The sequence below is a fragment of the Medicago sativa genome, chromosome 8 (assembly GCF_051527215.1).
Source record: "Medicago sativa cultivar Bolivia chromosome 8, Bolivia_mono, whole genome shotgun sequence".
NCBI classification, from domain to species: domain Eukaryota; kingdom Viridiplantae; phylum Streptophyta; class Magnoliopsida; order Fabales; family Fabaceae; genus Medicago; species Medicago sativa.
This window is the reverse complement of record NC_140756.1, coordinates 87,294,911-87,424,656: the sequence shown is the minus strand read 5'-3', so window position 1 is coordinate 87,424,656 and position 129,746 is coordinate 87,294,911. Positions and strand designations below refer to the sequence as shown.

General features: G+C 33.2%; 14 protein-coding genes and 2 long non-coding RNA genes across 40 annotated transcripts in view; 11 read left to right on the top strand and 5 right to left on the bottom strand.

Annotated features, from left to right (window-relative positions):
- Positions 1-5,578, bottom strand: part of LOC146902813 (ABC transporter B family member 11-like) — a 6,343-nt gene extending 765 nt beyond the window's left edge. Inside the window, exons 1-12 of one of the 4 annotated variants that reach the window (XM_085739461.1) lie at positions 5,477-5,578; positions 4,850-5,207; positions 4,672-4,726; positions 4,403-4,578; positions 4,068-4,289; positions 3,732-3,970; positions 3,085-3,610; positions 2,654-2,927; positions 1,678-2,555; positions 1,173-1,439; positions 335-598; positions 1-234 (exon numbers count right to left, since the gene is read on the bottom strand). The exon at positions 1-234 is cut by the window's left edge and continues 60 nt beyond it. In XM_085739461.1, the coding sequence (XP_085595587.1) occupies positions 1-234; positions 335-598; positions 1,173-1,439; positions 1,678-2,555; positions 2,654-2,927; positions 3,085-3,610; positions 3,732-3,970; positions 4,068-4,289; positions 4,403-4,578; positions 4,672-4,726; positions 4,850-5,143 (3,429 nt within the window). In that variant the 5' untranslated portion in view covers positions 5,144-5,207; positions 5,477-5,578. Of the gene's footprint in view, positions 235-334; positions 599-1,163; positions 1,440-1,677; positions 2,556-2,653; positions 2,928-3,084; positions 3,691-3,731; positions 3,971-4,067; positions 4,290-4,402; positions 4,579-4,671; positions 4,727-4,849; positions 5,208-5,476 lie in introns of those variants that run through there. The other 3 variants (XM_085739464.1, XM_085739462.1, XM_085739463.1) reach the window with 3 other exon arrangements.
- Positions 5,579-10,341: 4,763 nt separating this feature from the next.
- Positions 10,342-19,113, top strand: LOC146902812 (uncharacterized). 2 transcript variants are annotated; one of them, XM_085739456.1, is made up of 18 exons: positions 10,342-10,705; positions 11,241-11,335; positions 11,789-11,908; positions 12,240-12,329; positions 12,430-12,545; positions 12,997-13,096; positions 13,437-13,508; positions 13,588-13,635; positions 13,722-13,799; positions 13,879-13,998; positions 14,159-14,264; positions 16,604-16,767; positions 16,920-17,054; positions 17,974-18,104; positions 18,298-18,360; positions 18,445-18,523; positions 18,628-18,707; positions 18,880-19,113. In XM_085739456.1, exons 1-18 carry the CDS (start codon positions 10,441-10,443, stop codon positions 18,920-18,922), a joined length of 1,905 nt encoding a protein of 634 aa, XP_085595582.1. In that variant the 5' UTR covers positions 10,342-10,440; the 3' UTR covers positions 18,923-19,113. The 2 variants fall into 2 exon arrangements, with proteins under 2 accessions (XP_085595582.1, XP_085595584.1); XM_085739458.1 differs by having other exon boundaries at positions 18,628-18,880.
- Positions 19,114-21,856: 2,743 nt separating this feature from the next.
- Positions 21,857-24,563, bottom strand: LOC146902811 (Pseudouridine synthase family protein). Of its 2 annotated transcripts, none has more exons than XM_085739460.1 (6): positions 24,375-24,563; positions 24,183-24,243; positions 23,060-23,199; positions 22,609-22,971; positions 22,398-22,460; positions 21,857-22,316 (listed from the first exon to the last, which is right to left on the bottom strand). In XM_085739460.1, exons 1-6 carry the CDS (start codon positions 24,444-24,446, stop codon positions 22,083-22,085), a joined length of 933 nt encoding a protein of 310 aa, XP_085595586.1. In that variant the 5' UTR covers positions 24,447-24,563; the 3' UTR covers positions 21,857-22,082. The 2 variants fall into 2 exon arrangements, with proteins under 2 accessions (XP_085595586.1, XP_085595585.1); XM_085739459.1 differs by having other exon boundaries at positions 24,183-24,276; positions 24,375-24,561.
- Positions 24,564-25,641: 1,078 nt separating this feature from the next.
- LOC146902810 (uncharacterized) lies at positions 25,642-31,437 on the top strand. Its single transcript, XM_085739454.1, has 4 exons — positions 25,642-25,709; positions 26,087-26,445; positions 27,603-29,511; positions 31,085-31,437. Exons 2-3 carry the CDS (start codon positions 26,090-26,092, stop codon positions 29,497-29,499), a joined length of 2,253 nt encoding a protein of 750 aa, XP_085595580.1. The 5' UTR covers positions 25,642-25,709; positions 26,087-26,089; the 3' UTR covers positions 29,500-29,511; positions 31,085-31,437.
- A 1,719-nt stretch (positions 31,438-33,156) lies between these two features.
- On the top strand, positions 33,157-35,143 carry LOC146902809 (uncharacterized). Its single transcript, XM_085739455.1, has 2 exons — positions 33,157-34,500; positions 34,785-35,143. The coding sequence occupies exons 1-2, from the start codon at positions 33,312-33,314 to the stop codon at positions 34,907-34,909; spliced, it is 1,314 nt and encodes a 437-aa protein (XP_085595581.1). The 5' UTR covers positions 33,157-33,311; the 3' UTR covers positions 34,910-35,143.
- A 15,768-nt stretch (positions 35,144-50,911) lies between these two features.
- On the top strand, positions 50,912-57,581 carry LOC146902808 (CBL-interacting serine/threonine-protein kinase 1-like). 2 transcript variants are annotated; one of them, XM_085738481.1, is made up of 12 exons: positions 50,912-51,421; positions 52,066-52,128; positions 54,987-55,058; positions 55,146-55,253; positions 55,611-55,691; positions 55,783-55,962; positions 56,063-56,275; positions 56,497-56,598; positions 56,734-56,850; positions 56,964-57,026; positions 57,122-57,196; positions 57,286-57,581. In XM_085738481.1, exons 1-12 carry the CDS (start codon positions 51,212-51,214, stop codon positions 57,334-57,336), a joined length of 1,335 nt encoding a protein of 444 aa, XP_085594607.1. In that variant the 5' UTR covers positions 50,912-51,211; the 3' UTR covers positions 57,337-57,581. The 2 variants fall into 2 exon arrangements, with proteins under 2 accessions (XP_085594607.1, XP_085594606.1); XM_085738480.1 differs by having other exon boundaries at positions 56,491-56,598.
- A 523-nt stretch (positions 57,582-58,104) lies between these two features.
- Positions 58,105-61,561, bottom strand: CRSH (Ca2+-activated RelA/spot-like protein). Its single transcript, XM_085738479.1, has 4 exons — positions 61,094-61,561; positions 59,166-60,098; positions 58,712-58,996; positions 58,105-58,484 (listed from the first exon to the last, which is right to left on the bottom strand). Exons 1-4 carry the CDS (start codon positions 61,472-61,474, stop codon positions 58,350-58,352), a joined length of 1,734 nt encoding a protein of 577 aa, XP_085594605.1. The 5' UTR covers positions 61,475-61,561; the 3' UTR covers positions 58,105-58,349.
- Positions 61,562-61,948: 387 nt separating this feature from the next.
- LOC146902806 (uncharacterized) lies at positions 61,949-62,255 on the top strand. The gene is made up of 2 exons (XR_015023847.1): positions 61,949-62,088; positions 62,178-62,255. It is a non-coding gene; the product is annotated as an uncharacterized LOC146902806 (long non-coding RNA).
- Positions 62,256-64,261: 2,006 nt separating this feature from the next.
- Positions 64,262-68,603, top strand: LOC146902805 (glucose-6-phosphate 1-dehydrogenase 2, chloroplastic-like; the record flags this gene model as incomplete). The annotated part of the gene is made up of 12 exons (XM_085738482.1): positions 64,262-64,326; positions 64,680-64,829; positions 64,916-65,036; positions 65,350-65,579; positions 66,406-66,538; positions 66,621-66,692; positions 66,824-66,997; positions 67,082-67,212; positions 67,363-67,664; positions 67,761-67,822; positions 67,941-68,047; positions 68,337-68,603. Coding segments are annotated over 7 exons (849 nt in total), but the record flags the coding sequence as incomplete, so codon positions are not given.
- Positions 68,604-84,385: 15,782 nt separating this feature from the next.
- Positions 84,386-91,346, top strand: LOC146902803 (uncharacterized). Of its 19 annotated transcripts, none has more exons than XR_015023994.1 (19): positions 84,386-85,668; positions 85,797-85,851; positions 86,057-86,112; positions 86,217-86,247; positions 86,329-86,416; positions 86,499-86,644; positions 86,777-86,861; positions 87,003-87,125; positions 87,570-87,650; positions 87,866-87,937; positions 88,333-88,394; positions 88,465-88,525; positions 88,803-88,870; positions 88,969-89,036; positions 89,248-89,407; positions 89,890-89,951; positions 90,265-90,347; positions 90,438-90,519; positions 91,061-91,346. It is a non-coding gene; the product is annotated as an uncharacterized LOC146902803 (long non-coding RNA). The 19 variants fall into 19 exon arrangements; XR_015023993.1 differs by having other exon boundaries at positions 88,450-88,525; XR_015023992.1 differs by having other exon boundaries at positions 87,866-88,014.
- LOC146902804 (floral homeotic protein APETALA 2-like) lies at positions 85,848-87,971 on the top strand. Its single transcript, XM_085737173.1, has 6 exons — positions 85,848-85,851; positions 86,217-86,247; positions 86,329-86,416; positions 86,499-86,644; positions 87,570-87,650; positions 87,866-87,971. The coding sequence occupies exons 1-6, from the start codon at positions 85,848-85,850 to the stop codon at positions 87,969-87,971; spliced, it is 456 nt and encodes a 151-aa protein (XP_085593299.1).
- A 4,489-nt stretch (positions 91,347-95,835) lies between the features above and the next one.
- On the bottom strand, positions 95,836-96,597 carry LOC146902802 (uncharacterized). The gene has a single exon (XM_085737172.1). The coding sequence runs from the start codon at positions 96,595-96,597 to the stop codon at positions 95,836-95,838; it is 762 nt and encodes a 253-aa protein (XP_085593298.1).
- Positions 96,598-99,994: 3,397 nt separating this feature from the next.
- Positions 99,995-105,224, top strand: NPSN13 (Putative plant snare 13). Its single transcript, XM_085738888.1, has 10 exons — positions 99,995-100,348; positions 101,359-101,451; positions 102,060-102,153; positions 102,472-102,509; positions 102,757-102,854; positions 103,971-104,050; positions 104,123-104,179; positions 104,271-104,363; positions 104,450-104,524; positions 104,848-105,224. Exons 1-10 carry the CDS (start codon positions 100,272-100,274, stop codon positions 104,950-104,952), a joined length of 810 nt encoding a protein of 269 aa, XP_085595014.1. The 5' UTR covers positions 99,995-100,271; the 3' UTR covers positions 104,953-105,224.
- Positions 105,225-105,915: 691 nt separating this feature from the next.
- Positions 105,916-110,074, bottom strand: LOC146902800 (Nucleotide-sugar transporter family protein). The gene is made up of 9 exons (XM_085738886.1): positions 109,642-110,074; positions 109,454-109,561; positions 108,729-108,760; positions 108,590-108,640; positions 107,533-107,594; positions 107,190-107,451; positions 106,721-106,986; positions 106,555-106,649; positions 105,916-106,337 (listed from the first exon to the last, which is right to left on the bottom strand). Exons 1-9 carry the CDS (start codon positions 109,732-109,734, stop codon positions 106,149-106,151), a joined length of 1,158 nt encoding a protein of 385 aa, XP_085595012.1. The 5' UTR covers positions 109,735-110,074; the 3' UTR covers positions 105,916-106,148.
- Positions 110,075-113,477: 3,403 nt separating this feature from the next.
- LOC146902799 (importin subunit alpha-2-like) lies at positions 113,478-116,602 on the top strand. Its single transcript, XM_085739515.1, has 9 exons — positions 113,478-113,686; positions 113,783-113,877; positions 113,971-114,102; positions 114,209-114,397; positions 114,480-114,646; positions 114,739-114,817; positions 115,500-115,628; positions 115,728-115,855; positions 115,956-116,602. The coding sequence occupies exons 1-9, from the start codon at positions 113,620-113,622 to the stop codon at positions 116,329-116,331; spliced, it is 1,362 nt and encodes a 453-aa protein (XP_085595641.1). The 5' UTR covers positions 113,478-113,619; the 3' UTR covers positions 116,332-116,602.
- A 1,325-nt stretch (positions 116,603-117,927) lies between these two features.
- LOC146902798 (uncharacterized) lies at positions 117,928-120,660 on the top strand. Its single transcript, XM_085738885.1, has 6 exons — positions 117,928-118,155; positions 118,249-118,350; positions 118,434-118,469; positions 118,555-118,668; positions 120,122-120,281; positions 120,421-120,660. Exons 1-6 carry the CDS (start codon positions 118,030-118,032, stop codon positions 120,465-120,467), a joined length of 585 nt encoding a protein of 194 aa, XP_085595011.1. The 5' UTR covers positions 117,928-118,029; the 3' UTR covers positions 120,468-120,660.
- Positions 120,661-129,746: the final 9,086 nt, after the last annotated feature.

Here is a 129,746-nt window from a genome sequence, read left to right as displayed (position 1 = left end):
TGCTTCTGTTGCTTCTCCTCCTTTTCCGTATGCAATATTGGCTCGAACCGTGTCATTGAAAAGAACAGGCTCTTGGCTTACCAGTCCCATTTGTTGTCTTAGCCATTTCACTTGCATCCTTTGAATTTCTATTCCATCAAGTGTAATGTGTCCTGAGTCAGGATCATAAAATCTTTGTAGTAATGAGATCACGGTTGATTTTCCACTTCCACTTTCTCCAACCAGTGCGACGGTCTGTGTTTTATATCGATATGATGATTTGTTAGTTGTTTTTTAAATTAGGAAGAACAATTTAGAGTAGTTTACTAGATTAGATGTGAAATTAGATAACTACCTTTCCACTGCGAATGTTCAAGCAAAGATCTTTGAATATTTGAACATCAGGTCTAGTAGGATACTTGAAACTAACATGGTTAAACTCAATATCTCCCTTGACTTCTTCCTGTGTCATGCCAGAGTTATCACTAGAGTCTATTTGTGACTTCTGATCAAGAATAGCAAATATGGAAGCAGTAGCACTTTTTGCATTAGTTGAATCAGGGACCAAGGTCCCAGATTGCGAGACTCCCATAGCTGCCATGCTAAGAGCAAAAAAGACCTGAAAATCAGGAAACAAAAAATCAATGCTAGAAAAATGTGTTAGGTTCTTTCAAGTGCGATGTTACGAAGAGGATTTTTTCCCTCACATTGAGCTCATTTATGCTTTGCGTTAGGTATCCATTGGTATACCCCTTTGTAGATCAATGTTGTTGGTTATGGCATTTTGCGATTTTCATCTTTAAGTGACAGTGACAAAGAATTGTTTGTGGTATTTTTATTGGGTAGAGGTCATTGTTATTCTAAATATATTTCATAGTGCAATTTTTTGATTGAGTCTCTGATTTTCGCTTGTCACACTAAAGGAGTTGATGCTTTAAAAATTTGGTATCCCATTGTAACAGTTTGTTTATTATTTTTTGCTGGACTACTTTTTTTGGCTATATATTTCGCTCCTCGCAAGTTCTTTCAAGTGAGATAACTTAATTTGCATACATTGTTATTTTCGTTCTGTATACTCACACACCCAATAAAATGGTGATAGTTTTGCGGTCAATGTTATTTAATAACTCAGAAAATAATTGTGAACGTGATAGAATGTACGTAATGGTGAGCAAGTTAGGAGATTAACTTACAAGGAAAACATCTGAGAATGTAGATTTGCCATCCTCTACAAGTCGAGCTCCAGCATAAAAAACGCAGGCATCAACTGCATACAACATGAAGAATGATGACCCAAAACCTAATCCACTTATTATCCCTCGCCTTACGCCTTTCTTAATTGGCCCCTCACATTTTTGCTTATATAATTCCATCACCTTCTTTTCAGCACAAAAAGAAGAAACAGTTCTTATACTCCCTACAGCATCATTTGCCACTTGACTTGCTTCCTCATACAATTTCTGTTAGGCAAAAAGAGTATCAGGATATTTACAAATAATTAACCGATTCAAAAGTGCACTCAGAGCACATGCTTGAAAGTTGCAACACTTCGGTTCATGCTCCTAAAGCATGATGCCAAAAACTGTAAAAGTATTGATCTGATTACTTCTATTCAGATTAATCACACCACTTCCCCTAAAGTTTAAAAAGACATATATTTTAATATTCATTCACAATAGTGGTTGGTCACTAACAAACCTTTGCATCTGCGCTGAATCCTTTCAAGACCTTTACTTGCACATATCCATTTAGGCCTAATAGAGGCGCCAAAGCAAGGACTATAAAAGCAAGTTGCCAGCTCGCTTGAAAAGCAATTACCATGCCAGCTATTATTGTAGCAATATTTTGAACCAGCAAACCAAGTGCGTCCCCAACTAGAGCTCTAACTGATGCTGCATCAGTGGAGAGCCTTGCTCCAAGTGCTCCGCTTGAATGCTCAGCATCGTCAAACCAACTTACTTCCATGTGAACTACTTTCTCAAAACACATTTTTCTGATCCTTTGGATCAACTTACCTCCAGCAACGCCAAAAAAGTAGAATCTACATGGAATAATGAGTAATGATGCCACAGCAACCGCTACAAACACTACTGCCCAAACTTTTGAATCATGACGAAGTTCATCAGCTGGTTTGTAGAAAGTACTTATCATTTTAGAAACTAAGAGCCCAATAACAGGCATTATTGCTCCATGCAGCACTGCAGCTATAGTCCCCATCAATAAGACTGGAATCTCAGGCTTGTTAAAATATGCCAGGCGATAAAGTGGCACTTCTGGTGGTGAAGAATTTTTTGAAGGAGAAGCTTGAGGTCCTCCATCTTCAGTTTCAAAGAAGCCATCTGTTGTGGGTGCAACATAAGATACTGAGAATGAGAGACGACCGCTGTTTCCAGATGACCCTTGGCTTATCGATCTTAAGGAAAAAGATCTCTGACTCGGTTGCCTTCCAGAATGCACTATATTGCTTGACTTGTTTTTGTCATTTGCATCATTTTGTTCTGACCCCTTCATTTCTTGCAGTCTAATAAGCTGACTATAGGCTCCATTGGGATCATTGGTGAGCTCAGCATGTGAACCTTATCAATTGAAAAATATAAGAATGCAATAAAATATATAAACATTTGGGCTTCATCCTTTTTGTGAAATTTGAATCGTGGAGAAATAATGTGTCTACCTCTTTCAACTATTTTTCCTTGATGAATGACAGCAATTGTATCAACATTTCTTATAGTGCTCAAGCGGTGAGCTACAACGATAGTCGTCCTGTTTATCATTATTCTGTCCAATGCCTCTTGTACAATTCTCTCAGATTCTGCATCAAGAGCACTTGTAGCTTCATCAAGAAGTAGGATTCTCGGGTCTTTCAAAATTGCTCTTGCAATTGCAACTCTTTGCTTTTGACCTCCAGACAGCTGTGTTCCATGCTCACCAACCATTGTGTCTAGTCCCTGAGATCATAATCCGTCATTTTATTCGATAAATTTTTATTGTCTTGTACACTAGGCAAATAGAGATAATACAGTCAAATGAAGGAAGATAATATTTCAAATGTAAAGTAGGAATTCATCAAGCAGTTTCTTATTAAATGAAGATTTGAGAATTCACATGAGGAAGTTTATCTATAAATTTGGCAGCATTAGCAAGTTCTGCTGCAACTCTGATTTCTTCATCAGTTGCACCATCCTTGCCATAGGCAATGTTCTCCTTAATGCTACAAGTGACGAGAACAGGTTCCTGACTGACTAGGCCTATTTTCTGTCTGATCCATTTCAGTTGAAATTCTTTGAGGTTGACATCATCAATGAGAATTTCACCATCAGTTGGATCATAGAATCTCTCTATCAAACTAACAACTGTGGATTTACCACTCCCACTTTGCCCTACCAATGCTGCAGTAGTGCCGCTTGATAATGAAAGAGAAAATCCATTGAATATCAATTCATCTGGTCTTGTAGGATAACTAAAGCAAACATCCCTGAGCTCTATGTCTCCACGGATGTCGTCAAGTTTTTGCCCACTAGTGTCATAGGCATCAATTTCCGGCTTCCTATTAATCGTTTCAAACATCTTAAAGGCTGCAGCTTGTCCTGCAGCAAAAGCACTTAGGCTTGGAGATGTCTGCCCAAGACACCTTGGGTTGGAAACAGATATAGTTAGGAGAAAAAAACATCTTCATATCCTATGAGTGGAAAGGAATAAATTGTAGAAATATTAGGCTCATAGAAAGGGAGAAAAAGAAACACAAATCTTACGTTGAACCAATCAATACAGCAAAAATTACAGTCATAACGTCCCCTCCTGTGTATCCTTTCTCAATTATCATTTTCCCACCAAACCATACAGCCAAACCATAACTGCAGATAAAAACAAAAAAGAGTGTACCAAACCCAACACCAGATGCCAGTGCCTCTTGCACTGCAGTCTTGTAGACTTTGATTAAGGATCGATTATAATTAGCTGTAGCTTGTTTCTCCCCGGTGAACGATGCAACCTGCATTCAATAAATGGGAGTCTTATATACATATATGCTGTAAAACAAAATATTAATAAAAGAAAAGTTTCAATATTAATTTTCGGCAGGTACATACAGTTCGAATGGAACCTATTGTCTGCTCTACTACACTTGCTGATTTAGAATAAGCTGCTTGTCCAGTTGATGATGCTTTTGCAATAACCATACTCGTCATAGAACCAGACAAGATAAGAAGTGGTATACTAGATAGCATGACAACAGTTAGAAGCCATCCTTTTGTGAATGCTATGACAAAACCTCCTATGAAAGTTGACATAAATTGTATGAACTGTCCCACCTGAAATCGAATGAGGGGGGACAATAAAGAACTTAAACTCTCATTTTTAGGTAGTCGATAAAAACAAAAATGGTGGTTATTTAAGTTAGTATGATGTAACGTTTCACTGATACCTTCTCCCCCATGGCATCCTTAATAAGAACAGTATCACCTGACATCCTTCCAACAACCTCTCCAGTATTAGTTTCCTTATCAAAGAAGCTCACATCTTGCCTCAAAATTGTTTTAAGGTATAACCCTCTAATTCTTGCACTTTGTCTCTCCCCGGTGATCATCCAACAAGTTAATTCTGGTACATAGCAAACAGATTTTATTTTAGTTCATAATGTACCAAACCAATAAATTAGATTGAAAGAACTAACTGAGAAACTAATGTACTTACGCAAAAATGACGCAACAAAGGTACCCGCAGCCAAGTATACAAATTTCAGAGACACCTGATCACAGTAAGTCGTCGTTAGTAAATTTCTAAATGTTTGATTCAAAATTGTAGTAAGTCATGTAAGGTACACCAGAAGAAATAACCTTCACCAATTACATGAGATCAGTGATTAAATTACCTCGGAGACTTCATCAACAACTTTTAAGTTTGTGGAATCTCCAAATGCATTGATCATAGTTCCAAATATTAAAATCATCAAGGGTATAGAGAGTCCATTCCCAATAGCACCCACAGTCCCCATAAGCATCAATAAACGATCTGAAGGATCAGCAAATGAGAAAAGCTTGTATAAGGGTACTGTATTGGTGGTTTCATCTTTGTCCTTGCTCTTCTCTGAATCTTGATTGCTGTCATGATCTTCAACTGGTTGAACACTCACAATATCGTCTTCCAACCTGATATCCGTTGCCATTTTCTGGGAGGAAGACCTACTTTGCTTAAAAAAACCTCTGGCTGTGACAGTAAATTCAAAACAACTGCAGAAAAAGCATCCCAAATTCAAGTTAGCTAGTACCAGACAACAAGATAGTGCTCGTCAAACTTTAATATTTTCCTTTTGCTTGTTTGTTTTGCTATGTATGCCTTAAGTTTGTAAAGAAAATAAAAATAAAAATAGTAGTAGTACTTCAGAACGAACCATGAGTCAACTTTGTCAAAATTTCAGTTGAAGATAAAATGGAAACAAATAAAAAAAAAACCATATGAAGCAGTGGAAAAATCAGTGTCAAGAGGGAGTAAGTCTTACCTGCATAGAAGATGGAAAACTAACTAGCCGTGGGAAGCTACAGAGGAATAAATTGTCAGTTGGAAAGTGGAATTTTTTTGCTGGCTAATGTAATAGGTTGATGTATGCAAAATTCCTTGTTCTACTAATATATAGTTCAGATTATGTTGTATTGGTCAAATAATTTTTAATAGAATAATTGTAAATTACGTCTACACATTTCTTGAGCTGCAAGTTTACTATATTATCATCCAGATTTTGTTTTGTATTTTTATTTAGATGTCTATTCCAAATTAATAAATTTATGTTGTGTTTGAAAGTTTGATTATTGAATATAAAAGAATTAATGACTTCATAACCATCCCTGCTGGCCAAACTTTTTTCCAATACAAATAGTGTGAACATGGATTTAGTGAATTGTGTTATGGATCAGTGGATGGATAGGTCAAATTAATAAATAGTGATTTTTTTTGGGATCTGTCAAATAGATACCAACTTCTGTTACGTTAAAAAAGATATGGATTATATTCACAAATTGCACATATAAGTTTTGAACTGATTGACATGAAGTTTAAAAAATTCTCTTATTTTTATGTGTTCTTTTTTTTTTCGCGTTTATAGTATACTCTTAGAATCTTATGTCAAGTTAAACACAATTTGGTATACGAAATATAAAAATGATAAGGTCATTTCTTGAATTTCAAAATAATATATACTTAATTAGAATACTCTAATAAATAAAAATAATAATGCAAAGTTTACGCAAAAAATAAAAACATTAATTTAGTATATTAAGGTTGACAATATGAAATTAAAATATTTAAAAATTTTATTTAAAATATTATTAAGATTTTTTTTATTGAGAAAAAATATTATTAAGATATAAGTGAAACTATTGTAATATAATATATTTTGGTGTATTTTCATGTAAACCTTATTGGATCAATACAATTATTTCTACTAAAGACTAAAACCATTCTTTTATATTATCTTGCTTGGGTATCATACAAATTTTTTTATTTTATGAGTAAGTGACTTTGATGACTTTCGGGACTTTGATACATTTGCCTCTGTCACTTTTTTAACTAATCGTTTTTTTCATCTAAATAATTTACATCAATCTTTCATTTATTTGTATTTCAGATAATCATTTATCTTAACTCCAAAGGCCTGGTTCAACTGTAAAACGACAAGGTTTGGACCCGAAAGTCATGGACCCACCATCGTCTCACCCTAAATTTATACTAGCAAAAAAAAAAAAATTATCTCTTAAATATATTATAAAGTTGCCAAAGTTACCAAATAGTGAAGACATCCAATCCATTTCTGAAACCATATGGATGAAGATTGAACGACTTTATGAAAAGAAAATCACCCTAACTTTCTCTCTACCTCTAATATTACTCTTGATCTTCATCTTAACTATTATTTCTCTTTCATCTTTATTTCTCATAAAATATCCTAAAATACACTAGGGTTCATTATAAAATTCCCTTCACAAAGACCCAGAATCCTGATCCAACCTTAGACAAAATAATTTTGATATAGAAGTTGGGATTTTTTTTTCCTTCTTCTTTCTTTACGAAGACAAATTGGAGTTGAATATGCAAATTTATTGGGAAAAAAGTTAATGATTTCATCATCATCATCTTCTTTTTAATAATCATCTCTATTATACAGCCCTAGTCAAATAAAGCCAAGTTTTCAACAAAACAAAAAAAGTCAAATAAACTTTTTTTGACGAAAAAAAAAAGTCAAATAAACTTAACGGATAAATAAATTGGATTTTGTAAATTTCGTGAGCAGGACGTAAAGTATACAACAAATTTCTCCTCACCTGTCTATCTAGTTCAATAAATTGATATTTTTTGTTTTTGAAATTTTGATTATTTAATTCAAGCTTTCGTGGACGGGTCTCATTCTCCAGTTCATCCTATTCGCGAGGTTCAATGGTGATCAGGATACAATAATGCATAATGTAAACACTGCTTTAAATAATCATCATGTTTTGGAGGACTTGTTGAAATTATAACGGAACATTTCAATTTGAATTCTATGAAAGTATAGGTTGGTCAAATATTCTTCATGCAACGATTCATGCTTTTAACGATGGTTTCAAGTTGAACTAAAAAAAATGATGGTTTTAAATTGCGCTGACAAACTCGCCTTTGAAACGTTATAAGTTATTTTGATTCTCTTCACGTAATACAATAGCTATGGAACTCACCGCTTTCATCACTATGCCGATATATTGGAGATATAAAGAAAATTGAAATTTTTCTCTCCATCACACTCTTTGTGATAGCAATGCTCATGCATATATTCTAGCAAAATTGAGAGTCAATTGTCTTGATACATTGATTATGGTCGACCAGCCACCGCCATACCTCTCCCACTGGCGGAACCGGGGGGGTGGCAAGGGGGAGCCTTGGCCACCCCATCTTAAAAAGTAATAATTTTTTTTATACTCTAGAAATTACCATTTTTTTTTACTACCATTGACAAACAATTACAAGAGTTGAATAACAGATTTAGTGAGCAAACAATACATTTGTTGACTCTAAGTTGTGTTTTGTCTCCTCAGGATATATATAAAGTTTTTGACATTGACACTATATGTACTCTTGTTGAAAAACATTATCCCATGGATTTTGGTGATCAAGAGAAGATTAATTTGCCATTTCATCTTCGATATTTCCTTTTCGATGCTCGTCAATCATCAACTTTGAAGAATTTATCAACTATTAAAAAGTTATGCTCATGTTTAGCTGCCAATTGACAAACCAAAAAATACTTCTTGATTGATAGGTTGTTGTGTCTTATTATGATCTGAGTTTCTAGCAGATTGCATGTTAGTTTAAATTGAAAGGGAAATCAGTGCATTAGTTCCGAATCAATTATTGATGATTTCAAGTCACTCGGAAATCGTAAAGTGCCACTTTAAGTATCTAATGATTGACCTTATATATTATGTATTTTAAATTTTAAATGATCGATTTTTGGTTTATTACTCCCCCCGTTTCAAAATGAGTGTCGTTTTAGGTGTTTACACACATATTAAGAAATGCAATGATTAAGAGAAAGAGAATGATTATTTTACCAAATCATCCTTATTAACTATTGGTTAGTTTTAAAAGTAATACTTTGGAAGTAGTGTGCAGAGTATTAATTGGAGAGTACAATTGAAAAGAAAAAGTTATTATTGCATTGGAAACTGAAAGCGACACTCATTTTGAAACAATTTTTTTTGGCTAAAGCGACACTCATTTTGAAACGGAGGGAGTACAACTTAAATATGTTGTGGCAATATGATTTATATATTATTGTTTATTTTGATGGCGGTCACCCCAAACTTTTTTGTCTGGCTCCGCCATTGACCTCTCCTCAACTTTGTTAGTTGACATTGTTAGAGTATCATGTTTGTTTAAAGTTTAAGATTTACGTTCATGTGAATGCATGGGTAGAGAATGCGTATACCTATGTTTGTTACAAGATTGAGAAATCATTATTCTTGAGTATAAGGTTTCTCGGAATGAAATAACTTCGCATAACTTTCAATATCCTCGTGAAATTATTTTTAAGTTAAAGGAAAGTGAGTCCCTATATTGTATACTTTTTTTAAAAAGAAAATATCATCCATTTTTTTTAAGAATATCAAAGAGTGCGGCAAATAGTTTTTTTAAAGATACCCAAAAATCAAATTTCAATCTTTATATTTCTGGATGCGTTGTTCCTAAGGATAATTTTTGATGTTCCTAAGGATAATTTTTGAGTCCGTAGAACAAATGCAAATTTTCTCCTTTGGTTTTTTTTTTCCTTCTTCTCTTTTTTTGACAAGAATGTAATGAGATAATCGTATGCAAATTCTTATTGGCAAAGCTTTTATTTAATTTTATCAACTTACAGGTCTTTTTCTTAAGAGGTACAAGTGATTCATTTTAAGTTTGAATTTTAATCACACCCCTTTAATCTACTTAAGTGAAAATTAAGATAAATAACTAAAAACCTAGCTCAAAAAGACACTAAATACTTGACTGGAAGTAATCAATATCCAAGGCAAAAGTTATATTTAAAGTTGGAAAATCTTTTCAAAGTATAATATATTTTAATAAGCTTTATATCGTATCTTGATAAGTGGTTCAAAAACATATTTACTTTTTGTCATCGGTATATGTAAGGCTAACAACAAAAACCATATAAAAAATAATAAAAACTTTATCATTTTTAAACTACATATCAATATTTTGGACTCACATACACATTAAATTGTACCCTTAAAAAACATTAAATGATATGGCACAACATACTGATTATCATCTAGTTTGCTTAGATGCTCTAAAAAAAAAAAAAAATCTCTTAACCATTTTATATATCTCCGGTGCTCATTAAATCCATTTTTTCTCTCTCTTCATTTTCTTTTTTTATGTCTCCTCTCACAATAATTTTTCTTTGTCAGAGAGAGATGCACATTTGAGAGAATCATATTGCGTATCTAACTTGTTGCATACTTAAGCTTTCAATAGTCCCCTTCACGTGATGTAAATAGAATTTCATTTACTCACAATGTATAGATGTTTTCACACTCTAAAATATGTGTAGAAATTTTGTCATAAAAAAATAAAATGTTAAATATATTTTAAATCCCTTAAAAATCATAATTATTCAAGTTTAGTTGTTCAAGAAAAACTATTCACTTTTAATCTTTATTTTTATTTTGTAAAAACCATTTTTTGAAGAGTAAAAATATCAATTTAAATTCCACTAAAACCTAAATATACAAGGTTTTGGGCCTTAACCAAACGCATCTAATTCCAAACACAAAAAAAAAAAAAAAAAAAGAGAATCTTGTTTTTCATTTATGTTCTGTTCTTTCTATCCACAAAGACAATTTTCTCATTCACTCACTTTCACTTTCACTTTCAAGTGTTCCCCTCCCGACAAAGATTCTATTCTGTTCTCATCATCACCAACCAACGCCTCCTCACATGTATGCAACGGAGATTCTCTCCATGTTCGCCGTTCACGGCGTCGATGTGGTCCCCACCACCATCACCAACTCAGCTTTCACAATACCCACCACCAATGTCAACTTGCCCAAACCTCTGACACTTTGTCGTTGCACCGTTGACTCTAAGTCCATCGGCGGTGATGTTTTCTCCGTCACGCCTCCCAGCAAGTGTGACGTGGATTATCTTGGTGAAAGCACTAAGGGTGATTTCAATGTTAAGCTTGAACAGCTTGAGGCTTTTGGTAAATTTTTAAACTTTCATTATTTTACTACTACACTTTCAAACTTTTAACTATTGCTTGTGTTTTTTTTTTTTTGATAAAGTGGTGTTGTGTTTACGAATGTTTACTTTGCTTTGTATCATGATGAACATGTCTTATTTTGGGTTTGTATGGCTTGAATTGATAGTAGAGTTTAATGGAGATACACTGACTGACTGTGTAAAATGCCGCATTCTGATTGGACGTCAGTGTAAACCCCGTTTACAATGATAGTGCATGTCCCATTTCCTGTTGATGATGTTTATTATGTATTCTGTCGTTTTCAAATATTTGTATAGAAAATTGTGAATACCATATGAAGTTTTCATTTTTTTTTTTTACTAATAATTATGGAATCGTTACCTTCATTATTTTGTAATTATTAGTAAAAGTCGAAAATGTTTTCTCAAACTAAACCGATTTCGATTTTCTCACCATAACATCGTGCGCTACTACATTGAATATGGTTTTAAAAAATTTATGCCAACAAGTAAAATATTGGTCTCTTGCCTTGTAGGAATTGGTGATGCTGCATTTGAAGGTCCGATCGAGGAAGTGGCTAGAATAGAGGCTAGAGAGGCAGAAGATTTGCTAAAAGACTTGGGCATTCCGGTGCAGTATTTTTGCTCACTAGCGCCTTTTCTAGTCTGTTGACGTTTTTTGATTGAAAGATTCTACCTTAGATTTACTAAACAGTCCATCTAATTTTTCAAAGTGCATAGGCCGCTCCCACTTTAAATATCTCCCGAGGTCCTTCGTATTTGGTGAACAAAAACATAGATAGGTGTTTGCATAGGTTTCATAAACGTTTTTGCTTTATCGTTGAAACCCTAGCAGATAAGTCATTTTTTTCTTCATGCAAATGTCAATATCAACCTTACTAGTTCTTTCGCCGCTTCTCATTTTCTTAATCTAGTTATTGTTTCTGAGTATCAGAGTATCACTCTGATTTTGTTGCCTTCAATTTGTGCGCTTTCAGCCTTCTCTGTTAGGATTTTAACTAGGGTGTAGTTTCATGTAAAGATATACAATAAGTAAAACTCACTGTTTTGTGTCCTCATGTAGAGCCCCTCTTCATCTAGAAATTCACCCCGTGGAATATTCTGCACGCGTACGTTGAATCTGAGGTCAATTAGTGCCATTGGATATGACATGGACTATACCCTTGTCCATTATAATGTGATGGTACGTCTCTTTATCACATATCTTATAGTTTGTATGAGTTATATAAATTTAATTACCAACTGCACAGATGTAACTTCTTTGTTCAATTTTCGATCGTGTCACATGCGACATTCATAAACAAAATTTTAATGTAGGAATTTTATTCTCATTAATTCTATGATGTTCTTTTGTTCTTATATTTTACTGCTCTAAAAAATACTAATTGTTTATCCCTTGCTCTGTGCTTGAAGTGTTTATTATTGTATGTTGAAATCATTGCCATGGTACTTCGAATCATAAAAATATGAAGTATGAAAGAGGTTATTTATTGTTGTGTTATCTGGAACTATAGGCTTGGGAAGGGCGTGCTTATGACTATTGTATGGAAAACCTTAAGAATATGGGCTTCCCTGTTGATGGACTTGCATTTGATCCTGATCTGGTAATATGTTCTCTCTGGCAAGATGAAGACATCTGGAAATCCAATCCATGTTATCTGTTGTTTGTTCGAGTGATCTTTGATTCTATTGTAAATTGTTCAGGTAATTAGAGGCCTTGTGATAGACAAAGAGAGAGGGAACTTGGTTAAAGCTGACCGATTTGGTTATGTAAAAAGAGCCATGCATGGCACCAAAATGTTATCTACTCGAGCTGTTAGGTAAGTCTCAGGCCTTGTAATTTCGAATTCTGATTATGAAAATCTATGCAGAGTCACTCACTTGTTACATGACATTCTGCACTAATTTATCAAGACATACATCACTAGGATACCAACAGAGTGCATCCAAGAATAATAAATATGTAGTTTTTTTGAAAACCAGTGCTTCATTCAAATAGCCAAAACAATAGAGTCAATGTTTCACCTAAGGTTTCTGTTTTGCACCTAAAATTCATCTTCTGAAACAACCATAGATTTGTGCATTGTACATTTGCACGTGGACATGGATAATGCACTGTTCATTGATTGAATGTCTTGCAGCAAAACATTCACATTGATATATGTATACACTAATAGTCATGCGCCTGTGCTCACACACGTTAATAGCTTAGTAGATGTCATTTATAAAAAATTGGTGTGTAGTGCTACTGAATTTTGTATGCAATGGAAGTGAGATGTATGGAAGAGAACTGGTGGACCTGCGAAAGGAGAGTCAATGGGAGTTTCTCAACACACTGTTCTCTGTGTCTGAAGCAGTGGCCTACATGCAGGTATGTTGCAACAGAGATATATTCTGCTAGAATGTTTATTTTGCACTAGTATTCACATCTTAGTTTATGTGGCTTCTTCTTATCTCAACAAGGGGTAGTGGGTTGTGTTGGTGTCATAAATTTGAGCATCACTAGCTATGCAAGTGTCAATTCCCCTTGTTGAATATTACGTTGCCAACTACATGTTCCAAATTTCTAGTAGATATTGGATGGATTCCACGAGGGAGTTCAGAAATATTATGATAGGAAGCATTTTATAAGGATGATTCCTTTCATTTAATTTAATCATGTGTGATTATATTATAATGAGACTATATCGATGATATATAATTTATTTCAGATGGTTGACAGATTGGATGATGGGACCATACCGGCAGATCTTGGTCCCCTTGATTATAAAGGTCTTTATAAGGTAATGTGGTGCAAAAGTTTCTGTTTACATCAAATTTGATCAGTGGTTTTTTTTACTTTACCTATGGCACACCTTTCAGGCTGTTGGAAAAGCTCTTTTCTGGGCTCATGTTGAAGGTCGTCTTAAGGTCAACACATTCTTCTTGTTGTTTTGGCTGTTAAGTTTTAATGTTATTCTTTATTTACACCAAATGACTTAAGAAAAATTATGCAGAGCGAGATCATGTCTAAGCCTGAACAGTTTGTTGAGCCTGATCCAGAGTTACCTTTGGCACTTTTGGATCAGAAGGAGGTATTATCTCTAACGCTTTAATTTTTGCATAGCATGTGATGGCCTTATAATCCTTACTCTGTTATCTTCATGAAAACAGGCTGGAAAAAAACTTGTCCTTATTACCAACTCCGACTTTCACTACACAGACAAAATGATGAGGCATTCTTTTAATAGATTCCTTCCAAATGATATGGGTTGGCGAGATCTTTTTGACATTGTAAGTTGATACAAGTTACTTCTTCAATAAAACTGAACTCTCTTGACACTGGAGTGATGACAGATGCTCTATATCCTCTTCATTATCTTCGCCATTAACAACCCTGTCTTATTCTGAAATAATCCTCTCATAAATGGATGTGGCACTTTTCCATGGACAGGTAATTGTGTCAGCAAGAAAACCAGAGTTCTTCCAAACATCAAGCCCCATGTATGAAGTAGTGACAGGCGAGGGTCTAATGCGTCCATGCTTCAAGGCTCAACCTGGTAATTTGTATTCTTACTCATCTATTTATTTTCTCTAGGTATAAGAAAAAATTATCAACGGAAGATTGTGGGTATGCCCGGTTTAGGGCTGCCTCTCAAAAGGCTCTGATACTATGTTGAAAGGAAAAAAAAAAAAAAGCAAGACATATGCATAAAACTGTGTGTTTCAACTACACAACAGAGATCCTTTATATAGATTTAGGACAATAGATACAAAGAATAACGGAAATAATTACATGATATATTTTTTTTGTCCTCATTCTCTTTGTTTTGTTACTGTATATGGACTTCTTGGTTTCACTTGCAAAATACCTACTTAGAGAACAATACCATCTTTACTGATTCTCTTTCATTAGAAGTGAAGAAGTATCAAACCCTTGAGGAAAAACCATGAAAAATAATATTCTATTGTCATTGACATTTGAATCTTTTAAATAGTACTTTTTCATCACAATAAACTTAAATTGAGTAAAAACCGAAACAAAAGGCATGATAAACAAATGGCAAACAAAAAACATCTGATCTAGAAACACATCATAGCTACCATTTCATAAATTGCCATAAGAATGCTAACAATACCTGACATTTCTCAATCATGATCGACGAAGTTCATACAGAGAAGTATCCTATCCTATAAAATAAACAAAATAAGTCAAAAAGAACATAGAACAAACCTACTTATAATGTAATAGTCAGTAAAATAAACACATACTGATCCAACCTAATAAGGATAGCGAATTCTAGGATATTGCAGAAATGAAACAATCAACACGAAACCACAACTTTTGGCTTAGAAATAAAAACCAAAACTTAAAGAGGCGAAAATAAAATGAAATTGGAACTGGAACGGGTGGGAGCACGAATCGGATATGGCGCATATTGGAGAGAGAGGGTTAAACCCGAGAGTAATTGAATCAAAGATGCTTGTTCTTTTGTGTCTATTACTCAATGGTGGGAGATTTATAATCCAATTTATTAACCTCTGAGATTCTGTGTAAATAACGGAATATAAGAACAAATCTTACAAATCGACAAGATTGAAGATATACCTTCAAAGAATTAGAGAGCGTGCAGATCGATGAGATTAGAGACAGAGAGAAGGCATCAAACACGAGGAACAGAGAGTGTGCAGATCGACATAGACAAAGATCAAGTGTTGGAGACAGAGAGAGATCATTAGAAACGAAGAGCGTTGATTACTAGATCCGAGACGAAGGTGCATCAAGCTCTCGATGGGAGATGAAACTTGACAAGCGACGGAGATAAAACACAGAGAGCCGAAAATTAGACAATATAGATGAGTGTAAAAGACTTTCCGGCGTCATGTGAATGTCGCAAAGTGCGGGACGCAAATAGCCAGTGACCAAAGAGTAAAAAAAAAGGTATTTTGGAATATCTCAATTAATCAATTTTGAAATAACAATGTCATTGTGCTGGTGTCGAACCCAGTTTGGTTAGGTTGGAGGAGATTGAATCAAACCAACCAACCACTGGGGACCCGGCAAACAAAGTTGAATAAAAATTGTATATAAACATCTCCCTCTTTCACATTTTTTGTGATAGTTTCTCTTCTGGGGATTCTTACAGTATGACAAAGGCACCGATGATGGAGAGATGAGGAAAAATGTGTTATCTGTTGCCTTAGGTTCCAGCAATTTTATTTGCTTTACCTTTCCGATTTTTGTTTTTTGTCTCCATCCTCAAGCTGTGCCTTTTCATGTGAAGTGTAGTTTAATTTCTTTCTCTAGTTGGTGGAGACTTTATTAATATTTATTTTGGTTAGTAGCTTTAAAGCTGTTTTGATCATTGTGTAAATGTGTTGTTCTCATTTCTCAATAAGAGAGACATATGCATAAATCCGTATATTTCAACTACACAGCAGAAACCCTTTATATAGTCTTAAGACAATAAATACAAAGAATAACGGATATAATTACATAATATTTTACTCCTAATTATAAGATATTTTCCTTATTTACACTATTTTATTTTCAATGTTATCTCTCACATTTTTGCTCATTTTCCAGTTCTGGTATGACTTAACTTGGATAGTAAAATTCATGACATTAGAAGATGAGATTAATTATGATGCACTATTAGTGTATAACTTTTTATACTTTCAACCAAATACAAACCATCATTTGTATGATTTTATAGGTATATATGATTAAAGTTAAATATTTCTAATGATCTGGTATACAAATATTTCTAATGATCTAGCTACATTTTCTTTAAAATTTCTCTTTATACAACTCAAGACAACCACCATGCTAGTTTTGACTAAGGATAATTGAACTGCTAATTTTACTATGATTATTGTGCTTTGCTGTCTTCTGCAGGTGGTCTGTACTCGGGGGGTAGTGCACAAATGGTTGAAAATTCTCTAGGAATCCATGGAGATGAGATTTTGTATGTCGGTGACCATATTTACACCGATGTCAGTCAATCTAAAGTCCATTTGCGATGGCGAACAGCGTTGATTTGTAGAGAACTTGAAGATGAGGTTAGTAAAGAAATATCTGAAACAACTTTAATTTTTTCAATTTCAAAAACATGATATGATTGCTTGTTGAACTATGTATAGAGAAAATATGGTGCCTTTGCTGGATCTAACTATGAATTGTCCTTGTACTTTTGTAAATTTTAAAACTGCAGTACAGTGCCTTGATTCGTTGCCGAGGTGATAGAGAATCATTGGTAGAGCTTATAAATCAAAAGGAAGTTGTGGGAGATCTCTTTAACCAACTTCGACTGGCTCTGCAAAGGCGAAGCAAAGACCGTCCTGCTCAAGTAAGTTTTGGTCCTATAAACCAATTGTATATGCTACTTTTTATGCTTTATTATTAGACACTTAAGAATTTTCTTGAGTTCTGTTGAATCCCATAGATAAGACTAAATTAGTCCTTGACTAATCTTCACCTCTTGAGTTAGCTTATGGGATTGAGTTAAGCCTAAAGTTTAAATTCTAAGATTGTATCAAAATCTATATTAGGTATATTATTGGGCCACCTTAATTTGTCCATGTTTCAGATGACCAATCCTTATTATGAGGGTCTGCTAAGATCTCTGTGCCACTCGCATTTTCCCATGCTTCAAATGTCCAGTCCTGAATGTGAAAGGATGTGTTGAGATTCGATAGCGACTATATATATGACCAAATTATTCCGTATAAGGCTTGGTAATCCTTATAGCTGGAGCTAAGCTTTTGGTGTTTAAGTTTGGTCCAAAATCCAAATTCTAAGAAATTCTTATGATGGTACTTCGTACTGATATGGTCAGATTTTGCCCTGCCGCTCTTATTTTGTTACCTCATTTGGTTCCCTTCGACCTTCCTAATCTAAATATGATTATCGAATACTATCATTAATCTTCTGAAGACATCTCTAGTAATGACTCATTAATCTTAGCGTGTTATTAACTTGTGACATCATTAGCTTAGTATGTAACTTGTTGAATTTTTGGAATCAGCCTTTCATTTCTTGAAAATGCTTTCCAACCAAGCTTCTCATGGTCGCAATAGTCATAGGATTTATATCTTAATATCCCTAGGTTTTACCTTATTTGACAAATATATTCATTTGGGACATCATCATGGAGGAGGCATCAAATATATACATTGTTTTGATTTATTTTTAAAGCTATCCAGATAAAACTCTTTATTAGCATATATTATTTAACACCAATAGTAAGGTTTTCGATGTACTTAAAGACCCTTGCAGCAACTAACATGGATGATGAAGACCTCACTGAAAGTATGCAAAAGCTACTTATTGTTATGCAACGACTAGACGAGAAAATTGCTCCAATGCTGGAGGCGGATGGGGAGCTCTTCAATTCAAGGTAAGTTCCAAGAGTAGAACTTTTTCATTGAAAATCTCTCTTATTGTAATCAGCCTGTATTTGATCTATTGATTTCTACCACATGGGTAGATATTTAAACCGAGTAAATTAATAGTTTAATAATTGTGTTTGACCTTTTCTGTTATTTTACCAAGAGCGTTTGTGTTTAACTTGGATCAATTGTCTGCATTAGGTGGGGATTTCTATCTCGCGCTGGACTGTGGGATAAAAGTCATTTGATGAGACAAATTGAGAAGTAGGTGCTTTCATTTTGATGTCCATGATCTTATTTTATCATTTCACACTTTTGATATTGAACTGTTTAAATTAATTATCGCAGATATGCTGATATTTATACATCTAGGGTATCAAACTTTTTATATTATACACCCTTCATGTATTTCCGCTCTCAGGAACAGGTAATTAAACAACCTTTTCCTTACCTTGTTATTTATAGCCATAAAGCATTAGGTCATTATTCGGGTTTTGAATTGACTTTGATACGTTTCTTTGTGCTCTGCAGAACCTCGCACACGATTCATACACACACTATTGTTCACAACTGAATAATGAACTTTCTTCCAACGGAAAAATGGAAGAAAGGTGAGGAGGATAATTATCAGAAATAAAATTCTGCTATTGACATTATAAGCAGATATATCATTGTAACAGTATTTTATATTGTGATGATGATGATACCATGTATTATTTAAGCTGATGTCAAGTCTTCAAATAACTGAAGTAGCATTTTTTTTTCCCTTTGGCCTGGTTATAGGAGAGCAGAGAACCAAGCAAAAAGGAAAATTTATATGATGTGATCACATCACAAGTTGGCAAAACATTATGGGAATTTGCCAAGCAAATTTGTATCCTGTAATTGGCAAAACATTCCTATAATCATGAAAGATGTTATGCAATTTCTTTTCTGTAGTCCCTTTGGGAGCATGGATATCAAAACATAGAACTCGAGGTGATTCAAACTTTTAATGTTTTATGTTTCATTATGTTATTTTTATGGCTTTGAATGAAGCTATGTTAAGATATAAATGTTGAAGAAAAATTATGCATTTGGAACGAAGATCATTAGCAACGCTACGCTTTCAAGGAAATGTGAATTTCAAGACAATGTTGTCATTGCTACCTTCAACTCCAAGAAGCAGCAATGAAAATGGAGTAAGCTACTAGTTGAAAGAAAAAAAGTTCAGAAAAAAAGTTTAGACAAATTGAAAAATGGTCTTAATTTTATTGGTGGCATCAATAGTTAGCGACAAATGTTAATCAGTACCCTTAAAACATGGCTTAAGGGATTAAAAGAAAATAAAAATTATTAAAACTCCAAGATTTTTCTTAAATTTCAGGATTTCTAACAAAGATTAAGGAATTGATCAGTACTAGGCCTAGTGATCATGATGTTTGAAATTGGAATAAAATAGCTAAATTAAACGAGTCAACATTCACCTGGAGACTAAAAAAGATGGTTATAAAACTAAAATTAGTTTTGACTAGCCTAAGGGTTTCAAAGCTAACGTACTCCCTCCCTCGAGTCTCAGATATATAGCAACAAAAAAGCAACTTTTATTGATATAAAATAGAAGCAAATGTTGTACCATTTTTATTTTTTTTTTGCGCGTTAACCATCCAATTTCTAAGGAAAGGAAAGAGGTAATATGAAGTTCGACTGTGAGGTAAGTATAATTTAACCAATAATGTTTTTATAAATTATCCTTCAATTGATGTAGGTCATATTTTTTTTTCAATAACTCCTTTTTTCTCATGGAACAAATTTTCATAAAGGAAAATTTAGAAAATTCAAATACTTATTAAATGATTTCAACTAATTCTCTTAAAAGGAGTGTTATTCTTATTTGAAGAATTAGTTGGTTAATTAGGATTAGTTATTAGTTAGTTAGTTAATCATTTAATTAGTAAAGTTAGAAGTTGGTTAGTCTTATAAATAGGACTAGTATGTACCCACTTTATCATCTTTTATCAATCTATACTCATTCAATATATCTTCATTTGAACTTACTCATTCAATATATCTTCATTTGAACTTCTACCTGTGAATACACATATGCCCTCTATCTTATTGATGTCTATGACATTTATCCCTACGATCCTACTCCCTCTGTTTCACAATGAGTGTCGTTTAAAGTTTTGGCACACAGATTAAGAAATGGAATGAAATAATCATTAGACATAACACTTTTACTAAATTGTCCTTACTTTATAAGAAAAAGACAAACTTAAAGTTGCATTGAAAATTGTCTGAGAGAAAAGTTGAAATTTATTGAGCGTAAAGTTGGAAGAAAAAAAATTAAAGTTGTATTGGAAATGTAAAGTGACATTCATTTTGAAACAATTTTTTTGCTAAAGTGACGTTCATTTTGAAACGGAGGGAGTATGAGTATGATTCTTCACAACTAAAATTGAGGATCTCATGATCTTGACTTCATCACCAATGGAGCACAACCTTTAGCTGGCTAGTCATTCTTACCAAGCAAGCTCATAAGAGCATCTCCATCGCAGGGAACTTAATTGGTCCCTTAAAAAAAAGATCTAGAGCTCGTTGTTTTTACCATTGAAGTGTACTCATGTATGTACGGTTTGAGATTGTTTAAAATAAGTTCAAATATGTAACTGTTCATGTAAATATACCATCTTTTGGTTTTAGTTCCAGCAGTTATTTTTTTTAGTTTGATTTTGGTGATTGCAAATACTTTTTATTTGGCTTTTGGTCTCTGTTCTTTTGTTTTAGCCCCTGCAAAATTGATCATATTGAACTTTGTCCTTTTAATTAGTACTTCAAAAATAACCCTAATAACTAAACAAATATCAGATGGTGAAAAGTTACACTAAAAATGTACTTCAAAAAATACATTTTTAGTACTTTCAAGAAGTATATGCTCAGTGATCATGATGTTTGGAGATGGAAGAAAGAGCAATGTTATATCTCTAGAAAAATAACATAAAAAATTCTTCAAGAATAAAGAGCAACCAATCACAATGCATTATTTGCCACAATTCAAGGAGGTGTGGTTGAAAAATAGGAAGTGAACAAATAAATCATGCAATTAAAACTTGCCAGCTGTGTTTTGAAAAATTCTTGATACTATTTTTCTAGAGAAATAACATTTTCCATGGAAGAAAATAGCTAAATTAATGTGTTATTGAGATTGGAAACATGCCGTGAATCTGATCCACGGGGACAAGGAGGAGTATTGCAAGTATGCTCTCGTACTTGAATCATTGTGCAAATGTAGTTCAAAAAATGTCAGCTAATAGCAGAACTGAAGATCTCAATATCTTAACTTCATCAGGTGAGTCCAGTCTTTAGGCACCTATACACATTCCAGAAAAGAAAAACTAGTTTTGTGTCGTGCAAAGGAGAACTTCCGAAAATATAGGTTTGTTTTTGGTAGCAAAAACCAAAAATGGGTCCTTTTTGCCATTCTTTTCAAAGGCTACAAAAAAACTTGTTTTGAACTTCAAAGCCTATTTTAAAACCATTTTTGTTCAAAACCAATTTGTGACCAGTTATAGACCAGTTCTGTTTTTGTCAAAATGGTTTTACTAAAAAGGTCTAATTTGGTTACCCGAATTTTATTAGTTACTATTTGAATAGTAATAAGTTCAAAACATAAACAACCCTAGTTAAGGATGCACATGAATGGTTTTATGGAGGAGGCTCAAAGTGACTGCTTCACAAAAGGAGTTTCACTGTTGACTCTTGTAGAATTACTAAAATGTAGTGATCATTGAACTAAATTTTGGATTAAACAAATATTATCAAATACAGAAGTTCAACCCAATTACATCTCTGAAACAGCCCTAAAAGCTAAACTCCTATTTTAGGCTCCACTGCTCCAGCAATATAATGATTATGAAGCATGAAGCACAAATATCAAATGAGTGTGAAAAAATCAGTCCATTAATATTTAAATTTTAGACTGTTTGTTCTATTACCTAGTATTATCATTAGAATACAACCTTGCATTTTCTTATGGTATGATGCATGCCAGAACTTTTTGCAGGGCAACCTGGTGGAGGCAACAAGTGACTTTCATTATAGTTAATAGAAACAAGACAAAGACCATGTGGTGGCAGATAATAGCAGTATTTTGCAAGCTCCTTGCGATCACGACTCTCCAAAATATGTGGAACAATATTAGGAGGGGTTGCTTCCTTTCCAATCTGAAGCAACAATGCGACCTGAAAATGCAAACAGATATATGTCATTGCTATCAACTATACAACAATAACTTTTTTAATTTGGCACAGAAGATTGAATACCATGTTTCGGACTTGTCTATACAAGAAACCCGAGCCTTCAACTTCTAGCTGCAAAAGAGCTCCCTGCACATTGATATTGACGTGATCAGCATTAGAGTATTCTTAGTTTTCAAAAAATAAACCAAGAAGGTATAAACATGGTAAATTTAATGCAAAATACTAATAATGTTCACAGCAGTACGGAAAAACTTTAAATATGAACTCTAAGTACCATTTCTTTCACATCAAATCGGAAAATATGCTTCACTGGATCTGGTACGCGATCATTGTGGGATGCATTTTCAAAAGCAGTGAAATCATGCTTCCCAATAAAATATCTTGCAGCTTCTCTCATAGCAGCACTATTGAGTTTATACATATTATGGTAAGCAAAATGGCGCTGGAACGGGTCCATGATGGTATCACTGTAAATCTTGTAATGATAAATCTTACTTTTTGCAGAAAACCGAGCGTGGAATTCAGCTGATGCAGGGCTGATCTCTCTAACTCGTATATCAGAAGGAAGAAGACCGTTCAAAGCAGCGTGAACTCTATCCAAATTGTCGTAATTAAACGGTGTATGAAAATGTGCAACCTACAGTCACAATAAGTTATAAAATTTCAATCCAATGTTTGCCACTTGAAAGCTGAAATTGCGCACAAAAGGAATTACAAGATCTGACCTGACCCCAAGCATGGACTCCTGCATCAGTCCTGCTTGCACCAACCAACTGGAGATCCTTCCTTTGAAGCTTTGTTGCTCTAATTAAAGCTTTTTCTACGGCGCATTGTACAGTAGGGGGAGACTCCTGATATTGCCAGCCTGAAAACAGTCACCAGTCAAAATAATGGAGAAAAAGAAAGAATTCAACTATTTACTTATGTTTTTATTCATTAAATGCTGGAAAACTACACCTTTCTATATGGATCAAGAGTCAAAGCAGGGATTTGGTATTCTTTTTATGGCACACTATGACCTCAAGCTGAAAACTTCATTCAATAGTTTAAGATTTTGAGCTTTATCCAACTTGGATTTGGTATTTTTAAGGACAAACTCGTGAGAGCTTACATAAGACTCAAAACAGACAATGCCTCACAAAAATGGTGTCACAAACTTAAGGTTGGACTTAGAACAAGAGTGAGAGCAAAAAAAACATAAAAAGAAAAGCATTTCTCTCAAAGTAAATAGGTCTAACAAATGATACGAATCAGAACCTCATGGTTACAATGTTTGAGATTATTGAAAGCAACAGAAAGTTGAAGATATGCAATATGCAAGTAATATTGGGAAAAAACCTAAGTTTCGGATAAAAAAGATAGGACTCTTGATAAGAGTTTATAAAGAGTGACACCCCTTACCTTACAAGTCGTTTTCGTAAAGACGAGTTAATCCTAATATAAAAATCTAATACGGTATCTGAGGCTATCGATCGGGCTACCCACTATTTATATACATGCACCAAGCCCAATAGCATTGAACGTGAGATTGCATACCAATAAGAGTTCATAAAGAGTGACACCCCTCAAGTCACAAGACGGTTTTGTAAGGACGAGTTTGGCCAAATATAAAAATCTAATATGGTATTCGAGCTTACCAATCGGGCCACCAACCGTTTATACACACGCACCAAGTCCAATGGTGTTGAAGCGATAAGAGTGAGACCTCTCTCTCACCTTACAAGTGAGTATCTCCAACATTAAGAGCCTATACTATACTTATTTTAGTTGATTTTATAAGAAATGAGTGTTAGAAAAGTACAAGCACATAATTAATAACATAACAGATAATGAATGAATGAATGATGCCTGCATAACGGGTTCCATCGTAAGACAAAAGGAGGCGCCACTTATAGCCATCTTGGTTGGGCTTCACTTCCACAACATCACTTGAAGAATTCAACTACAAAAAGCAAACTGTTATACTTATGATGAAAAAAGAGTGAAGAAGAGAAAGAGAAAAAAGAGGGTTCATTCATTCATTCATTCATTCATACATACAGAAAGAAGGGAAGTTGGAGATGGAATCGGAGTAACCACTGATGTTGTTGCTGCTGCTAATGCCCAACTCATTTCACTGCCTATTCTTCTTCTTCTTTATCCACACTTATTCAATTCTATTGTAAAAATAAAAATAAAAAACTTGATGGGTGTGACATTTTGTTTCCCTTCCTCACACGATAACAAATTTTCATGTTTTGAAAAGAAGAACGTTTTAATTATGATTTTTTAAAGAAATCTCAAATTGTAGAAAATAAAATCCATAATTAATTCATCCATGTTTAAAAACTAAAAAATTGAGAAACCAAATTTGACTCTTGGAGTATATGTTTACTTACAATAAAACTGTAATTTTGTACCGTTTTAGTTGAAAAAATCAAAATAAATCAATGCATCTTTGGAATGCTATAAAACTTTTCAAATATCATTTTTATTGAGGTTTCTCCAAAAAATTATCTAAAAATTTTGGGATGGATTTTTCATTTTTTCAATTACATGCTGAAATATATTTGTCTATAATAATGATATATTGTTGTTTTACACACAAAGAATGTAAAAAATTATTTTATATTTATTATATTGTTAGTGTAGTTGAAAAAATAAATATGATTTATTACAATTTAAAAGTCACAAACATTTATATATTCTTTTATACTAATATATGTAATTTTGAAGAATCAAAGCAATATTTTATTACTAACAGAATGAAGTAATTTCTTTTAGGCTAAATTGCATTTTTGGTCACTTAAGTATTTAGCTAGTATCGCTTTGACCCTTAATTAAAATTCGATTTATTTTGGTCCCAAACTTTTCTCCGTTACACATTTTGGTTCTTTCCGTTAGTTTTAATTCAAAAACGTTATGTTTTCTTCTTCTTCTTCTCCTCTTTTTCATCTTCATATCATCTCCATCAACCTTCAACAACAAGAATCCCAGAAAAATTCCAGAAGAAAATGAAGAAAACCTAACGTTTTTGAAAATAAATCGAATTTTAAATAAGGACCAAAACGATACTACCTAAATAGTTAAGGGACAAAAATGCAATTTAACCTTTCTTTTATTACATTATAAAAAGATTTGATTGGAAGAATGTGATAGATAGAAATTAATTCCAACTCTGTCGATAAAAAAATAATAATTAATTCCAATTGATAATTAATCAAAACCATAATATTTTGTTGACCCAGAAAAACATAATTTTTTTGAAAGAAAAAAAAAAAAAAAGAGAGAGACAGGAAATACGTTGTCGTGGTCATCGTAGGGAGATAGCAACAGTTTCAGAGAAATTGAGCTCTTTCATTGGTGACGGACAGTATCCTCCATTCTGCCCTTTAGGTTTCTCTCTCTTCTTTTTCCCTTTCTTCTTTCATTCGTTATTTTCCCTCTCTTTTATTCACGTTTAGGGTTTTGCCTTTTTTTTTCCCTCTCTTTAAAATCGCTTAATTCTCATGTGGGCAATGCTTTTTTCGCTTAAAGATTCAATTTTTATCACAGATTTTCATTACCCATTATGTTCTATTTGTTCTATATCAATTTCAATTTTGTCATTTCATACTCAACCACACTTCACAATTTTGGGCATTTTGCAATTATTTGTTCACAATGCAAAATGCAATGCAACCCATTTTATATTTCACTTCTGATTGCTACATTTTACTTTAATTTAAAAAAATAAGAAAAAAAATTAAATTTTTTGTACTATTACTTGATAGGCCATGGCTGCTACAGCTACAAAGAAAGTTATAGCTATATGTCAATCAAGAGGTGAATTTGTAACCAATATAGATGGATCAATGTCATACAATGGTGGTGATGCTTATGCAATTGACATTGATCAGGAGACAAGTTTGTCTGATTTTAAGTCTGAAATTGCCGAAACCTTCAATTGCAATGTAAGCACCATGAACATCAAGTACTTCCTTCCTGGCAATAAGAAAACGCTCATTACAGTGTCGAAAGATAAGGATTTGCAACGGATGGTTAGTTTCCTTGGAGATGCTAGCACTGTTGATGTGTTTGTTATAAATGAGGAAGTGGTGGCTCGGAACACATCCAACATGCCTGCTAGTAGGTAGTTATTCACAAGTTCTTTTGTTTTATGATTACTTATGTTCATTTTAATATACTTCCTTTGCTATTGATAGATATCATATAGTTTAAATTGGTCGATAATTGTAGAAATAGCTGCGTCGATATGATGTTAGAGAGTTGAACTTGAACATTTTTCTTTTTGAACCATATTTTACAGCATGGTTAACAGTATCTTACATTTCAATCGATACAAATATCTAGTGGTGTGTACCTATTTTGAAGATGAATCCCTGTTTGAGTCTTGGTTCATTATGATGAATCCTGATTCACTGTGATGTGATTCACAATTCGGAAAGTAGGTCTTCTGATTCATGATTTGAATCTCAATTTGATAACCATGTTTTACAGTTGTCATCCGGATATCATGGTTGTGACCAAAATGAATGGCCATGGCATATATTATGACTATTCGGTTAGTTATTCACAAGTTCTTCTGTTTTATGATTCCTTATGTTCATTTTAATATGGTTCCTTTGCTATCGATAGACATCATTTAGTTTAAATTGCCCTGTATAATTGTAAAAATATCTTTTTTTTATATGATATTAGATTGTTGAACATTTTTCTTTTCTAATCACATTTTACAGCATGGTTCATATCTTATGATACATGTGAGTTGTATATTGATTCGATACAAAACTAAACTCAATTGATATGAATATCTGCATGTGTCTATTTTGAGTCTTGATTCGTTATTATGATGAGATTCACAATTTGGGAAGTAGGTCTTTCGATTCACAATTTGAATCACGATTTGATAACCATGTTTTACGTTTGTTTCCATATAAAAATCCGACCTACGTAATTGCGATGTCGTGGATGTGACCAAAATGAATGGCCATAGCATATGTTAGACATTGGCCCTATTTTTGATAAAAACTTAATTAAGTGCTTATGTATAAGTTATTCCTTCAACAAAAGATAAAATAAAGTTTAACTGTTTTTATATAAGCTAAGCTTCTTTCATAAGTTATTCTGTAGAGCTTATGGAAATAAGTTGAAAACAGCTTATGGATATGTCAAGTGCTTATGCCGGTCAATAAGATCAAATAAGTCAATCCAACTGGGCCCAATTTAGATTCATATCTTTTACATGTGAATTGTTTGGAAAATTTTATAGAACATTTGGTAATGCAGGTCAAGCAGAACAACTGTGTCAGAAGCTGTTGTTCCTGTTGTTATCCCTATTAATGTAGCAGCCATTGATGCTGAGCAATGCATTGATCAAGTTGAAGTTGATGTAGCTAATGAAGCCCCTGCACAATCTCTTTGTTCTGGGGCCAATGATGACAAGCGTCAAAGAGCGGCACAGCAGTGGGAAAATACCATCACTGGTGTAGACCAAAGGTTTAATAGTTTTAGCGAATTCCGAGAGGCATTGCATAAATACTCCATTGCTCATGGTTTTGCTTACAGATATAAAAAAAATGATAGTCATCGGGTCACGGTCAAATGTAAATCTCAAGGCTGTCCCTGGAGAATATATGCGTCAAAGTTGTCAACCACTCAGTTGATTTGCATCAAGAAAATGACCAGAGATCATACTTGTGAAGGATCTGCTGTCAAAGCTGGGTATCGAGCGACTAGAGGTTGGGTGGGAAATATTATAAAAGAGAAATTGAAAGCTTCACCCAATTACAGGCCAAAGGATATCGCAGACGACATAAAGCGCGAGTATGGGATTCAGTTAAATTATTCTCAAGCATGGCGTGCAAAAGAAATTGCTAGAGAGCAACTCCAAGGCTCTTATAAAGAGGCATATACTCAATTGCCATTCTTTTGTGAGAAGATAAAAGAGACTAATCCAGGGAGTTTTGCAACATTCACGACAAAAGAGGACTCAAGTTTCCATCGCCTTTTTGTATCATTTCATGCCTCAATAACTGGTTTCCGGCAAGCCTGTCGCCCTCTCCTTTTCCTTGACAGTATTCTTTTAAACTCAAAGTATCAAGGGGAATTATTGGCTGCAACTTCTGTCGATGGAAATGATGGCATTTTTCCTGTAGCCTTTGCTGTTGTAGATGCCGAAACTGAAGACAACTGGCATTGGTTTCTTCAGGAGCTGAAATCAGCTTTATCGACATCTGTACAGATTACATTTGTTGCAGATTTTCAGAATGGGTTAAAAAAATCCTTGTCTGAGATATTTGAAAACTGCTACCACGGCTATTGTTTACGTCACCTTGCTGACAAACTGAACAAGGACTTAAAGGGACAATTATCTCATGAGGCCAGACGTTTCATGGTTAATGATTTTTATGCTGCTGCTTACGCATCCAAACCGGAGATTTTTGAACGTAGTATTGAGAATATAAAAGGTATTTCTCCTGAAGCATACAACTGGGTCATACAAAGTGAGCCAGAGCACTGGTCCAATGCATTCTTCAATGGAGCAAGGTATAATCTTATGACATCAAATTTTGGGCAGCAATTTTATTGTTGGGTGTCAGAGGCGAACGAGTTGCCAATCACTCAAATGATTGATGTATTACGAGGTAACATGATGGAAACAATTAGCACACGACGAGAGGAGTCTAATCAATGGATAACAAAATTGACACCATCCAAGGAGGAAATTATCCAAAAGGAAACATCAGACGCTCGCTCACTACAGGTGTTGCTTTCACAAGGTACCACATTTGAAGTCTGTGGACAATCTGTTGAAATTGTTGATATTGATAATTGGGATTGTAGCTGCAAGGGATGGAAACTTACTGGCCTTCCTTGCTGCCATGCTATTGCTGTCTTTGAATGTGTTGGTAGGGACCTATATGATTATTGTTCCCGATACTTCACAGTTGAGAATTACAGATTAACATATACAGAACCAATTCACGCTCTGCCAGATATTGACAAACCAGTCCAGGTTGAATCGGCTATGGAAGTTGTTACTGTAACCCCTCCACCAACTAAGCGTCCTCCTGGTCGGCCAAAATCAAAGCAGGTTGAATCGATAGACCTAATTAAACGTCAGCTTCAATGCGGTAAATGCAAGGGACTTGGCCACAATCGGAAGACGTGCAAACTTTCATAGTTTTGCTGCATAGTAAGTCTCTCTCTCCCTCAATATATATATATATAGGAAGGATATTTTGACTGCAAGAGTAACTCTATAGACTTGCTCCAAATCTTAACCATTAATTCTAATATCAATCAATGGTTTAGGTTGATTATTAATGGGAAATGTTAACAAGTGCCCTTGGGGCACTTGTTAAGAAGTTTAAAAAGGAAATTTTATCTTGGGAATGATGTATTCAACACATTGAAAGTTTAAAAAGTAACTTTATCTACATAAAACTTGTAAATTATTTCTATATTTGAATCCTTAACTAGTGCCCTAAGGGCATTGGTTAACAAGACCCATTATTAATAATTGATATGGTAGACTAATTTTCTTTTCTATTGTAGTTAAACACTCATCACCACCAAATAACAAAACAATTAATAACTTTTAATTGATTGATTTTTTTTATTCACCTCTTTTGCAAAATTTATCCCTTCCTTGTTCAATTCTTGGACTATTTCCACTTTTTTATCACAACAATTTTTCAGATCTTTCTTTACGGTATATAATCTAAACGAAAATTGAAGATTTTTCAGATTTTTCAATTCTTGGACTTTTTCACCTCTTCAATTGACACATATAATCTAAACAAATATTGACGAAATAAAATCTTTTTGGGAGTTATCGAAGTTTGAAAAACCACTTATATGAAATTAAAAAAATTAAGAAACTCTTTTTTGATACAATAAATCGAGACACTCGAAAGACTACAATAATTTGCATCCAAAAAAGTTGATTTCCGGAATGGAGGAGAGTCTGAGATCTATGCTCAAGATTATGATGATGATGGTTTTGCTGTTTTGCAACAAGAAGCCTTTTCAATTTTGATGTGTTATGTTTGTTCCAGTAGAGAAAACGATTTAACCCTCACCCTAACAATTATTATTATTCAATCCTAGTCATTAATTGATATTGGAATTAAAGGCTAAGATTTAGAGTCAAAATATCCTAGTCTATAGACTTACTCTTGGAGTCAAAATATCTCTCCTCATATATATATATATATATATATATATATATATATATATATATATATATATGCGCACTAGGTCGAGGTTTCTATGTATTTTCTTCCAGTTGTGTGTGCATATTTTCATGCTCAATTGTGCATTAAATAACTGGCATGAATTCATGTATTTTTAGAGCTTTCAATTTTCAAAGTAACTACGCACCAGCCCAGTCGGTGGCTGACAGTGATATGCCTCGTACACTAGACACGCCTTCAATCTGAAGTGTTAGTGCTACATAGTTAGTTATATAGGCCATCCATTTGAACTCTAGTGAGGATACTGGATATGCATGTCGATTATATTTTTTTTGACTCCATTAGCTGTTGTACCTGCCATGTCTTCGTATAAGACATTCTGTCATGCATCACAAATTTGAGAGTATGTTTGATGTTTGATACCAGTAGTTTGTAGCTACTGTCTCAATTGTTTTACCATCCATGTAGTCTGTAGATGCATAATACTGGTTATTGGGAATTACATGATTATTTTTACCAGCAAGCAACAATGACAAAGTTTCTGATTCTGAAACATTTTGCCTGACACAGGGAATCTTCAATGAAGCAAGATGCAAATATGGAGAAACGTTTTAGGGGTTGTATGGATATTTTGTTTAAGTAGTCTCCAAATTCACGTGCTTCCTACTTAGAGATTAGTTAGCTTTTCTTTTCTTGTTTTACTCTATCAGTTAGTTATTGTTATCCGGTAGAGAACAAATTACTTCATCTGGCAAACTGGATCTGTTTTTGTGTTTAGATAGATTTTGTGTGTAGGCTTTTGTTGCCATTTTCTAGTTATTTAAATTTATTGATTGGTGGATCACTGCGGTTCGAATGATATATATTTAGAGATATTTCATGATGATATAAGAAGTTAGTTTCTCCTAGTTGGAGGCACCAGATGTAGCTTTGTTTTTAGACCCAAAAAAATATTCATTATATGCTTTTGTTTAATCCAATTGCATGACCAGATTAATGTGTTTCTGTTATCCATCCAAGGTTTTGTTTTGGAGTTTATTTGCTTACATTGTCTTTTGTGTCTTAGTCATGCTTAGCCATGATACATTGTCAATTGTCAATTTGTCATGGTTCAAAGGGAGAAAAACTATTTCTAGGTGGAAATAAATAGAGTGTTATTTGAACAACCAATTTGGTTGACAACTTATTTGACAACCATCATTTACAAAGAAAAAGTGGGTACTTGCACGGAAACCAAAACAATAGAGAGATAAAGTAAAAAATAATGTGAGTATGAGAGAGAAAATTGTCACAAAAGTTGTCACCAAATGGATATTCAAATATCATTTCTCAAATAAATAAGGTTATTTAGCCTTTTCATGTTTGATCTGTCAATAATACTACGACAGCATCTTTGTGATTTATCGCCATCATTTAAAAATAAAAATAAAAAGAAAGAAACACATAAGAAGTGAGTTTAATAATAAGAAATTATATGGTGGTGGCAAGGATAGAAATGGAAGGGTCTAAAGCAATCGAGAATCGAGAATGAATACATATGCTTACATCAAGCAGGTAAAAAGGAGCTTGTTCTAATTTGCTATTCTTCTTCCTCTTCTTTTTTTAATCAAATCAAATCAAATAAACGGTGCATTTCTGTTCCAAGACATCAATGTTATTTATGAGTGACACGTACAAGCTAACTTGGAAACCGCAGCATCAAAACCAAAATAAAGCCGGTAATTAAGAATTCTGCTCTTTACCCAAACGGTTTTGTTCATTCTCAAAATAAATGATCAAAATACCTCTACATATGTTAATTTACGTTAGTGTAAATAACAACATGAATTAACACGCATTACGTGAGTTAACTCACGCTACGTAACTTAAGTCACGTAGAAAAAACACACTAAAACCCAGTATGAGTGAATTAACTCACGCTGTTTTTGTTTCATAAAACAATGATCTATAACACATTCACACACACAGTAGGGGCCACCTTATCCCCTTATTTCATCATTATTTTTTGTTCTTTTCCTAATAAGACTATAACCTTCACCAACAACGCAGGTTATCGTAAATTAAACATTTTTCCTTCCTCTTCCATGTCGGCAACAAACAAACAAAAATTTAAAACTAAGTAGCAAAATACATACTTCCTATGGTCACATTTATAAGTAAAAAAAACACTTTTTAGGTTCATTGAATACATAATGTATTTGGTCTATATTGATCAAATACATTATGTATTCAATGAACCTAAAAAGTGTTTTTTTGCATGTGACCGGAGGGAATATATACTTATGATTGTCATGTACTCTTTATATGAAAGCAACCATTCAAAAATCATAGGTGTTCAGTGTGCGTTAAATTGAATGAAACAAAACCAATGTGTGTTAGCTCACGTTGAGTTTTAGTGTGTGTTTTTTCTGCATAACTTGCAACATGAGTTAACTCACGTAGGGGCATTTTGGTTATTTACTTTGGAAATGAGCAGAAACATTTGGATAAAGAGCAGAATTCGGTGATTAAACATGCTTGTTTCTATATAACTGACACGTAAAATTAAACATCTCTCTAACAAGCCACGTTGCATGTTTACCTGCCACCATGTCCCTCTTACTCACTTTTATAAACTCCCTCCATTCCAACCTCTCTCATTCATTCATTCCAATTCCAACACTTTTTTCTATTCTCTTCTCTCACATTCTAATTCTAATTCTACATTACAATTTGCAAGCAACCAAATCTAGTCTTCCATTTGTTCTATCACATTTTTCCTTTTCATTTTTTTTGTTGTTGTCACACAAATAAACACATGGTGATGGCTCCAAGATTGGTTTTGGTAACAGCGTTGTTACTCTTTGTGTTTACCATTAACTGTAAATCCTCTAGTGTTGGTCACATTCCCTCAAATGAAGATGAAGGTCGTGATTTTCAAGATGTGAAAGCCAAGACCATGGAAACTGCAAACAAAGCATCAGAAACAGGAAAAGAAGGGAAAGAAGCCGCAGAAACATGGACTGAGTGGGCCAAAGAGAAAATCACCGAAGGACTTGGCTTCAAAGACAAAGATAAGGACACCACCACCACCACTGATAAAGCCTCTGAATATGCTTCAGACACTGCACACAAAACCAAACAGTATGCAGATGAAACTGCACAGACGTCCAAGGAAACTGCTCAAAAAGGAAGTGATCATGCCCATGATGCTGCTGAGAAAACCAAAGGCTATGCTTGGGATGCTTCTAAGAAAATCAGAGATTATGCCACTGATGCTTCTGAGAAGACCAAACATTATGCTGCTGACGAAAGCTATGCAGATGATGATGATGCAGAGGACAACAGAGACTTTGCTGGTGAAGCTATTCATAAGGCTGGAGAATACACAGGTAGTGCTGCACAGAAGGCCAAAGAATATGCTACTAATGCTGCACAGAAAGCCAAAGAATATGCCACTGGTGCAGCGTACAAGACCAAAGACTATGCTGGTGATGCTGCAGAGAAGACTAAAGAGTATGTAGGTGATGCTGCACAGAAAACCAAAGACTATGCTGGTGATGCTACAGAGAAGAGCAAAGAGTATGCAACTGAAGCAGCATACAAGTCTAAAGACTATGCTGGTGATGCTGCACAGATGGCCAAAGATGCAGCATACAAGACCAAAGATTATGCAGGTGATGCAGCAGAGAAGACCAAAGATTATGGAAGTGATGCTGCACAGAAGGCCAAAGATGCAGCATACAAGACTAAAGACTATGCTGGTGATGCTGCAGAGAAGACCAAAGATGCAGCATACAAAACCAAAGACTATGCGGGTGATGCTACAGAAAAGACTAGAGAATATGCCAATGATGCAGCATATAAGTCTAAAGACTATGCAGGTGATGCTGCTCAAAAAACCAAAGAGGCTTCTGAATATGCCAATGACACCACTCAGAAGACAGCAAAGTATGGAGCTGATACTGCTCAGAAAACCAAAAATAAAATCCAAGACGTTGCATCTGGTTTGTACTATTCAAACTCTAATTTTGTTCCTCACCCTTCTAGTATGCGCATGGAACACATGTATTAAATAGTATTACATCCTCATTTTCACTTTCACATAATTATAGTATAGAGGAACAGAAATTTGAGAAATATTTTGTTAGCAATTTCTTACTATTATCATGATATATATAAAAGTCTATAAACCAAAAGTGCTTAAAAGGAAAATAAAATGGCTAATGTATGAAGAAAAAAAATGGTAAGAGGTAGTTAGTTATATTGAGTTTAAATGTTTGATGAGCAGGGACAGGGGAATACAGTGCAGAGAAGGCTAAAGAAGTGAAGGATACAGCAGCAGAGAAAGCAAGTAACATAGCAAATGCAGCCAAGGAAAAATTGGGTGGACAACGCCGAGATCCTGAGCTTTAAGCTTCTACAACAACACTTGTCTGATTCTTCTAATAGTATAGAAGATCTTTCTTGTGCATATATATGTCATCAAATATGGGAGTAGTCATCTTTTTCTTTGTTTTGTTGTTTGCTAGTGCTGTGCTTGGTCTCATGTTAGCAACCACATAGCACAAGTTTGGAACATTTTGTATCAAGTCGAATATGTTTTTGTTTTCTTAAAACCTTCAAAAATAATAGTCACAATTCCTCCAATATATGTTCCAATTTGTATGAATAATTATTTTGATGTACCAAAAATATAATTAATTATGAAATTAAAATTAATTTCAAAATTTGTTAATTTTGTCAACAAAAAAAAATCAAATTTGTTAACATAATTATTTTGCACATACATCCACTCAAATCTTTTAATATGATTTATTTTTTTGTATTTAGTTTCTTAGGACGCAAGTTAGAAGTTTTTTGTTAATGTTATTGTTTTGGTGTATCCAAAAAATTGATCACATTTTTCATAGAAATATGGGTGGTATTTTTTTTCAGGTTAGACATCTCATTTCTATAAATATATGGTTAGATATCTTTCTTTTATATACTTTTTCAAAAAACACATCTTTCTTTTAAATACTAACATACTCAAATTGTTAATTAACATATCATGATGCACTTAAGATTTCGTGTATAACATCCCAAATTAATTATCCTTATTATTATGATTGTTGTTTTTAGCTTATTTATAGTAAGCTGGAAATTCTCACAAAGAACATTCACCCATTTTACTTTAATGCAAGAATTATAGTTGTGTTAACTGTGTTTTTTTAAGACAACGAGAAATATATTAAATAAAAAATATAAAGATTGGGGATATTCAACCTAACTTAGGTATAGTCCAATCAAGAATAAACCGTGATGAAACAAATAGCATCCTTAATCAATCATGGGGTTTTACAATTCACCGCTTTTTAACTTAAAGAACTTGTACTTGCATTCTCTATGCTGAGATTTTAGGTTTATATCATGGTTCAAGTTGTGTTGGGATACCGACTTTAAGTAGGTGTTGCGTATCTTTAATTCAACCATTGATGTTGACTTTATCTAAAAAGAATTTGAATGTGTGCACAAGTATGTATTTGATCGTGTCTATTAGGTCCAGGGCCGTCCTTAAGCATAGGTCAGGGGTGCGACTGCATAGGGCCCTTGCCGGTAGGGGGCCCTAAATCTTTTTTTACAATCGAGGGTGTATATAGAAATATTTGGTTTTTGGGAGGTGTGTATAGAAAAATTTACTGAAAGGCCCAAAGATGTTGAAAGGCTGTGCTGAAGCCTGTTAATATTTACGGCCGTTTTGTCTCAATTTGCTATATATATATCCCCTTATATACAAAGATTTCTATACACACACCCTTCCTATAAATTTTTTTGTTTTTCTTAATAATATGCCAAAAAAATTATTATCGAATAAATTTGTGATATTTTTTTGAGCCCTTCTGTTTCTAATAATGTGCCTCACTAATATTAAACATATTGGTCATATTTATTATCCAAGAAATTGGGAATTTTATAACAAAACAAATTATATTTTAGTTGAAAATAAGCCTACTAGAGAAATTAATCTTAATGTTGTCTTTCAAATGTTCCAAAAAATTAAATTATATCATTATGCTAAATCATGTGAGACGAATTTAGGATCATATGGCCCGCTCATCTTTTTTTTTTTTGTAGTAAAAAGTGAGGAAAAAACAAAAAGAAGATCTGATAAAATCACAACAATGGGCTAAAAAAAATTATGATGTATTATGTAAGGGACTCTTTTCTCATATTATGCCTAAGGCCTGTGAAACTCTAGGAACGGGCCTGATTAGGTCCTTTCTTTGTAGGAATTGGGTGGTTAGTTTACTATATACATTTCGTGAGGTTAATGTTGTAGTTTATTTTTTAACTAAAAAGAGTGTTTTAAGTGATAGTTTTATTGTTTTGTATGAAGCCCCTCCTGACATGATCTGTATTTTTTAGAAGATATCATAAATGTTGAGTTTGTTCGACCTTAGATTGGATCTTTTTCTTGTCTTTTCCTTTTTTCTTCCTTCCCTGTTGTTACCTAAAAAATGATGACTAGTATGTAAACTCTACTTACATGTCTTTGACATGTCATACAATTTCAATGAAAATTAGTTTTTTTAGTTGTCTCTAATTTTAGAGAGTTTCTTATCTCACCCACGTAAATAAAAATGTACATATTTTTTTTAAGGAAAAAAATGTACATATTTATTTACATGGCCATGTCAAAATTGAAGGGAGAACTCAAAAATGCAAATGAAGATAGACTATAAGTGCAAGCCTTTGGTCTCGGTTACTTGGAGAATCAATGAAGTTCAGGAATTAGCTTTAACGGAAGCGTCTGCAATCTACAGATCTATGGATTTGGCCAAGGATTGCACGTTTTGGAAGATTATCTTTGAGAGTGATTGTGAAAGCGTCGTAAATTTCGTGAATGAAAGATTGAGATACCCATAAACTACTTTGGTAGTATTCTTAAGGCTAAATTACACCCGGTGTCCTTTAAGTTTGAGGTTTGTAACAGATTGGTCCTTTAAGTTATTTTGGTTGCACTTAAGTCCTTTAAGTTTGAGGTTTGTAACAGATTAGTCCTTTAAGTTATTTTAGTCACACATAAGTCTTTTAAGTTTGTAAACGTTTTCGATTTAGTCCTTTTGCCACATCATATGTTTGGTTAACATAAGGACTAAATTGAAAATGTTTACAAACTTAAAGGACTTATGTGTGACCAAAATAACTTAAAGGACCAATATGTTACAAACCACAAACTTAGAGAACTTATGTGGTAACAAAATAACTTAAATGACCAATCTATTACAAACCTCAAACTTAAAGTTCCATGGTGTAATTTTTCCTATTCTTAAAAGAGATCAAAAAGCTGAAGAGTCATTTTTCTAAGTGTGTTTTTTAGTTTTAAGAGGCAATAGATTACTTAAAAAAAATTAGTGTGATTAATCAACAACAACAACAACAATAATAATATCTCTCAAAAAAAAAAACAATAATAATAATAATAATAAATGACCGACTAAATCATGAAATATGTCTCCCGGTTAATTAACAAATGTGCATATGTCGTTTTTTTGTTGTTGAAGAAATGTGCATACGTCGTTATACGGTAGTTCAAGGGAATGACCAGTCTAAATAAGTTACTATTTGTTATTCAAAAAAATAATAAGTTGCTATTTGTAGCTATTGGTTGAGAACTGGGATGTTTGCAAGATGACCTTCATATAGGAAAGGAAAGAGGACATTTCATTAAGTACAAAGAAAATGTGATTTAGCTCCCTATAATCACCTGGGTTGCCACTTATCTACTCATAAAAAAGGCCCCGTTTTGAGTTATCTAAAGAATGATTTTTATTTTAAAGAGAAAATTTAAGAATTTTAGTTTGTTTTGTGAGGGTGAGAATTTTAACCAAACGTCAAGAAAGTTTAGAAGTCAATTAGAGTTTACACAAATAGTTGTACTTTTTATTCGCTCTAGCACCGTTTTGGTTTTAAATTTGAAATTCTTCATAAAACATGTATTGTTATATTCATCCTATCCTTACAAAAATATTTTGATTATTAATTTTTTTTTATTCTAACAATGTTTCGCACGTCCTATTTTTTACACAAAAATGGCAATGAGATTTTCGGATTCTATAATTCAAAATGAGTTTTTACCAATTCGAATTTTATAATCCGAACACCCTAATAAAATAGGGCGTGTTCCTTGCTTTTTTGGATTATATAATCGAACTGGATCAGCACAAATATTGAACATATTTATAAAATGGATAGCCAATTTAAGTATCATATGAATCATCATAACCTCCATCATTGTGTTTTATCATTTATGTCATTGTTAGTTGCTCCCACTGTGTCCCAGTCGAAAATCCGGTTTTTGAACTATTTGATCGAATTGTTACGAAAGCATGGTCGAACTCAATTTTTTTAAGTCTATATAGTCAGTTTTTATTTATTTTTTGCCGCTTTTATTTAAATTTAATAGAAGTAAAAACAAAACAATTCCTTTAAAAAAAAGTAGAATTTACAGTTGTGATTTTTTTTCTTATTGGCTAAGTTTACTATAACAATTGAAATTTTCTCTATATTTGGCACATTCGTAAAATTAATCTGGACTCCATCACTACATTAAAGATAACAACTATTTTGAGCTAATGGTCAAATCTTAATAAAAGAGAAAAAAATTAACATAATAAGCAACATATTAACATTTATCCTAAAATTAATTATTTATGCTCGAGTCACAGATGGGTGATTTGCGACCTTAAGAAACATGTGGTGCAGGTGGCCACCTAGAGCGAGATAAATATGTAGTATTTGTTGGTTTTACCTTTGAAAGGTGCGATGAGCACGTGCATAATCCCCATGGCTTGAACTTTGAACTTTGAACTTTAGGTGAGCACCTACTTTAGTTGGTAATAACACAAACAAGACAACGCCACAAACACAACATATGGAACGAGATGGGTTGATGGGCGGAGATTGAGACAAAACAAAAGAAAATGTTTGAAGCTTCACTACTCCTCGCTCGCATGATGCCAAAAACTTATCCAAAGATTGTTCATTGTGGCCACAATTTGTTTGGAGGTTATTATTTCTTTATAGTGCCAACACATTGTATATTTTGTATATTACCAATGGACCATGTTGGAATAGCGAATGTGACTAAAAATCTTACAAAAAATAAATGTTTGAACACTATACAAGTAAGAGGACCAATTAACTTTGTGTTTTAAGGTTTTTTCATTAAGATGTGGTGTTGAATTGCACTTGTGATGATCGTCGGACTCTCTCACGACCTAACAAGGGTATCAGGGTTGATGGTTCGATTGATTTTATTTTATTTTATTATCACAAGTCTTCGTCTTTCCGGTCACGGTGTTTATGAGGTGTATCTCTTTTGATGGAACAAGCAGCGACGATGCAAATGTACGTGCATGGAAAAGATTTCTTTTGAGGGAGAACATACTCATAAGAATGGATGATCTCATATTTGAGGGTTAATTGTTGGTATATCAAGTTGAGTAAAAGTTTCTCCTTAAATGGGGTAATAGATATTAAGTATTGTATAAGTGAGAGAATCTATAAAAATCAAATATAATTTAAAATTTCTTTGATTTGTGCATACGTATTTCGACCATTGTTGGTCTCAAGATTTTCAAATCTAAACATTCCTTAGGAGGCCACTTCATACTTAGAGAGGGTATTGAAATTTGGTATTAGCCTCATAAACCACTTTACTCACTATATATGTCAAAAAACTCACAAAAAGTTGTTCCAAGCTGACCAATCATTTAGAATTATTTTATAAAAACACCATAGCGCAAGTGCATACTTAACCAAACAAAGCTTGAACACACAAAAGCAGAGAGGCCGTGCAAACAACAATACGATACTACCACTAGAGTTTTGGTCTCACAGCAGAGAAAGAAACAAACCAATAACTATTCGATTTCAATATATGAGAAATGAAGCTATTCTTCCATGGTCACAAGACTAAATAAATAGTCTTTGGAATGGACACATTCACATGAAGATATTATCTTCAAAATATTTAATTATTTTTTTTATCACTTTTCTTTTCATCATTCAAAAAATACTTGTTTATGTGTATGTGACCAAACACTATTTGTTTGGTCTTGTGACCATATTAGAATTTCTCATGGGGAATGATAGAGACCTCTCTTTTAAACACTCTCTAACATTCGTTCTTTTATTAGATGAAATTAATGTATGTTCCACCATTTTAAGTGAAATTCATTTTCAAAGTGTGAGATTCACCTTCATTTAAACCAATAAACAAGTGTGTGTTTGAAAAAGTGTTGAAAAGTGGGTGTTGCTTGCACTACTCTCAATATATTTAACTTAAAATTGTAAAAATTATAACTTATATTAGTTGAAGGTGTAAAACATTTTACGTCGACGTGTTTGTGTTAAATGAGTTTGGATCTCAAAAGTTAGTTTGGAGGAACATATGTATACACTCAACAACCCCAAAAACATACTCCCTCCGGTCCTATTTATAAGAGAAATTTGGGTCAACAAAAGTGAATGTATTTGGTCCAATTTTTTAACCAGATACATTAACTTTTGTTGACTAAAATTTCTCTTATAAATAGGACCGGAGGTAGTATTATCTAACACATTCTCTCAAACTCGTGATGCAACAAGAAAAATTGAGTGTATCAAACAAAAAATAAAAAAAAAACATGTCAAAAAAAACTAGTAACGGGACCCACGCACTTTACGTGTAAAGAAACGAAATTTTTCATCTTCAAACCCCGATCCTTATATATTATTGCTTTTACAACTACCAACTAAATTATATTTTTGGGACAACGAAAAATATAATTAATTATATCAACTCCAAATATCTAATATTTTAATATTATCCCTTGAGCTAAAGTTTGTTAAGCTTTTTTTGTAAAAAAAAAAAAAAGTTTGTTAAACTTTAAACTAATTTCAAATTAACCTTAAAAATAAACCAAAGTAATAATATAATCAATGGAGATGAAAAATCAAAGTGAGCTTAAAGTATGAAAATGCTCAAACATATTTATTCACTCAACAACTCAAAAACATGAGTAATATAAGATTTCAAACAAACTACGAACAACTTCAATAATTTAAAGAGGTTTGCTAGGATACACCCACTAGTTTTTATTAAGGTGTGTTTTAGCAAAGATATAACTAAAAAGTTGTTAAATACACCTTAAGGTGAATGTTGCTAAAACACACCTTATAGAAAATAAGTGGGTGTATGTTAGCAACTCCTATGGACATTTGCTAGGATACATGTAACGCCCTCCTTTTTATTTAATTATTTTAATTAGTTTTAGAATATATTTATACGATTGGTATGATTTACATGATTTATGTGATATTTTGTTATGTTATATGTTGGTGTTTACTAGCATAATATAATTGTTATTTGGTGTAGAAATATATTTGTTATTTGTTATAGATATATTTGTTATTTGGTGTAGAAATATATTTGTTATTTGTTATAGATATATTTGTTATTTGGTGTAGAAATATATTTGTTATTTGTTAGAGATATATTTGTTATTGGTGTATTATTATTATTAAGTGGGGGAGAGATATATTTAATTTTGAAATAAATAAGATTATGAGGAATAGAGTAGTTTTGAGGTGTAAGAGAAATAAGAAGGGGGTTAGAATAGAAAGAAGAATAAGTTATTGGGCCAAAATAGATTTAGGAAGAGCGTTTAGTATTATAAATAGAGAAGCTTAGGTTAGAAAGAGTTTACCGGAAACCGCTTTTTGGAAAAGAGGAGAACAAGAAAGAAGAGAAGAGGAGAGAAAAGTCAAGAGAAGATGAGAAGACCTTAGGAAAGAAGAACGCTGCCGCTGATTCAGGAATTAATCTAAGGTGAGGGTGAGACTATCTTGCATTAATATTAAGTTGTTAAATCATTAGATTGCATCTAACAAGTTGGGGAAAGTTTGTGAGAATTTGAGAATTAGGGTTTTGAGAGAGATTTGATGATTAGATGATGAAAACTTGTTGAATTGATGTAGAAATTGTATACAGTCCTTAGATAACCCATAGGATGATTATTGGATGTAGTTTTGAGGTTAAAACCATGGAATTGGATGAGATGTTGATGAATTTAAAAATTAGGGTTTAATAATTGTAATAGGTTGTTAATAGATTTGAGAACCCTTTGAATTTGCATACAGTAAGTTGATGAATAATTAGTGTTCTAATGATAGGGCAATCATAGGGTAATGATTAGGGTCAAGTTTGGAGAGTATTGGATCGAATAAGAAGTGGAAAAGATTTCCCCAAAGCGAAATCGCAGCTGAACTGCGATTTTGCTGTCAATGTGCAAAACGCGTTTTTATTGTCTCAGTTTGACAAGTTTAAGTTCCGAACTGGGTTTAGCTGTAAACACAAAAGTTGTAGGTATGGATGTTAGCTTTCTAATGCCGTTGGTCTCACGTCAATAGGATTTATAGAGCTTGAGTTATGGTCAAATTACTGCATGTAGGTCACAGTGAATTTTTATGGACTTTCAGCACAACTTTTCCGAATTTAAAATAAAAACTGGTATTGATCGGTACAGAATTGGTCTTAGGCGTAAACATGAAAGTTTTAGATAATTTTGTTAGCTTTCTAGTGGCTTTGGTTTTACGTGAAAATAATGTTTGGTCTTTGAGTTATGATTAAAATACTACAGGGAGGTCTTAGCGAAATTGTACGGTGACAGCATTCTCTGTTTCATGTTTTTGCGTTTTGTTCATATGTTTCTGTTTTGAATTGATCTTTGTTCTAAACATGAAAGTTGTTGATATTTGTGATATCTTTCCAGTAGCTTTGGTTTGACATGAAAATATGTTGTGGATAATTTATTATGTTTTTACAAAGATACATAGTGAATTATTGTCGATGTTTAAATACGATGTTATATGAAGTTGTTTATGATTGATGAATATGATGTTTTAAGATGTTGTTTATTATCATTTGATATTGTTATATTATGATATGACATGAATTATTTATGTGATCCATATGTTGTCAAGATGTTAAGACGTTAAGATGATAAGAGTTGTTAAGTCGTCGAGTCGTTATGAAGTCATCAAGTTGTTAAGATGTTATGTTGTCAAGATATCAAGATGTTAGGATGTCATAGATGTTCATAAAGTTTCTAAGACGTAAGATGTTGAGTCCATGCATACTCATTTAAAGATGAGGGCTCATGCCCTGGAGCTTTTGCTCAACCACGACGATGGAGCTTTTTGCTCAACCACGACGATGGAGCTTTTGCTCAACCACGACGATGAGGGCTTATGCCCTAGGAGTATATTTATGCTCAACCACGATGATGAGGGCTTATGCCCTAAAATGGTACCACATACATTTGCATTTTCATGATGATCAAAGATGGTTTAAGACGTTAAGAGTTGCATAGTCGAGTCTAGATGCATTGTCAGGTCAAGTTGTTAAGATGTCAAGTTATCGAGATGTTAAGATGTTAAGATGTCAAGTTGATGAGCTATTAATGAAGTGCTTTATGAATGATTATGATGCTTAAGATGATGAATGATTATGATGTGTATGATGATTGATTACGAAGTTGCTTATGATGATTGATTATGAAGTTGTTTATGATAAGATGCTATGTGATTTATGATAAGATGCTATGTGATTTATGGTATGATGCTATGTGATTTATGATATGATGCTACATGTTTACTAATGATGATATGTGATGATGTATGTGATATTATTGATAATATAAGATGAAGTATATGACTAATATAGGAAGAATAGTGACACTAGTTAAGAAAGTTTAAGTTGTTAGATATGATTAATGAATTATAAGATGTTTAAGTTGTTGAATGTACTTTATATGATTTATATGCTTTATATTATTGTTTGAGAAATCTCACCCCTCTGCTTGGAAATGTTGCTCTTCGTATGGGTAACTTGCAGGTAACCAGGATTAGTTGCGGTCGTGAGTGGACTCCTCACAAGTGTGTCTTAGGTGCTCTGATACGTAACGGGATGGGATTATGTCTTTACTTTCTGTTCCTTACGTATTACTTTATGAATCTTTCAAGAATTGATGTTGAACTAAGTTTTATGAAATTTTATATTGAGGCCCTTGTGCCAAAGATTATTTTTATTGTTGAACTAATTTCCGCTGCGAAGTTTTGAATTACTTATGTTAAATGATTTTGAAGAATAAATTGTTATTTATTCAGTTTATGAATTTTTAAGAAGTGTAGCATTCCGTTTAAAGTTGAAAAACTCTGATTTATTTATGGAATTTTTACGTTGGGAAACGGGGTGTTACAATTGGTATCAGAGCAGGTCGGTCCGTCCGGCCAAGTAGATGAGTCGTTGTGTCGTGTCGTCATGTTTTCTAGTTAGTAGTTATGTTTTTTATGTGATCATGTTTAACTGACTAACTTGATGTGGTTTTTGTGTTTTGTTTGAAGAAGTAATGACTAAATTTATTTTCTCTTGTGCTTGAATTTCGAGGACGAAATTCTTTTAAGTAGGGGAGAGTTGTAACGCCCTCCTTTTTATTTAATTATTTTAATTAGTTTTAGAATATATTTATACGATTGGTATGATTTACATGATTTATGTGATATTTTGTTATGTTATATGTTGGTGTTTACTAGCATAATATAATTGTTATTTGGTGTAGAAATATATTTGTTATTTGTTATAGATATATTTGTTATTTGGTGTAGAAATATATTTGTTATTTGTTATAGATATATTTGTTATTTGGTGTAGAAATATATTTGTTATTTGTTAGAGATATATTTGTTATTGGTGTATTATTATTATTAAGTGGGGGAGAGATATATTTAATTTTGAAATAAATAAGATTATGAGGAATAGAGTAGTTTTGAGGTGTAAGAGAAATAAGAAGGGGGTTAGAATAGAAAGAAGAATAAGTTATTGGGCCAAAATAGATTTAGGAAGAGCGTTTAGTATTATAAATAGAGAAGCTTAGGTTAGAAAGAGTTTACCGGAAACCGCTTTTTGGAAAAGAGGAGAACAAGAAAGAAGAGAAGAGGAGAGAAAAGTCAAGAGAAGATGAGAAGACCTTAGGAAAGAAGAACGCTGCCGCTGATTCAGGAATTAATCTAAGGTGAGGGTGAGACTATCTTGCATTAATATTAAGTTGTTAAATCATTAGATTGCATCTAACAAGTTGGGGAAAGTTTGTGAGAATTTGAGAATTAGGGTTTTGAGAGAGATTTGATGATTAGATGATGAAAACTTGTTGAATTGATGTAGAAATTGTATACAGTCCTTAGATAACCCATAGGATGATTATTGGATGTAGTTTTGAGGTTAAAACCATGGAATTGGATGAGATGTTGATGAATTTAAAAATTAGGGTTTAATAATTGTAATAGGTTGTTAATAGATTTGAGAACCCTTTGAATTTGCATACAGTAAGTTGATGAATAATTAGTGTTCTAATGATAGGGCAATCATAGGGTAATGATTAGGGTCAAGTTTGGAGAGTATTGGATCGAATAAGAAGTGGAAAAGATTTCCCCAAAGCGAAATCGCAGCTGAACTGCGATTTTGCTGTCAATGTGCAAAACGCGTTTTTATTGTCTCAGTTTGACAAGTTTAAGTTCCGAACTGGGTTTAGCTGTAAACACAAAAGTTGTAGGTATGGATGTTAGCTTTCTAATGCCGTTGGTCTCACGTCAATAGGATTTATAGAGCTTGAGTTATGGTCAAATTACTGCATGTAGGTCACAGTGAATTTTTATGGACTTTCAGCACAACTTTTCCGAATTTAAAATAAAAACTGGTATTGATCGGTACAGAATTGGTCTTAGGCGTAAACATGAAAGTTTTAGATAATTTTGTTAGCTTTCTAGTGGCTTTGGTTTTACGTGAAAATAATGTTTGGTCTTTGAGTTATGATTAAAATACTACAGGGAGGTCTTAGCGAAATTGTACGGTGACAGCATTCTCTGTTTCATGTTTTTGCGTTTTGTTCATATGTTTCTGTTTTGAATTGATCTTTGTTCTAAACATGAAAGTTGTTGATATTTGTGATATCTTTCCAGTAGCTTTGGTTTGACATGAAAATATGTTGTGGATAATTTATTATGTTTTTACAAAGATACATAGTGAATTATTGTCGATGTTTAAATACGATGTTATATGAAGTTGTTTATGATTGATGAATATGATGTTTTAAGATGTTGTTTATTATCATTTGATATTGTTATATTATGATATGACATGAATTATTTATGTGATCCATATGTTGTCAAGATGTTAAGACGTTAAGATGATAAGAGTTGTTAAGTCGTCGAGTCGTTATGAAGTCATCAAGTTGTTAAGATGTTATGTTGTCAAGATATCAAGATGTTAGGATGTCATAGATGTTCATAAAGTTTCTAAGACGTAAGATGTTGAGTCCATGCATACTCATTTAAAGATGAGGGCTCATGCCCTGGAGCTTTTGCTCAACCACGACGATGGAGCTTTTTGCTCAACCACGACGATGGAGCTTTTGCTCAACCACGACGATGAGGGCTTATGCCCTAGGAGTATATTTATGCTCAACCACGATGATGAGGGCTTATGCCCTAAAATGGTACCACATACATTTGCATTTTCATGATGATCAAAGATGGTTTAAGACGTTAAGAGTTGCATAGTCGAGTCTAGATGCATTGTCAGGTCAAGTTGTTAAGATGTCAAGTTATCGAGATGTTAAGATGTTAAGATGTCAAGTTGATGAGCTATTAATGAAGTGCTTTATGAATGATTATGATGCTTAAGATGATGAATGATTATGATGTGTATGATGATTGATTACGAAGTTGCTTATGATGATTGATTATGAAGTTGTTTATGATAAGATGCTATGTGATTTATGATAAGATGCTATGTGATTTATGGTATGATGCTATGTGATTTATGATATGATGCTACATGTTTACTAATGATGATATGTGATGATGTATGTGATATTATTGATAATATAAGATGAAGTATATGACTAATATAGGAAGAATAGTGACACTAGTTAAGAAAGTTTAAGTTGTTAGATATGATTAATGAATTATAAGATGTTTAAGTTGTTGAATGTACTTTATATGATTTATATGCTTTATATTATTGTTTGAGAAATCTCACCCCTCTGCTTGGAAATGTTGCTCTTCGTATGGGTAACTTGCAGGTAACCAGGATTAGTTGCGGTCGTGAGTGGACTCCTCACAAGTGTGTCTTAGGTGCTCTGATACGTAACGGGATGGGATTATGTCTTTACTTTCTGTTCCTTACGTATTACTTTATGAATCTTTCAAGAATTGATGTTGAACTAAGTTTTATGAAATTTTATATTGAGGCCCTTGTGCCAAAGATTATTTTTATTGTTGAACTAATTTCCGCTGCGAAGTTTTGAATTACTTATGTTAAATGATTTTGAAGAATAAATTGTTATTTATTCAGTTTATGAATTTTTAAGAAGTGTAGCATTCCGTTTAAAGTTGAAAAACTCTGATTTATTTATGGAATTTTTACGTTGGGAAACGGGGTGTTACAATACACCCACTTATTTTTTAGAAGGTGTGTTTTAGCAAGTTATAACTAAAAAGTAGTTAAATACACCTTAAGGAGTAGCTTGCTAAAACACTCCCACATAAAAACTAGTGGGTGTGTTCTAGCAAACCCCTAATTTAAAAATCAAATATCTTTAAAGAAAGAGAACTTTTTCACTTATTCATAAGTAAAATGTGGCTCATGTGTTTTGCACGGTGCCGTCCTACCATGACTAATGACTATTATTATTATTAATTTTTCTTTGAGAGGACTATTATTATTTTTTATCACCTACTACTAGTTCTAATGACTATTGTTATATTATTAAACTCAACCTTTTATATAATGACCAAACACGTCTATAAAAAAAATGTCTCACTTTTCACCAAAAATAATAAATGGTCTAGCATGAGGTTTAGAGTTCTAACTTTTATTTGGATTTTGCTCTTCTCACTTTGATATTTGCTCATTCATATCTGAAAATTACTTTATTAACTTAACTGTCGTTGGTTTAATAGCGGTTAACTGTAGCTGGTTTTACGTATGCCAATTGAACATCAATTCCGTCAAGAATTGTTGTTTTTAAGCAGAAACTTGGATTATTTTTTCAGTTCCAATCATTTTCTCATTCATTAACCACATTTATTTACTCAATCATTTGCATGTCTTAGAAAGATCAATTCATTCATTCAATAATTTCCAAAATAAATCCTAACGCAAAAACGAAATCAATTCCAAAGTATTCTGTTACATACATTCTCCTTAAGGAAGTGTTACATTACATTACATTCTCTCTAATAATGTTGTATCATCATGATGTTAGATTTAAATTAAATTCATAGAAATTTGCTTGAAAATGTTGACTTTGAAGTGTCTTATACATAGTTTAACAATTTGTCAGTATCTTTGAAAACTCAAAAGAAAAAAAGAACATATTTTGTATTCTACCGAATGAACTATATATGTTCTCACATCAAATTTATTCATATAAAATGAGTAATGCCAAGGAATAATGCATTCTAATATATTCTTTTGAACTTAATATTTTCATCAAACTAACCTGAATTAAACTGAGTGAGATTATATATAGTTCATTCGGTAGAATACAAAATATGTTTTTTTTTTTTTTTTAGTTTTCAAAGAGATTGACAAGTTATTACATTAAATATAAGACACTTCAACATCAATATTTTTATCAAACTAACCTGAATTAAACTTAAATTATATGAATAAATGCAATAAGGAACCATTGTTGTGTGGGTCAAGTAATCAAATCCTATAACTGCTTTATTATAGCAATAATCTACCGACTTATATTTTGCATTTTTTTCCCGAATAAATGATATGAATTGTTATTCTAGTTCTAGTAAAACAATAATTAAGTTAAAAAATTGTCTAGTAGAGGAGATGACAATGAGGTCAAACGGATATACAACATGTGAAATAATTTGAAACCTAGCATGAAAATAGTATCTTGTTTCCAACTGTCTAATAAAATCAGCTTCTATTTTTGTTAGAAAACAAAAACTAGTCATGATAATATCCAGAAAAACCATTATTCAAATGCAATAGAATGAAAGTGTAATAAAAAACTACGTTGGAACAATTTGAAGTTTGCTACAGAAAAGGCCAAACGATAGAGAAACTTCGCTTGTGGACGCTGCGACAAGGAAGGAAGTATCTGAGGGTCCCTCTAGTGAAATCGAAAGAAAAGAATTATTATTATTATTATTATTATTTTTTTATGAAGAGAATAATTTATTTAGAGTGCATACCAAGGAAAACGACTAATTTAAATGTAATAAAAAAAAGCATATGACTGTAGGTTTTATTTTACTATTATTAAACTATTTGTTGTTAAAAGGATAAAGCTTAAGGCAGCTATAATTTTTCTCTTACTATATTAATTCACAACTCTATCAATTTCCTTTATTAGAAATCAAAATTAGTCATATTTGTGAAACGGTTTTTTTCGTTATTTATGAAATTTTCCTTAACTTTTCAACAAAAAAAAAATTATAAATTTGTTAAAAAAAACAAAATCATAATAGTGAGAGTTATACCCCAAAACAATTTTTTTTTATCAATTTTCCTTTAATTTATATAACAATATCTATTATCACCACTTATGTATTAACCACGATTCCTTCAAAAATAAATGTATTAACTACAATTATCACGACCGTTTTAGCCTTTTCAACGAATTTGGATTTTAAATCGGTTTTGTTCATTTTTTTAGTATATAAATAAACACCAATTAAAAATAATTGGTTTGGCTCGAATTTTACACTTTACCTACTGAAATTTGAACCAAACTAAAATGATAAAATCAAAGTGGACAAATATTCATTTCTCTATATTTTGAACCAAACTAATTTTTTATGCAGTAGTGGCGGTTCAACTGTTGTTGTCGGCATGAGGACTTCTAGTCCCTAGAATCCAACTCACGTAAACTTTTCATTATAAAAAATTGTAATACTATTCACCATCTTCACAACACAACAATATTTGAACTCGGTTCTTGTAGATATGAGCTCAATTTTCATTGAAAATTTAAAAGTAGATAAAAAGTTAAAATTTAATTTCATATTGATACACATATACAAAATTTAAGAAAGTTTCTTTCATTTTTATATTTATTTCATAAATGCTAGGGAGACTCTCTTTTTGACATTACCCCTAACACACATTTTTTTATCAACTAAGCATTATCTTCATTTTTATTAATATATTATATATTTTATTTTTAGTATTTTATTTATTAAAATTTTAATTACCTAATGAGTTTAAAACCCATTCAAACTTTATCATAAAATAATAAATGTAAAAGGTGACTCAACACTAAGTTTTGGAAGTATTTATAAGAGAGTGGCTGAAAACTGAGATGCAGAGAATGGTGTTTACCATTGTTATTGTTTTTCAATCTCCATCATTTTCAACTTCTTTCAATTCTTCATTTTCTTTTCCGTGTTTTAGAAAATCAGAAACTGTTGCTATTTAATTTCTTAAACCGTTGTCTTATCTATCTACCTATTGTGTTATTCATGCGTTACACATTGAAAAGAGAAAAGCAGAACCACGGGGCTCATTGTAACTAAAGAAAACCACATAATAAATTTGTTGTCTCTGATTGATTTTACAAGTTTTGTTCAAAAGGGTGTTTCAATTATTCATTCATTTTTACAAAAATGGTGATATTGAACCTTGGGAAGAAGCAGAATAAGAAGAAGTTGCATAGTGGAGAAGGAGTGAGACTTGGAAAATATGAGTTGGGTAGGACTCTTGGTGAGGGCAATTTTGGTAAAGTAAAGTTTGCTAGGAACACTGATTCTGGACAACCTTATGCTATTAAGATTATTGACAAGAACAGGATCATTGATCTCAATATCACAAACCAGGTTTGTTTCAAATGCATTTTTCTCTCTCTCATTCAATCTCCTGTGTTTTTCCACATATATTATGGAAAAGTTCTTAACCTTTTTTGTTTGTTTCCTCGTCAACATTTCAATCACCTTAAAAAGAATCTAATGTTTATGACCCCCTAACTCATGTTCCATGAGTGGTTAGTCCATATTCGCTACAAATGACCTAAATATTAGATACTCGCTTTGATACTATTATAAATAACTATTCTTATTTCAGCTTCGATGAATAACTTGTATTCAACAAATATGAAAAATGATACTTTGCTTATAATAATGTCGGAGGGAGTATATAAGAGAGATGACACAAATTATGTCTTAAAGTTTTGATCAAGATGTAGTGTTTTCCAAGAAATCCAGGGATCATTGGCTCTTGTTGCTCCCCATGACTCCCCACTTTTATTTTAATTCCATCTAATTGAAAAATTATTTCAAAGCTTTGTTACTTGGTGTGTTTGTGTGTATAAATTCAAGGATTTGGTTACAGTTTAGTGTCGAATAATTTTCATTTATTTAATTAATTTTATAATTATTAATAGTTTTATTTTTTAATGAATAATTATGGGATCATAGTTTTAAGTATCTGATCTAATACTGTAAATAATGTGTAAAAATTGCAGATAAAGAGGGAAATATGTGCCTTGAAGCTCCTAAGGCATCCCAATGTTGTTAAATTATACGAGGTAATGTCATGTTCTCAAATATATATAGTACTATTCTTACATGTATTCAAATCCTAAGTTGTTGCACCTAATCCATCTGATTATTTTTGGATCTCATTGGTATGTGATACCCAAATGCGCTATGGATTTATTTTTCGTAATATAATTACAACAGGTTCTGAGATTATTGAGATGTGATAGGAAATGAAATATTTATTTTATTAAGAACATGAGCCAAAGTTTTTTATACATTTGACTTAGTTGACAACAACGAGCCTATGACTTTAAAAATTTCATAGTATTAAAATAAAATTGAAGTTAATCTCCAAATATAATTTTTTTACAAAAATCTCCAAAATTATTATTTTTTAGTTGATTGACAAAAATGACAATGTCATTATAAACTCACACACACAAATGAAGATATTAGGCGGCTTGAAACCGTAGTTATGACGTCTAGTCCAATAATTTTAATACTTTTGTCATTTAAGTTTTTTTTTTTTTTTAAGGAGTTTTGTCATTTAAGTTAGAATTTAGGTTATTTCTAGTCACACCCCTAAAATGTCAGGTTACACCCAAATATTTTTAAAATTTTATTATAATAGCACATTTGCCCTTCTTCATAAATCTTCTGTAAGCATTCATCTATGTCACAAAGATCCATAAATTCATAATATGTTATCAAGCTTGACAAAAGATCAAAGATTGAATCATAAATTCTTCTATTGATAATCAATTGCACAAATAAGTGAATCCATATGAGTTTCTGTATGTACATTGATTGAATTTACGTATACCTCCGTAATCTTAATTTATATAACACAAAAAATCTCAAAGTTTACGTACATGCGTGTGAATTAAATTAACGTAGATTGATTTCAAAACTTTGTACGTGAATTCAATTAACTTGAACTACGTGAACTTAAGTTCACGTTTGCCACTTTTAAAATAACTAGGGTTGTTCCCTTTCGCCTATTCACCGTCAATTGATTCCACAATCGTTGCGGCAATCGTGATATTGTAGCAAGTAGCGCTATTCATTTCTTGGTGAATCACATAAGAAAGCCACCAATTCTTGTTTATAGGTAACTAGTGGCGACTGGCGAATGATGTAATGTGTTGTGGTGGTGTTCGGATTGATATGTAAAAATAACATTTCGTTCTTTCAATTTTTTTCTTCTAGATTCCATCAAAATGAATATATCTATTTAACAATATATTGCTTCTTGTTAGATTTAAAGAAGATGAAGGAAAATGAATGGAATTAGGAGATCATTTGAGAGGAAACGAGGGAAGAAGATAGGTTTTGAAAATTTGATTTCATAATAGTGGTATTTTGGTCTTTTCGGGGTGTAACTAATTTTTTAAAGGGTGTGACTAGAAAAAGTCTAGAATTTATGATCAGAATAATCTCAATTAGTCGACTTATCATATTCTTTTTTCTTTCTAGACAAAACTTATCATGTTCTTCAGTTTATATTATTCTATCCTAAAATACACATCCAATATTTTAGTCTAGACAAACGTCCCCTTCAAATCCATTACTATAATTCTGTTTACAATGTGCTTTGTGGCACCGATTAAAATATTTTATTATTGAAAATTCCATATATCAATCATTTGAAAACTTATAACTTAATAAAATTCGAGTATTTGAAGTTAATAAGTCTTTAGCACAATTTTATACTCTACCCGCTAGAGATGGTGTAAATTGTGATCCACATTGTGATTATGGGTGACCAATCAAATCAAACCTATGAATCCAGCTATGCTTGTATCATTTTGTCAAAAAAGTGATGCTTTGTTATGTTTGGGTACATTTTTTTTTTTGAAGAATGTTTGGGTACATATCAAACCTAGGAATACCTTGTTTGATGGGAGTCTATGTCTTTTTAGTGAAATTAATTAATAAGTTTTTGCACTTTATTTTCTCCTTACAAAATAATTAAATGATTAATAACATTTTTTACAATATTTTCTTTGTTCCTAATTCGTTCTCTAATTTTGACTTCACAAGTCATCAATAAAATAAAATGGACGGTAGTTGAATTACAAAGAATTCTATTTTGTTTTGTTTTACTTTTTATTTATTTTATTATGATGCGTTAAGCACATGAGGAAACAGCGTGATGATAACCAATCAAATCAAATCACGTTAGTAATCCAACGTTGTTTTGCAACAGTTCAAACTTTTAGGAATACGTAAGTGGAGGATGTCGTGTTTTGCATTATATTTTGATGTTATAACTTATGTGGTTCAATTCAAAGTAATAACATGTATGAATTCTTGCGTGCACTGCACCTTATAATCAATCATATTTTCTCATCAAACCACCCACTAAATGGTTCAAATTATGGCTTCATGCTTATTTAGATTCCAAACTTTTTTTTTTTTCTCAAGTAATCAATTATTTTGGTAATTTTCCTTGTGATAACTTTTGGTATTTAAACATATAAGTCACCGTTACAATAGTCTTTAAATATACCGAAATTGCAAAAACATTTTTTTACAGTATTTTTTCATTTATCAATTTGGTCCTTAAATGTGTATTTCATTAGTGAGTTTAATTAAAAAAAATATATATTAATATAAGATACACTCAGATATGTTTTTGAAAATTCGATAAATTCAAAAGCTATAATATAACAACATCTCCCATATTTGAGGACACAAATAATTGTTCACTGTTTCCTCTTGCATAATATTGAATGGCCCTCCATGCACTAATTACTGCATAACCATGCTATGATGGTCCCACCATTATTGCATGAATACATTTGGTCTGGTATACACTACTGAGTTTCTCGATTGTGTTACCAACTTGCATGCATTGTATGATTGATGTTTCTGATTATATATTATGATCATAATTATGTAGGTCTTAGCTAGCAAAACAAAAATTTACATGGTACTTGAGTACGTGACAGGAGAGGAGTTATTTGACAAAATAGTAAGTGATCATTTGCTTGTTGTTAATGCCATGTCATGTGTGTGTGATTCAGTTAATGAAATTTAACGAGGTTAATTGTATTCATAGGCTTCCAAGGGTAAACTTACTGAAGGTGAAGGTAGAAAATTGTTCCAACAGTTGATTGATGGTGTGAGCTACTGCCACAGTAAAGGTGTCTTCCACAGGGATCTCAAGGTTCTTTTTTCCGCGTTGACTTATTTGAACTTATTTACTGACATAAGCACTTGCGAGACAATTTAATAGAGATTAAGAAAATAACTTATGACATGTCCATCAACTGTTTTCAACTTATTTCATAAGTTTTCCATGATAGCTTGTGAAAACAACAGCTTAATTATAGTTTATATGAAAGCAGTTTGACGTTATTTTATCTTTAATAATAGGAATATCTTATACATAAACACCTACATGAGAAGCATTTAATTAAATTATTTATGCAAACTGTCTTCTTGACAACTGATAGTCTGATACAATGGTGGTTAAGCTAAAGTTGAAATTGCACTACTTACTTGGTGATGCTATTTGTTTTAGCTTGAGAATGTACTTGTGGATGCCAAAGGGAATCTAAAGATAACTGATTTTGGTCTTAGTGCTTTACCCCAACAATTTAGGGTAAGATATGCTTTGATTTGAACTACAGCAAAATGCGAAGTATATTATTTTGGTTATTGACTTATGTGACAAACTGTATGGAAATTTTTAGGCAGATGGGTTGTTGCATACAACATGTGGAAGTGCAAATTATGTTGCACCAGAGATTCTTGCTAATAGGGGCTATAATGGTGCATCATCAGATGTATGGTCATGTGGTGTTATCTTGTATGTAGTCTTAACAGGATTCCTACCTTTTGATGATAGAAATCTTGCAGTTCTCTATCAGAAGGTATTCACATGTTGCAAATTCTCCTTTATATATATGGCTACTAGGCCAATCATAGTAGTTTAATAATTTGTTTTATTTTTTTTCTCTCGTGAGATAACAGGTTTTGAAAGGAGATTTTCAGAAACCAAAATGGTTATCAGCTGGTGCACAAAACATTATAAAGAGGATTCTTGATCCCAACCCTAAAACCAGAATAACAATGGCAGGGATCAAAGAAGATTTGTGGTTCAAGGAAGGATATAATCAAGCAGATCACGAGGACGAGGAAGACAATGTATATGTTGACGATCAAGCCTTTAACATCCATGAATTGGTATACTTTTTAAACTACCAGTAGTGTTCATGGTAGTGAGTTTGGCAGAATCATGATGTGCTACCGTGATTTTCACAAAAGTTCAACAAAAACATGGTGTCATTGTGATTTCTTCAAATTTACTAATTACTACGATTTCAAACATGCACTATATCTGAAATGCAACTTTGCCTTTTCCCCCCTATTGTAACCCTATACTTTTTCATTGGTAATAGTCACAGGAAGAAGAAAAGAGTAGTTCAGGATCACCAATTCGTATCAATGCATTTCAGTTGATAGGGATGTCTTCATGCCTAGACCTCTCTGGCTTTTTTGAGAAAGAGGTGAGAATTGAAGTTAGTTAGCAGAAGATTTGCGTTGTTATATACATTTTGAGCACGGCTTTCTGTCTTTGAACTTCACTACTTCTCGAGAAAATTTCCCTCATTTTTTTGCGCACAATGTGATTTGAGTTACAGGATGTATCTGAGAGGAAGATAAGGTTTACAACTAATCTTTCAGCCAAAGATCTGATGGAGAAGATTGAAGATTCTGTGACAGAAATGGAATTTAGAGTTCAAAAGAAAAATGGCAAAGTTAGTAGTACTATTGCTGATATTTAGAAAAGCTACTTCTATTTTCTACAAACTTGCATGGCAAAACTAATTTTTCGTTTGGCTAATAATTAAGTATAATACTAATATTTCAGATGAAAGTGATACAAGAGAACAAGGATCATAAAACTCTTGGCAGCCTCTCAGTGATAATAGAGGTAATGGATGTTCCGAATGAGTCAATGATTGCATCTTAATATCTGCATAGTTTGCACACATTAAGAAACTAACTTTATCTCTTCAAATATAACAGGTTTTTGAAATAAGTTCATCATTGTATTTAGTAGAATTAAGGAAGTGTTATGGAGATGCCTCTGTATATAGACAGGTAATTGTACCCTCTGTCTTTCACATAACAGTTATATCCTAATATATGAATTCAGATGCTGATGCATTTATGTTTTTCATGTTTTGTAGCTATGCAAGAAGTTATTAAATGATCTTGGTGTTCCCCAAGGAAAGCACTAGTGAGCTCAGAAGTGAAAACTGTAGAGTCATATTTGGAATGACATCAAAGCTGTAGCATTTACTGATCTCATTAGTCTTTGTGATATATATATATATATATATATATATATATATATATATATATATGTTAGATAGTTATAGCACCAGTTTTGAATTTAGCAATCAATTAAATAATTGAACCCCAAAAATCTCTTTGTAAAAGCAAGCTTTAGTGATCCTGAAATTGGGTATGTTATCTTGCATCAGCTTCACTGTTGTCTTCTTGTGCTTTTGTTTATCATGGAATTTCATCTCTGAACAGAAGTATCAAATAAGGACAAACTAAAACTTTGGATGATCAACTAGCATCTCAGAAAAGTTAGATTGCTCACTGAGGCAGTTCAATGTGATTGCAATACAAGCAAAGTTTTATTTCAACATTAATGAGTGCTTTTAAAAATGGAACACATTTAATAAAAATAAGTGTATCAAAGTAGCCTTCTGGCATCAAATAATGTGACCAAATTTATGTTGATCTCCCTTAAGTTCTGATTTGATTATTCATGAAATTTTCATGTTTGTCGCTTCATCCATCATCGAGGCCTGATGTTGTAGGAATAAAACTTTCAGGAATGGATTCTCTATATTGACATTATGGTTATGTGAAATCTAGGCCCTTAAAAAATAAAATGGTGAGAGGGTGTTACAATATAGAACAATGGAGAGAATCCATTCCCAAAATATGACATTAACATTGAATTATAAGATAATAACAGGTTAGAGACAATATTTTGAGAGAATTACTTGATCAATCGAATTTCACTATGATATTAATTAATTGACATTGAAAATATTCCTCTTTACAAACGGTTCTGGCTAAATGACTATTTTCACCCCCTTTAAGGATAGGTTGAGGGTCCACAATAGATTATCTAAGTGAGTATCCTATAAGATATTCGTGGAAGGCAAATCTTATACAACAATTGGAGTAAAATGAGAGCTTTGTTTGTTGTTTGTTTCAATTAGATGCATCACTAGCTCACAAGCCTGTTGCCAAACTCCTTATTATATACCTGAATTAAACCACTATCATCTGCCATATGAAGTTTCTCATCCAATATTTTCTTGTATTCATCATCTCTGTCCTCTAAATTACGAACCATCTCGACCTACAAAACCAAATACCACTAGAGTTACATACAACTCATGAGACAGGAGATGCATTCAGCTGCTGCACTATGAAAATGTAGCTCAAGTATATATGCTTTGGTAATCAGATAGTTGGACCATTAAGAAATTATGTACAACTCTATAATTTCTTAAAAAGACGTGAAGATGCAAAACACAACAAAGAGAAAATCAAACATCAATCTTTCCTGATAAGACATCAAATCACCTGTTTTTGGAACATCTGAAATTCATCAGAGCTGAGGGAGCCATCACTGTTCGAGTCAAGAAGCAGCATCATGTCATGTGCATCTTCTCCTGGTGCACCAAGCTCCTCTATCACCTCTGTAAGTTCCTCAATGCTTATCTTCCCATCTCCGTTCTTGTCGAGAAGGCGAAATACTCTATCTCTCTGATCAAATTCAATCCCTTTATGATTTGCACTTGGAAAATCTTTAAGGCGCAAAGCAGCCAGTTCAGCTGCAGCCAGCATGATGGTCTTTAAACGCTTTGCCTGAGTATCAAAAAATAAAACAATAAATGCCAATTTCCTTCTTTTTCATGTCTAAGGAGTTAGGTCTAGATGGTATAAATATTTCAGATAAGCTTTTCACACAGTACTCAAAAAGTAAATCTTCTTGCAAAGATGAATGAATACGGATAAGTTCAAAGAAAACAATAACCTCCTCTGGATTAGTAAGACCAGCCTTGTATAATGAATGAGATGCCATTCCACCAACAGCTAACCTATCCATTTCAGTAGTTCTTATCTGTATTTCCATCAAGGGTCTAGTCCTCCCAATTTCACTTACATCCACTGCCATATGCAAACTTTTGTATCCATTCCCTTTTGGCCTGGCAATATAATCTTTAGTCCGAGAAGGGATTTCTTTCCACATAGATTGGATGATTTGATGAGCCCTGTAGCACGCTCTCTCTCCAGCTTCCAATGCATTATCTCCAGACTTAGGGTTCAACACCACTCGCAGTCCAAGCACATCATTTACATCTTCTGGTCTCCGACCATCCTTCAAGAGCTTCTTCATTGTGCTGTAACGACTTTTATAACGACCTTTAACTGAGATATCATCCACTAATTCCGCAAGTATGGGATCAGATTCTAGTGACTGAAGCAATTCATCTTTGTATACATCGATAAGAGATATACCACCTGTCTCCTGACTTCTCAACCATGTATCCACATAAAGATATGAATAAGGAAACAAATACTGAAACGAGAGATCTTCCAATTCAAGTGATATGTAGTTAATTCCCACAGCATGAGCAAGAGGAGCATATATTTTCATAACTTGCAGAGAAATGATCTGCTGCTGATACCTTGGAAGGTGACCAAGATGCCTCATCATGTCAAGCTTCAAAGCCAAGTCCAAAATCAAAGCTCTAATGTCATAGTAAGTGAGACAGAACTTTCTCAAAGCAGCAGCATTCTCTTCATCCAGAATGTCTACTCTAGATGCAAAGTTCTTAACACGCAAACTCTCGTGCACCAAATGAGCAGTAGCAGAACCTATCTGACTTCGAACTTCATGTAGATTTAACTCACCTACTTCCAACACCTCTCTCAATATTCCAGCAGATATAACTTCTGCATCCATCTGCAATCACATTTACTATAAAGAAACAATAAACGGCAATGAAATTATGACACTCAAGGAGAGCTTCTAATAATTTCAGTAAGAGTTTGTTTGGATAAATTTTAACAAACACTTGTAAGAAAGTAAAACTTGAAACGACTTTACAATGACTGTTTTTAAAATAATAAGTTGAAAACAGCTACTATACTCTTAATGGTTTTTTTATAAGTCCTATGTGTTTTGTTAACTGCAATTGATTTTAAATAATTTGGTTATGTGTCTCTGGATAAATTCTAGCTTCAAGTTAGAATCAATTATAGAGGCAAAATCAATTTTATGCGAGAACGTCCAAACATGTCAAAATCAATTATACGCCTCCAAAAGTTTCACCAAACACACATGTAAGGTCAACTAATTATCTATTGTAAACTTCCATATCTATTATCTAACATTATCCATCATCAACCTTCTAAGCTTATCTATTTGTTTTATTAGTTAAGGTCAACTACTTATCTCAATGAAAAATCATTAAAAGAACTAGTATAAATTAATCCAAATTGAGACTAAACAACACTACCTTCCTTGCTCTCAAAATGTCAAATTTTAAAATAAATTTATTTTCCTTATATGTATACCACAATATTCCCTCCGGTCTCAAATATAAGAAAATATTTCTTTTATAGATTCATTGAGTAGTTAATGTATGTGGTCTACATTGTAAAGCAGATACATTAATTATTCAATGAACCTAAAAAAGGAATCTTTTCTTATATTTGAGACTGAACCTAAAAAAGAATCTTTTCTTATATTTCAGAACGAAGGGAGTACAAGTTTAAGATAAAAAGTCAATAAATAGTAATCATGGTATCGTTAAAAAATTTAATCATAACTGCTTCCAAAGTCCCACACATATAATTGGTTGTTGCGATTTGTTAGTGTAAAACTTTTAACAGCAAATATCAAAATTATGAAGAATCATTGAATACATGAAAATGAATGAAAGTAATGGTAAGTACCTGAAGATCAGCGAGAAGCATGGCAATGGATAAAGCTTTGGAAAGAGGAGAACGACCATCAGGAGTAAGAGGAGAGCTTTGAAGAACAGGAATGGAGAGTTTCAATGATTTGAAAAGAAGACCAGAGGAACTTGTGGATAACACCTTCATCCTCTCAGTCAAATCATTGAAAGCACCGACAAGTTCTATCACCATCTTTCCTCCACCGGGAACTTCTACAGCACACGCTCTTGGAGTACTGGACCACCGGAGACCGGTGACGCGGGTGGGTCGAGTGGGGAAGAAGAGTGAGAGTAAGCGGTGATGAGTGGTAGTGGTTTGTTTGAGAAGAGAATGGTGGCGCGTGGGGTAATCGGAAGCGTGGAAGTGTAAGAGTTCCATTTTTGGTTCAATGCGTAGTTGACATCTATGAATGGAATGTCATGTTGTTGGTTGTGACAAAGAAACATAACACCAATATTTGTGGATGAAACTTCATCTTGTCGTTGCGGTTTCTTATTCAACTTTCATTGGTTCTCCTCTCCTCTCTCTTCTTCTAGTGGAGTGGACCATACTCTCCTAAACTCACCGTTTCATTAATCTACTAAACTAAATAAGAAAATCAATGTCTGTTTTTTTGACCATTTTACCCTTATCAGGGGCATTTTGGTAAATTGGTAATTGGTGAGTGTTTATACTATATATAGGCTAAACCACAATTAAGATCATTTTTCCCCTCATTTTCTCTCTCATCTCTCACGGTTTCCTCCCTCTCTTCTCTCACGGTTTCCACTTTCTTCCTCCCATCTCTCTCTCGGCCCTCTCATTCTCAACCCCAAAATTCTACAATCCTCACCCAAACCCCATGAAAATCATCATGCAAACTCATTTTTGAAACCCTCATGATGAATTAATCATCAATCAAGATTCAATCCTTTTCTCCTCTTCCAGTTCTGTCCAAACTGAACCCTAACCCCATCCTTCAATCTTTCAATTCATTCATTCCAGGTAATTAGGTTTAATTAAATTCTCTTACCTTTTGATTTGTTTTACTGAAATTGATAATTTTAGGTTTGATGCTTTTGATTTTGGTTTTTATCTGTAGAAGTAAAGTGATAGGAGAAGTTGCTGGTGGGAAATCTCTATTCATGAAGGATGAGTTGTGATAGATAGATTGTTGAAGGTATCATCTTTGCATGTTTTTATTTATGTATTTTTGTTTTGTTTTGTTTTGGATTGTGAAAAGAAAGAAAAAAAAGGGGAGAAACGGGAACGGGAGGAAGAAGAACGGGAACGGGAAAGGGCCGTCACAACTGCGGCGAAAAACAGCGGCGCCGGTGAGGAAGAGTAAGAGAGAGACGGTTGTCTCCAATCTAAAGTCATGCATGCATAATTCTCTCTGGTTTGAGTGCTGAATCTAATTCTAATCTTGCATGTGGGTTTGATTGAAAATTTGTGATGGATTTGTGAGAAGAATGTTAAGTTTGGGTAAGAGGGATCTGAGGTCGAGAGTGAGGCAGAGGGAGAAGAGTAGAAGAAATGGAATTAGGGTTCTGAGAAAGAAGAAGTAACTAAAGAAAAATTAGGGGTTTTCAAGACTGAGTAATTGGAGATGGAAGCTAGGAACTTAAGGAAACAAGAGCACCAGAGCTTGCTGCCATCACCATAAAGAATTAAAGGTGGGTTTCCCTTTCCCTCATCCCTCATGCATAATCTAAATCAACTAATTTAGGGGTTATGAGACATGAAATTGATTGATGAAAAGTAAATTGTTCATTATGCATGTTTGATTTTAAGAATTGAAGTTATTGCATTGATTTGTTTGTGTATTTTTACTAAATTGATTTTGTGTGAATGATAGCATGATTGAAAGGTTTATTGATTTAGCCACTGGAATAATTTGATTGAATGGGTTTTATGGTGAAGTGATTCTTATTGTATATGAAAAAGGAGATTATAAAAATGAGCTAGGTTTTTCTTAAAATTACTGCAGAAAATAGCTTCAGTGCAGGATTTTTAATAATTTATTGATTTTGAATTTTTAGACGGGACCAGTTGCATAAGTTGCAGTTATAAGCTGGCTGCATACAGTAAAATAATCAGAAATGTTTGATTTCATATGAATGATTCAATCATAGGTTTTATGGACTGCTGTGCTGGAATTGGTTTCTACAGATCAGTTTTAGTGTTAGATTTTTCTGAAATTGATTACTTTGAATTTGGATATGGGACCAAATGCATTGTCTTCGTGTGAGTATTGGTCACGTATAGAAAAATTTACAAAAATTTATAACTTCAATTTATATGTCTTTGTTGCTTTGAATGACAGATGATTAACTCATTTTTTTTTATGTTTCACATATATTGCTTCTACTAATTGAGTGAATTATATGTTCAGGTTCCTCCAGAACTGCAAGCTTCTTTTATTGCAGCAGTTGATAAAGGAAACATAAGAAGCATGCCAACATAGTGAATAAAAAGGTTCTAAAATATTTATCTAAGATTTGATATGTTATGGATCATGTTATTTTATAATTATATGCATGTAATATCTAAATTTCGAATCAGTTTACCTTTAAGCGTATAAACAAATATGTATTTGCGAACAAAATTATCCGAAAAAAAGCAATCCACCCCGTTGACAGTTTACAACTCAACAGGGTTAACAATCTCGCATAAACATATTGCAATTACCATTCCTTCATGCTGCTCATTCTTCAATATTTCCTAATGATATGTTCCCTGTCACTTTTTTTTATTTTGACAAAATGTTTTCTGTTACTTGACAGGGATGTTGGCAGTAATATCGCATTGAAAATTCTGAAGCGTGTAGAAAAAGGTTGGGGTCAAGGAAGTATATCGAGTTTGCTGCCTCAAAAGAATGATTTTCTTGATTACTAAGGTAGCAGTTTATGTTGGTTTGAGGTTATGAGATGGTTATTGGTTTGTTTTGTTGTTTGATTGTGGTTTTGGATACACTTTGATCATGTCTATGCGAACTGCGTGCTGCAATTTAGAATTATATGATTTGTACTAAACTTTTATTTTATTAATATGTTTTATTTGGTATGATGATTAAAGGAAACTGATAAGGTTGGTGAAGCAATATGGTGAAAGAAAATGGGCTCAAATAGCTGAGAAGTTAGAAGGAAGGGTTGGCAAGCAGTGTAGAGAGCGATGGCATAATCATTTGCGTCCTCAGCTGCTTTAACAAGATCATTCAAGCGGTATCTGACTGAGGATCAAATTTTCAGGTTTTCTAACTACACTTTGACTGTGTTTGGATATATTAAGCGCTTATACCATTCACACTTATCATATAAGTGCTTATATATAAGCTATTTCTATAACAAGATAAAAAAAAAAGTCAAATTGTTTTCATATAAACTATAATCTATTTTCATAAGCTATATTGGAGAGCTTATGAAAATAAGCTGAAAACAACTTACAAACATGTCATAAATTGTTTCCTTGAGCTCCTTCAAACAATCCTAGAAGTGTTTATGGCAGTGGATAAACTCAAACAATCCAATCCAAACATGGTCTAATTATCTGTAGATTTTAATGATTGTAAAGTGCTTTATTTAAAATGGAAAATATTATATAGAATCGATCACTATCTTGGAAAAGAGCTTGTGGAAAATCTTTTTGTTCTCCGATTCTCAAATCTAATTTTTGACCCTTTGTGGTCGAGGCAATACATAAGAAATGTACAGTTGATATTCTCAGCAGATTTTGGTACTGAAGGACGTGGCAGGTAACTTCTCTTCCTTTGCAGCATTTACACTTTTTATGATCTTAAAATGGTGATTCTCATATATTTCATATCTGTTCCATGTGTAGGTACTTTGACAATTATGGTATAATTAGAGATATTATGCAGAATCATCTACTTCAAATACTAGTCCTCTTTGCAATGGAAACTCCTGTTAGTTTGGATGTAGAGGACATTAGAAATGAAAAGGTCTCATATGGTTATATACTTTTTTTATAGGCAAATATTAATTTTTAGTATATTACTCCCTCCGACCTTAAATATAAGTAGAAAGGTTCATCTATTTGATACAAATACATGTACCTTTTTCGGTCAAATATAAGGCCGGAGGATGTATATGCTAGAAGCCAGAGTTTAAAACCTGGACTTTCTTCTCAAAATCATTTGGGTGGTTTAGTTCAACCACTTGAGCTACGCCTCAGCTCATGGTTATGGACCTTTAATTCATCTGTTTTAAATAATTGTGATTTTTCATGACTTTCAATTGCTTAATGGATGTCAGGTCAAGGTTCTTCGTTCTATGAGACCGATTAAACTCGAGGATGTAGTTTTAGGCCAATATAAGAACCACACCAGAGGAGGTGTTGCATATCCAGCCTACATTGATGACAAAACTGTACCAAAGGACAGCTTAACCCAGACATTTGCCGCGGCTGCCCACTTCATAGATAATGCAAGATGGGATGGGGTACCTTTTTTGATGAAGGCTGGGAAAGCATTACACACCAAGAGGTAAGTGAAAGGAATAAGTTTTGCACAATGTTGTCAATAGCAGATCGTGAAAATTTGCGGTTTGTTGAAATTCTGCTATGCTTACAGTGTTGTAGTGCTGATATAGCTGCTATTTTACAACCTTTTGTACTAAATAAAGTATCGCCAATATATAACATCAAAGTCAATAGTAGGTATATAACTTGCCAACATCAAACCAATGTCACAATACAGAATACAATCTCAATGACTACAAAATTTTGGACTGCAGAATTTCACCTCATTTGATATAAAATAAGAATTTGTTTACAATACACTATTGTGAATCTCATCATAAACTTAAAATAGAATGTACAATTGTTTTTGCAAACTAGCACTATAACTATACTATCTACAAGTATGTGTTTTATATGTTTTGCGCCTATATGATGCATAATAACAAGTATGCAAGAGAGATTTTTAAGTATTTGAGATGGAACACTGCCAATATTTTCCCATCTCTTTTAAGCTGAGATCAAGGGAATAATATCAGCTTATGTAATGCCAGAATAAGTGTTTCTTGGTTATTTTTTTTTTTTGCTAAATTAGACGGTCAATAAGATTGATCTAGAAGACAATATTATCTTGCATTTTTATGTCAAGATGTTAAGATAACTACAAGTTTGAAAAATAATTATTTAAACTGTACTGGGTAGATTTTAGTGATAAGTTGGATGATGGCCATGGTCATTAGCCCCTATTTTGAACAATGTGTTTTGGTCATGTGACTATTTGGTGTAAGGTTTTTCACTTGGATTTTAGTTCATAAACATGGAAACTGCAATTAACATATCTTTTCTAATTTCAGGTTTACTGATAAACAAATTATGAGGCTTCAGGAGACACCTGACGAGATACCTGAGGGAGGAACGCCTCACACTGTTAGCTTACTATTGCATGACAAACTGGTGGATACTGGAAAGCCAGGTGACAGAGTTGAGGTGAGACTATACCATGACACTCTGATAAATAGATATTCTCATGTTTGTTCAATGGTCCCATGAGTGTTTTGTTGTACATCAGGTGACTGGTATATACAGGGCTATGAATGTCAAGGTGGGACCAACTCAGAGAACTGTTAAGTCATTGTTCAAAGTATGAGTTATCTTCTCAAACTCTTTTGCATTTAGAGCTTCGCCTTTGCATTTTTCATCTTGTCTAATTGACATTTGTTTTGTTCCGTTTGGCCCTTAAAAGTTGGCATGATTCATTTCATTGTTCTAAAGGAAAAATGTGTTGCTATCATGAAGGAATCCCTGTATGATAAATATATTGATGAGCATGGGGTTGTTGATTTTGGTTGAAGCAGGGGGATCAGTCAACAGAAAGAGGCAAAACGCTTTCTAAATGCTCTTAATAAGCAATCAGAGCTGGAACAGAAAGATTTCTTTTCAGTATCTGTATGTACTTTCTATTTTTCCCTGCATTTGTTGTCAATTGTTTTTGTTCTCGACAAAAGACGTATGTGTTGTTTAATTTTTCAGGAAATATACAGTCTGGCTGATACCTGATATGGATACTTTCATCGAAAATTTAAACAGCGTTGGTTATCTACTCAAAAAAGGACCAAAGACATATCAGGTGCGATGAGATTTTTACGCTCCACTCTATAGAGGTTTGTTTGATGATTTCCATCTTATTAATGTGCAACTCTTTCATACACCAAGAATCTATAATGCCTTACCTATCCCTTCCTAGCCACCTCTATAAGGGGAAGAAAGGTTTTAAAATTTTGGTGACAAGACAATCCTTTTGACACATGCAGGTATTATCCTCTTTGTACTCACGGAGCCAGTCGTCTAGGTCAAGGGGCTAAACTGAAGTTGAGTTATGTACATGTCAGTGATTAAATGTAATAGCTTTTCGTTAATTTATTGTGTTTAAGAATCCGAAAAAAGGGTGTACCTTATCTTATACCAAAGTTCCCTTTCCCGGAATACTTTAAGAATGTGCTTTGTCTTGTGATGATTGTCATCGAATATGCAATTTCAAGGGGACGAGAAAATTAATCTGATAATCTCGCATGTAATTATACGACAGTTTTGCTGTATTGTGAAATCTTTAAAGGTAGAAAGTCCTTTACCAATCAGATTTTTTTCATTCACAGAGAGTTTGAATCCTTAACCACTTATCTATTTGCTTTTATGCAAATGGTTGCTGCAGATTGGTTGAGATCTGACAGAAGGGAAGATGATCTTGGTGGCCGTCCTGGGAGCATTATGCAGGTTGACTTTGGTGTTTTGGTTCTTAATTTTGATTATATTTAGCCATCAAGTAATTACTTATATATATATTTTTATATTATGAAGAAAAATCAATTTGATGAATTTTGTTAACTTGCAGAAATATGCAGCACAGGGTGGGCCTGAGTTTTTCATTGTAAACATCTGTGGTGTTGTTCTCCCTTTGAATCCTTCTTTTCTTAAGATCATGACTCTGCCATATCTAAAGTAGGTTTCTTTTCTAATCAATGAAACTTAATCTTTATATAATGTGCATCTCATTACTTTCCTTTTTAGTAAATCATGGATTTAATCATGAAATTGCAAGTTGGCTAATCTGAGTCTTTGAAATTGGCATAATTTCGGAGACTAAATTAATCAAAGTTCTCAAGTGGCAACGGATTTTCAATTTCATAGCTATTATTATATTTGGAATACGTGATTTTCTCCATTCTAATCTTTTACTGTTAAATTATATTTACATAATCAAAACTGAAATTAATGTTGTGCCTGTCAGGGATATAACTATGGCATTTCCCAACTTTGTTTTGCACACCGAGGTGGAAGATTAGCAACAAACAATTGAAGATCAATGCACTTGAAGGATTAAAATTTGCAGCTATAGAATAGAATGTATTGTAATTGTATATAACGTGTTTAAAGCAAAATCAACCACTTCAATTTGCAGCTATAGAATAGAATGTATTGTAATTGTATATAACCTTAGGCAATTATAAGTTGCCTTTGCCTAATTAAAATCAATGGATTCACTTGATTGTATGCATGATATATATGTACCGAACCCAGTTAAGAAAAATTGATATGCCAATGAATGATCAAAGAAACTACATAAATAAATATAAAAAAAAAATTGTTTGGAAATTGTAGAGTGATTTTAAATCAACAGGCATAGATTTATTTGCATCAGCTTATAATTATTTTATTTATTGTGACATAAAATTTACTTCCTTCATGGCCGTGTCCCCCAGCTGTGATCATCGTGTTATAGATGGTAATTATTCTTAATCTGATGATGTTACTTATGCTATATAATTTATTGATCCATGACATATGTTACTCGACTGTTTAGTCGAGCTAAATCCCTTTTGTAACTCAAATTTAACCTTATTTTTGTGATCATGGGTTGAATCACCATTTGTCCTTAATATTGTGATTGTCTGAGACTGACAATTTAGTCCCTCAAATATAGGAAATGACAATTTAATCCATTGAATTTAAAAACGTCAATTAATAGTCATTTTCTCAAATTTAACACCAAAATTTTAAATGTTCTATATTGTCCAACTCTCATGCATGCAAGAGAGAAGCTAATATGCAGGCATTTCATAAGTTTTGATGGATGTTTTTTAAAGTGATATTTTGTTGGAGAGACTAAATTGATTTAAGTTCTCCAATTTAAGAGCTAAATCATCCGATTCCCACAATTTTATTAACCAAAATGGTGATCCGCGCAGAGAAACATACTAACAATATGTTTATTATTTTGTTCAGTGGCGATTGGTGTCGAATGGTTGAAAGCATTCAAAGGCTGTATTGAGAATCCATAAACCATGTTGCTGTAAAAGTAAATAGAAGGCTCCGATGAAATACTCAATTCCTTTTTTCCAGTGATATTGTATGCGGGATGTAAGATTTGATCACCTGGTATTTACCCATTTGGTTGAAATTTGTAATTTTTTTATAAATGAGGGTAGATAAGGCATTGAATTTTTAGTCCTGAAATCATCTTCTTAGAAGAGAATCTGCCCTTTATACAAGCAAACGAGGATCTAAGATTTTCTTTGTTAGATGGTGTGAATAATTGAAACACTAATTTTATTTTATTGGCATCTCACCTTGTGTTGATCGAGTATGCATTTCGGTCAAGTGACGAATGTGCGAACTTGAAATCATCAACTCAATTTATGTCTAAGGTTATATGATTGTTGAACAATTACTGAAGTTTTCCATTTATTCAAACCCTAATTATAGTTTGATAGTGTAACTATTTGATATATGAGTATGAGCAGTTAAAACATATGCGATTTGTCGAAACTCATTGCGTGCTTTTCTTTGCTCATATGAATAGTGTTTATTTCAGTGACTTACATCATAAGTTATTTAATGTTGTGCATGTTTGTTTGCTTTTTTCTTTTTCAAGCCGAGATCAAGGGAATAATATCAAGATTACCGAATAACTTTAGCTTTACTTTTAAAGTTCTTTTATTAGTTTCAATTTTAAAATAGCTTTTAGTTCCAAAATAAACCTGGTAATACATAGCCTATATTTTTTCTAGAAAGTTAATCCAAAAATGTGTCATCAATATAATGTCATGGACTTTGGCTAAAAATTCTGCAAAAGAACCATGTATTTTACCGAGCTAGATATATAACTGTTTTCTATCAAATGCAGGTGGATTGTTGAAAATAGACTAGACAAATTAAAATTTGCAAGGCACGGGTTGTACCAAAAAATAAATAAATTCAAAACTTCATGGATACCCATGGATACCTGAATACCCACGAGTACCCGTATAGTGGGTACCCACGAGGTTAGATTGACTCTGCATAGTGCAGGGGTGGTGGATCAGATTAAGTACACAATTTACAATTATTCTACTAAATTAACTTTACAGTTATTGAGTTGTTCAAAGCCACTACTTTTTCAATGCACGTTTAGCCTTCTCAATTGTTGTCTTCGCTGCAACTTGCTTTGTATCTCTCTACAAAAAAAGTCCTTGACGTTTTCATTTGTTACTCGTGATAAGCCGTTTTGAACATTTCATTTTCTAACGCGTGATGCAGGAGTGCTCTAAATATTGTGTTATGGTTTATAATTATCTGTCATTTTGCAATCTATCTGTCCGATATAATAATTTGTCAAAAAAGTAGCTAACCCCCGTGCGAAGCACGGGTTTGTAACTAGTTTAAAAATTAAAACACAATATAGAAGTTTTTTTTACAAAAATGAATTAAATTCACATGTGAAACAATTTTTTATTAAATTTTACTTACCAACTCTAAATTTCTAAACCTCTTTTTTTTTTAAGAAGCGGATGTTAACCTATATGTATGTGTGTATATACACACGGAAGATTTATAGTTAAGTAGAATTTTGAGATTACGGTTAATGTTCTCGCGAAGAAGAAGAATGATCCGTTGAAACTTTTTGAAGTAAATACCAAAGTTTTTTTTTTGAGGGAGTAAATACCAAAGTTATAACTCAAATAATGCATCTTTTGCCATAATTAGTTTAATTTATATATTAATTGTTGTAAATTCAAATTTCTATGCAAAAGTTACAACCATGCAATCTAAGAGGTACTATACAACTAAGAATAAATCTAACAACATAAGTGTATCGTAAATTCACAATCAAATCAAAGAATAAATATAAACAAGATAGAGGAACAAACATATAAAAATTATTTATTTAGGTTGGCTTAAATTGATCCTCCCTCCCTTTCAAAATGAGTGTCGCTTTAACAAAAAAAATTGTTTCAAAATGAGTGTCGCTTTCAGTTTCCAATACAATAATAACTTTTTCTTTTCAATTGTACCCTCCAATTAATATTCTGCACACTACTTCCAAAGTATTACTTTTAAAACTAACCAATAGTTAATAAAGATAATTTGGTAAAATAACCATTTTCTTTCTCTTAATCATTGCATTTCTTAATATGTGTGTAAACATCTAAAACGACATACATTTTGAAACGGAGGGAGTATATATTTATCGGAGAAACAATTTTTCAATCCTTCATCAATGAGTCTTTACAAATGATACAAATAAATTACAAGAAATTATCTTCAACAATAAACTTCAATTTTTAACTCTCACTAAACCCACAAGAAAATATCTTTAAAGAGGACAAGAAGAGTTTTAACACTTTTGTGTGGATTCAGTGTGTTAGGTTTATGTCCACCTAGTCTTGTTTATGTATTTTCCCCCATTTTCTAATAATATATACGAGCACAGGCCCGACCTTGAGGGAGTGCAAGGTGCTCTACCAGGCTGGGCCTCCAAATATTACAGGCCTCAAACAAAAAATTATGTCTAATATCCACCCCCCATTTAAATAAAAAAAAATATATGTTACTTTTTTTTTTTCTTCAGTGCACGTTTGAGTTTTTTTTATACTCTAGTTCTCCTTTCTGTACATAAATCTGATACTATCAAACCACCCTAATTTGTAAAATCACTTAATCAGTCAATTTGGAAAGCTATTTCATTGAAAGAATCACAACAATCATTTTTTTCCGCATAAACCATTCGTTTTCCCTTCCCACAACGAATGAGTGACAAATCCAAACGACACTGTTAGGTAAACTTCATCTCACTTTCACTTAATTTTTTTTTTATTTCATTTCATGTTCAGAAGTTCTTATTCTGATTTTTTAATGAAGTTTACCTTCACAAAAAAAATCACATTTTTATTTTACTAGGGGCCTATTTTAAAAAGAGAGTCGAGCCTCCTATTTCATAGGAACGGACCTGCGAGCACTTGATAAAGAAATAGAGTTTAGTTGAGACACCTTCTATTCTCTTTGATGTCATTATGCTCATTTTTTTAATAAGCCAAATTTATTCACGACGAGATTGTACAAGAAGCACAAACAACACGAGGGAAAAACAAAAAAGAACATAGAAAACAAAATGCACCGTATATAGGCGGAACATCTTAAAACACAACAAGTTTTGCCACTCCGGGACACCCTAAAGCAAGCAAAGCAAAGCCAAGCTAAACCTGAGGCTACAGTATACGAAAATGAAAAACAGAAGCATTGAATGCCCCCAACAAACCAGCACCTACAATAGCAAAAACCACCAGCAGGAGGGTGCAAACAGCCAAAACCAAAGTAGGCCAGCAAACTCCAACCTGAAAAGCACAACCAGTAGCCCACAAAAGACAGAACTTGGCTGACAGCAGCAACAGAAAGCCCAGAACAGCAGATTTCTGAGAGCAGCCAAAAACCTGTAACAGCACCTCCCCTCATCAGAACCCACCCCTACCTCATAAGACAAACTTGCGAATTCCAACTCCACTCGTAATACATATAAGGATGGATGTTTAACCTACTCAAAATCCAACGCCAAGACAACACCATAATTTCCTCCACTAGATCTTCCACATATTTCACCTTGTTCCGAAAAATAATGTGATTCCTAGCTTGTCAAAGGACCCAAATAGTTGCATGTCAAATCATCCATAAACCTCTGCGGATCCTCTTGTTTCTACCTTCCTTACTCCAACATTTCCAATGCACAAACAAATTAGGAGGAGTAATAAAGGAGAAATACAACCCTTTCATCACCTTTGCCCAAACATTATTCAACACATTGCAATGTAAGAAAAGGTGCATTGACGATCAGTGGCGGTTTCACCGCCCGGGCTCCGGCTCAATTTTTTTGCAATTTCTTATGTAAATTCCTCTAAATTTCTTATATAAACCCCTATAAATTCGACAATTTCTTTAGATTTTTTGATTATTTGCTTGCAATTTCTTATGTAAACCCCTATAAATGTGTTGCAAATTTTTTTGCTCAAGCTTGATACTAATCCTGGCTCCGCCACGGTTGACGATTCTTCCGCTCTACCACACAAGACGCACAAAGTTGGGACATCCGAAGGTAAACAATTTCGCCTAGCTAGATTTCTTCTCGTAGGGATTCTATCTAGAAGAATTTTCCAAGAAAAAACAACCACTTTCGAGGGAGCTTTGCTTTTTCAAATACCTTCATAAACCTTTTTCTCTTCATCATTCCCAATTTCCTCCCACACCAACGACCTCTCTACTCTAGCTTCTTATAGCAAGACTTCACCGAAAAAAATCACCCCTTTCTCCGCTTTCCAAAACCACCTATCCTCATGATTCCCCCTAGTAAGCCCCTCCAAGTCCTCCAACAAGCTAATTATAATTTCCTCCTCCCAAACGAAGAGATTCTTCCGCCAAGAAAATACCCAATCACCCCTCTCCCTGTTAGATCCCCTAACCGCCTCCACCGATTTAAAAGAAAAAAATTAAGCTTTGATGGGCGGTGCAAATTTATGCAGATGCTTTTTTTTTTTTTTTGATAAAAACATGCAGATACATATTTTCAATAGAAATTAAAAAAAAAACATTTTGAATGCAACTTACACCAATACTAGTAAAATCAAATAAATTAGTATATATTATTACTTTTTGAATAAACCATCAATTTACTCCTAAATTAGTACACCCTTCTTTTTTGTTTGGTTACAAAATAGTCTTTAAAGTATGTAAACTCTATTAATATGTAAACTGCAAAAATGGATGAAGATCCAAGAAAAATGATGAAGAATGAAATGTAACAACTTTTTAACTAACTTCCGCCATGGAAATGAGAAAAAAAAACTATAGATACCATGTTATGGAAATTGGAAAGCAAGAGATAGAATATAGTCTGATTTTTCATAGATGTAAAAGTGAGCACATAGAGTATTTATAAGAAATATGTAAAGTACATTAAGTCTAATGACATGCTAATCAACTAGATTATGCTAAGTAATACTAGCTAGCTTGCAGCTGAAGTAAACTAGGAGAAATTTGTTTATTCTGTTATTCTTTCTCTAATAGATTTTAAAGACTAAATTGGAGCATTTTCATTTACTTATGATCCTTGTACAGGTTATAGAATAAATTAATTGTTTATTCATTAATTTTTTTTAAGGTTAAAGTGGAAAAAAATTACAAAATGAAAAGAAAAACGTTTTCTGGAATTGTGGTTGGTTGGTATGTTTGAAAGTTAATTGGAGTGTGTCAGTGCAGGTTAAACATGGCTCTGTCTCCGGTACGAGACTGCCATGGGTCATGTACCATACATGACCACTTTATTTATTTATTTTTTATTGCAAAACCAATTATAGCCATTGGATTAGTTTGAAAGGCAATAGATGGTTGAGATTTCAAGCTCTCTTTACCTACTAAAATGTATGCAATTGAATTTGAAATTAAATGTAATATAGGGTGTTTTGGAAATTCTCTTCAAAATCTATAAATGTTTTTTAGGACCGTTTTTTTTTTTGCCCAGTATAATTTTTGTAATTTTTTTTTCTTCGCTTATTTTAGTTTCATTAGAAATTTTTAAAATGCAATTGAACTTGAAATTAAATGTCGTATATGATGTTTTGGGAATTCTTTTAAAAATTTAGAAATGTTTTCCAAGACCATTTTTTCCCAGTATAATTTTTGGAATTCTTTTGTTTGTTATAATGTTTAAAACATTAAACCATTGTCAAAAAAAATATTTTTATTATAATCATTTAAACCATTTTGACTCTTATTAACCATATAATACGTTAATATATTTAAAAAAGAAGAAGTTATATGATGTTAATTTATAAGATATTAAATTGACATGAATAAAAATTTGTATTATACTAACTCTATGAAATTGATAGTAATAGATTTTTTGCGGTTGACTACAAAACTAGTAAGAAATGAGTGCTTTCACACGGGTCATCTATGAGATAATTATATAAAAAATAATTAGATTGTTTATATCGTAGAATGTTTATAGATATTAAATAAAAATTATAAGTATTAATGTAATGTTTATATTAAATATTTTTCTCTTATATATACAAAAATTTCTTAAATAGTGGAGTCACACCAATTACGGATTTTATTTGCTTATATATGCGAAAACAAATTTTTATGTTGATATATGAGTAAGTTGCTTATTGGAATATAAACGAAGCCGGAACTAAAGTTTTGAAAATCGGAATCTTAGGTATAAGTCAAGCTGATAAACTATCCCATTAGAAAAGCTAGTTAACATGGAATGACATTACTCCGACGATCAAAACGGACACAACCGACTAACGGTGTCAAATATAATAAATCCGACCGTTGAATATGACCTTAATTGAACAAGAACGAAGTATAAACTAGAATTTCAGCAATTGGAACCTTCGATATAAGTCAATCTCACAAATTATCGCATTAAAAACCTAGTCAATATGAAAGGACATTCCTCTTACGATCGAAATGGACGCAATCAACTAACAGTATCAAATATAATCAATTCGACCATTGAATATGGCCATAATTGAACCAGAACGAAGTATGAACTAAAATTTTGGCAATTGAAATCTTCAGTGTAAGTCAATCTGAAAACTATCACATTAGAAACCTAGTCAACATGGAAGGACATTGTAACACCCCGTTTTCCCAACTTAAAAATTTCATAATAAATTATCAGAGTAATTCACATAAACGGAATGCTACATCTCTTTATCATAAAATCTTAACAAAATAGATAATAATTTATCCTTCAAAAATTCATCAACATAACATTTAAAAATTTCGCAGCGGATTTAGTTTAACAATAGAAATAGTCTTGGCACGCAGGCCTCATCAAAATCTCATAAGGTTGGTTAATACTTATTCATAAAAAGTTCATAAAATGACACGTAAGGAATAGAAGTAAAAGCAATCCCCATCCCGTTACGTATCAGAGCACCTAGACATAATGTGAGGAGTCTACTCACGAACACAGCTAGTCTTTATAACCTGCACATTACCCACGGTCGAGGCAACATATACGCAGAAGGGGTGAGATTTCTCAAACAATAATATTAAGCTTATAAATCATAAACATCATCACATATATTAATCACAAACATCATCACATATCGTCAAATATTAATCATAAACATCATAGCATTATCAAACATAGCATTATCATAACAACTTCATAATCAATTCATGGTCAGCTTCATAATCAATCATCAACATCAACTTCGTATTCAACTTATAAATCAATCTTAACAACTTGACATCTTAACCTCTTAACAATTCGACATCTTAACCTCTTAACAATTCGACATCTTAACCTCTTAACAACTCTACTCGACTATGCAACTTCAACTTCTTAAAATCATCTTAAATCATCTTGATATGCAAATGCATGTGGTACCAATCAACAACATAAATGAGCGTAATTAGGCTCTTCAGCGTGTGAGCATAAAGCTGCCGGGCTTAAAGCCCCCAACGTAGTTTGAGCACAAGGCTGCCGGGCCTAAAGCCCCCAACTTTAATGAGCACAAAGGCTGCCGGGCCTAAAGCCCCCAACTTTAATGAGCACAAAGGCTGCCGGGCCTAAAGCCCCCAACTTTAATGAGCACAAAGGCTGCCGGGCCTAAAGCCCCCAACTTTAATGAGCACAAGGCTGCCGGGCCTAAAGCCCCCAACTTTAATGAGCACAAAGGCTGCCGGGCCTAAAGCCCCCAACTTTAATGAGCACAAAGGCTGCCGGGCCTAAAGCCCCCAACTTTAATGAGCACAAAGGCTGCCGGGCCTAAAGCCCCCAACTTTAATGAGCACAAGGCTGCCGGGCCTAAAGCCCCCAACTTTAATGAGTATGCAATGGACTCAATCTTCCTACAACTTAAACAACTTGAACATCATGAACATCTTATATGACCCCAATAATTTGGACGACATCTTACAACTTTACAACTTAGACCGACATTTACAACTTTAATAAGATCAACAACAACATATGCAACACTTATAAAGTCACATCATATCAGCATCATAATTAACAGTATCAAATGATAACAATATAATAGCATCTTAAGCATCGCATCAACATAAACATCATAATAACACATATAGTGCATATATAACATTATCACATCATTATTAACCTTAGTCATTCTTAACTTAGGCTTCCTGGACAGCTTCTAATAATCTAGACATCCTTTCTTTCCTACTCCAAGTTCATCTTAAAACTACACGATCTTTAAATAGTAACACATCTTTAAATCATACATCTTCAAATAGCATATCTTTAAATCATACATCTTCAAATAACACATCCTTATATAACACATCTTCAGATAATTCACAGATTTACACTTCATTAAATAATTCATCAAATTACACTTCGTTAACTAACTCATCAATTATACCTCATCAAATATTTCATCAAAATCATATAAATAATTATAACGACACACCCAATAATTGAACGAATAGGTATCTCCCTAGAAGTCACCCAAATCTTTTCTCTCGCCTAATTATTATGCTATAAGGCTTTGGTTTCTATCTCAGGGACATAAAAACAAAGAAAATGAAGGTTTTCCAATGATGGTGAAGGTGCCAAATACATATAATATCATGACTATCTATTTGGTCAAATTAAATCAATTAGTTTCTGGAAAGAAAGTAAAGTTGCCTGGAACTAATAATCTCTTAGTTCAAATTTAATCCGTGGTGGAAAAGTAAAACACGTCTTTAACAATAAAATTGAATCCAATCAGAAGGAACAACAACAACGTGCAGCAATAGCAATTCTCTATGGTAATGGACTTGTACAGCAACAACAAGGTATTTGGATTGAAATACTACTAGCAGCAAGAAATTTAATTGAATTGGAATGAGGACTAACAATAGGACACGACAATGTCATATAATCTTTAGGAATTAGCCACGCAAAGTAACTTAATTAAATGGCAGAAGCAGTAGTTTATATATACATGTGTGTATGTGGTATGTGTGTGTATAAAAATACTTATTTGAAACAATCAAATAATTCATTCTTTTGCTATATCCATATACGAAGCATATACAAAATTAGGATTAAATCATATAGAAAATCATATTATCAAAACATATTTCTCAAAAAAGACACGCTACTTTTGAAATTAGAAACAATGGCAGATCACGCTACTTTTGAAATTAGAAACAATGGCAGATTGCAATTCACATGACAGAAAACATGCAAATTTAAATATAGCAATTTAATCAAAAACGAAGGACTCTAATTCTATAGCTTTTACTCACTTTTGCTTATATATCCCAAAACACGAGGTTAACTACGGATTTAGCACATAAAAATAATGAAAAACAAAATCCATTCACTTCATATGTTCATACATCCATTATGGTGAATAAAGACTCCCCCTTACAAACTCATCCTAAATCATGTTAATTGTAATCTAATGATTCACAGACTTATTATTACTGCAAGATAGTCTCACCCTTACCTTAGATTGTTTTTCTGAAATCAAAAGCAGCGTTCTTCGTTCCTAGGGTTCTCTCTCTCTGAGTTCTCCTTTTTCTCCTCTTTCTCCAAAAAGCGGTTTAACGTAAAAACTCTTTCTAACCTAAGCTTCCTTATTTATAATACTAACCACTCATCCTAAATCTATTTAGGCCCAATAACTTATTCTTCTTTCTATTCTAACCCCCAATTCCACTCACACTAATAATCCTCATAATCTTATTTATTTCTAAATTAAATATATCTCTCACAAATAACAAATATATCTCTAACAAATATATTTCTACACCAAATAACAAATATATCTCTAACAAATAACAAATATATTATTCTAGTAAATACCAACATATAACATAACAAAATATCACTCATCAAAATAAATCGACTAAATCATAAAAAGACATCTAATCTCAAAACTAACTCCAAATCTATTTACTCTAATAATTCTCATATTCTAATAAATAATAGAATAATGCCACATAATAAAATACTAACACCTCATATAAATAAATAAATCACATAAATAGACTCTAACTTAATAAAAATAATTAAATAAAAAGGAGGGCGTTACAACTCTCCCCAACTTAAAAGAATTTCGTCCTCGAAATTTAAAGCACACGAGAAAATAAATTTAGTTATCGCTTCTTCAAACAAAACACAAAACCACATCAAGGTTAGTCAGTTAAACATGATCACATAAAAAAAAAACATAACTACTAACTAGAAAACATGACGACACGACACAACGACTCATCTACTTGGCCGGACGGACCGACCTGCTCTGATACCAATTGTAACACCCCGTTTTCCCAACTTAAAAATTTCATAATAAATTATCAGAGTAATTCACATAAACGGAATGCTACATCTCTTTATCATAAAATCTTAACAAAATAGATAATAATTTATCCTTCAAAAATTCATCAACATAACATTTAAAAATTTCGCAGCGGATTTAGTTTAACAATAGAAATAGTCTTGGCACGCAGGCCTCATCAAAATCTCATAAGGTTGGTTAATACTTATTCATAAAAAGTTCATAAAATGACACGTAAGGAATAGAAGTAAAAGCAATCCCCATCCCGTTACGTATCAGAGCACCTAGACATAATGTGAGGAGTCTACTCACGAACACAGCTAGTCTTTATAACCTGCACATTACCCACGGTCGAGGCAACATATACGCAGAAGGGGTGAGATTTCTCAAACAATAATATTAAGCTTATAAATCATAAACATCATCACATATATTAATCACAAACATCATCACATATCGTCAAATATTAATCATAAACATCATAGCATTATCAAACATAGCATTATCATAACAACTTCATAATCAATTCATGGTCAGCTTCATAATCAATCATCAACATCAACTTCGTATTCAACTTATAAATCAATCTTAACAACTTGACATCTTAACCTCTTAACAATTCGACATCTTAACCTCTTAACAATTCGACATCTTAACCTCTTAACAACTCTACTCGACTATGCAACTTCAACTTCTTAAAATCATCTTAAATCATCTTGATATGCAAATGCATGTGGTACCAATCAACAACATAAATGAGCGTAATTAGGCTCTTCAGCGTGTGAGCATAAAGCTGCCGGGCTTAAAGCCCCCAACGTAGTTTGAGCACAAGGCTGCCGGGCCTAAAGCCCCCAACTTTAATGAGCACAAAGGCTGCCGGGCCTAAAGCCCCCAACTTTAATGAGCACAAAGGCTGCCGGGCCTAAAGCCCCCAACTTTAATGAGCACAAAGGCTGCCGGGCCTAAAGCCCCCAACTTTAATGAGCACAAGGCTGCCGGGCCTAAAGCCCCCAACTTTAATGAGCACAAAGGCTGCCGGGCCTAAAGCCCCCAACTTTAATGAGCACAAAGGCTGCCGGGCCTAAAGCCCCCAACTTTAATGAGCACAAAGGCTGCCGGGCCTAAAGCCCCCAACTTTAATGAGCACAAGGCTGCCGGGCCTAAAGCCCCCAACTTTAATGAGTATGCAATGGACTCAATCTTCCTACAACTTAAACAACTTGAACATCATGAACATCTTATATGACCCCAATAATTTGGACGACATCTTACAACTTTACAACTTAGACCGACATTTACAACTTTAATAAGATCAACAACAACATATGCAACACTTATAAAGTCACATCATATCAGCATCATAATTAACAGTATCAAATGATAACAATATAATAGCATCTTAAGCATCGCATCAACATAAACATCATAATAACACATATAGTGCATATATAACATTATCACATCATTATTAACCTTAGTCATTCTTAACTTAGGCTTCCTGGACAGCTTCTAATAATCTAGACATCCTTTCTTTCCTACTCCAAGTTCATCTTAAAACTACACGATCTTTAAATAGTAACACATCTTTAAATCATACATCTTCAAATAGCATATCTTTAAATCATACATCTTCAAATAACACATCCTTATATAACACATCTTCAGATAATTCACAGATTTACACTTCATTAAATAATTCATCAAATTACACTTCGTTAACTAACTCATCAATTATACCTCATCAAATATTTCATCAAAATCATATAAATAATTATAACGACACACCCAATAATTGAACGAATAGGTATCTCCCTAGAAGTCACCCAAATCTTTTCTCTCGCCTAATTATTATGCTATAAGGCTTTGGTTTCTATCTCAGGGACATAAAAACAAAGAAAATGAAGGTTTTCCAATGATGGTGAAGGTGCCAAATACATATAATATCATGACTATCTATTTGGTCAAATTAAATCAATTAGTTTCTGGAAAGAAAGTAAAGTTGCCTGGAACTAATAATCTCTTAGTTCAAATTTAATCCGTGGTGGAAAAGTAAAACACGTCTTTAACAATAAAATTGAATCCAATCAGAAGGAACAACAACAACGTGCAGCAATAGCAATTCTCTATGGTAATGGACTTGTACAGCAACAACAAGGTATTTGGATTGAAATACTACTAGCAGCAAGAAATTTAATTGAATTGGAATGAGGACTAACAATAGGACACGACAATGTCATATAATCTTTAGGAATTAGCCACGCAAAGTAACTTAATTAAATGGCAGAAGCAGTAGTTTATATATACATGTGTGTATGTGGTATGTGTGTGTATAAAAATACTTATTTGAAACAATCAAATAATTCATTCTTTTGCTATATCCATATACGAAGCATATACAAAATTAGGATTAAATCATATAGAAAATCATATTATCAAAACATATTTCTCAAAAAAGACACGCTACTTTTGAAATTAGAAACAATGGCAGATCACGCTACTTTTGAAATTAGAAACAATGGCAGATTGCAATTCACATGACAGAAAACATGCAAATTTAAATATAGCAATTTAATCAAAAACGAAGGACTCTAATTCTATAGCTTTTACTCACTTTTGCTTATATATCCCAAAACACGAGGTTAACTACGGATTTAGCACATAAAAATAATGAAAAACAAAATCCATTCACTTCATATGTTCATACATCCATTATGGTGAATAAAGACTCCCCCTTACAAACTCATCCTAAATCATGTTAATTGTAATCTAATGATTCACAGACTTATTATTACTGCAAGATAGTCTCACCCTTACCTTAGATTGTTTTTCTGAAATCAAAAGCAGCGTTCTTCGTTCCTAGGGTTCTCTCTCTCTGAGTTCTCCTTTTTCTCCTCTTTCTCCAAAAAGCGGTTTAACGTAAAAACTCTTTCTAACCTAAGCTTCCTTATTTATAATACTAACCACTCATCCTAAATCTATTTAGGCCCAATAACTTATTCTTCTTTCTATTCTAACCCCCAATTCCACTCACACTAATAATCCTCATAATCTTATTTATTTCTAAATTAAATATATCTCTCACAAATAACAAATATATCTCTAACAAATATATTTCTACACCAAATAACAAATATATCTCTAACAAATAACAAATATATTATTCTAGTAAATACCAACATATAACATAACAAAATATCACTCATCAAAATAAATCGACTAAATCATAAAAAGACATCTAATCTCAAAACTAACTCCAAATCTATTTACTCTAATAATTCTCATATTCTAATAAATAATAGAATAATGCCACATAATAAAATACTAACACCTCATATAAATAAATAAATCACATAAATAGACTCTAACTTAATAAAAATAATTAAATAAAAAGGAGGGCGTTACAGACATTACCCTGATTACCAAAACAGACGCAACCGACTAACGATATCAAATATAATCAATCCTACCGTTGAATATGACCTTATTGGAATAAGAACGAAGTAGGAACTGAAATTTCGGCAATCGAAATCTTTGGTATAAGTCAATCTGATAAATTATCCCATTAGAAACCTAGTCAACTTGGAAGCATATTACTCTGACGGAATAATGTCCTTACATGTTGACTAGGTTTCCAACGGGATAGTTTTTCATATTTTGGCTTATACCGAAGATTCTAACTGCCAAAACTTTAGTTTCTACTTCGTTCTTGTTCAATTAAGGTCATATTCAATAGTCAGATTGATTATATTTGACATTGTTAATCGGTTGTGTTCGTTTTGATTGTTGGAGGAATGTCCTTCCATATTGACTAGGTTTCTAATGAGATAATTTGTGAGATTGACTTATACTGAAGGTTCTGATTGCTGAAATTATAGTTCATACTTCGTTCTTGTTCAATTAAGGTCATATTCAAGGGTCGGATTTATTATATTTGATACCGTTAGACGGTTGTGTCCGTTTTGATCGTCGAAGTAATGGCCGTCCACCTGTAATTTTGTTTGGTTGTTGTTTTTTTGGTGCTTTGCTTTGCTCTGTTTTGGCTAGCACTTTTTCTTTGTAAATACTGTTGAGTGGTTTCCCTTTTAGCACGCCTTGTGCGGGGTTATCTGCTAGTTGTTAACATATACACCATTTTTGTTTGTTCAAAAAACAACTTATAAATTAACATCATATAACCTTTTTTTTTAAATATATTAACGTATTATACGAATTAAGAAGAGTCAAAATGAAGTTCAAATGATTATAATAAAAAGAAATTTGTTGACAGTGATTTAATGTTTTAAACATTGTAACCAACAAAAAACTTCCAAAACATCATTTACGACATTTAATTCTAAGTTTAATTGTATTTTAAAAAATTAGTATTAAAACTAAAAGGGTTAATATCTTTTTTTGGTCCATGTAATATGAGCGAATTCCGGTTTTAGTCCATGTAAAAGGAAATTAAATTTTGTCCCTCTAGTTTCAGATTCCTCCACTTTTAGTCTCTCGTTTAACCCTGTCAGCAGAATCTGCACATGTGGCACGCTGACTGTGTAATTTTTTACTTTTATCATTAAATTTATTTCCATGTGGCATTTATTTTGATTTACATTTATTTAATTAATTGAAAATAAAATTTAGAATTGATATAAAATAAATTAAATTAAAATAAGAAACTAAAATTAATTAAAATAAAAACTTCATTTTCATCCTTCCCATGTTCTTCATGTTCATCTTTCCCTTTCCTTTCCCAATTCTCCTTCTCCAGCTTGAGTGCTTGACCCAGCGCCCCAAAAATCTCGACCCATCATCACCTTCCTTTCCCCCATTAACTTTCTTCTTGAAGCTTCATCTTCCTTCTCCAAATTGAATCTGACCCAATATATCTCAAATTGAAACCCATTTTTTTATTTTTTTTCATTCTTGGTCCTTTTATCAAAAGAACACAATTGAATTTCTGGGCTTATAAAAATCCCATCTTTCAATTTCGAATTTATGAGTTTCTTAAAATTTGAACCACACACTTAAACAAACATAAACATGAATAGGAGTGTTGTTTAGAGAGAAAGAGAAAGCTTTGTTTTTAAAGAGAGAAAGGATGAAGGAAGAAGAATCTGAGTTGAATCATCCACAATTTCTAGGTTTGGTTTTGTAGATCGTTTTGGTTTTGTGTTTAAGTTAATGACTCACAATTTTTTTTAATTAAAATTCATGAATATCAATTTGGGGATCTAGATCCATAAAAGATTAGAGATGAAATTGAAATGTAAATTTGTGCTGAAGTTTTTTGGGTTTGTGTGAGTCAGATATGGCATGAGTAGAAGCTTTTCGAATTTGTGAATTTCTTGTTAATATTTTGTGATTATGTGAATTTATGGATTTCTTGTTGAACCTTGTGTTGTTGTTGTTGTTGTTCTTGTTTTTGTTGTTGTTCTTGAATTTTTTTTGTTGTTGTTCTTGAAATTTTGTGGATTTGTGAATATGTTTTTATTTTATTTTATATAAACATGAAGCTTCCTGCATATATTTGTTCTTGTTGCTTGGGTTTATGATGAATAGGAAGAAGAAGAACATGGACCATGTAAAGAAGAAGATGAACGATGGAAGAAGAAGTTGGAAAAACAAGGACATTTGATTTTTATGTTTTTTTAATTGTAATTTTAATTTGTTTTTATTTAATCTACTAAACTAGATAGGAAAATGCTTGTCCATACGTTTGACAATTTTGCCCTTGGAGAGGTATTTTGGTAAATTGGTAAATGGCCATCTCCCTCATATATATATATATGTTGTGGTACAATTTCTTTTTCTCTTCCTTCTTCTTCAGTCCGGTTCTCTTCTCCTCACACGGTAAACAAAAAAACGGGTTCTCTTCTTCCTCACACCGCCACCTTGCCGTCTCCTCCGTCGACCTCGCCGTTGAACACACCAATCTCCACCGTTTTCTTCTTTCTCAGTGTGCGACGTCTTCTTCGTTTTGCTTCTTCTTCCGTTTGTCTCTATCAACAATCAAAGGTTGGATTTTTAACTTTGATCTGCTTGCATGTCCCATTTTTTGGTGCGATTTTGTTCTTCTAATTGATTGAGGCATTTTTTCTTTTTAATCGATTTAGATTTTTTGGTATGTCTTTGGTTGATTGCAGTTCTGAGATGATGACCTTGAATTTGAAAATACCATTTGGTATGGATCAGATATGGGTAAGTTTCAATTTGGGATGTTACTGGTTTTTTTTTGTTCCTATCTTTCCAAGTTTTTATTTTTCACTTCATTTTAGGAAATTATGATTGTATTTGCATAGATTTTTATGAGTTTGTAGTTATATTTGATCAGTCTGTGTGATTGCTTCTCTTCCTTTTGATTTTCTCTATTGCTGATTTGTTTGTGCTTTGTTTGATTTCTCAGCATCAGATGACACACAAAAGTCCTACAGATCATTAGGATCATCTCAGGGGTGGACGGTATAAATACTTGACTATTTTTTTCTTTGATTTTGGAACTAATTAGTATATTATATGATTTACTATTTTAGGCATTGTTTTAGTTTTGTATTTGATTTTTGTAGGTGGATTTAACACAGCTCATGTTGCTGCTAGGTAAATCTTTGAACATATTTTCAATTTTTTTGTGTAATTAATTTTTTTATGGTTGAGTTGATTCCAAATTTTGAATATCAGAGCCTATGATCGAGCTGCGATTAAATTCAGGGGAGTTGGTGCTTACATAAATTTCAATTTGAATGATTATGATGATGATCTTAAACAGGTTAGAGAATTTTCAAGTATACTTGATGAATGTGAAACTAGATGGATTATATCATGTAATTTTTCGATATTTTGTTACTTAGACGAAGAATTTATCGAAAGATGAGTCTTTGCAAACACTTCGTCTACAAATCAATGTTTTCTCAAGAGGGAGTTCGAAGTACAGAGGAGTAACACTGCACAAATGTGGCAGTTGGGAAGCTCGAATGGGTCAATTCCTTGGTAAAAAGTGAGAACCTATTTTTAATTTAACTGAAGTTATTTAGGAGTAACTTACCAACAAAATTGTGCACGGTTTAGTTTATATTGGCTTTGTATAATTTTGCTTGATATTGAAACATCATGTATCTGGCTAATGTAGTGTAACATTTTAAATTGTGGCCGCGCCATGGTCCGTGATATAACAGAGAATTGCTGCATTACATGATGCAATCTACAGGATGATGGTTTGTTTTTGCCTCCTTTCTATTCATTTTCTTTCCTGGAGGATGATGGTTACCCTGTTCCAGCTCTGATACATTAACTTTTTCCTGATACAATAACTTTGTTCAATTTATTTAAATGGTTTGGTGGCTCTCTCTTTGCAGGCCAAAACATCAGGAAGTTGTTTAAGGATGGCTTCATTATCAGGAAGCCAACTAAGATTCACTCCCTATCCTGTGCTAGGCGCATGAAGGAGGCCAAGAGGAAGGGACGTCATTCTAGATATGGTATTTAACTATTTTAAACCTTGATAGTTTTAATGAATTGAAGGATATAGATTATGGCAAATCTCTGTTAGTTTGTAAGGTGGTGCTTGTCTGCTTGTGAAGTTATCGTCATTTAGACATTATAGAATAGAATTCATTCTATTTTGTTTGCAAGATTAGTTAATTAGTTGTGCTGAGTATTCTAGGATATGAAAGTTATATACATTCTGAAACCTATTCACCAACAGTAGAATTTTATGGCATTTATTTGAACCAAAATTTTAGAGCAACTTATTATCAACCCTATTTGAAGTGTATGGAGTGCAAGTTCAAAAACAAATAAACCTATCTGATACTTTATTTGGATGAGAGCAAGTTAGAATCATATGATTTCTTAATTTTGTTTTTGAACTGCATGGAGTGTGCAACTTTTGAATATGAAATGTTGTTATTTCTTATTTACAGATGTGTCGTGGTCGAGGACAGCGCTATAGGTCTAGCAGCCGCTAAAGTAGCTGGGATGAAGTGTATAGTAACAAAGAGCGGGTATATTTCTATTTACTGAATGGAAAGCAACTTTATGTTTTTTTATAGGCAGACAATAGTAAGTTATGTTAGTTTCCCGGATCAAATCCGAGATCTCTGACTTTAAACTCCTTCAATGTCCCTTAGCTCACCAACCGAGCTGCCTTCGTAGTGTGGGACTTCTAAACATGTAGTGACTTTTCATTTGACTTCTTAATCTCAAATGCATTATGCAGGTATACGGCAGATGGAGATTTCTTAAATGCAGACGTTGTATTTGACTTCATTGGTGATCCTCCTGAGGAGAGGTTTGATCTGGCATTTTGTGGTAGCCTTCTTTAGAAGCAATATGTCAGCTAGCAAACTGTGAAGTGATGAGGATTTTGTATGATTATTCAAGTCTCCTTCACTATTTCTATCAGTGCTAAATTCCTCATTTCTTTTCACTCTTACCCTATTAAGCCAATGATGAAAAGATCAATGTTTATATTGGTTGTGTATAGAAGCTTATTTCTTGATTGTTATAGAAATTTTGTTTGTGTGCTTTTAAAAAATGTTATCAGTCCTGTAATTTGCTCCACGAATGAGTTAGCTTCTCTGATATGAAATGTTGATGCTAATTAATGTTGTTGGATTATTTTGGGTTTGATTATTTTGTGATTTTCTGATTCTGATTCTGGGTTTGATTATTTTGTTTTTTTAGATGGACAATGAATTTGAGGATGGACAAGCAACTTCTGATATGATGGCAAGCAGTCAACAAAGGTTAATTTAACAGTTGCTTATTCTGGGTTTGATTATTCTTTGAATGTGATTTCAGTCCTTTATCTGGAAGGTGTTTACTATGAGAGAGAGAAATGGAAGGACAACAGAAAGTGGTTCAATTGATTCACATGGTGAGTTCTATTTCAAATTCATTGTAGTTTATCTAAATTAGAGGCATATAATTTTCTCACAATCTATACAGTTAGAATAATCTTTTTTATTGTAATAGGTGACAAGCATAGACAATGTTAATCTCCATTTATATGTTAAATAGTTGAATTTTATATAATTTCTAATCTGTCTCAAATTAATTTTCCATTTTATTATAATTCTTCCTGGATCTTCATTTATGGCAACAATCAGATCTTTAAAAGTCGTTTCTAAATGTTGACTTTTGTATTTTATCAGGTGTGACATCAAACACAGATGCCGCACAGCTTGCAGAAACATTTGTTGTTGCAAAATGCCCTACAAAGGTATATAATCGTTCGTTTTCGAACTTGTCATTTGTCCAATGATCGGAAATGGAATATCTTATTATCATAATCTTTGTAATTCTTTATTGCACTTGCAGTTCATATTGGCATGGCAGCAAAGTGCAAAATCAGGCTCTACTATTGGCATTGATTCTTCCCTTAAGAGGTAAGTTCTGAAACAACTCAGTCTTCTTAAATATCTCAATGACTTGATTAATTTTGCAGAAGCCTACTTACTGATGGATCATTGTTTCATAATTTGGACCAGTAACTTTCATAAGCTATCATATATTAATTTCCAAATTGGTTAATTTGGTTATAAATCACTTTGCTAACTCATAGTTCATCTATTTTCCTCTTTTCGTTCCTGCTTTCAGCTATGAGAGGGAGCGAAGATTACGAGTTACTATTGTTTATGGAATGGCTAGGTTGTGCAGCTAACTACGAGGATTATTCAGGGGATAAGAATTATCAGAGGACCCCATTTTTGTCTGTAGAAGCAATCTCAATAGCGACTATTAATAAAGAGAGAAAAAAGTAAGTTAATTAGTTCACTCATATTCGAGTATAAACCAGTTGGTTGGATGTATCAAGAGAGAGCATTGTGCAATATGGGAAGAGAAAAAGGTTTTGATTTGGATTTTGCAACTCAACTTGATCTTTCCCTTTCATTTTCGTATAAATATAGAGCATTGGAAAAATTTGAGGAGAAGCAAATAAAGGAATGAATTATGTAGTTAGATAAGTTTTTAGGATTTAAGCTTTCACCTGATTGTTTAGAGTTGAAGGCTTGGTTGTATATTGCATTAGATGATTATGATAGTGCTATAAGAGATATTAGAGCTTTGTTAACCATGGAGGCTAACTACATAACTTTACATGGGAGGATTAAAGGTAAGTGCTTGGTTCAAATTCTTAATAGTAGAATTCAGAAGAAGAATCAGGTTGACTGTTGGATGCAGTTATAACAACAATGGTATTCAGTTGATGATGTTGGTTCTTTGGCTATTATACATCAGATGCTAGAGAATGAGCCTGGAAAGAGCCTGCTAGATTTTCGTCTGTCGCTACTACTCTTGAGGTAAGCATCTTCGGAACTAACTCAAAAGTATCACTTTTTCCTAATTTTTCAAATTTGACCTATATATGTAGCATTGATACTTCAGATTGAATGCGTGTTTAGTGTCTGACGTCGACATGATTCTCACACGTGGTTTATTCATATACTTATTTTCTTAAACTATTACAACTGTCTATGTGTGAGTATAATGTCTAGCGTCTGTCTCAATTATTCTTATATTTTGACTAGATGCAAACTCACGCGCTGCACGTGTTAGTAAATACAATTGGTTCAAATTTGATTTATTTACTAAACATGCTCTTATGTTGAACAGATTAAACTGTCAGAAGGCTGCAAAGAGATACTTGCCTGATTCTACCGGCAAATACTGCAAGTCTATCACAAAATCAAAGAAGGGTTAGACACATCTACATTACTAAATCTATATTTCATCAAATACTTCTTTCATATTTAATATTATTGATCATGGTCTTTTCATATTTTCAGGTAAATTAAATTCAGTTCTGACTAAGATGAACATGTTTGGAAAAAAAAGCTGATGGTTTTGCACATGACGTTCGAGAGCATGGTATGTAATCTTGGAAGACTTATTTTCAATTTTTCACCTTTGCTTAGTTTCAAGGCATGAAACAAGCACTTTGTGATAGTGCACAAATTTCTGTAGTACTGTTCTAGACCTTATTCATGTAAATAATATCAAATATGAGTTTTTATATATTGCCTTCATATGGTATCAAGAACATCCCATTCTTAGTTTAACAAAATCTAACTGGAGTTTCTTATGAACTTTGATATATTTCAAGACATGGAAATGCATAACAGAAACTGTGGCGCGAATCCTTATAATGGATGCATAAATCTAATTGCAAAGTAATACAGCTCTTTGCCTAAGGCCTTATAAGTAGAATTATGCAGCAGCACTGCATACAGCAGACAAAATATTTCACACACATGATACTCTTATAATCAGAATTGAAAATCCTTATATAGCATGAGCATATAGATCAGTAGTGGTGATATGTAGCATCTGAAATGCATATTATTATTTTGGTCCATAGTTCGATCATGTATCCTTTTATCCGCGTTAATTTTTTCATCTTGTTTTGTAGATGATGGTAGGCCTAATATCTGCAACAGTTGGCTGTGTTTGAAAAAACCACGCATGTGTATTGGTGGATGATCTTTGAGCAACGTCAAAACAATCAGAATATACACCTGTGTTTTTAATGTTGGTATCAGAGTTTCTGATATAGTTTTTGCATAAATGTTTGTTTACTGTTTCAGCAATAATGCCAACAGGATTGGCACAATCATTGTATTGTAAGTTGTAACTGAAATATATTGAACTAATGTTATGTTCAAAGGTATTTAGAAAAGGCTTTTGCCATTGATGTCCTCTATTGTTTAACTAACCTTATTTCACAATACTCACCAATGACTCCTTTCCATTGACTATACTTTGTTTTGAATGTCATATTTTTGTGGGATCAATGTGAGTACAGATTATTGCAATTCTCTTTTTATTTTTCTGTGATGTGAATTCCACATGTCTGATTCTTGTCTGGATAATTTATATTTTATTTGTCTTTAAGATTAATTGATAAATGGGTTTTTCTGTTAAAAAATTAATAATTGATAAATGGTTTTAAAAAATATTCAATGATCCTCTTCCCACATCCAATTTGTGACAGGGTGGAGTTTTAGTATTTGCCAACCAGGAAGTTTAAACTGTGCTAAACTAAGAATGAGCACCAGCTCTTGACTGCATAAGTTTTCTTGGTGCAAGATAGATTGTGCACTACATTTTATATTGTTACTTCTCACCCTTGTGTTCCTTTGAGTCCATTTTCCTTCTACTTTTTTGCCTACATTCTAAAAATTTGGAAGCAATACAAACAATATCAATGATTTTAACCGTTAAAATCTTATCGTTTTGTTGATTCTAATATTTTTGAATTCATAGCAAACATTTATTTTAAAGTTTGAATTGAATTTAGAGATTTTGTTACAATAATTATTATCCATTCTTTTACAATTCAAAAGGTTATCAGCTATAGTTCATAGACAAGACTTTTACTGATGTAGTTTTTGGTTAGCAGTTTGTTCTTCTACAATTCTCACCAATGACTTTTGTTTTAAATGGCATGTCACTATAGGTTCAATGTGAGTACACATTATAGCAATTCTGTTTTTGTTATTAGCATTGATGTGAATTTCACATGTATAACCTTTGTATGAATAATTTTATTTTACTTTTCTTAAGAATAATTGATGCATGGATTTCAAATACATTCAATTATCTCCTCACTGCCCCGATCGAATTTTATAGACAAAATTACACATTTAGTCCCTTAACTTTATTTTAGGTAACACTTTCGTCCTTTATTTTTTTTTTTTATCACGATTTAGTCCTTTATGTTATAAAATTACAATATCTTATCATTTTTTATGAGATTTTTTTCAAAGAAATTTTATTTTCTAGGCTTGGATGATGAGGATTTGCAATTGTCTATGAGTTTGATGAATTTTTTTTTGGAGTTTTTGATTTTTTTTCCATAAAAAAGGATTATGAAATTTTGAACGGATTATGTATGGATGTTTAAAAGTTGAGGTTTTTGGTAATTAAAAAAAGTTTTTATTTGTACCAAAAAATAAATAAATTCAAAACTCCATGGGTACCCATGGATACCTGAATACCCACGAGTGCCCGTATAATGGGTACCCATGAGGTTAGATTGACTCTGCATAGTGCAGGGGTGGTGGATCAAATCAAGTACACAGTTCACAATTATTCTACTAAATTAACTTTACGGTTATTGAGTTGTTGAAAACCACTACTTTTCCAATGCATGTTTAGCCTTCTCAATTGTTTTCTTCGCTGCAACTTGCTTTCTATCTCTCTCTACAATAAAGTCCTTGACGTTTTCATTTGTTACTCGTGATAAGCCGTTTTTAACATTTCATTTTCTAACCCGTGATGCAGGAGTACTCTAAATATTGTGTTATGGTTTATAATTATCTGTCATTTCGCAATCTATCCGTCCGATATAATATTTTGTCAAAAAAGTAGCTAACCCCCGTGCGAAGCACGGGTTTGTAACTAGTTATTAAATAAAACAAACAACTTAATCTACGTGGCATCTGATTACTTTTTAAAAAAATAAAAACAAAAAATAATTACACAATCAGCTAGACACGTCAGTAGATTCAGATGACAAGTTTAAGTGAGGGACTAAAAGTGGAAGAATCTCAAATGATAGGGATGAAATCTATTTTTTTTTTACGGGGACTAAAACCGGAATTTGCTAATATTACAGGGACCAAAAGCGGTATTAACCCAAACTAAAATAATCTAAGTTTAATTGCATTTTAAAAAATTAGTATTAAAACTAAAAGGGTTAAACATGTTTTTGGTCCATATGAAATTTGGAACTTCTAAGTTTAGTCCTTACTTAATTTTAGGGTTAATTAAGTAAATGGTCCCTATAAATATTCAGAATTTTGTTTTTAGTCCCTACAAAAATTTTTCATCAGCCTTTTTAGTCCCCATCAAAAATTTCCATCAACATTTTTGGTCCCTAAAATACTTAAGGAAAATGTCACAGAGAATAAAAAGTGTGATTTCATTTTGTAGAGAGTAAAAACAAAACTGTGAATATTTATAGGGATTAAAAACTTAATTAACTTCGTGAGCTTAGCTCAGTTGGTAGGGATATTGCATTCTACATGCATGGGCCGGGGTTCGAACCCCGGACACTCCACTTCTCCACAATTAAATTGTGCGAGCTCTAGCCACTAAGCTACTTGACCAAAATAAAAAAAAACTTAATTAACCCCTTAATTTTAATAGTCTTTTTAGTCCATACAAAATAAAGTTACTTATAATTTTAGTCCCTGATAAGACAATTTTTGTTTGATTATCCTCAAACTCTTAAATTTTTGAACGATTTTTTTGAGACAAGTTTAAAACACTATGAAAGGTTCAATTACTAAAATTTAGAATTTTTTAACACGAAATAAATTAAATATGATTTTTTAAAACGTGAAAAGTTAAAGATAAAAGTAACAACATCTGAAAATAAAAATCAAATTTTGCAATAATTTTTCATGGATGAACTTTAAGTAATGTTCGTAACACGTCTGCAAAAAAATTGTTCAAAACTTAAGAGTTTAAACATAAATTAAGCAAATTTGAATTGAGTAGGAACTAATATTAAGTGCAAAATCTTTTTTTAGGGACTAAAGAATTAATAAAATTAAGTAATAACTAAACTTAAAATGTCCTAATTTTATAAGGATCAAAAACATATTTAACCCAAACTAAAATAAACGAAGAAAAAAAATTAAAAATTAATCTGGGCAACAATAAAAACGGTCCTAAAAAACATTTATAGATTTTGAAGAGAATTTCCAAAACACCCTTTACTACATTTAATTTCAAATTCAATTCCATACATTTTAGCAGGTAAGAGAGCTTGAAATCTCGACCATCTATTGCCTTTCAAACTAATCCAATGGCTATAATTGGTCTTGCAGTAAAAAAAAAAAAAAAGTGGTCATGTATGGTACATGACCCATGGCAGTCTCGTACCTGAAATGGCGCCGTTAAACATGAGGTGAGAGAAAGTAGAAGTAGACTAGAAAGGTAGTGAGAGTGGCAGGTAGGTACTACTATTCCATTTCTGTGTTTTGTTTGGCCCACACCTCGGACAGACAACTCATTCCACTTCAACCTTTGCTGTTTGTTTTGTTTTTATTTTATTATTATCCTCTTCTTCACTAATCCAATCATTTCAAACTCAACAACTGGTATCAGCCAATTCATTCCAAACTAACATCATTATGCGCATGCTTTATGACTTTTATAAGTACGTAGTATCTACATCCCTTATTCTTAAAGCTTATTAGGTTAGGCTACATCTAAACCTAATTTTTCCCTCTAATTATCTGTAATTAATGATAAACCATGAAAACCTAGAAATATTTCCCTCCTATTGTTTGCAGCATTTGAATTTGAATCTCAAATTTTCTTGGAAGTTTGTGTTAGAAATCATGGAATCATAGGGAGAGAAGTCATAGATGTAAGCAAGATAGCAAGCATAAGAGTACTCATGAGGGAGATACTCAAAGGAACTCATTAGAGAATGAATAGATTGATAAAAGATATATTGAAATGATACAAGAGTGTTCCTATATATAGAGTTTAGTTGTGTAACTAACTCTAACTAACTCTTAACCAAGCTAACTAACTAACTAACCATAGTTAACATATAACCTAACTATGGTTTATTCACTATACTCTAATAGTCCCCCTCAAACTCAAAATGGGAAAATTCACCAATTTGAGTTTGAAACACAATGAAAATTACAATTTATTCTGACTGAAGTAACTAAGTAAAATTGGGGGTAAAACTAACAAATGACTTAAAAGAGATGAAAACACAAGAAGCCCAAATTGAAGCCCAACAACCTGATGAAGCAAAGGCCCACGTGAGGAATCCATGTTGGAAGAATCTGAGTTTAGAAACACGGTTTTGCAAAACGCGATCAGCTTGCAATTTCTTCTTCTTTCTTCCCAAAGCTTGCAATCAACTTCTGCAAAAAGTGATTATACAAAACGCGATTCTTCAATCAAAACAACTTTGTGCTTCATTCTTCTTAGTCTGCAATCAGCTTTTGCAAAAGTGCTTTTGCCAAAAGCGTTTTTCTTCTGCTTTTCAAAAACAGCTTAAAACACCCAACTGAACAAGATTAGCTTATCTAAAAACGCGATTTTGCAGAAAAACAACTTTTCTAAAACGCATCTTGAAACTTGATTCTGCATCACAATACTGACTTCATCTCAAAACTGATCTGTGTTATTGATTCAGTCATGAATTCACCTTTAGTTTCTTTCCAAATTCAGCTTAATCCCGAGAGAAAGGAAGAAAGGATAATCTGAACTGAAAACACAATGAGGAAGAACGCGACGCAGTGAATATAGCAGTTTCTTTCCTCTGTCCCATGGTTTCCATCGCAACCGGAAAGAAGTGTATCGGAGAACAGGAAACACAGAGAACAACGAACGCGAGAAAATGCTTCCACCAGGATCAAAATCAACAATGAATTCGTCATGTAATTGGAAAAACTGAACCTGATTGTTGATGGCAGAAACAGGATGCGAAGACTGCTTCTCGACGAACAACCACGAGGCGAAAAGCCTCACAGCGGCGACGCCGTAAACAGAGCTACACGATCTCACCGGTAATGTATCGATGAGAACCTCCGGCGCTTCAGAAACAACAAAATCAGAGGAACGATTCTCCAAGGCAGATTCAAGAACATCTAATTTCTCATCTTCTTGCGAATCAACTAACACACAATCGTCTTCTTTGACGATGTTGCAGCAAGGATCGACAATTACGCAAGAAATCTCACCAATCTTGATGGAGAATCCATCGAATTTTGGTTCGATTGAAGGAGTAGAAATCGGAACAATTGAAGATTCGAAACTACCGAAAAGGATGCGAGAAGCTGAAGATTCCATAGGTTGTGCAGAAACCGTGAGAACACCTTCAGATTCTTCATCTTCCTCTTCATCGTATGCTGAATCGATAGCGGAAGCATCATCATCGTCTTCCTCCCTAGGATATCGCTCTGATACCATGTTAGAAATCATGGAATCATAGGGAGAGAAGTCATAGATGTAAGCAAGATAGCAAGCATAAGAGTACTCATGAGGGAGATACTCAAAGGAACTCATTAGAGAATGAATAGATTGATAAAAGATATATTGAAATGATACAAGAGTGTTCCTATATATAGAGTTTAGTTGTGTAACTAACTCTAACTAACTCTTAACCAAGCTAACTAACTAACTAACCATAGTTAACATATAACCTAACTATGGTTTATTCACTATACTCTAATAGTTTGTTGCAGCTCCACCAATTTGTGTGCATTAATTAAGGGATGATTTAATTGTTAGGCTTTCCAATATTTTTGCATTTTTTAAAATTCAAATTCCCATCTAATATTAACCACGACCTTTGGGATATCCCATGCAGTTAAGTACAGACTCCCACTCCCCACAAATTTAGTTGTTTCCAAAGCACTTTCACGTATCAATTCACACTCCTTCTCACTATAAATGCATACCATATAGAATTGAATAAAACACATACTTATTTCTCACTTCTATCGTTCATACTGAGAATTTCTCCCTTCAATCATTCATTCAAAGAAAGCGTACAAATTCAATTCATCTTCTTGATTGTTTTATCTATGTCTCCTTTTTTTGGGAAGGAAATTGCTATAAAACCCAGATTAGTAGATCTCTAATCTCTTAATAAGAAGGTTTGTGAGTTTGTACCCAAAAAAAAAGAAGAAGGTTTGTGCGTGGTAGCTACTTGCAGTGGTGATGGCTTATACGACGGTGATTGCTTGCGGTGGCTCACGGTGACAATATAACTCCCGATGGTATACATTCTTGAATTTCTGTTTTCTGTTGATGCTTACAAAATGCAGTAAAGAAAATCTTTTGAGGTGTAGTATTTTTATCCTAAGGATTAATATCACATCTACTTTCCATAAATCAAATTTTCTATGCAGCCTGCACTCTATATATACTATTGGATGCATTCACATTGAATTGTTTCACATCTCAGTCATTAGGTATTTCCACTTCATTCCTTTTAGAAGCTAGAAATCGATTTAATTTTCCATTTGATATTGGTTACATGTTTGCTTGATATTTATTAATGTTTGTTTATTCATGTGACAGCACCGTTGGATCTGAACCCTGCTTTCGAATTGGACAGGATTGTTAATCCAACTGCATGTCGAAAATATAACATATTGTGTAGGCTTTGTTGGAAATGGGTGATCGAGGCCTGCAATATTCCTGAAGGTGCAGAGATGATCAGGATAGGTGTTGTAGTGGCTGGTAATAATGAAACTTTGTATTTTATGGTCAATCGTAACTAGGATCTTTTGTGATTTGTATGTGCATGTGTCGACACTATGTTGTCGAGTTTTGTTTTAACTATTTTGATGTTGAGTATCCGGACTAGCAAGTTTTTGTTTATGAATGCAGCAAACTTTTGTACTGATGGATATGTATTCACTTGATGATCAATGTTCTTTTCTCTTCCAATTTCAATGAAATGTCTCTTATTTGTTAATGGTTTATATTTACAAGAATTGATTCATTGGTTATTTCAAAGTTATATACATGTTTTTTCTTAATTTCATTACAGCAAAAAAAAATAAACGTAATTGATTAACATCCACATTACAGAAACAAAAGTTACCAATAACTTTTCACCATAACCATCTCATTTAAGCTCTCTTATTTGAGTTTAATTCTTGACGTGACTGCACTTGCAAGTGCAAACACGACTTTCCTACACTATAGCAAATCATCCCAATCCAAAGTAAAAACAAGGAATAAAAGAATATTTAGCCAAACAAAACATTCATATCGTCAGATTAAATAAACATATTTGACAATGCTTTTAAGTTAAGAGATTATTTTCTAATAGGCTTTGCCTGATAATAACTTTTATATTAAAGGATTACTTTATAATGAGTTTGTTACTTAATAGTGAGTTTTGAAGTTTATATGCTTTTCAATGTCTTTCTCAAAACCTATGAATCCATATGTTCTAAATTTTTAGTATAAAATTCAAGTTCTAAAAAATTGCAAGGTATTACAAAAAAGAACGTGTCTTTAATTATGGAATGAATTTGTAAGTTACTTTTATGCTATAACAGTATAAAGATAGGCAACTTTTAATTATTAAGAAATTGCAATGTTAAAATAAGCATATTGTTTTCTTTTAAATAGGTATATGTTGCTAAAAAAAGTTAAATAGGTATATGAGCATCGCCCATTCCCATTCATTTTTTTTTTATGGAAATTCCAAACTCAGCATTTGTACTCATTAGGGGTATATTATAGTGTTATATAAGTATAAATATAGCTATTGTGTTAGTGGTATAAGGGTTGGTTAACTAAATTAATTATCATCGTACCATAACTTGGCTCCAATATGGCAACTTACACTCCATTATCTGATGTTTTTGTGGCAAGAGGAATTTAAAAGTTAGGGTTGTGTCGCTCATGTTTGGTGTATACCAGACAAGGATCATCCTCAGGAGACACTTTTTACGAATATGCTCTTAGTTGACGAAAATGAATGTATAACATTTGTTCATCAATTAACGGGTCGTGCTCCAGTTCGATTCACCTTTTCTGTCGGACTGTCTGATCTAATAAATTGCTGACACGTGGTTTTGTCTTTAGTGGGCAGAGAAATGTGTTTCGACCCTTTTGCAAAAAAAAAAAACTCTTAATGAACTGTATTTCGTTTTACAAAAACACCCATGCCGTCTTCTCCTATACTCTTCTTCATTTCTCTCTCTCGGCTCATAAGACCCGTGCGGCGCACAGGTCATCAATCTAGTGTGTGTATAAAGATCATCATCTAACATACCTAATCATCGTAACAAAATAAATAATTGTGTACATAAAACGTAAATTCTAAATAAAATAGAACCAAAATTTAGCTTCACAAAGACCATAAAAAACATCATGCCGTTGTAGGATTTAAACATCAGGCTGTGAGTCTTTGTGCTCAAATAGTAGTATTCTCTAACAACAATTAATCACAAATAAACAATAGTATTAGTATAATAACATGTTTTATATGTCTACAAAAAAACATTCTTCCGTTGTGACTAGTTGGTGTTTGCTTATCATCTCAATCTTACAAAAATTTAATTTAAAACAAATTTAATACTGATTAGTTTTATTTCGTTATCAATTTTTTTTGTCAATAAAGTACTTTTTTCAATTATTAATAGTATAGTAGTTAGAATTAAATAAAGTTTTAGAGTTTGAAATCTTACATATTACGCATTTTTTCTACCAACCGAACCAACCATGTTTACTTAATCAAATGGAGTAATATTGATTTTATTTACGGAAAAAAATATAAAAAAGTTCTTGACAAAATAAATAAAAAATAGAGATGTGACAAGAAATCTCTCTTTCTCTCTCCACAGCACATGTCCAACTTCTGCGTTCCGTTGTGTTTGTGTCGTGCTGTCTTCTTCTGTTGTGTTGTTCTTGTTTCTCTTTCTCTTTCTCTCACTATCACGCAATCCAATTTTCAAACACATTCATTCTGCATTTTCAATTCCTTTCTTCTCAATTAACAACAACAATCCACTAATGCTTCCTCTCTCATCAACAACAACAACAACTTAGGGTTTCTCTCCAAAATTCATTTTTTTCTTTGCCGGGATTTTGAGGGTTAAACTCAATCTCCCGCATCCATGGCTTCCAACTTGAAGATGACCCCTCAGCTCGAACAGATCCATGGTGAAATTCGTGACATCTTCCGTGCCCTCGCGTATGCATCTTCATCATTCTCTTCTTTATTTCTATTTTTTTGTCTTCATTTTATTCATCCTCATCAATGCTTTTACAAATTAATTCAAAAAAAATAATTTTTGGGATGTTATTAATTATTATATGCAAGAGATCGTGATTATTGTTGACATTGGAGGATTACCCTCTCAAATCAAATTTTCGTCAATTATTGAGTTTTTTTTTTTTTTTTTTTAAAAGCTATCAATTATTAAATAAGTTCAGATTTGATGTTGTTATAGTTGAAAGTTTAGGTGCTTTGTGATATATAAATCAACAAAGTTGGTTACTTAGCTTTAAGAGTTAATGTAGTTCAACATTTTGGTGCCACTGATATACATGTTCATGGTATGATGCCTTGTTGTGTAGTGACAACCAGGTTGACATATTGTAAGTGTAGGTAGCTAAGACTAATGGCTGTTAGAACGTTTTTACTTGATTAAGGACTAGTTTGGATCAGTTTCTAACTCATTATTATAGAAGCTTCTTGATAAGCAACCACCAAAGTACTTGGGGGAAAGAACCAAACATCTTACGTACTCCCTCAAGCATCCCATACCACTCCACGTGAGACTTAGGCGTCCCAGGACAGGATGCCCGAGTCCCTATTATACCAACACTTTGTGTTACTTTCTTGTGGGTCAAAACCCTCCGTCGGTGGTCTTCTCCAAAACACCGACAACCAGCGTTAGTACTAATTGATAAGTATCCAAGTACATGGGGAACAATCCCCTGAGTGTTTCGCCGAGCATCCCATACTACTTGATGTGGGACTTAAGCACCCCCCCATAATACCCAACCATGTCCTATCACTTCTTAATTAAAACAATTTTACTGTTCTTCAGTTGCAAAAAATCCTTATAAGCATATAAGTTCTTATAGATCCTATTGTTTAAGTCGTTATTGATACATGTTGGAGTGTGGATAATGTGTACTATGTTAATTTTATTATAATATATATATTTTTTTAATATAAGCACTTTTTGCATACAGAAATGGCTTCCAGAAGCTGGATAAGATTAAAGATTCCAATAGACAAAGTACTCAGCTGGAGGAACTCACCGGGAAGATGAGGGACTGCAAAAGGTAAGTCGTGCATTAATGTGAATTTAATTTTGATATCTCTATATCACAATTGAGTCTTTCTGAATGAAATCCAAACAAACACCCTTTGTTTACCACTAAATATCATAAACAAGAGGAGCCTTGGCCCAATGGTTAGAGACGTTATTGTGTGACTAGGTCACAGGTTCCAGTTGTGAAATCATCTTTTGCAAATGTATAGTAAGATTGTTTATAATTGACCTGTTTGAGTCGAATCTTGCCAGGACCCTGCTGCCTTTAGTTTTTCACTACTAAATGTCATAATCAAAAGTTCTATAATGGAATTGACATCTCATGCCAACCTTCCAGGATTTGATTAATAATAATGTGGGAAACATGCAACCCCGCTCTATATAGAATATTTTAGGAAAATAAATTTGATAGTTGTTTTTTGGGTTATCGTACTGGTTGTGTGCTTTGTTTGTTGACTACACATTTTATAGACGGGATTGCATTTTTTCAAACATCAATGTCGGAAGAAGTGATATTTCTTATAGATTATGAATTTTAATACATTTCATGATTTCTTTTTGGAATTTGTTAATGGCATTCTTGGAATCTGAACGTTATGTTTCTATTAATGTCATCAGGTTGATAAAAGATTTTGATCGTGAAATTAAAGATGAAGGTGCAGGAAATCCCGAAGAAGTGAACAAGCAACTTAATGACGAAAAACAATCAATGGTCAATATCAGAACCCTTTTTTTTCTTGGTCATGTTGGAAATCTAGTATCTACCTCGTCAAAGTTTTGAAAGGGTTCAAGATCCTCCTTGTATTGTGGATTGACACTCAAATTATCCTTTTTCTCCGTGTAACGAGTTATAAAGAATTTGTATATTGTCAAGCCATCAAATTAAGTGATCACCATATGGTCAGAAAAAAGTTTGAGAATACGAGGATGGTCCATTGTGTTTGTTATATATATATATATATATATATATTGCATGTGCATGCATTTAAAAAACAAACTCTTATGCTTATAACATTCATTTTTCTTGCAGATCAAGGAGCTAAACTCATATGTGGCACTGAGAAAAACGTAAGCTTGTTTTTGTACATTCATTTCTATGTTTAGCTTTTGATTGATTATTTAAAGTTTATGAAACAAATAAGACGAGAAAGACCAATTCCGTAGGAGGCATGTTCAGCTTTAACAAATGATATATGCTTTCTTAGTGTTTGTAGAACCAATAAAGCAAAATTTAGTCTCCTTATATATAAATAGAAGTTTTATTCTTTTGGCTAGTTGAAAGGACGGTTGATATTATCACTTGGATGATAAACAGGTACATGAATACGATTGGTAATAAAAAACTTGAACTTTTTGACATGGGAGCTGGAGCAAGTGAATCTACAGCCGAAGGAAATGTTCAATTGGCATCAGGTAACATGTTTGGACCGCCAAATATTCATATAAGGGCCCGTTAGCCCTAAGCAAGGGCACCCCCATGACAGAATGGGGCGCCCCCCTTTTCTTATCCCCCCAAACCATCAATCCCGAACCTTGAGGCCAAATATTCGGCCAGAATATTCGGATATAGGGGGATATACGCGTTTTACGCTCTGATAGGTAACTTAGGGAGTGAGTCGCGTGGAAGAATGCCCAAAAGGGCTATAATAGCACCCTTGGGATCATTCCCAAGCCATGACCTAATCAGATACTAAACCCAAGTTTTGATATTGCATTCACTGCAAGTACATTTGGCGCCCACCGTGGGATTTTGGGATGAAAATGTACTCACTTCTTCACCCCAAAAATCCAAAACAACATGAGAAAATCATCACTCAAGAAACAACAGCCTCTTCTTCCTCAAAGGAGCAAACATCAAATTCGTGTACAAGAATATTCACTCTGAAGGACGAAATTCTTATTCTCAAAGGCCTCTTAGATTTAAAATTCAAAACGGGTCAAATACAATGACATATTGCACTCCTTTTTGCAACTCCTTTAATGATTTGCTTAGCGTGAAACCCAAACAAAATCTAAGAGGCTTTTGTGTGGGTTTCACGCTAAGCAAATCCTTAAAAGAGTTATAAAAAAGAGTGTATCTGTCATTGTATTTTGACCTGTTTTGAATTTCAAATCTAAGAGGCCTTTGTGAATAAGGATTTCGTCAAGTGAAGATTTTCTTGCACGAGTTTGATGTTTGCTTCTTGAGGAAGAAGAGGGTGTTGTGTCTTGAGTGATGATTTTCTCATGTTATTTATTTTGGGATGAAAATGTACTCGCTGCAAATACATTTTCTCAAGCCAATGGAATTTGTAGTTGACATCATCACTTTGCAATATACATTGAAGTTGATTTCTTTTCCACTATATTTCTGTTGTAGAATATGTGCATTGTGTTTTAGTGTTAATATTTGCAATAGCATACTTCAGGCTTTCATCTTTTCCGTGCATCCTTTTTGGGGTCTGGGGCCTAGGCTATTTTTGTGTGGTTTTACGTGTAGTGAATAACATATTTATCTTAGCTATAATGCTCATCTTTCTTATCCTACAGAAATGTCAAATCAAGAACTCGTCAATGCTGGGATGAAGACAATGGATGAGACTGACCAGGCTATTGAGAGATCTAAGCAGGTGAGTCACATCAAACTTATACCTTCATTGCGCCCACACCATTTATCTTATTTTAACCCTGTCAAAATGTAGGTTGTACATCAAACAATTGAAGTTGGCACCCAAACTGCTTCTACCTTGAAGGGCCAAGTAAGTTTGATTTGAATTGAGTATGCTATAAGAAGGAAAGAGTCTAGGTGATAACTAATATGACATCTAATTCTCTTTTTAAATCATGCAGACTGAACAAATGGGCCGTATTGTTAATGAGCTTGATTCAATTCAGTTTTCAATAAAGAAGGCCTCCCAACTTGTTAAGGAGATTGGTAGACAGGTTGCTCTAATTTCCTTGTTTATATGGACTGCTGTATTTCTTCCAAACCTGTCATGGAACTAAGTTGTCCTTACCCCTGTTATCAGGTTGCTACAGACAAGTGCATCATGCTTTTTCTGTTTCTTATCGTCTGTGGTGTGATTGCCATTATTGTTGTGAAGGTATGATATTCATTTCATATTTTCATCTATGAATTTGCCTAATTTGTTGATATATTCTCTTTTGAAAACTAAACCAATTTGCTCTAATAATTTTATTTGAAAGAAGCATTTTTATCAACTATTTTAAATAACTTTGGCAACACATTATTCTACTTGAGAAAAGGTGCGAGAACTTGGATTTCATGGTGATCCGTGCTAGTGAATAGTGATTGCCTATTGCATGTTTATGTGCACAACAGATGTTCTTATGTGCACGATTAATATTTGTGTGTACAATGCTGACAATAAGCTTATATTTTTTAACCGATAATGTATTTTTGCAGATTGTGAATCCCAACAACAAAGATATTAGGGATATTCCAGGATTGGCGCCTCCAGTTCCCTCAAGGAGGCTTTTGTACGTACGGACTGGAGAACTTTTTGATTAATTCTTACATTGACAAGAGCTTTCTACAATTCTAGTCCTGCCAACTTGGTTCTTGTTCTTATCGATCGAATATTAGAGGATTGCTTTCTGGAGGCATCATTTTGATCTTTCCAGTTAATTCTTTCTTTTTTCAAGAGTTCTTGCATATACTGTTTGTGATTCTATGTAAATCAGACGAATGTCTTCTGCTTTGCCTCGAGTGCCACGTCTCTTAATGTAACAATCCAAATATTTAGGGCTAGAGAGAAAGTAATACTCTACTTGTACTTGAAATTTGTGGTGTAAATGTGTCTAATTCAGAGGAGATTCGTTCCCCTCCCCTATTTTTTGATGTGTAGTATATATATGCATACATTTTGAAACTATTTGTTGAATCGGTTTTGTAAATTATACATTTATTTAAAGTTGAGTTTGCAGTTGTTCGTATTGAATCTAAAAAAAAACTCTGCCCATTGATATTCTTTACCGAGACCATCAAGTCCTTGATGGGGAGGTGGTGTTTGTTGCTGATCCTGTTCAAATTAGTTCATATTATACGCGTGTCCTAAAATCTGCACGTTATATGTTTTATTTAGTTACATAACCTATTATTAATGATTTATTCACTGCTAAACAAATCAATCCAGTTTCTAAATTCAATTAAAATAAAAGTCATATTTGTTTGGTAATTATTCTGTTGTTGTCTTGGCATAGTGTGTTTGGTCTAATACAGGTTGAAGATTCTCAACATAAAGTTTAAACTTGAGGAAAGATTTTTATATACAATACAATTGAAGTTGGATATCATTTCACTAGATATAATATATTCAGAATATGGTGATCTCGCATCTTTTTACAACAAATATTTTTCAATTGACTGAGATATTAGCAAGCAAGAGTGGGCAATCATATCAAAATGAGATCATACTACATTGACATCTAGTGAGTGGTTTTAAAATCTTTAGGAAAGCATATCACAACTACATTTGGTTGGTAAATAATTTTAAAATCACCATTATAAGATTTACCTAGAGAATTCGGTCTTAAAACCCAGGAATGTAATTACAAAGCGCAAGCAAGCGTAATTTCATTATAAAACCAAATCATACATACTACCTAAAACGAATGAGAGGAATATGGTGCATTTGACTCAACTTCCTATTTCTTTGTTCTCTTTCAAAAAGGGGAAGACATAAACTACATCCTGTATTTGGATTATCATTTTCCTGTTGCATGGCTGGTTAGTTGCGTACGTCCAATATGAGATAACCGTGATGAAGAAATTAGTGGCGCTTCTTCATCAATATTCATATCAGAGGCAGAACCATTGCCGCCACTGCTTCCTTCATCATTATCAACGTTATCCGGCACATAAATATCAGATGATTTCTTCTCAAATTTCCAGTCCTGCATGTCAGATGATAAACAAGTGGTTAGGACAGTTTCGATCAGTCTTATCTTATCTATCTACCACTTCATTTCTTAATCTTGATACCATTTATAACAAGTTTGTATTGATTCAGAAGGAGATACATTTTGAATTAATAAACATGGCAGGAAGATACCTTTAAAAGGATATATTCATAGATAGTAGATACCATTAGTAAACATGTCAAGAAGATACCTTTGTTATTCGATCAGGAATACTTTCAGCAGTTAATTGAGAGGCTCGGACATCCCTGACCTTTATGTAATTGTACATCACAACTCCACATAGTGCTGCAGGTCAGATATGTAAGAGGATGGCATGGGTGGGAGATTAAAAACACCACATTAAAAACAAAACTTACCAATACCATAGCCAATTATATTCAGTCCAGTTATTGTAGACTCTGGAAATATAACTGTTGAAAGGGCTATTAATATCCAGTCTTTAAGCACACCGGCAACTCGGATGGTTACAGCACCAGTTCTACCAATTACTAAGAAAATGGAAAAATTCAAGGCTAGAGCACACAGAGCATTTGAAAAAAAGATCCAAAAATTGAACTGAATCTGTGAAACTTCCATCATGGGCTTTTCCAGAAGGTACCAAGGCACAAAGAGAAACACAAAACTGCATAAAACGAAGTAGAAGATAAATGCATCATGTTGTCAAGGTACATTGGCCAAAAATCAGTATTACTATACTTAACTAAACCTCAAAGATAAATGCATAAGGCTGCCATGGGTTAATATGACAGTTGTACACTACAGACTCAATTGACTATTTTTACAAACTTTTAGAGAAAACTAGCTGGAAGCATCAACACAAAATACCTGCATGGAGCTATGTAATATAAGCTTGTAATGGGATTTAAACTTAAGCCCTTCTTCTGTAAAAGGACTTGTGTTAAGACAAGTCGAAAAGCCTCTGCAAAGATGCCTGTGACCTGGTAAAGTGTACCAACTATATTAAAATGAATTTCCCCGTAGGAGGAAACGACGACTCCAACACTAACAAGCAGCATGTTGAGGAACACATCACACCTTGCTTTGTCAATGCCGCATAAAACAGCCACAAGGAATGTTGCAACTGGCACTGAAACAACAACACAAGTATTTTAAATTAAGGAATCATCATCAAAAGTAAGAGAAACATGTGAAGTTTGTTAATACATACTCAGAGCTTTAAGCATCTGGATAAAAGCCACAGAGATATGCAAATAAGCCGTGTTACCGAACCTGTAGCAACAAAAAAAGCATATTGCTTATATAAATATGATTGTATCTTCAAAAGTACTGATACTAAATGAGGCGTAAGCATCTGAATAGAGCATGTATAGAAGAAAGAAACTAAAGTGCATGCAATCAGGATAATCTATGAATTATACATGTAAGCTATTACAGGTAAATTATAATTATAATTTCTTAGAAATATCATACTTTTAACATTTTTAATAGGCAAATGTTAGCGGTTGGTAAGTTGTTAGTCGGAGGGGAATTTAATAGCAACAGAGATCAAACCTAGACCTCCTACATAATACTCCTTCAGCCTCCCAAGTTCCCAACCCATACCACTGAGCTACACCATCTACGGTTTGAACAGATTTAAAAGTGAACAAATTCAAAATATATGTACATAGCGACAAAAGGTAAAACCTAGTTTAGGCTAATCATACTACATATATATAATAACTCAAGACAAGCAATAATCTATTCTAAGGGGTCTGATAATGACCGTTTGGAAAGAGATTTCAAAGTAAACCTAGATACTAAACGATGATCTTAAGTATACCAAATTCTTTAACAGAGGATTATCTACCGAGAACAAAGAACTTCATGCCTAGTATAACATCGCAATAGTTTAAGTAGTCAATGCAGGAGCAACAGATCCAGCCTAATGTGTATTCAGTTCATAAGAAACTGGAAGTATCAAATTTATCCTTAAATGGGATTACATGAAAACCTTCCACAACCAATCTAAAGCTGCCTCGTACTATATTCAAGTTCAACCTAGCACAAACATGTTGAATAAACCGAACTTAACTGAGCTAATTATTAAATAACAAACATAGTAATGATAGTTTTGAGCCTATGCGTAACTTTATTGCACACGCACTTGTTGAATCAGACAAATAGGAAACGTTAAAATGAGGGATATCTTCGTTTATAAAGAATCTGTGGATTATGTTTGTATGAAATCAGAAAACTAAAGTTTTCCGAGGTGTAGTGCTTACCAGAGACTTGATGCAAAGAATGCACTTATTGGTATCACACAAGTTGCATATCTGTGACAGAAAGAACACGTTTAGAAATAAGTTAGTCAAAGGATTACAAAGCACAGGAAGACATAAAATCATTGGCATGCAGACTCACATTTCAAATGTCATTTTGACAGGAGATACAACCTGCAAATCAGACAATAAAAATTTGATCAAGCAAGGATGGTAGGCAATAAAAGTTCAAGTACAATATCCTAATGAAAGTGAAACACAGATATGTATGTATGTACACAAATAAATATAGGATTTACATGCACAAACAAATTACTCTTGCACCATGCAAAAGTCTATTTTCTACCAGTGGATCAATAAATCTAATCCTTTTTTTTTTTTTTTTAATTCAATAGTGGAATTTATTGATCCAATAGTGGAAACAACCTTGTGCACGGTGCAAGACTTATCTTCCTTGTGCACCATAGACTTGACCATAAATATAAGGTAGAGGGTTTCCCTTCAGATTGGTAAAGGATATGCAAGCAAACTCTAAAGCACTAACACGGACACCAGACACATTGACATTGATAAGAAAGAATTTTAAAAAATGAATTAATTGAATGTAATCTTCTGTCTATGTTGTTGTCGTGTCAATGTGTTTGGTGCTACATAAGATGCAATCTAGAATCCATAAAGAGGACAGTAATTGTTACATCAACAACAGTTAATACACAAACAAACTTAGCATAGAATCAAATCAACATCAGACTAGTATGTTAATGTTATCCAAAACAAACAAAGAAACAAAGAGTTGGGCATGTGGCATGTCAACATTGAATGAAATTGAGCATAATAAACCCCAAAATGAGATACATACATACATACCTTAAAAACCCGGACAAGAAAAAAAGCAACAGCTCCAGAAAACCCCATATGAATCATGGTAAGTGTGATGGGAAGTGGAAAATTAAAGTACTTTGGAGATAAAACCCACTGCATTAATTAAGATGAACAAGAAGAGTTAATTAAAGAATAGCACATTGGAGGGTAAAAATAGTAGTAGAATTAGCTACCTTGTTGTAGAGAATAACACCAGAAGAAAGCAAGATGTAGATAAATAAGTAGAAATAAGTTAGGAAAAGAGTTTTGCTCATCATTTTGGCCATGTTTGTGATTCTGAGACAGAAGCAGTAGTAGATTAATCTAAGCAACTAACAAGACAGACCACCCATTTCGTCAAAGTTGAAATCTTTGGAATTGTACGGATCTGAGTAATGTCTGTGTAGGATGAAGATCGAATCCAAGAGAAAGCGCGTGGTGGAAAGAGGAAGAGATGAGAGATTCAGAAGAAAAGGGAAGGATTAATAAATGAGAGAAGGGTTTATTGAATTGAATTTATTTTTCTGTGTTGGGTGGGTGTTTTGAAACATGTGCGTCTCTGTTTTTGTGTAGAGTAACGTAACGGCAGAGCAGAGGAGCACCAAACAAACGAGTACAAAGCCCACTGACTCAGATCTTGTCTATAGATTAGATATAGATGTATCTCTTCTGTGGTGGCTGTCACGCTTTCTAACACCATATCATACATATTAGATCATACTCGCTCTCATAGATACCCTTTAATCAAATATTTCTATGTCGGATACTGTAAAAAAAAAATTCAATGTCGGGAGCCAACGATAATTAATTACCATTGAGGTAAAATGGTCGGTTTGAAATGTTTGAGATCAAAGTGTGAGAGTGTTGATGAGTAATTTTTGTTTGGGGGTTACTTTTCCCACCCTATGCCTTTCCTAGTGCGCCTTATTTTTTTTCCCCAAAATACCCTTAGTCCGGATTATATAATTCGAACTGATTCCGGAAAATATAATCCGGATTCATTCGTGTATTTTGGCACTCCATTCACCCTGATGGTTGATGATACCAATCATAAATATATTGGTTCGGATTATATATTCCGAAACAGTTAGAGATATTCCGGAAAACATAATCTGAAACATGTAAATTACCCCGTTGAAAGTCAACAAAAGGGGGTGGTGAACGACAGTTCCGGATTATATAATCCGGAATGCGCTTAACATGTCCGGATTATATAATCCGGACTGTATCAGTACAGAGGCATAAACCACCTGTTTTGCCCGAGCCTCTGTTTTAGAGCTGATTCAGTCAATTTTTTTGGCCTTTGACCATATGCAAACCAACAGAGCAAACTATAACATTAAAATTAACAACACAATATAATTTTTAAACTTTAATAAAACATAATTATCCAAATGGTACATAACATAATTATCCAAAATATTCAAACATTAAAATTACATAAAACAAAACCAGTCCCTAATAACTACACCCGTACCACCGCCACCTCTGTCACCATCCCTGCCACCACCCCTGCCACCACCTCTGCCACCACCCCTGCCACCCTCAGCATGCCGTCAATGGGGATATGAAGCAAAGAGGCCACATCATCAAGTGTGACTGTCATCTCCCCAAACGGAAGGTGGAAGCTGGAAGTCTCTTCGTGCCACCTCTCCACGAACGCACAAATCAGCCCATGATCAATAATCGTGTAGCTCGTATCCTGGAGCCAACCAAGGCCTGTGCGACACAATATGCTCTCCCACCACCGTGCAGCCATGATAGGTCTGCTGTCATCATCATGCATCGCCTCTATCTTCTTTCCGTTGTTGATGCATTTGAATTTTCCACGCCACTGCAAATATTTAAAATTAATAAAGCGAGTTTAAAATCATGGCTTCACAAACATATTTAACAATAAATAAACCAGTCAGATATAAACAGTACATAACCAAGCAGTTTCAGATATAAACTGAGCTTCAGATATAAACAATACATACCACGCCATCAGCCGCCTTCCTGGCCACGTGCACATGGTACCTCCACAGCAGGTCAGTCTGGTGTGGGCCACCGGAATAGTCATCTAGTGGCTCAGGGTCCACCACCTTCTCCTTTTTCTTTCGCCTTTGTTGTGGCTCGACATCTTCCATCTCCTCGTTCATACACTGCAGCTCCTCCTCAAGCTCCTGCTCCTCCATACGCTGCAACTCCACATCAGGCATCTCCTGCTCCATGTCCTCTTGCTGCTCCGGCTGCTGCTCGACATCAGGCTCGACATCAGCACGGCGTCCTCTAGCACCCAAACGCCTCGGAGGAGCAACACCTTTAGCCTCCATCTGTTGCCTACGCGCTCTCCTATGGGAAGCATGCCCTGCCTCCCTTACGCGCTGAGTATTCGATGTTGAACCTTCTGTAACATTCAAATTAGGGTAATCAAACATCACAATCAAACAGCACAATCAAACAGCACAAAACAGAAGCAAAACAACATTCTGGGTTTGTCCGAATTTCGAATTCCGGAAGCGCAACAACCTATTCCGGAAAACAAAATCCGGATTGCATTCGACAGAATTCAAAAAAAAAAACGAACTAATTGAACTTGCATGTGTACAGAAATCGAACTTACCTTCCATGATGTTTGACAAAGGTTGAAATGTGGTGCTTTTGAGTAAGAAAACTCCAAATTTGGACAAGATTTGTGGTGTTCGGAATTTGGGATAATGTAGAGAGAGAGAGAGAGAGAGAATGGGGAAGTGAAAATGTAAAACTGTAAAAATGGGGGGTGAAGTTGCTTTTATACGTCGCAATTGTCCGGATTATATAATCCATAATTTTCATAGATATTCCGGAATATATAATCCGGAGGGCTTGTTGGTAATTTGCATAGGGCGCGCGAGGAGGCCATAGGGTGTGAAAAGTATTACTCTTTTTGTTTTCGATTGGGCATGGGCCCAATCCTTCACTTAAAAAGGCTCGATGATATTGACTTCAGAGCGGATCACTTGAGTTGGTTTGGACTCGAGAATTGGTTGTAGAAACCAAATAGCAAATTTGAACCTTACGATGTTGATTGAACAGTGATACAGATTTAACGTCAAGTGAACGGCAAGCGTTTAAGTGTCTAATACACATGTTCCACTACATAACAAAGAGGGAAAAGTGCATTATTTTTTTTTAGTAGAAAAGATCTTGACTCCCTTAAACTCTCACTCACTTCTATGGGAAAAGGGGTTAGAATTCAAGCACGTGAATTCAAGAGCAAAGTTACAAAAGACAAGGGTTTTGAAAACATAGAAAAGAATGCATTATGCGAAACTCCTATTAATATTACTAGTAAGTTAGATGTTACGTTAGTTTTCAGGATTCGAATCCTTGCTTATTAAGTGATACTCAACTTACCAGACCGACCAACTGAACTACCCACTTGAGACAACTGATACTTTATAACTAAAAATCATACATACATTTATGTTTTGATTTTTAATATTCTCAGGAAAAAAAATTGTGGTATTTTTATGATTTTATTTCCCAATTTTTTTTTTTACGTTATGTGCAAATACCCCTTTGAAGTTGTGCATTTATGTGCAAAATGCCCCATAAAATTTATAATAATCAAGTAAATTGGACCATGTGAAAAAAAAAATCTTTTGCTCCCAATTTTTTTATCTTTATCATGATCATCATCAAAGACCATTGTTTTGAACCATATTGCAAGAATGAATCAAATAAATAAGTTGAGGATAGACAAAGCATATAGGTATTTGTTATTTTAAATTCAAATACCAAATTAAATTAATCTCAATTATATTTTACCTGCGATTAAAATAAAAACAAATCTTTTTTCTTCAAAAAAAATAAATAAATAAAATAAAAACAAATCTTTTGTATTGGGGTTATTTTGGTATCTTTAGAGTGTTGAAGAGCAATTTGTGAAATTAGAAGAACAAAATTCATTGAGCAAGTTGGATCTGTCGGGCTTTAACATGTTGGGTGGGTCAGTCCATCTAATAGATTGAGTAATATAAGTAACTGAAAACTCTAGAAGACATGTATTTCAACTTCATCCAAACATTAATTCTCTCTTTCTCGATCAAATCTCACTCTCTATTCTATTCCATCGATCGTAAATCGTAAATTCCATCCGGATTCGCATATCGTAAAAGTAACTGTTGATTTTCAGAAGCTTGATTCGAATGGTAACTGTTACAGCTCTTCCTACAATGGTTGATTTTCAGAAGCTTGATGATTCGGATTCGAATGGTAACTCTTGTTTTTGTTTCATGTTTTTAATGCATCATTATGTTGCTTTCTTTCGGAAGTGTTAAAATTTTGATTGATGTTTGTTGTGTTGTGTAGGACCCAGTCCTTCGATTGAGGAGGAACTTGTTCAATCTGGTGCTCTTCCTCGTTTTCTTCAATTTCTAGTTAAGGACGATTTTCCTCAGCACCAGGTTTGTTTGAAACTTGTCTATTTTATCTCTAGTTTGGTGTAGTTGAAATTTTGTTGTTTTGATTGGTTTTTTTGTGTGACTTTGTTTGTTTAGCATTACGCTGCTTTGGCACTCACAAACATAGCAGCTGGAACTTCTGAGAACACTAAGTTGCTAATTGATCTTGGGGCTGTACCAATGCTTGTCAACCTACTTAGTTCACCTAATGATGCTGTTCGAAACCAGGTATATTTATTATACTAATATGTAGTAGCAGTAGAAAAGGATTTTTTATTTTTTTTATTTTATTTTTCTTGTTGCTGAACACTAAAACTCTGAAATTGTATTGTAGGCTGTGTCGGCATTGGGAAACATTGCCGCTGATTCCCCTAGTTGCCGTGATCTCGTTCTCAGTCATGGTGCCCTGATCCCTCTGTTATCCCACTTGAATGAGCAAGCAGATAATCTTTCGATGCTCAGAAATGCCACGTGGACCCTGTCCAACTTTTTCAGGGGCATGCCACGACCCTCATTTGAGCAGGTAGTTGTTATTTTTGTTAAATTAAAACTGAACCTGCAAGAACACTTTTACATGTGTATTAATACTAGATTTTTATGGACAGGTGAGGCCAGCGCTTCCAGCTCTCCAGCGTTTGCTTTTATCCAATGATGATGCTGAAGTCCTCAGAGATGCATGCTGGGCACTCTTCTCGCTTTCTGCTGGCCCATTTGACAAAATCCAAGCGGTGATCGAGGCAGGTGTATGTGGCAGACTTGTGCAGCTCCTTCTGTAAGTACCTATTCTTCTATCCCTGCTCAAAACCATATTCTTTTGCAATTCTTGATTATTTTGGCTCTAATTGTATCTGCATCTTTTTGAAGGCACCCATCTCCTTCTGTGCTGCTTCCTGCACTTCGCACGGTGGGAAATATTGTAACTGGAGACGATATGCAGACTCAGGTAATAATAAGTTGCTTATTCCAAATTCAATTTAACTGCTATTGGGTAAAGTACTGAATTCCTCTTGTGTTAGTTATTTTGGATATCAAATTAAAATTTTAATTAAATATTATAACCTGAAATTATTCATAGGTGAGTTTTTCAAGTAAGTATGCCGTTGTTGAAAATTGATTGGCAATCTTTAGAAATATTAGCCTAGGAATCAATTTTGTTTTTTGAGGGGGTTAGGGAATTTTATCTTATGGATAAAGTTTAGGAAAAATGCTATATCTCGCGACATAATACTTCACGAGAGTGTCCCGAATTGCATGGTGATTACGTGTTACGCTTTTGTATTGTTTTTGTTCCTTTTTTTAACAATTATTTCCTGTTGTATTATTAAAAGAGGTTCCGTGTATTGTGCCATATTTTGATGAAACTTCCCACTATACTATTAACCTCCTTGTATTGTGGAAAAGCATGGGTTTTTATTGGTTAAATTGCTGTCGGGATGATTTCGGGAAATAATGATTCGGGAGATATAGCACTACTGAAAGTTTAGTCATACTTGCTAGCCATTGCTGGTGATTCACTGCTATTTGTTACCATCAATCTAGTCTCTTCTCACCCCTTGTATAATTATCATGTCATCTCATATGTCACCTGTGAGAATTACCTGATTTGGTGGTGCTCTTTTTGTCAGGTTGTTATCAATCATGGTTCACTCCAATACCTTTTAAGCCTGTTGAGCCATGATCACAGCAAAAGAATTAAGCAAGAAGCTTGCAGGACTGTATCAAACATTACAGCTGGTAACAGCGAGCAGATACAGGTAAGCAAATAAATCCCATCTTTTTTATACTCAAATGATGTTAAATATCATGGTTAATGAAGTGCAGTGAACTTTACCTTTTATTTATGTATGATGCAGGCTGTTATTGAAGCTGGTCTGATTGCTCCCCTGGTCGATCTTCTTCAAAACGCCGAGTTTGACATCCAAAAGGAAGCTGCATGGGCACTCTCTAATGCTACATCTGGCGGCACCCACGAGCAAATCAAGTATGTAGGTCATTTTTAATTGTTATTTTCTTGTCCTGCTTCATGCTGGCAACATTGAGAATTTATGTATTAACTTACCAAATGTTGTTATTATTACTAGGTACTTGGTGAGCCAGGGTTGCATTAAGCCTCTGTGTGATTTACTTGTTTGCCCTGATTCAAGAATTGTCGCTGTCTGTTTAGAAGGTCTTGAGAATTTTCTGAAGGTTGGAGAAGCTGAGAAAAACTTTGGTACCGGAGATGTCAACTTGTATGCTCAGACGATAGATGATAACGAGGGTTTGGAAAAGATTGAAAACTTGCAGAGTCACGACAACAGTGAAATTTATGAGAAGGCTGTTAATATTCTCAAGACATATTGGTTGGAAGATGAAGTCGAGACACTACCTCCAGGCAATGGTTCTCAACCTGGTTTTAACTATGGAGGCAGTGACCTTTGGTCCCCACCAGACAGATTCAATTTCAGCAGAATGTGATCATTGTATCTTGGACAAGAAATATATATTTTGCTGGGGAGAAAGTTTGTTGCAGCAGCCGTGACGCATGGCAATGGGGAAAAAAGTTTAAGCGATATGTTTTAAATCCTGTTTATATTTTTATTATGTATCAATCAATAAATAGTATTTGAAGGTGTTGTTTTCAAGATATCAAGGGGGGACAAAAGTAGCTCTTGCAGTTGTATTTATCAAGTCGCTTGATACTTGATCTTATGATTCAATAAAATTTGTTCATGTCTAAGTAAATAAACATTGTTTTATAAATTTCTAATATACCTAAATTAATGTATAGCACTCCCTCAATTCGAACAGTGTTGTATTAGCAGATTAATAGATAATTTCAAAATGGCATTTACACCACATATCCTATCCTATAACAATTAAAGACTTTAGGATTATGTAAAGCTGTTGCTATATCTGAATGCGGTAATTTGAGAATATAAATGCGGCAGAAAAACTACGCCAATCCATTGATATGTTGACTTAAGAATTTTTTATTTTTGGTACAAACTTGAGAATAATTTTTTATTGGACAAATCAGGTCACTATTACTTCATCAGCGGAAAAGATTTGAATTGCGTAAATGGTGAAGCACACGTGGATGCCACATCTGACTTTTTTTTGTTGGGTTAAATATGTTTTTAGTCCCTATAAAATCGAGTCATTTTAAGTTTAGTCCCTTACTTAATTTTAATAGTTGTTTTAGTCCTTACAAAAATACTATGCATTAAGTATTAGTCCCTGCTCAATTCAAATTTGTTTAATTTATGCTTAAACTCTTAAGTTTTTTAACAATTTTTTGTAGACGTGTTAAGAACATTACTAAAAGTTCCTCCACAAAAAATTATCGCAAAATTTGATTTATATGTCCAGATTTTATTACTTTTATCTTTAACTTTTATCGTTTTCAAAAATTCATATTTAATTCGTTTCATGTTAAAAAATTCTAAATTTTAGTAATTGAACCTTTCATAGTGTTATAAACTTGTCTCAAAAAAAATCGTTCAAAAATTTAAGAGTTTAAGGATAATTAAACAAACTTTGTTTTAGCATGGACTAAAATTAAAAGTAATTAAACAAATACGATTTTTTTATTAAAAGGTTTAGCAGGTTGCAAAACACAATATAGTGATGCTATTATTAGTTAGTAGGTTGCAAAACACAATAAATTATTTTACTCTTAGAAAATTAAAATGGTAAAATAATTTTATGAAATATTAGTAGTTTTTTTAGGGGACAAATGATATTGAACTCGCAATAGATGGAGACTTGTAATATTACTAGTGCAAAGATTTGATGGATAAAAATATATTTTAAATAGAAAAGGATACCAATTTGAGTCAAAATAATAGAAATTAATTTTGATCTGCTGTGTAAGTATTTTTTTTTTAATAATAATATTAACATTTTAAGTATTTTGTACCCAAAAAAAAAAAAAAACATTTTTTACTTAAAAATTAAACATTTTAAGTATTAGCTTGAAGTTTTGTCAAAAAAAAAAAAAAGTATTAGCTTGAAGTTGAAAGAGAAGTTGCCACGTCACTTTACACTCTCAGTCGAAACAACCACATTTATAAAGTAGAGAGAAACGAAAGCCGTTTGTTGTTGTTTGTTTTGAATTGAACTTTCTCTCCCAAGAATCAACAAGAACCGAGAGAAACAACAAACAACAACATCATGAAGCGAAAGTGCAATGTCGTCCTCGAAGAAGATGAAGAAAGGGCGGAGAAAAGACCGACGATACGATCTCCTTCTTACCGTGGCTTCATGGATAGAAGCTTGAATACCAATTCCTCTCCAATGGTAACTACCGTTTTCTTTTTGTTGTTAGGGTTTATATTTGTTCTTATTTAGGGTTTCGGTTATTGAGGTTTTTTCACTCATGTTGTTTCAAAGCCTTGCTCTGATCGCTCCACTTCTACTCATACACACCTTGCTGTTGTCTCCGATCAGATACCAAGTCTGATTCTTTCCCCAACATCGTCTTCAACTGATACGGTAAAATCAATTAAAAATGAGTACTTTAACTTCATCAAAATCTGGTTGGTTTGTGTTTGTTACTCACGGTCATTGGTTTTCAGGTTTCACCTACTACCTCTTCTTCATCCACACCAATGGTAATTTTGTTTCTATTTTTTCTTCCATTTATTTTTCTGGAACTATGTTATTGACAGCTTGTAATGTTTTTCTTTGATTATTTAGAGTTGTGACGATTTTGATGACGACTTAGAGATTCATACCCTAGCAGATTTGCTGTCCACAATGTGCAACTTGGAAGAGGCCGCTGTTATCCCTGTCTCTACACAGGCGGAACTGGTAATGTATTTGAATTCCCTACATTGCTTGCAGATGAAATCAAATTCTTTGTCTAGGAAACTCCTTTGCTTGCAAAACACATAGTATAGAGCTTCTGGAATCGACATCATCATTGCAGCCATACCAGTAGACACTAATGTATATCACTGGCTTGTTGTCACTGGCTCTCTGTCGTATCCGGTGGGTCGGACCAATTGATAGAGCAGAGCCAATAACACAAAATAAATAAATAGAAACTAGAGACTTTGGTTGTTCAGAAGCAAAGCATCGTAGGTAACTCTCTAAGCATCTATTAAGGACTTCAGTTTGTCCATCAGATTCAGGGTGATAAGCTGTACTCATTTTCAGCTTAGTACCTTGTAGTTTGAACAACTCTTTCCAAAAGTGGCTGATAAAGATAGGGTCCCTGTCACTTATGATTGAATTTGGAATCCCATGTAGCCTCACAATTTCTTTTATGAATACCTCTGCAATAGACTTGGTATTATAGGGGTGTTTCAATAAGATAAAATGGCCATATTTGGACAATCTGTCCACCACTACCAAAACTGCATCAAACCCTTTGGATTTTGGTAGACCAGTGATGAAATCTAATGACAGATCTTCCCATACAGCATTGGGAATAGGCAAAGGTTGTAGGAGTCCCCCAGGAGTAGTTGCTGCATACTTTTGTCTTTGACAAATGTCACAAGCCCTGACAAAGTCTCTGATCCTCTTCTGCATCCCTGACCAATAAATATTCTCAGCCAACCTCCTATAAGTTCTTAAAAAACCAGAATGGCCTCCTGTAGGAGTACTATGAAATTCCTCCAGCAATAACGGAATAGAAGGTGAGGTTGGGGAGATGACCAGCCTTCCATGATAGAATAAGATACCTTGCTTTACTTCATACCCTGGTTTTACCCCCTGCTGACCTTGAACCTCTGCCACCATTTTCTGAATCACAGGATCTTTTGCCACTTCCTCCAACAATAATTTTCCACCCAACCACGTAGGACAAGAGATTGCTACTATTAGGGTTTATTGAATTGAATTGAACTGAGTTGGTTGGGTGTTTAGATTAGAAGCATGTGCGTCTCTGTTTTTGTGTAGAGTAACGTAACGGCAGAGCAGAGGAGCACCAACAAACGAGTACAAAGCCCACTGACTCAGATCCTGTCTATAGATTAGATATACTATGTATCTCTTCTGTGGTGGCTGTCACGCTTTCTAACACCATATCATACATATTAGATCATGCTCGCTCTCATAGATACTCCTACCCTTTAATCAAATCTTTCTATGTCGGATGCTGTAAAAAAAAATTCAATGTCGGGAGCCAAGGGTAATTAATTACCATTGAGGTAAAATGGTCGGAATAAGTTCTCTCATGAAATTGGTTGTAAAATTCCTTCAGGTCTTTTTGCTGTACTATATTCAGCTTTTTAACACGATTGCTACTATTTTTTGACAGATTTCAGAAGCTGAGGAGCTCACTGATGGAGGAGGGGTTCTAAGGCAAGCCACCACCCCCACCTCCCCTCCGGAGGAAAGCACTTCAAGACTGGTCACCACCCCTCCGGAGGAAGGGCTGCCAATCACCGCCTCAAGGCGCCGTCGACAGATGATTCTTGGTGAGTTATGGATTTATTTTATTTGTTTTTTTTAATTTATAAACCTGTTTAGGACCTGTTGTAACTTAAGTTCCTGAACTGGTTTACATCATACAGGTTTACTCGTCGTCACTAACCCTCTATTGTTTGAATTTGACAGGATTACACCTAGTCGTTGATGTTGAGGTTGAGAGTGGTCCGATGTAGATGTTTATCCTTTCACTAGATGAACAACTGACTGTACAGATGTTTCCAAACTTTTTCGATTTTTAGTTGTGAGTTGTGATATGATTTTTCATATATTTTTTAGTTGGTTGATTTGAGTGCCAAATGATTCAGACACTTTAAACAAGTGATCAGATGATTCTTCAACTCTTGCATAAATCTAGTTTTGATGAAATTGAACTTGGCCAAACAATTTTTGATATTATCTAATTTTGAATTTGTGAATAAAATATTGATCTCAAAGTGTCCCTATCTTGGTCTTACTTTGGGTAGGACCAAGAGACTTGTTATTGAAAGATTATGTTTAGATATTTTTTTATTATTATTTAATAAAAATAATAATGCGTTAGGTTCCAGATTGGGAGACTCCCATAGCTGCCATGCTAAGAGCAAAAATGACCTGAAAATCAGGAAACAAAAACATCAATGCTAGAAAAATGCGTTAGGTTCTTTCAAGTGCGATGGCACGAAGAGGATTTTTTTCCCCTCACATTGAGCTCATTTATGCTTTGGGTTTAGGTATCCATTGGTATACCCCTTTGTAGATCAATGTTGTTGGTTATGGCATCTTGCATTTTTCATATTTAAGTGATAGTGACACAGAATTGCCTGTGGTATTTTTATTGGGTAGGGGTCATTGTTATTCTAAATATATTTTATAGTGCAATTTTTTGATTGAGTCTCTGTGATTTCACTTGTCACACTGAAGGAGTTATGCTTCAAAAATTTGGTATCCCTTTGTAACAATTTGTATTACTTTTTGTTTGACCACTTTTTTTAGCTACATATTTCATCCTCACAAGTTCTTTCAAGTGAGATAACTTAATTTGCATTGCATATATTGTTATTTTCGTTCTGTATACTCACACACCCAATAAAATGGTGGAAGTCTTGCAGTTAATGCTATTTAATAACTCAGCAAATAATTGTGAAAGTGATTGAATGTATGTAATGGTGATAAAAAACACTCACACAAAGGCACATCACCGTTTGTTTCTAATATTTATTTTCCTTAAGAGTGTTTCTAATATTTATTTCTCTTATATGGAAGAAAATTGGTGTCATTTCTTATTGTCATGGACTAAACAAATACCATCTAATGATTCAAAGTATCAAAAAAACTCTTTAACAGGTCCACCTATGACCTATCACAATCGCAATGAATGGTTGACATAGACCAAAAAATTGTTTTTTTTTTTGAGAGATAGACCAAAAAATTGTTGATATTGTCTGAAACTGAACTTGGCCAAACAATTTTTGATATTATCTAATATTGAATTTGTGAATAAAATATCGATCTCAAAGTGTCCCTAATCCCTATCTTGGTCTTACTTTGGGTAGGACCAAGAGACTTGTTATTGAAAGATTATGTTTAGATATTTTTTTATTATTATTTAAAGACTTAATTTTTTTTTTATTTTTAAAAAAGACTAGCTGCAATACCCATGTTAGTGAACTAGCCAGTTTAGAAGACACCTCTAGTTTGTTCGAATTCGTTAAATAAACTGTAAACTTGCTGAAATGACTTTCCGAATAAATCTTAACAACCCTTAAAAAACAAATCTTAACTAAAGCAGTACCTTGCTCTATAGTTTTGTCGACAACGTGTATAAAGTAGTTTTTTGTCGACAACGTGTATAAAGTAGTTTTATATTTGATAGTTAAAAACCTTCATATGTAACGAGGAAGAATAGAATATGCACAAATATTTTTTTGATGGACTTTGAAGCTTACATATTTGGATGGATTCAAGAAACAATTAGTAGGCTTAATTAACAAATAAATGATTCAATTCGACCATAAACAATTTTTTACCAAACTTCTAAGACACGGTCCACATGGAGGGCAATATGTCCCCAAAAACCTAATTTTAGTAGAAAATTATAGTCAACATCATATGATTCATGACAAAAATTAGCATAATTAAGGGTAAACATAACTTCTCCACACGAAGTAAATGATTAAGATATATCTATACTTATAAAGTATAAACCTGAACCAGAACCAACCTTAGGATATATATTAAGGATACTTTATTAAACAAATAACTGTTAGGGATCTCATAAATCATAAATAATTCTACTACATGATATACATATATATGCATGAATGAATGAAAATGTGGTGACAATACCAGCTAAGCTAACTATAAATTAAAACTATAACCTCTCTCAATTGACAAATCAGTTTCAACTACTAATAACAGCAGCATCAAACCAGAATGCAAAATGTTGCGTGTGTGTTTATAAATTACAATCATATTATAATATGTTGACATGTCTCAAACGGCACACCCACGTCCTAATTTTGATATCCCAACAGCCATAATTTCCAGCCTAAATGGCTCATATGATTAATTGGATTCTATGTATAGTAGAAACATGAATCAAGGCACACCAGCTGATCTGTTTCTGGGAAAGCTTCCTTTGACCATGATTCCAACATCAAAGATTCTTGTCTTAGGACTGATTAGAGAAAATCATTGCAAGAGTACTATTATGACAACTTTTTAATTAAAATGAAATCTATGTTGGTAGACCATGTAATGATGTAATCAAATTATCATTGCGGTTTTTGTTTGTTTCTAATAATGTGGTCTATTCATTTGAGTTCTGTTATCATGGATTTGAATAAGGGATTTTCTTTGAAGGGTTATTATTACAAGAAAAAATCTTATGTGTTTTTTTTAAGAAGTTAAAAACGATATATAATCTATTGTGATTTTTTGAAAACAAGGATATTCTACAGCAAATGCATAAATTAATTAAATGTTGAGATCCATTTAAAGAGTTAATATGACCAAATTAAGATGGTTCGTTACAACTTTTTGTAGAAATAATCATTTAAAAAAACACTTTTAAAATTATAGCATCTATTTGTAACAACTTTAAAAAAAGCAGAATCTAAAAACAATCATAAAATATCAAATGAGAAGTTTTTTTTTTTTTTTTTGAAACGATCAAATGAGAAGCTATTAAAAGTAGGTTTTCAAAAAAATATATTATCTTAGAGAAGAAAAAAATTAAGTGTCAAGGGAGGTAATTTTATAATAAAAAATTAATTTTATATAATTATATCCAAACAAGTAATTTAAGTTGATTTTGTATAGTATACAATTATATAAAGGGACAATTATACAATTACAAGAGTATAGTATACAATTATATAAAGGGACAGTTGATTTTGTTTTGTCATGTCTTGGGGCAACATTATGTTTATAATTTGAGTTATGTTACTGAAAAGAATGAATCAAGCATTTCTTACTAGTATTTATCTGTGTATCAAATAATTAACACCCGTTCTTACTCCATGTACAAAATCTACCTCTGCCCATAAATATAAGCTTCATTTCAAATTATCATATGTACATGTGACTTACTTATGTAGTAATTAACACATCGAACTCTTTATAAAAGAGTATTATTTATTAGAAGAGGTCATATCTCTAAATAGAACTCTTTGCTTGGAGGAATTAACCACTAATTTCTAATTAAAAGATAACCTAAAAAATGGGGACAAGCTATCTTAAGTATGTGAACATTCAAGTAATAGAGAAATTAGTGTTCCATCAACATTATACAACACAATTATTAAAAACATCAATTTAGATTAATTATTAACAAACTCAAATTATTTGACTGAACTTTTACCTAACCTGCATTTGCACATTGTAGGGTGAAAGTGTGACTGTTCACTTTTTTTTTTAAGAGGCCAAAGGAAACAAACTTCCATTTGAAAATTACAAATTGGGTATGCCTAAACAAAGTAACGAAGTAGACCACCACAAATGAAAATCCTCCACATAAATGAGATTGTGATTCTTTAGCCAGCACCATGAGTGAAGTTTGATGCAATCTATAAGCTGCTCCAAAGAAAATTCTCTGTTACAAAAAATTCTTGAGTTACATTCTTTCCAAAATAATCAAGACACAAGACATCCATATAACCTATAAACAAGAACAAGTTTTCTTTCTAAAGAGAAAGGCACCACCAAATTGCAGAACATGGTCTCCAATGTCTGCTCGATTTACAAATGAGGTACCTACCCATTGAAGAACAAGATTCCAAACACCGTAAAAAAAATATAAAAAAAATCACATCCAAGAAACAAATAATTAATTGTTTCATCCTTCCCACATCCTCTCGAGCAAAACAATGAACTAGACGGCACCATTCCACGACGATTGAGATTATCCTTAGTAAGGATTCTTTTATTCAATAGTCTCCACACAAATACAGACATTTTCAGGGGCACTATACTTCGTTCCAGGTTAAATGCGAGTAAATGTCTACGGTCGGATGATCCAAAGGTGCAGTAATCGTATAAGCATATTTGAGAACCAAAGATACAAAATGAAAATTGTACCTTAATGAAAATTGTATATTCAAAGAGACACGTTAATGAAAACTGTATATTCAAGGCACAAGATGCGCTAAAGATACAAAATATAATTACAAGTTTCTAAACAGATACCGAAATCATTTTTTACAAGCAAAACATACTAACAATATTGTCAAATCATTTTTTACAGGGAAATAAAACATCAAACCACGTGAGTTTGTTTTAAATGGACAGCAGCTATAGAAATACAGTTTTTAAAGAAGAAATTGCTTCATAAAAATATAGTGAAAAAAAACAACAACTAGAAACTCACAAGAATCACATGTAGAGTGAATCATAATTATTATGAGGAATTAGTCACTTTAGTCCCTGAATAAGAAATGAGTAGTCACTTTAGTCCCTGAATGCAGAGAAATTGCAAAACAGTCCCTGAATGTAGACTCTGTTGGTCAATTTCAGGGACTAAAGTGACTAATGAACTAATGGAGTCTGCATTCAGGGACTAATTTGACTAACAGAGTCTACATTCAGGGACTATTTTGCAATTTATCTACATTCAGAGACTAAAGTGATAACTCTTTTCCTACTCAGGGACTAAAGTGACTAATTCCCCTAATTATTATATTTATATTTGGGAGTAATCTAAAATGAGTACCTGTATATTTTACAATAAAACCTTGATCTTACGGATAACATATAGAATAAGTTACATAATTATCACTAAATCCGTAATATGTAGGTGAAATTTGAAACAATACACGGAAGATGTCATGGCTTGTCTTGTCTTTGTGTTTTGGAAGTGACAATGTTCATTTTAGCACTTAATTTTCCTAATAATTTTTTTACATATAACATTTCTTACACATAAAATAAAAGTTCCTAATAATAGAAATATAGTTTAATGTATGCATGCATGATAGTGTAAAATTACGCAATCACATCAAATTAATCAAACTATACAAACACTTATGAAAGTATATCTCAAAAAAGAATTATTATACTGATGGAAATGGGATATGGGAAGAAAGCATAAGACACGGCTCGTGTACATGCAAACTTAGACCTTAATTCAAGAAAATTGCTTTTTTGACAATGAAAACTTCCTATTGACACAAGTAAAATACCAAAATGCCTCCAGCGGTAGTTAACTACCGTTGGGCTAACCGGCAGTAGTTAACTACCGCTGGACCCAGCGGTAGTTAACTACCGCTGAAAATTTGCTTTTCTGTATTCAACCCACTTGTTTCACAGACCAACTAGCATTTTTTTAATTAATTAATAAGAATTAATGTGCTCTCTCTATTCTCTCTCATCCCTCCAACACAACATAATGGAAAGAAACACAGGGCATCCAAATTCTTTCTATCAATGGGTTCAATCTTGATGCAATATTTCCAATGACTTTGCTAGAAGGTGTCTTTTCACAATTCTTCTGTTTCCCAGCTGTTCGGGCGTCATCTCATCATCATTCAAGTTTATTGCAATCTTGGTATAATCGTTATACTGAATAAAGTTATGTTGCAAATCAAGCAGAAGTAGTACGGTTTAGTCTCACAAAGATGTGTATTCACACATCATATACACAATTGATATTGTTCACATGAAGTTTATGCTAAATTATCAACCTTTCATCATCACTGTTGACTTCAACGTCAGAATCATCTGCATCAACACTGCGTGGAATGATTTTGTATTCAATGTCTCTTTTTGTTCCTGTTAAGATAAATACTCATCAAATTAAAAGATGAATATAAATATTTCATGGCTTCTTTTTTTCTCCTTTTCTTGGATAGTAATTGGAAAATGGTGTCAATTTGAAAAGTAATGAAGTCTGTGAATTTTACACTAAGGGGCTGTTTGGTATCAAAGAAACATTAAGGAAAGATTGTATGAGGATGAAAAGATGGCTGATAGTGCTTCTTCCCATAGTTTGGATTAAAATGTCAGCAGGGAAAGAAAGTTACTTTTTGGTGGGCCCCACGTGCAAAAACAATCCCCTCCATTTTGTGAAGAAAGTGGGATGAAAGGGTGTTTTACAATGAAAAGACATAAACACCCATATTTTTTATTTCCAACTCCATCATTTTGGTCCCACTTTTATTATAATTTTTTTTTTGGCTATTTTTGTCTTTTTACAAACATTCTCATCTTTCTTTCCTTACACTTTCTTTTCACTATCACTCATACCAAACAACCAAAAAATCATCTTACTTTCTACTCTCTTTCCACTCACTTTCATTCCTTAAACATTCTTTTCTTTTACTTTCTTTTCTTTTTGCATCCAATCAAAGCCTAAAAGAATACCTGTTATGATGAAAGATAATGAATAAAGGTAGGGATGAGAGAGAAAAGCAAGTGGGTTGGAAACAGAAAAGAAATTTTTCAGCTGTAGTTAACTACCGCTGGGTCCAGCGGCAGTTAACTGTTGTCGGTTAACCCAATGGTAGTTAACTACTGCTGGGGGCATTTTGGTATTTTACTTGTGTCAATAGGAAGTTTTCATTGTCAAAAAAGCAATTTTCTTAATTCAAACCAATGATTTGGTCCATATATATATATGGGACGGAAATGTAGACTTATGAGTTAAAATTGTCCAATGATGATGACATTGACACCCATTTATTTAACTTGCAATCTGAGACTTGCTTTCCCTTTTACTCAAAAGTAGTACTATGATATATGACACGTCTTTAGTTAGTTTGGAAAAATTAAAATTAACTTTGAAATTAATTGCTAGCTACACCTCAAGTAAGTTTTCCATAAATTCTTCAATCTAATTTTATACACTTATAAAATTACCGTGTCACTGCCATTTTGTCTAAATCACATTACCACCAATTTCTTTAGCAACAATTATGCTTGCGGGATCAAAGTATTGAACTGTGTGATATTTTATCCTCCCATTTTTTCTACTCAAATTTTTAAAAAGAGGAAGGTCAAAGATAGAAACTAGAATCACTCAATTGAGTTAGAGAACGGTAGTACATTTTTTCAACCTTTTCATTTTTTTGTCTATTCAAGGACATATATTAAGCAATTCTAGAAAGTGGATATTCAGAAAATTCAAAATTGATACTGCTTTGGTGTCCAGTCTGTTTTCTTGACTAACCATGCCAGGCCACTTAATGGGATAACGAGGTCTCGTTAAATAAATACTCGTTAAAACTAAGCTTAGTAATTTACGCAATTCAAGAGTACTTGAATTTGCAAAAAATGACGACTTTGGGCTTATTTGGTGTGCAGTCTACCATTTCTTAAACATCACACTGATTAGTTGTCTTTCTTATGTTTTAAAAATGATGTTTGACTACTAACAACATGAAAAGAGAGACAGAGAGAGACACTAAATGTGTGTTTGGTTTGGAAGAGAAAATGTGAAGAGAGAAATAGGTGAGAGAGAGTGAGAGAAGAGAGAAAGAAGTGAGAAATAGGGAAGATTTGATGTATTGTTTGGTATAAGAGAAAGATGAGAGAAATAGAAGAGAGAGAAGTTGAATAATTTTATGAATTGACAAAAAAACCCATCTATAAAAAATCAAAACTTAAAACATATTGGTAGAAAATCAATTTAATAATTTTTTATGTCAAGTGTAATATTAAATTAATTTACTGTGCATTTATTTTAAATTATTTTTTAGTCGGTTACTTTTAGTTTTTTTTTTACCAACGGTTACTTTTATTGTTAATATTTCTTTTCGTTGTCATTTTATTATTATTGAGAGGGTCATTATATTATCATTCTACCAGCTTTTGTTTAATTTTGTAATCACCAACTCACTTACTTAGCTTCGGTAAAAAAAAAAAAACTTACTTTCCTAGCATGTACACAGTGGTGTGGTAAGTGGCCTTTATTGTTGTTGGTTTTTGGAAATAACAAGGGGCATAAATGGAAATATCAAAAAGAAAGGAATCTCTTCTCCATTTCTTCGCTAATTAGAGAAGACCACAAAAAGTGGTAGGTCCCACATGATTTTGATCTCTCTCCCCTATTTCTTTGCATACCAAACAGAAGAAATGTAGTATCTCTCTCCTATTTCTCTCTTCACAACTTCTCTCTTCACAATTTCTCTTCAAACAAACACAGTGTAAATGAATTTAATTACTCATTGAAATATTAGTACTAGTTTTATTCATATTTATTATTATTATTATTTTGGTACATCTATACAAGTGACCCTCAGCATAGGCGGGAAGACAGCCATCCAAGATGCCAATTTTTTAATGGCACCATAATATATGATAGCAAGTTGTGTAAAATTATTGTTGAAATTGAAAGTTATATGAGGATTGAGTTAATACTTCTCAACAATGATTCTCTTTTTTTAAAACGGTTATAGTCGGGGATTGAGTTAATAGTTATCTGAGGGAAAGGATATAGATAAAATGATACATAGTTCGGCTAAAACAAGTTTGACAAGTATAATAGATATAAAATGATAAAATGATGCATAATTCTATTGAACATGAATGTACAATCTATCTTTGATCATATCATTATTCGACTAAGCTTGCGGCTAGTGTGTGTTTTTTTTTTATTGTCGTTCGGTGGACATGACGCCTAGGGATGGGAATAGGCTAGGCCGGCCTATAGGAGCCTACGGCATAGCCTACGACAGGCCAGGTCAGGCCAAGCTTTTTTCTTAAATAGAGAAGGCCTAGGCTTTTTTTTAAGCCTATTTAGCTTAAAAGGCCAGGCCACAGGTCTCTCAAAAAGCCTCTTAAGCCTATTAGGCCGGCCTATTTAAGTAATATGAATAATATTATTTATTATTATATTATATTTTGTACTTTGAATTAAAATATAAATATGTAAACTTTTTCAATAGTTTAAGCTTTATTAGTATACATTAATTTGTTGCATGCATAAATGTATTATTATAAACTATAATAGAAATATGATACAATATATAGTCGAATTG

Excerpts from the sequence above, each read along its gene's own strand:
- LOC146902812 (XM_085739456.1), top strand. The coding sequence starts at position 10,441 with ATGTATGCAACGGAGATTCTCTCCATGTTCGCCGTTCACGGCGTCGAT. Across the intron at positions 13,999-14,158 it reads GGCGAGATCTTTTTGACATT|GTAATTGTGTCAGCAAGAAA; the intron begins GTAAGTTGATAC and ends TTCCATGGACAG. Across the intron at positions 16,768-16,919 it reads GTAGAGAACTTGAAGATGAG|TACAGTGCCTTGATTCGTTG; the intron begins GTTAGTAAAGAA and ends TTAAAACTGCAG.
- LOC146902811 (XM_085739459.1), bottom strand. The coding sequence starts at position 24,446 with ATGAGTTGGGCATTAGCAGCAGCAACAACATCAGTGGTTACTCCGATT. Across the intron at positions 24,277-24,374 it reads CTCCAACTTCCCTTCTTTCT|TTGAATTCTTCAAGTGATGT; the intron begins GTATGTATGAAT and ends TGCTTTTTGTAG. Across the intron at positions 23,200-24,182 it reads CGATGGAACCCGTTATGCAG|GCTGGCAATATCAGGAGTCT; the intron begins GCATCATTCATT and ends GACTGTTTTCAG.
- LOC146902798 (XM_085738885.1), top strand. The coding sequence starts at position 118,030 with ATGAAGCGAAAGTGCAATGTCGTCCTCGAAGAAGATGAAGAAAGGGCG. Across the intron at positions 118,669-120,121 it reads TCTCTACACAGGCGGAACTG|ATTTCAGAAGCTGAGGAGCT; the intron begins GTAATGTATTTG and ends ATTTTTTGACAG. Across the intron at positions 120,282-120,420 it reads CCGTCGACAGATGATTCTTG|GATTACACCTAGTCGTTGAT; the intron begins GTGAGTTATGGA and ends TGAATTTGACAG.
- NPSN13 (XM_085738888.1), top strand. The coding sequence starts at position 100,272 with ATGGCTTCCAACTTGAAGATGACCCCTCAGCTCGAACAGATCCATGGT. Across the intron at positions 100,349-101,358 it reads GACATCTTCCGTGCCCTCGC|AAATGGCTTCCAGAAGCTGG; the intron begins GTATGCATCTTC and ends TTTTGCATACAG. Across the intron at positions 104,364-104,449 it reads TTAAGGAGATTGGTAGACAG|GTTGCTACAGACAAGTGCAT; the intron begins GTTGCTCTAATT and ends CCCTGTTATCAG.
- LOC146902799 (XM_085739515.1), top strand. The coding sequence starts at position 113,620 with ATGGTAACTGTTACAGCTCTTCCTACAATGGTTGATTTTCAGAAGCTT. Across the intron at positions 114,647-114,738 it reads AGACTTGTGCAGCTCCTTCT|GCACCCATCTCCTTCTGTGC; the intron begins GTAAGTACCTAT and ends ATCTTTTTGAAG. Across the intron at positions 114,818-115,499 it reads GAGACGATATGCAGACTCAG|GTTGTTATCAATCATGGTTC; the intron begins GTAATAATAAGT and ends TCTTTTTGTCAG.
- LOC146902800 (XM_085738886.1), bottom strand. The coding sequence starts at position 109,734 with ATGGCCAAAATGATGAGCAAAACTCTTTTCCTAACTTATTTCTACTTA. Across the intron at positions 108,641-108,728 it reads GTCAAAATGACATTTGAAAT|ATATGCAACTTGTGTGATAC; the intron begins GTGAGTCTGCAT and ends TTTCTGTCACAG. Across the intron at positions 106,650-106,720 it reads TATAATTGGCTATGGTATTG|CACTATGTGGAGTTGTGATG; the intron begins GTAAGTTTTGTT and ends TCTGACCTGCAG.
- CRSH (XM_085738479.1), bottom strand. The coding sequence starts at position 61,474 with ATGGAACTCTTACACTTCCACGCTTCCGATTACCCCACGCGCCACCAT. Across the intron at positions 60,099-61,093 it reads TGCTTCTCGCTGATCTTCAG|ATGGATGCAGAAGTTATATC; the intron begins GTACTTACCATT and ends ATGTGATTGCAG. Across the intron at positions 58,997-59,165 it reads GTCTTACTAATCCAGAGGAG|GCAAAGCGTTTAAAGACCAT; the intron begins GTTATTGTTTTC and ends TTTGATACTCAG.
- LOC146902809 (XM_085739455.1), top strand. The coding sequence starts at position 33,312 with ATGGTGATGGCTCCAAGATTGGTTTTGGTAACAGCGTTGTTACTCTTT. Across the intron at positions 34,501-34,784 it reads AATCCAAGACGTTGCATCTG|GGACAGGGGAATACAGTGCA; the intron begins GTTTGTACTATT and ends TTTGATGAGCAG.
- LOC146902808 (XM_085738480.1), top strand. The coding sequence starts at position 51,212 with ATGGTGATATTGAACCTTGGGAAGAAGCAGAATAAGAAGAAGTTGCAT. Across the intron at positions 51,422-52,065 it reads ATCTCAATATCACAAACCAG|ATAAAGAGGGAAATATGTGC; the intron begins GTTTGTTTCAAA and ends TAAAAATTGCAG. Across the intron at positions 56,851-56,963 it reads TTCAAAAGAAAAATGGCAAA|ATGAAAGTGATACAAGAGAA; the intron begins GTTAGTAGTACT and ends CTAATATTTCAG.
- LOC146902804 (XM_085737173.1), top strand. Across the intron at positions 86,645-87,569 it reads GGTCAATTCCTTGGTAAAAA|ATGTGTCGTGGTCGAGGACA; the intron begins GTGAGAACCTAT and ends TCTTATTTACAG. Across the intron at positions 87,651-87,865 it reads TGTATAGTAACAAAGAGCGG|GTATACGGCAGATGGAGATT; the intron begins GTATATTTCTAT and ends TGCATTATGCAG.
- LOC146902810 (XM_085739454.1), top strand. The coding sequence starts at position 26,090 with ATGGCTGCTACAGCTACAAAGAAAGTTATAGCTATATGTCAATCAAGA. Across the intron at positions 26,446-27,602 it reads TCCAACATGCCTGCTAGTAG|GTCAAGCAGAACAACTGTGT; the intron begins GTAGTTATTCAC and ends TTGGTAATGCAG.
- LOC146902802 (XM_085737172.1), bottom strand. The coding sequence starts at position 96,597 with ATGGTATCAGAGCGATATCCTAGGGAGGAAGACGATGATGATGCTTCC.